The sequence below is a fragment of the Haemaphysalis longicornis genome, unplaced genomic scaffold (assembly GCF_048455015.1).
Source record: "Haemaphysalis longicornis isolate Haplotype H1 unplaced genomic scaffold, Haemaphysalis longicornis Haplotype H1 scaffold_7, whole genome shotgun sequence".
Taxonomy (NCBI): Eukaryota; Metazoa; Arthropoda; class Arachnida; order Ixodida; family Ixodidae; genus Haemaphysalis; species Haemaphysalis longicornis.
The window spans coordinates 98805528-98935585 of record NW_027526422.1 but is presented as its reverse complement, the minus strand read 5'-3'; the positions used below and the strand labels follow the sequence as shown (position 1 = coordinate 98935585).

The 130058-nt window shown below is 46.5% G+C and overlaps 3 protein-coding genes, 1 long non-coding RNA gene and 1 other non-coding gene across 6 annotated transcripts in view; 3 read left to right on the top strand and 2 right to left on the bottom strand.

Annotated features, from left to right (window-relative positions):
* The first annotated feature begins 15540 nt into the window (after nt 1-15540).
* Nucleotides 15541-18780, top strand: LOC144144679 (uncharacterized). The gene is made up of 3 exons (XR_013317308.1): nt 15541-16065; nt 17107-17747; nt 18412-18780. It is a non-coding gene; the product is annotated as an uncharacterized LOC144144679 (long non-coding RNA).
* An 8255-nt stretch (nt 18781-27035) lies between these two features.
* On the bottom strand, nt 27036-27113 carry Trnaa-cgc (transfer RNA alanine (anticodon CGC)). Its single transcript has one exon. It is a non-coding gene; the product is annotated as a tRNA-Ala (tRNA).
* A 13011-nt stretch (nt 27114-40124) lies between these two features.
* Nucleotides 40125-66014, top strand: LOC144144678 (scoloptoxin SSD14-like). Of its 2 annotated transcripts, none has more exons than XM_077676206.1 (12): nt 40125-40333; nt 45092-45290; nt 48507-48629; nt 49786-49883; nt 53106-53316; nt 54219-54382; nt 56269-56473; nt 57233-57308; nt 60992-61182; nt 62075-62312; nt 64417-64530; nt 65723-66014. In XM_077676206.1, the coding sequence occupies exons 2-12, from the start codon at nt 45124-45126 to the stop codon at nt 65870-65872; spliced, it is 1737 nt and encodes a 578-aa protein (XP_077532332.1). In that variant the 5' UTR covers nt 40125-40333; nt 45092-45123; the 3' UTR covers nt 65873-66014. The 2 variants fall into 2 exon arrangements, with proteins under 2 accessions (XP_077532332.1, XP_077532331.1); XM_077676205.1 differs by having other exon boundaries at nt 45002-45290.
* Nucleotides 66015-74468: 8454 nt separating this feature from the next.
* Nucleotides 74469-119737, top strand: LOC144144677 (scoloptoxin SSD14-like). The gene is made up of 13 exons (XM_077676204.1): nt 74469-74566; nt 89374-89567; nt 92253-92489; nt 97514-97636; nt 98454-98548; nt 102556-102766; nt 105328-105488; nt 106827-107031; nt 112208-112283; nt 113319-113512; nt 113726-113963; nt 115547-115660; nt 119455-119737. Exons 2-13 carry the CDS (start codon nt 89542-89544, stop codon nt 119599-119601), a joined length of 1827 nt encoding a protein of 608 aa, XP_077532330.1. The 5' UTR covers nt 74469-74566; nt 89374-89541; the 3' UTR covers nt 119602-119737.
* Nucleotides 119738-125102: 5365 nt separating this feature from the next.
* The window catches only part of LOC144146432 (scoloptoxin SSD14-like), a 16563-nt gene continuing 11607 nt past the window's right edge, over nt 125103-130058 (bottom strand). The window contains exons 9-12 of the mRNA XM_077678387.1: nt 129573-129766; nt 128422-128659; nt 126375-126488; nt 125103-125249 (exon numbers count right to left, since the gene is read on the bottom strand). Of these exons, the coding sequence (XP_077534513.1) occupies nt 125103-125249; nt 126375-126488; nt 128422-128659; nt 129573-129766 (693 nt within the window). The remainder of the gene's footprint in view (nt 125250-126374; nt 126489-128421; nt 128660-129572; nt 129767-130058) is intronic.

Below are 130058 nucleotides of genomic sequence, written 5' to 3'. Positions count from 1 at the left end.
CACATTTAAAAGTCAGGCAGGTCCACCCACGCTTCAAGAAGATGCGACCAGTCCGGCGGCTGCGATGGTGCCTCATAGACACTTTACACAAGCGCACATTGTTCACGCAAAATTGACTTAGTTCCCCGAGGTTCCTCCGCATTGCGCTCAAAATTGCGACACTTGCCTACACCGTTAGAAAATTCTATCAATTTACGTGGGAATGGCAATGAAATATGTAATGCTCGTCGACATTACATTCAATTTGCAGTTGCTTCGAAGAAACGGGAATTGTATGGTTGCACTAAAAATGTCCTATTTACGTAACAACATCCTACATCTGTGGGGAGAGACGCCCATACACGAGGAATATCCGAATGCTTCTAACGCAGGTGTCGCACACATTAGGCTGATCAGAGGTGTCAATAACTTCTCGAATTTTGTCGGCCTTCACCAGTCCGCGGAGGCACATCGCTGCCTAAGCCGCGCACGCAGCGCGGATTACGACACTTTATCACTCCGTGCATGCGCGCTCATCGTCCTGTCGCTCCGATTGCCGCCGCTTCGAATCCCAGCGTTGCCCGTGTGATCTACCATCTACGCACCATCCGTGCTTCCGAGTGGTGGTGGTAAAACATTTATTCAGGAGGTTCGCGCTTGAAAGCGGGAGATGCCCTCATTCCAGGGCCCCTGCGGCGGCTGCGGTCCTGCGTGCCCGGTCCACCAACTGTCGCTGGTCCTCAGGGTACGAACGAGGGTGGTGGAGCGAATAATGGGGGCTACTGGTGTGTTCTGGCAAGCCCACGTGGTGTGCTACAGTGCTGCATGTTCGCTGCAGCGTGGGAATGTTGGTGTATATATTGTGGGGTGTATTATGTGCAGGAAACTAAGGTGGGCGTATGTGTTGATGTGTAGCTGCCGCTAGGCTATAGCCTCCTCTCGGGTGAGCTTCTGGTGCAATGGTGGGTAGGCACATCTGGCAAGGTGGTGGTGTTGCACAAGTGCACGGTACTGCTGCTGGATGGGCTCTGGGTCACGGAGCGACTGGTGCGGTGCCCGGAGGGTGCATGCTCGGGCGGCTGTAGCGTGCGCTCACTCGTTTCCGTCGAGCCCTGCGTTACCTGGCGTCCATATTAGTACAGTAGGGTTCAGGGTATCCTTGTGCTTTTTATGCTGTGTTCGGGTGGTCGTTTTAGAGCGCTCTGAAGCACTCTGGAAAGCGACTCCATGTTCGAGTGGTCGAAATCGAGCGTTCGACGTATGTTCGGTTGGTCACGGTGACCGCTCCAGATCTGCATTGGAATTCAACATGATCAGAGCGTCGACCTCCCCTCCGAGCGCCTCCGACTGCTCTGACTCCGAAGTGGGAGCGCCGCCGAAATCTGGAGGTGATCGGGTCACGTGACTCCGGCAGCCGCTGCTGGCGTTCGCTGAGGCCTAGCCAGCGGTTTGTTGGAGTATTTCGACGTTTTTGCTTCTCGTGCTATTACTGAAGGCATCTCCGCATCATGTCGAAGTGTACGGGAGCCGTATCCGCTTCTTCTGCAGCTCGAAATCGACTCCGAGGAGGACAGCAGCTCAGACGATGACGACTCGCACGTTTACGCAACGAAGTTCGTCGAACTGTTCGCCGCACCGCTTCCTGTGTTCAAAGTGCAGGAATACGTTCGCAACTTTGGCTTCGAGCTAACGCGCCCGATCTGGAGGCCGCCATCATAGAGTTTCTTAGTAAGTATTCTAGAGAGGAAACTGCGCCTGCTAAGCCATGTCGCCGTGGGGGTTCATGAGAAGACATCCTTTTTGTCTTGGGCTTGGCATGACAATTGGATTCTTAAGCGGTTTTGGGGATTTGCTTTCTTCACTATGCGTTAACAAGTCTACGAGCTACAAGAAAGCCGAAATTCTGCCTGTTCTGTGGTAGCCGTGCTCGGTGAAACAGCAGGCAGTACGTGATCGCACCTGAAGTTGCTCATGCCGCAGTCGAAGGACGTATGACTGAGCGGGTAATATGCCGCCGCGAAATTTGTAGCCAGCCGACGAAAAGAAGAAACAAAACGTACTTCGACGAAGACAAGATACGACAGATCAGAGCGCTTGTATGCGTCCTATCTTGTCATCGTCCACGACTGCTTAACGCCACGTTTTCTTTTAAATGCAGAGCATTTCTTAGCCTCGCCTCTTCCTGCGTCGAACGGCGTCCACAGCTCCGCGTCCGCAGCAGGTGCGCCTCTCCTCCTTCCCTCATCTCTCTCAACAGCAGCTGGCGCGCGCATGCGTCGTAGTCAGCCCGTTCGCTCCGTCGCGGTCTCGGCGTAACAGGTGCGTGATAGCAGCGCGGTGGGGCGTGGAAGGGCACGCGCTGCTTTCGCATGCGCGCTCTCCCCCCCGTACTGCTCACCCTCTACTGCGCGCGCTGCAAATATAAAGCGTCTAGCGGTCGCTCGTGCTTCAGTCACTGCGTTGCTCCTTCCTTCCTTGGTTGACGCTCGCTCCACCCTAACGCGACTTTACTCTCCTCTCTCTACCCCAAACCAACACCAACGCAACTACGACCCAACTACCCACCCTAACGCGACTTTACGCGGCGTTAACGACCCCCAATGCTCTGCATTTACTCGTGTTCCCCTCGCGGGAAGGCGCGGGAATTTTTTTTTTTTTTTTTTTGCTAGCTTACGTTCGGTGCACCGGTTCACTACGAAGGCAAAGTTTTCATAGGCACGCTCAAAAAACTTTCCAAACTCTTCAAACAACTTAATATTTGAAATAATGGTAAAATTAATACAATCAAAGTCTCTAATGAGTACCCCCCCCAAGTATTAACATTGTTCGTAACTACAACCTTGGCCTGCAGAATAGCAGGCACAGTGGTTCCGGCAAAACTCCCCTTCACTTCCTTTTTCGTTAGTCTAAAACAGCCTGTTTTTATTTTCCACATACATAATTGCACACTATTCTTCGCGTTTTTGTGGCACTTTTTTAAATTTGCGGTCACTAAAACGTTTCAATCCAAGCGAATGATGAAACGAAGGTGAGCGCGATGTATAATGGCGGTCCATGACGACACAGACGTGCTTGACGTGAGCCGCATAGACGCTAGAGCCAGATTCCTCTCTAGTGTATATTGTAAGAAATTCTATTTGTAAGAAATTCCGCCATTTGTTGAAACACCTTTGCCGGCCTGGCTGTTTGCAGTTGCCGTGTTGGCCGCGCTGCGGCGCCACGGTCGCGTGCTTCTCCAAGATCGGGTACGTGTTCGGTTGGGGGGCGGTGACTCTTGCTCGGATTGGGGGAAGCGGCGCATCGGCGTACTCCGAGTAGGAGTATCAGAGCGACCACCCGAATACAGCATCAGTAATCGGAGGACGCATGTTGAGATCCGACCGTTGCCGCAGTTTCTGCATGCCTGTTGGCAGTCTGTAATTACGTGAAGCGGTTTATTCGAGGTTGGAAAAGTCATTGCTCCTGCGATGGCATTTTCTTCGGCTTCAACGATGTTTTTGGTTTTTACGGTCGCAGTGCGAACGACATCGCCTGAGCCGTTGATTACGCTTTCAGCTGTGGCCGGATGGGATGCGTAGTGGGCCGCGTCCGTGAATCGCACATGGGGGTGGTCAGAGTACTTCCTTTGTGGGAATTGTACTCGTGCTTGTCTGCGCTGTACGTGATGCTCAGGGTGTATGTTTCGCGGGAGCGGAGCAACCCTGATGAGCGTACGGACGTCTGTGGCACAGTTTCCGGTCGATGGCGGCTGGCGTCCGCTATCCGATAGACTAGCTGCCTTAGCACCGTGCGGCCGGTCGAATTTTGCCTGAGTCGCTCCAGCTGGCTGACAAGGTGAGCATCAATGACCTCCCGCACCTTGTTGTGCACCCTGAGCGCTTCCAGCTTACTAGTGGTGGTGTGAGGAGGGAGGCCTAGCGTTTGCTTGTACGCCTTCCGCAGTAGTATGTCAGGTTCGTCCATTTCCCTCGGTGTCAGCGGGAGGTAAGGCGTAGAGTACACCATGCGGCTGACAACCAGCGCTTGCACCAACTTGATGACATCATCCTCCTTCATATCCTGGTGCCGGTTTGTGACTTGACTCACCATACGCATGATTTGCGAGGTAGTGTGGTTGAGGCGCTAGATGGTTAGCGTTCCTCACCCGTCTTGCTGGATGTAAAGTCCCAGTATGCGGATGGTTGGGACTACGGGGATGTCGCTACTTTGGAGCTTTATTTGTGTTGTGGTGGGTTCCAGTGGCTTACCCCGTGGCTTGCGCTTCAGAATGATGAGCTAAAACTTCTCCGGGGAGCACTGAAGGCCGCGCACACTGGCGTACTGTTGGACTGCGTCCGAGGCTTTCTGGAGCGCACCCTGTATGTCGCCTTCTGACCCACCAGTAGTCGAAATCGTGATGTCATCTGCATAGAGCGCATCTTTAATACCCGGGATGGTGTTAAGTTGTTGTGAGAGCTTCATCATAGCTATGTTAAATAATGTTGGAGAAAGCACCGCGCCTTGTGGCGTTCTTTTGTAGGGCATGATTTCAAGATCCGTTCGTAGTGGTCCGCTGCCCACAGTCGCCGTGCAGAAAATGGCCAAATGTTAGGCGAAAGAAGGCGTTACTCACTGTTCGTCAAATAAAATGATGCTGATTGGATGCCGACGCGCAAGCTCCCGCGTGCGGGCGTATTTCTCGAGCTGCCAGCAGACCTCTAGCGGCACCTTTTTGAACTACTCACATTAGAAAATTCCGTCACTGTATTAAAAACGATACTGTGGGCTTTGGTGTCTGCTTTGTTATTTATCGTCCCTTTCTGGCACCAGCTTGACAAATCAATATTTATTCATCATCATCATGGCTTCTAAAACACCGCGTATCAAATGCACGCTGGCCGTTGTGGGGTTAAAGGGGCACTGACTAAATTTTGGAGGCGAGATAACTTCAGAGATAGATTGGTGTGAACACATATACATCATCTGCAAAATATCAGCGGCGAACACTGCCTAGAACATATTTAAAATCAATTTTAAAGTGTGCGTAACGCAACCGAGCATCCAGCAGAGGACCACGCGCGATCGACATCCCGTGGATATTGGGTAAATAAACAACATCCAAACACGTCACGAGTTTGTGTTTGCCGCTTCCGCACTGCCGGCGTTTTTCGCCGGCTCGCCCGGCTCGCCGCTCCAATAGGAGGGCCGGAGGGCGGAGCTTCTGCTCTCGAGAACGAACGACCCGATCGTTGGCGGCGGAGGCGTCGTGATTTCGTCAGCTCATGGGGCATCTGGCCGCGACCAAAGTTCTACAGCGATTCCAGGCACTCTGTTTCTATTGCTTTTTATTCACATTGGACGCGAAAACGCGCCGGTGACACGTAAAGCCCACTGAGCGAGCCGCATGGTCGCTGTGCAGGCGGCGGCCATCACCGCGAAGTGGCCCAGGCCGGCGCAGGTAGCTCGAGTGGTAGCTTGTTACCGCTGCACGAAATTTTACCCAAGTCCCAACAATGGCAGCTTATATGAGAAAGGAGTTAATGATGCGATGGCGGGTTGCATTAAAAATTGTCATCTGCACCGCTTACGAGAGCGGCAATCGAATATCCGCCGCAGTACTAAGCCGAACATCTGTAGGCGGACCTGTAGGCAGACCGGCCGGCTGCTCCCAGCGCGCGTCTTGCCACCCACTGTCTCGAGCGTCGCGCGTCGTTCTTTAGCCGCGGTAGCATTTGCACTCGCAGCACCTGCGTCACGTCCACGGTCGCTTTATAATTAGGCGGCTCACGAGATCAGTACGTGGGGGCATTCGCAGAAACTGCCGGCGATGCGGATCCGACAGTGCTACGGCAGCTCTGCTCTGTGATATCCCTCCGACGGTCACGTGGTCAGCTTTGTTCACACAAAATCCATCGTTTCGCGGCACCCGCTGAAACCGAAACTGCGACTGGCCGCATTGAAAATGCATCTAATTACACAACCGGCGCATGCTAAAGCAAATGGGGTTTCTGCAGGTGATAAATAGGTCACTAGCTACTTATTGCAACAAAATTAACAAGATGCGAAATTTTAAGTGTGAATACACTTTATAAGCGACCCCAAACCATCCACCGCCGGCGGCGGCGTTGGCGTCCGCAGTGCTCCTCTATATTTTAAAAAGAAACAGCATCCGGCGCCAGGTTTCGATCCGAGGACTTTGCGGCCGCAGCGCGACGCTCTACCGACCAAGCTACGGACGCGACTGTGATATCAGTGTTAGACGCGCCTTATATCTTTAACGCATTCAAACTACGTCGTCAGCGGCGTGCGTTGGCGACTCAGCGGCGTTATAGCGGCTTGATAACTGCGTGGTGTACACGTGATACTACAAACCCGATGGAAGAGATGGAAGAGAAGGCGGCGAGGCGGTGGGCTGCGGGGGCCGAGCGCAAGCGCCGCAAGCGGGCCGACAACCGTGCATTCGCACTTTCACATTCTCCCCCTCGGGGAAATGCGGGGTAATTTTCTTTTTTTGTGTCAGTGCTCCTTTAATAGAACCCTGAAACATTTTTTTCCACTTTTCTATATCTTAAATAGAACACGGTGAACAAATATACTCAGTACCTCGAATGAAGGGTCACAAAGTAGCTCAGCCAAAAATCATTGCTCTATATCCAGCAGGTAGAAAAAATACTTTTCTCTCTTTCTACGGTCTTGGCGTTCTATGAGAGCTCGAATTATGTAATCACAGCGGTGCAGCGGCTATTGTATTGCTTTCTTTTAGTTACAGCAATAAACGCATTCGATAGCCACAAAAGGAAAGCAGAAACAGACTGCGCATCTGCTGCGACGAGCAAATCACGCAGTGTCGCTACGGGCTGGCGATAACTGTAGCTTTCATGGTGCTTTAAGACGCGAATGAGAGCGTGAAAGCGTTTATCGGCCGTGTTGCAGGGTCCCAACCTATCCCAAGCTCTTGTGGCATTCTCTGGCCGCCTTAGAAAGAGCCGTTTCCCGTCATATTTTGTTCTTACTCCATGACCGCCTATAAGAATGATTGTGCAATTGTGGTAGCTCCACAGACTTGATCCGACTGCTTGAACGCTTGCCTGGGATGAACACCATGACGACGCCGTTTTAAAGCGAAAGCTTTCTCAGTGGGACCGATGGCGTCCTGTCAACAAACTTAATGCATTTTCATATTTATGAGGTTGTTGAACGAAAAGCTGTGATAACATCACTGGATACACGGCGCATGCGTGAAACAGGGCTTCTACTGTGTCAAACGATTGCTTTAAAATCGCGAAAGAGGAGCCGTTCTAGATTAGACAGTACACGCATGGATAATGGAGTACAGTGTCATACCATTATCTCATAAACCAAGTATCGTTATACGTTTAGATCATTCATAGGTGCGTTTAGTTAGTGCGCGAAAAATCGTCGCGTGGGTTCGTTCCTCGTTTGCGATTTGGGTCTTTGAAGGTTTGACTCCACAGAGTCAGTACATAAGCTTTCAGAGTACCGCCACCGAGACACGCAAGTAAGAAACGGGGGCCATTTTGGTGCTTATCACTGTTGCCAGATTGCCGCGCCTATGCCCTCACCCATAAATTTTAGCAGGTCGTTTGTTAACAACACTACCGAAGACGCAGCAAAACCGGATTTTCGGACACACTTGTGTAGCTAAAATGCTGCTACACACGTTAGCTTTAATTAGAGCTCGGAACGACTTTAGTCGCGCGTAGCCGCAGAGCGCCTAGGGAGGCTAAGCTTAGACTAACACAGTTGACACACCGAAAACGCATGAACAACAAAATGGCGGCGACCATGAACCGTCGCAGTGGAAAAAAAATGTCACGTGATAAGAACTGACCAATGATCATGGCGACAGTACGGAACAATAAGAGAAAAGAGTGCCGATTCTCTGAAACCTTATCTAGGAACAGTGGGTTTGACGATCGATTGGAAGAACTTTTATCGAAGGTTTCGACGCAAGTTTCACGCAGCTTTGATTTGAGAAAGCATTCGCGCTTCTCTAAACTTTCTTTAGGAATGGATGATAAATGTTTTTGGTACTGCACTGACATATTAAAACCAGACGATTTGGAAATGAGGTGGAGGTGTCATAATGGTGTGCAGTGCCCTCATAACCTATGAAATGAGTGCTTCTGTGCACGGAAATAGCATGTTTTATTCCCACCGTCGTGTCATTTTTTACAATCCATCTTACATGTCTGTGTTCTGCTAAAGTGCGGTTAATTTTACTTGCACCTCGCAGTTCTGCGTGCCCAACACCAGCCCACCACCGGTCCCTGTTCCGGCGGGACAAGCGACGGCCAGCCGCTCGGCGGAGGTGGTCGGGGCCGCCCAGTAGACGCCTAGCGTGCCCTTTTCCGCGCGAAAATTTGCATTTTGTGAACCTCTTTATATTCTTACAGTACAATATATGTGCATTTGTACACGGCAATGGGGACTCCTGAGGTCATTTCCGCGCAGTTTTATTGTGTTAGAACCCATTTCGAGAGAAAAAAAAGTATCTGCAAAAGTCAAGGCGACATCCCGGAACTCCTTCGGAGGATGTAAACGAATAATACGACTTCATTTTAGGTGTCTTTGCTCCCATGTATTTTTCTGTAGCGATGTTATCTTCTGAGCCCTATAGGAACGCGCCAAAAAAGAGCTACGAAACGCAAATTGTTGTGCAGAAAACAACCATGTGTGTCAATTTGTTTCGAATAGAGGACTCTTGCTTCGCGACTGCCATTCTATCGAAGACGGGCCAAGCGACAGCTAAAAGTGCTCTTACTGACTATTCCAAGTGGCGCGGTAAGAAACCTGATCTGATGGCTTAAAGCTGTGAAGAATACAGCACAAAACTTTGCAGATCAAATTCTGTGGTTCCGTTTTTATCATCGTTTAAATTCTTACAATTTTGAGCATCTGTAAAACATCACCGAGCAGTCAAAGGATAATTTGCACTGTAAAGTTTGCCTGAGCGGTCACACTTACGTACAACTTGTGTACTGAGTACAACTTCGCACGAGAAGTGAAAACCGCGACACAAACGCGGGCCCAAGTTCTACAAACTACGTTTCACAGAGCACTGAACCCTCTAAAGGTGTCTACTTCGGCGAGAGTCACGCGCTGCACGTGCACGATCAGCGCGTCTCATCGCGCGTAACATAGTACGCTCATCCGAAAAGACATTCCTTGAGAAAAATTGGACACGTCCTGTCACCACGTAAGTTTGACCTTTCTCACTTTTTATATCTGTCTCAAATTTGATTCTTGAGTTAGCACACCGAGAACACCACTGGTATGGTGCTGCCCACAGCGGAAGCTTGTGCTGTACATGGGCGTCCGCAGAAATGAAGAGGGGAGTGGGTGGGGGTAGAAGCAGTGTAGGAAGGTATGTAGTACACCTTGATTTTGTGAGGAAGGTTAAAGAACGATTCCGGGAAGCGTATATGCGTTTCCAAGTCAGCACAGACGGCGGTCATCTCAGCTGCTACGGGGTTATTTCACAGCAGAAACATACCTAAAGCACACAAAACCATTCGAACTGAACAGCCAAAACGGACACGTAATAGATCAAGCAACGCAATGGTAAAAAATAACGTACGTAAATGCTCACCGCAGCTAGCTTATATGAAAGAGCCGAAACGAACCTAAAGAGGACCAAACCATCCAAATCAAGGAAAAAACAAAGTGAACCGAAAACCACTGAACAGAGAAACAACCACGGTGTTTAAAAAATTCAACAAGAATATCTGTAACCAACATAACAAAGGCGAAACCACAAGGACATACAAAAACAGTAGCTGAAACTTACCTAAAGGTAATGAAAGTACGCGAAATCTCCTTTATAATGCATGAAGGTGTCATAAGTGCATTATATGCGTGTTAAAAAAATATTAATCTTGAATTATGCCAAACCATTGAAAACGAAAAACAAGAAACAGCGCTCAAGGTTCGAACATGGGTTGGGATGTTTGCTACGCTGGAGCGGAAGCACTAAACTACGAGGCATTTTCTTCTTTATTGCCTGCTTATTCACAAAACACAAAACTGCTTATACACAAAACCGAAGCGCAGTCATCCGCTTTCTTCGAAGACACGCGAGGGCCACCTGGGGGTCGTGTAAACGAACTTGCAGCAGCCGTATCATACTAACTAGTTCGAATTGACAAGTCACAGTACTGATATGTGCCCAGAGTACTTGTCGTCCATTATGCCTGAACGTGTGCCATGCTGAAGACCAGTCCGGTTGGCATGCTATCGCCGCCTGCTTGGTGTTGGCTCCCGAATGTGTCGACCTTCCGGATGTTCCCACATTATGCAGGCTTCCCCCGAGACCGCGGAAGTTATGAGTCGTTTGGTGTTGTAGATGGCTAGGAAATACATTCCAGGCAGCTCACAAATATCAGACTTTTTCAGCGGCAATTACTTCCCCGCCAGCACATCGAGCAGGTAGCCGAAGTCTTGCGCTCTGTTAAAGACGAGACACTTGACAGTTTCCGAGGGGACGATGCCGACGTTCGTACATCGATCAGGAAACTTTTTTTTTTGTTTGGGTCCATGCCATCTCGTTCGTGCCTGCCATGTTTCATGCCGTGTTCAGTTAGAAAGGGGATGGAGTCTTCCGCAGCGGTGTCTTCTTCGACGTTGAACTTAAAGTGAAATTGCCACGCGCGGTAGTCTGGTGCTGGCTGGCCGTTCTCGTCAAAGGAACGAAATCCCAGCTGGACGAGCTTCACCCAAATCACATTGCTCCACACCAAAGAGCGCTTGTGAACAGATGGCTTGAGCTGAGGGTCAGCGGGTGTGACCAGGACACGGGGAATTCCGTGTCCACGGCAACGTGTTGTTCTCTGCACGAGTTGCATGGTGACGTCGAATTCCTCGTCACGGTTTGAGGCCCAGACGACTCCGGTGGTACAGAGATCGGTGGGATCTGTCGGCCCGTTGCTCGTCTCATTGCCGTTGGGGATTAGGGGCCCGGAGCCGGGAAGGAGCATGCCGAAAGGTCGGGAGGCGACATCCGGCTGTTCTGGGAAATCAGTTGCTTCTGCGCGCGCGAATGACAACTTCGTCTTCCTCGGCGGCTTGGCGTTTTCAATAAGCCAGTTTTCTATACCGTATGTGTTAACGTGAACGCATCAAAGTACGAAAAACTCGCAGGAAAAGCATGTTTGTAAACGAGGTGCTTCTGTTTGCAAGCCTGTTTCTTCATAAGTAGTACAGTGTCCCCAGGGAAGCGAAAGGGACAAAAAAGGAATGAATACACCACGCTGCAGCTTAAGATTTCATTGATTCTCCAATGAAAATTTGTAAGTCCGGGAGGGTCGCTTTATAAGTGGCAAGAAATGACCAGTTGTGGCATCTTCCATTTATGCACACGTGACTTTAGGCCTGATCGTGCCACAGATGGCCTTGCTGTTTTTGGTTAATCCCCTGAGTGGTTACGCGCCATATGCGTCAAATGGGTGATGTATGAACTCGAGGGGGAGTAGCCGCGACACATATTTCTATTGCCGGGGTTCCACTTGCGGCGAAACCTAGATGCAATTGAGGGGAATTTTTATTCCATTCGCTGGCCCATCAAACATTAAGAAACAGAGGGGCCTGGCGTCGATGTCAGAGCTTCTGAACTGGCGAAATAGTTGTTTTCTGGATCTGTGCGCGGAATCGAAAGAGACGTCCACATTGCCTCGCCCATAAAGCGACATGCATACGCCGAGATAAAGTACTTCTCTGGTAACTATCGCCAGCTGCCGCTTCACTACAGCAGTATACAAGGGGAAACTCGTGCCAATACACCTCTCCGTTTATGTGCTCTGGCCATTTTTAGGCTTACGGGTAGGGAGCCATAATCTTGGGGCGAACGGCGTGCCATGCAACATCCCGCTCGTTGTACAACACGCTGCGGGTACCTGCTGAAGTTGATAGATCTAAAACCGTGACGTAAGGCCTAACGTCGGCCATACTCCGGGAAGAAAAGGACTGCGGAGGCGGTGTTTTTTATAAAAAAAGGAAATAACCATACACAGCAAATTTTCTACGGGGCTCAATTACAAGACCAACCGCGAATAGACTAATTAAAAGAGTTGTTATGATCCGCCCCGCCTCCCAACTGAGCTAAAATATATCAAACCACATTAATTTAATAAAATATCATGCATGATTGAGATACTTAAAGATTTTACAAAAAGAAATAACGGGTCTTGGCAGTGAGCGAAGCAACTTTATTAAAAATGCCAGCAGAATGATTAGCCGTCCCATTTAACGAAGGCGTCACCGTGACGCGGCCATGACGTCTTTCCGGCTGTTGGCACCTCTACTCCGGTGGCGGCCTTACTACTCCCTTTGGTTGACTGCGCCTGTCCCTGTTTTGGGGTGGCAGCCTCCCTCCGGGTTCGCTCGGTTATTCCCTTTCGAGAGCCGCCGAGATGTGCTGGACGGCCCGGCTTGGATCTCTTGATCGTAGCAACGCATTGCTGCCAGAGAGCTGTCAGACCTAGAAAGCTGCCAGTCTGGGCACATCAGTCAACCACTGCACTCCGGCCTACAGAAGCTGCGTAAGGCCGGTCGTCTCCAGGAAATGAAGCAGGGACGTCTTCGCTTATCTGCTCCATTTTCTGGAGATGACCGGCCTTACGCAGCGGCTGTAGCCCGGAGTGCAGTGATTGACTGATGTGCCCAGACTCACAGCTCTCTCTCTCTCTCTCTCTCTCTCTCTCTCTCTCTCTCTCTCTCTCTCTCTCTCTCTCTCTCTCTCTCTCTCTCTCTCTCTCTCTCTCTCTCTTTCTATCGCTCTCTCCTCTCTCTCTCTCCTCTCTCTCTCTCTCTTTCTATCGCTCTCTCCTCTCTCTCTCTCCTCTCTCTCTCTCTCTCTCTCTCTTTCTATCGCTCTCTCCTCTGTCTCTCTCTCTCTCTACTTATCCTATCACTCCCCCTCTACTTCCCTTCCCCTGCACTGGGTTGTATACAGGTGAGCTTCCTGCCGAGCTCAAAATATCCCCAGGAAATATGAATTTCCTCTCCTTTTCCCGTCGCAAACCACAACCACCACCACCTCCAGCCGCGGCGGGATAGTTGTCATCGTTGTAGCTTCGTGCCGGTTCTTGGCACAGTCCCAAAGGATGTGAGCCGCAGTGACTCTCTTCTTTCAACACACACAGCAAAGTTAACTTACATTAAAGGGGCACTGACACAAAAATTTCGCATCTCGTTTTTTTTGTTGCGATAAGTAGGTAGTGACCTACTTATAACCTGTACAAACCTCATTTGCTTCAGCGTGCGACGGTTGTTTAATTAGAGGCATTTTCAATGCGGGCAGTCGCAGTTTCGGTTTCAGCGAGTGCCGCGAAACGATGGATTTTGTGGATTTTGTGTGAACAAAGCTGACCACGTGACCGTCGGAGGGATATCACAGAGCAGAGCCGCCGTAGCACTGTCGAATCCGCATCGACGGCAGTTTCTGCGAGTGCCCCCACGTACTGATCTCGTGAGGCGCTTAATTAAAAAGCGACCGTGGATGTGACGCAGGCGCTGCGAGTGAAAATGCTACCGCGGCTAAAGAACGACGCGCGACGCTCGAGACGGTGGGTGGCAAGACGCGCGCTGGGAGCAGCCGGCCGGTCTGCCTAGCCTACAGGTCCGCCTACAGATGTGTTCGGCTTAGCACTGCGGCGGATATTCGAGTGCCGCTCTCGTAAGCGGTGCAGATGACAATTTTTAATGCAACCCGCCATCGCATCATTAACTCCTTTCTCATGTAAGCCACCATGGTCGGGACTTGGGGACAATTTCGTGCAGCGGTAACAAGCTATCACTCGAGCTACCTGCGCCGGCCTGGGCCACTTCGCGGCCGTGGCCGCCGCCTGCACAGCGACCGTGCGGCTAGCTCAGTGGGCTTTTCGTGCCTCCGGCGCGTTTTCGCATCCAATGGTAATAAACAGTAATAGAAACAGAGTTCCTGGAATCGCTGTAGAACTTTGGTCGCGGCCAGCTGCCCGATGAGCTGACGAAATCACGGCGCCTCCGGGCCTCCGCCGCCAACGATCGGGTCGTTCGTTCTCGAGAGCAGAAGCTCCGCCCTCCGGCCCTCCGATTGGAGCGGCGAGCCGGGCGAGCCGGCGCAAAACGCCGGCAGTGCGGAAGCGGCAAACACAAACTCGTGACTTGTTTAGATGTTGTTTATTTACACAATCTCCTCGGGATGTCGATTGCGCGTGGTCCTCTGCTGGCTGCTCGGTTGCGTTTCGCACACTTTAAAATTGATTTTAAATATGTTCTAGGCTGTATTCGCCGCTGATATTTTGCAGATGATGTATATGTGTTCCCACCAATCTATCTCCGAAGTTATCTCGCCTTCAAAATTTTGTGTCAGTGCCCCTTTAACGCTCGGACATATGTGCTTCATCAGCACCGGGGTGAGTAACGACACTGTCTGTATAATTGTCGATATATTACTGCTTCCTCACGGGTCAAGCCCGGATGAGGTGGCGGCATAGTCCTTCTATCTAGTCTGTACCACTTCACGATTTCGTTGTAAGAGGTCATCCTGTTCTTGGTTTCCCACCACCACTTCGAATCGACCGCAGTAGCAGCGGCACGGTTGGTTAGTCCTCGCGCCGCCGCGTTCGCCGTCTCGTTGTGGTTTGCGTTGCCGCGATCCGACGCATCACTGCCCATGTGCGCCGGAAATCACTCAATCACAACACACCGACTTTCACTCGCGAGATAGACCGCGCGCAACACACGTGCGGCTTCACCACACACTATTCCTCTGGCGTAGTTTTTCACGGCCGTCCTAAAATCACAGAGCACAGTCGTGCACTCAGGGTAGGCGATGGCTAGGACAATGGCCACTTCCTCTGCTCGATGCGCCACTCGAGTCCGCACACTCGCCGCCGTCCGTGTTGCACCGGTCGCTGCCCCTCCGATTGCTGCGGCAAATGCCCTTCTGCCATTTGGATACTCTGCCGCCTCTACAAATACAGCACCCCTGTCTTTGGCATGGAGATCGATGAACACCTTGGCCCTTGCCGCCCGCCGGTCTTTGTTGAACTCGGGGTTCATATTTCTTGGCACCGGATATACCCGCAACCATCTGCTAATTGCTTCCGGTACAGCACGTCTGTATTCTCGGGTCCCCCTTCCTTTGGCCCCAGGCCTAGGTCACGCAGAACTTGCCTGCCCGTTCTTGTTTCCGATAGGTGCACGAGCTGGGCGGTCCTCTGCACCTCGGCGATTTCTTCCAAGGTGTTATGCACTTCCAGGGCCAGGACCTTTCCGGTGCTTGTGCAGCCGAGAAGTGCGAGTGCTGCCTTGTACGCTTTGCGTATGAGAGCGTTGATCTTATTACGCACTTACTGCCTCCAGTTGTGGAAAGCAGAAACGTACGTAATGTGTCTTATAGCGAAGGAATGCACTAGCCGGGCGAGGCTTTCTTCATTCATGCCTGCTTTTCTGTTTGACACCCCCTTGATGAGGCAAAATGCGGTGGTGACTTTAACCGCGAGACGGTTGACCGTCTCGCCGTTCACTCGTTTGCGCTCAATCAGCATACCCAGCACTCGGATCTTCTCTACACTCTAATCCGGGTAACCCATAATGTAACTTCTAAACGGAAGTAACCTATAAAATAAAGGTTACAATGGATTCATTTTGATGTTTTCTTTATCCCAGTCCGTTCTAAGGGTTACAAGCGTGAGGTTAAAAGCGATTTATAGGTTACAATAATGATTTATAGGTTACATCAACAAAATCTGACATGTAACCTCTACGTTGTAACCTATAAAACGCCCTGTAACCTCTAAGAGATGCTCGTCGCGCCTTCTCTCCCGGCGGCCGTTGATTTCTCCGTTGCATGACGGGATATAGAGAAATGGCGGCGCGGGCAGGCCCGGTGGCCGCGTTTTCGCGCCACTCGAGCTTTTTAACCGCTGTGATACCCCTACGATGAAGCGAGGATTGCTGTAACAAGACTTATTTGTCGGCGTGAGTCGCGGAGGCTGCGGCGCGCCCATTTGTGACTGGCAGCGCTTCACGGCCCGTTCTTCTACGACCAGCATCAAGTTCGCATGTTGGACCAATGCCCCGGCGCCAGTGAAAGCGAACTCGGTGAGTATATTCCCGTGACGGTTTCGGTGTTTTCATTGGATGTATCTTTTCGCTGGGGGCTTTTCAATTTGAAATGGCAGCATTCGAGAGGGATTTTCGTTACCTGACTGGTTGCTTCGCTGGACGTTTTCTGTTGTCCGCGACGGCAATTCAATGAAATCACGGGCTTGCGTTCGTTGCGTCAGACTAGAGCGGACGATCGGGCAAGCAGAGATAACGGCGCCCGTGACCTGCTTTCTGCTCTGTTTGCGCGCCTTCGTCATGTGTTGAGCGTTTTGTTTACGCTGTTCGCTGCATCGGGCGCACTTGACGAGTTATTGGACCATGTAATTGCCAGGTAGCTCTGTTTGAATAATTGAATTTTTTCCCATTAAAGTCTTATATTATCGCGCTATTCTCTGGGTATTATCATTTTGTTTCAGTCGTCAGAAAATGTTCATTTTTCTCGCTGCATATATTCGGAATGGTGTTCATTTTATTGGTCTTGTAGTAATATATCCGGATAAACACAAGGTGTGTGCTGCAGAAAAGTAGTCCACTAAATGCTGCCCGAAATTTCTAAACTCACTTTTGTCCAGCACAAGCCTCTTTTTTGTGAAAGTTTGCCTTACGGCACAATAAAAAGTTTTCGTATGTACAACACTCCTAATTTTTTTCATTCTTTTCCTTGAGTGGGTAAATTTGGTGTTAGTCATTTTGAGACAGTGGGCCATTTCCACCATGTTAAGTGGTTTATTATTCTCATTCGCACAAATCAGTCGTTTATTTATTCGCTTGGTATTGCAGGGCAAATGATTGTCTCGCGTGATCCTAGTGTAGTGCAGTAAAGCGACTTTACAGAATGGTGGTATGTATGAGCCAGCATGCAGGCTGCTTGATTGTTGTTTTTTGATGATACAGATATTGTGACGAATTACACAGAGACAGGTGCAGGTGTAAAAATGGGTTCTGCACCCTCATCGGATCCTGGCTGTTCAAAAAGTGTGGTTGCATCTGGCTACCTATGCTATGACTTATCAGCACTACTGTTTTTTCTTGCAGGCAGTGTTCCTTGAGCTGACAACCAGGACTCCCCTGCGTATGACACAAGTTGAAATGAAGTCTGATTTCAGCAGAAACAACGGTATGAAAATGCAATAACTACAACACATTCATTCAAATATTCTTTGTAAAGATGGCACCCAGGCCTGCACAGACAAAAGTATGATTCACTTGTAAAAATGCGAGGCCTTTCTTCAAGTGTTATGATGTTATATTTCGTATCTTATTTTGCCTCATGTTTAGTGACTCTTTCTATCAGTTCGTTAATACATGAACGTTATGAATTCACATAACGATTTCCTCAGCATGGAGCTTTGTAGTTTTTCAGCAACTCTAGCTATTCTATAGGATGCGTGGTTTTGCAGAGCCAACAAGAAGAACTCTTTTTCTAAAATAGCTCTGTAAGAAATCTCCAGTTGTTAGTGAGTGCTTGTGCTGTGTTCTTTTCTTCGTCTTGTCAAGTTTGAGGTGTTCTTTCATTATGAATGTATACCAACTGCCCAGCTCTAAAGCCTATTACATTTTAACCCAAATAACCCTTCGAGTCATTACACGTACAGACCTCCTGGGAATGCCACTTGAAGATCGGTGCAAGTTCTAGATGTATCCTCTCCCACAACACATCTGGACGAAGAAAAAATGTAAGTTGGCGATTCCTTTTTACTGATAGCCGAGGAAGAAACCACCGATAAGAACACTTTACTTAAATGAAAAACGTTTCGGCTTCCACGTGGGATCCTTGTTCAAAATGAAACTGCCAGTACAAGGGGGGGGGGGGGGGGGGGGAGGGGAGGAGGATGTTTAAGTACAGCCAAAAATGTGACGCAGGTGGTGTCAGCATCGTGAACGCACGTTTCCTGGGTTTAGTGCGACGTTCGCTCTGTTGCGTGTACGAGTGATTCCACATGAAGGCGCGGAAACGTTTTTGTTTTCTCTTTTGCAAATGTATGTCAGTTTATCTCGTAGCCCAAAGTTCATTCCTGTTCTGGGTGAGCATGCAGAAACATTTCGCGAGATAAACTGGAACACGGCACGATTAAAATTCGGGAAGGTTGGCCGGTATGACTATAGTGGCTTCGCGTTCTGAACAATGCGGCCAAATTACTCTGTGTAACGATTACTGAAATGATGTGAAATTATTAGGAAAGGCCGTAAATCACTCATCTGGTGTGGCCTTTCATTTCATTCTCTGGTCTCCGTCTTCATTTCCGTGCAATATATTTTTCGTACTTCACATGCCTGTGGTTTGGTGTGAGGGGCTTATGGTTGCACTGGATTTTGTTCTTTTTCTGAAATTTTCTGTAGATGGCTCTTCAAGGTGGGAAAATCCAAGTGACGGCCCCTAACATATATACCTCCATCTGCGGCAGCAGGGAACAAGCAGGGAAATCTTCAACGTGCCCTGATTTTGTGCCTGCTTGTGTACTACGTAAATTCCGAAGCTTATCTCTGAATTTTTCCAAGCGCCTTTTTTCATGCAGGAAACTATAGATACCATTAAAGTTTGTCCAAAAGACAGATTGCAATCGGCCTAGAAACTTGTTAGTGCTGCATAAAAAACGATAACTTGGCGTGGGAATCACAACTCACGTGGAACTGTAAAGATGGATTCGTAAAGACGAGTGAATTCCAAGTGTAATATTAGACTGAGTGAAACGGAGAATGTAGGGAACATAGCCACAAACACTGCTTTGTATGAAAAAGTGAATTTGTAATAAATTTTCTTTCTACTTTCCCACATTCTGCGTTTTTTCTGTGGGGAACCACGACAACAACGCTGTACTGGGAAAGTGCACCCCTGAGAACCATCTTATAAATGTAGCTCAAACTCGAATTCGTCTGAAATTGTTCAAAGGCAGTATCCAAACAATTCGGAATGCGTTGCATACATCCGTGCAAATATTGAGGCAAAGAATTTGTATATTTGGCCATGTTTGTGAAGCTGTTCACGCAACATTTATTGAATAGGTTTAATAAGGATATATGAATAAACCGATTTTTACCTGGAAGTCTAAAGCAATATAGGAAACACCATTTCGCCCAGGAATCCGCACTCGTCTAATACTCATTAAGGAACGATAATAACGTTGGGGTGGTTCGCAGCTTTGCTTTTTAATAAATAGCCCACTGGTGTTTCATAATAATAAATGTGAATGTTCAAAACTACCGATGTCAAACTTCTGGAAATGTGCTCCTGTTAAATGCGCAAATATGTGTGCATGTACTGCAATTCTCTTTTGATAATCATGGCCTTGGTTGTCAGACAATAATTTTTGGCTTAAGGCTATGTTATCATAACTTTGGCGTCCTTTTGAAGTATGCTATCAAGTGCATGTTTCCACTCAAGCTTGGTTTCACTAAAGCCTAATGTTGTTTAACTAAAGCTCAATTTAGCAAAAGACCTATCATGCATGTTTGATACTGGTTTCTTAAACGGCACAAAGCTGATGCAAACATCAAATTTAGTTATGCCTGTTTATAAGACTTAAGCGTTGCCAATACTCACGAAGATTTTTGGGTGACAACCTGGGTAACAATTATCGAACAGGTAATGCAATGCATATATATTAAGAGAACATTTTCGAGCTTTTTGGCACTGCTGTTTTAGGAATTGTAAAAGTAACTTCTCTTTTAGCTCCAGCCGTGTGGCCGGCAGTTTATTCAAGGGACGAAGAAAAGACACCCGACGCTAAAGTTTAGACGGCGCAATGGACAGCATGGTCGCTCATATCATCTTCCACAAACGCGATGTTTGTTGACCACGCGGGAAAGGCGCCTTCGCGGTGCCGCCACAGCGGCGCCGGCGAAAGCGCGCCGGGCGCGCAACATGACAGCTTCCAGGTGTGTGGCCTTGGACGGCGGTAGATGTAACTTATATAAAGGTATACATGCTGAAAGCTGCAAAGTAACCCATAACTGCGTAACCCTTACGTGTATACGTATATAAAGGTTACGAAGATATAGGTTACATTTGTACCTTATAAATTATAGGTTACAAAAATTCGAAAATGTATACCTCTATTAAGGGTTACCCAGCTTAGAGTGTACCCCCGGGGTCGTGTGACCGCCGCTCGCTTCGATCTTGATTTTCTCTTGCTCTCTCGCAGGATCATTGCCTTTTGCCTTCCTAGCTGCCCCTTTCGGTGGAATCACCAACAGCTCGGACTTGCTTGGAGAGCAGACGAGCCCGGACCCATCCAGCTGCTCCTCGATAGCGTCAACCGCCTCTTGCAATGCAACCTCGATGTGTCCATCGCTTGCACCTGAGACCCATAGCGTTATGTCATCGGCATAGATGGTGTGTCGGACCCCCGCGACTCGTCAGAGCCGCTAGGCCACCCCAATCATTACAAGGTTGAAAATAATGGCGAGATGACCGAGCCCTGGGGGGTCCCGACACTGCCGAGCTTCTTCTCTTTGAGCCGCAGGTCACCGGCGTTGATCTCGGTGCTCTGCCCCGTCAAAATATCCTTGATGTACGGCAGCGGGTCTTGAAAAAAAATATTGGTATTGCTGGGGCGTTTGTTCTAAAACCAACCCTGCGCTACAGAGGCAGAACAGCGACGCGCTTTTAGCAGAATTGGATAAAATAATAGAAGGAGCGCTTCAAGCGAAGCAGCAGGTGGTGCTGGGTGCGCATAGGAAGTGTCGTGCTTGTACAGTCGTCCATTGTCTCAGCTGGAGCAACGCTTTACCCAGTTATCGTCTCCTCCTGCTTTGGGTTAAGGTCAGCTGAGCCACAACTGCAGCATTTATTTTGGGCTTAAAGAAGAATTCAGGTAATCCACATTTTTTCAACCGTTCGTAGTCAAACGCTTTGAGGTATTCCACGGTAAAGTCGAATATTATGTTCCAGCTAAGCCTGTGGACGAGTGTACCCACAAAGGATCAAAATCTTTCCGCGCCAGCCGTTACCCCGGATCACGGAGTCTATTCTCCCACCGCGCCCCGGATGTCCTTTAGGGTCACGCTCATGCACTGCCCGCGTATCGTCAATAGGGTGCGCTGTTTAGAAAATACGGGGAGTCAGTTCGAGCAAGCAAACAATCTCACTGAATCTACAGGGCACCGATTACGTGAGGGCGGTGGTCTGATGCCTGTCTTTGGCCGACAAGAGCGGAAAGAACGAGAAAGAACCTTTAATGGAACAAGAACAAAGAGAGCGTTACATTATAACAGGCGAGTAACTGTAAAGGTATGACAGTATAAATATTAGAAAGAAAACAGTACAAAGGCAAGAGGTAAATGTTACAGAAGATACAAACAAGGAGCGGAACAATGGATAGTACAAAGTAACGGAGTTAACTAAGCGAAACAGTTCGATGCATTTGTAAGAGAAAGTCCCATGATATACACGACCGGGCCGGATGATGCACCGCGACCCGGAGGGTTATGTTGGCTACCTGTGAAGCGCTGCTTCGACGTAGGCCATGCCAACCGATGGCAGACACGGTGACTAACTAAAGTCCCTGGAGTACGTTGGGGTCCTCCACGGCGCGGGTCGCCGTTGGCGGTGTATACACGGGGGAAGCCGTTGTCACATCACGACTTCCAGAAATAACTGATTTCGTTTCGGCGTGGACGCTCTTTTATAACCGGGGTAACGCGGAGAAAAAGAAAAACACAAAAATGTGACACAAATCGTGCTCATGGGGATATTTCCCTTCTGGAAGCTTCGTCGTGGTTCAATACTGGTGAAACACTACGCGGCTCCTCATGGTCGCGATGCTGTAGCAGCTTATATTTTTGCTATTTACTTTGCACGCCGACGTTCGAGAATAACTATCAGAATAGAATATGCAGCATAATGATACTAAGAATTTATGCAATAATAAGATGTTGAACGCGGGAGTTTGTGACATCCACTTACTATGAAGGTGCTTGAATGGTAGTTAATGCTCGTGGAAATGAATTTACACTGGCCGCCGCATCATACTGTTTTGTCTAACGAGATTAATAATCCCTGACCCCGGCCTCCTTGTAAGGGTGCCGCTGTCAAGGATCTTTGCAAAGGCAGTATTACCTCAATCGCGTTCACGCGATTGAGAAAATCATTGCTTTTATGGGGTCGGATATTTCTGGATTAACATTTTTGATAAGTTTTTAAGCTAGGAGTGCTATCCGACCCTTTGCGAGGTAGCCCATCTCGCTCTCTCCCTGTAAGGGGTACCGGTATACCAATGCGCGCTGGTCCGTGGACCACGTGCGACGTGACGTAGTGGCCCATCCCAAGGGCCGGCGGTGACGGGCGCGCGCTTCCGTCTGGCCCGAGAGAGGCTGACTGGGCGCCTACTCTGAGGTACCGTGCTCGCACGCTGCTCGCTCTCTTCGTCTTGAGCGGCAGCAGTTTTTTCACTTCCGTGATGTCGGCGAACGTACCGGGAGTCTGATTTGCATGCACCCTCTAGCTTCGCGCTCCCTGCTTGCGCAGGTGATTTGAGTTGTGATTGGTTGCTCAGTCAGTCTGGTGGTCGGTCCCGGTCCTATCCGGGGCCCACCAGCCGCAGCGCTTCAGTGGCTTACGCCACTGGACCAACAGCTGCTGATTACACGCCCTGCGCGTCCGTCTCTGTGGAATGAAGCGTACGGTCGGCCGGTACCCCCTCCCTGCCCCAGGGCCAGGAGTGTCATATCAGGGCTGGTTGCTGTACCGTGGAATAACCGGAATTAAATCCACTTCTGAGGACCTACAACGTCTTCTCGGAGTGACTGCGCACGCGTGGCGAGGGCCGCCGCTACCCTTTACGGCTTGGCTCGCTCGATCCCATGGTGGACACTTTGGCAGGCTGCACTGCATTGCACAGGTGAGGCCCACAAATATTACAATAAAGAACCTTAAAATGCTACCTGAATACTGAAATAATTGAGGCACCTAGAAACGATGCAAACACAATAAGGCAAAGTTAGCAAAGTTTTCGAATTTTAATGAGGAACAGTGTACGGCCTGTGCTGCGTATTTAAGAACAGGTGAAGAATGCAGCGTTTCCCGAGCACACAGTCTAGGGCGCACATTTTCGGCGGCGATGCCGAGAACAGGAAAAACGTCAATTACCAGGAACAGTAATTACGATCGGGCTCGCGTCCCTGGGATTTTCTGGTAAGTGTAAGCTATCAGCCTCGGTGGGATCCTGCGGCAAATCCAAGCTGCTCAACTGTGCAATGCCGCATACTATGGGCTACATGAAAGTAGTGTGCTTCTTGAAAGACGAGACACTTGACACTGTCCGAGAGGACGGCGCCAGATGTGGCACACCGCTCGGCAAACTTGTTCGGGTCGATTCCATCCCGTTCACGCCTGCCCAATTCTAAGCCATATAGGATTACAACGCGGATGGAGTCTTCCGCAGAGGTGTCCTCTTCGACGTTCAACTTGAAATTAAATTGCCGTGCATCAGTCCGGTGCTCGCTGGCCGTTCTCGTCGAAAAATCTAAGCCTCAGCTGCACGAGCTTCATCCAAATCACCTTGTTCCGCCCGCACCAAGATGTGCTGGTAAACGGGTGGTCTTAGCTAAGGGTCTGTGAGCCTCATGACAACGCCGGGGAACTCCGTGTCCATTGCCATGTGCTTACACTCCTGGACGAGCCGCATGATGACGTCGAATTCCTCGTCCGGGTTGTAGGTCCAGGCGTCTCTGAGGCTGCAGGGATCAGAGGGATCCCTCGGCCAGTTGTTCGCCTTGTCGCCGTTGGGGCTGAGGAAGCCGGAAGTTGGAGGGAGCATATTGAAAGGTCGGGTGGCGACCTACAGCTGCTCTCTGGAGGCAGTGGCTTCTGTGCGTGCAAATGGCACCATCGTCTTTCTCTTCGACTTGGCCCCTTTCAGATGACAGTTTCCTACATCGTAGTTGAGAACGTGAACTCATCGACATACGAAAAACTCGTAAAACAAACAGCAGATGCGTAATGGCGGTGTTTCTGCTATATAGCAGCACTCTCCGTAAGCACAGCGTCCTCGATGCAGCGAAAAGCAAGAAAAATAAAAGGACGAACACTCCACGGTGATATACCTTCCAGCTCCAGCTTCTGTACCGCTATGTGGTTATTTCGATCCTCCAATCGACGATATCCCTTACGGCGCGCCTAAAAATGGCCGTTTTTAATCTGGGGAGCAATCTCCCGTTTCGGCATTTCCAGTGTGTGCACGTGTGGGATCTGGCCTCTTGGTGTAACAGATAGCCTTGCCATTTTTGGTCACTCCCCGCGTGGATATGTCGTATATGTCATGTGGACGAGGTGCGATGTTGCGTTGCGAAATAGATACGAGCCAGGCACTTACGGTACACGATGAAGAAAGTTAATTATACGGAGCGACATACCGCTTAAACCGACGTAATAGCTATCAAACCATCCTCGATTGCCAAAAAAATGCGTAGAACTGAGCCAAAATAACATTTTGTAGTAACGAAAAGAAAATCACGGGTCTCGCAAAAATTTGAGCACTCCTGGGGCTCGACCTCAGATAGGTCGCTCCAAAACCCACAATTAATCAGCAGGATAATGAGGCCGAACAGCGGGGCTATTTAAGCATTTGCTCAAAACAATAGGAGTGGTCAACGAAAAGCAGTAGATGGAACCGAGTGTGTATAAAAAAGGGGCCGGCTTGCATCCAAGGGCTTGTACTCACTAATGCGAGCTTGTACTCAATAGTGTGGAGTCCCATCTTCCTTGTCATCGTCATAGCGATGACAAGCATGATCATCACCACCCAAAACCGTAAACAAGAGTAGAACGTGCCCCTTCGTGAGCGCGTATTCTTTGTGTATGACTGCTACCAGGCATTAGGCACAAGCTCATCGAAATACATCCTGTGATCTAATCGTTCTACTGGCCCTCATCAGTTGTTGCACCGTGACACACGTGAACCAACCATGAAGTTGACTATACGGAGCGGCCAATGGAGTTCTTTATTATTTATTTCTTTATTCAGAGATTACCACGCATTGCCCGAAGGCGCTGCAGCAAGGTGTTACAGCATGGAGATAAAAAAATCTTCATTTTTACAGCATACTTGCGCTTCAGACAACTTGCTCCACTATTTCTTGGTTCGAACAAAAAAAATGGTTAAGCTAGAAGGTCCGTCCTAGTACGCAATTCCTTTATTTTAATAACAAGGTTCGTTCTATATGAACGGAAATGATGTTTGTTAAAGTATTTTTTGTTCATTCCTGTTTTGTTGTGAAATATCTGAAAAAAGAACTTTAACCGCAATTTTCGTCGGCGCGAGGAAAGCAACTCCCACCCAAGTTCGCTTTTCATTTGAGTGCAACTATTTCCCCGCTTGTACCGTCCGTAGACAAACCTAGCCGCCCGGGTTTGAATTTTCTGTAGTTCTTCAATCAGTGTGACTTGCGAGGGATTCCATACGGCACAGGCATAGAAAAGTATAGGTCTAATATATTTCAAGTAGGCCGTTTTCTTCATAGTTTTACTATGAAGTTTTGTGCAGCCTTCGTCAAAAGAACGCACAGTAACCTAACAGTGTAGCAGCGTGCGCTCAGCTCAGAGGCGTTCGTATGTTTGTACAGCGAATAAGCGCAATATATCGGAGTCAAAGTTGTTTGGTTGACTGCCACGTGTGGGGCATCCTCAGTGCAGGAAGCTCTTCGTGTGTGGATCTGTTTCGCCTGGTCTATATTCAAGACGTTGTTGATGAGCTGCTCAGCCGACCCTCCCAGTGCCCAATTGAGGAGTTGTGAATTGCGAACGGGTTGGTGTGTGTCGGCACTTCCCCACATGTGATAGCGACTGCATTTGTGAAAATTTACGATTTTATGCGTATTGAGAGCCGTGTGTACGGAACGTATTAATATACCATGAAGAAGCGTTTTTATCTAGTGCTATCGGTGGACGACCATTCTAAAATCTGGTAGTTGGCTTTCAGTTTCGGGTTCGATTTCGAGGGTTCGACCACCAGGGTGCAAACCTCAGGGTGTAAATGTGACGTCAGTCTGAGTGAATTGCTCTTTGGCTTGGCTCTTCAACCTCAGCGCTCGTATTGTTCTGTCAACCCTCCGGGGCCGTCGCCGACGTAACACCACAATAGTTTAATCAGTGTCCAGCCCTATCGAATACTAATCTCGATTTCTTCACTTTGTTGTTACCGCCTGCAGCAACTGCGCTGGTACGGTTTCGTCTCAGCGAACCAGAAAGAAGGCATAATTTATCGGGAATGGCACGATCGAGTGAAGTAAGCATATCTGAGAAGCTACTGAAGACGATCTTTGAAACCTGCATTTGTTGAAAAATTACGCAAGGTTTTGTTACCAAAGTAAGCTTCAAGGTGGGCCGAGTTTTACGCATTTATCACTATTTCCCAAACATTCTGCATTGTTGGCTTTGTTTTTCAATGCTACTAGCAACCCCCCACCCCCACCCCAATGCGTCACCTTAGGTACAAATGTTCAGTAGCATTTGTTTAGCCTCGAAAGCAATGCTCGTGCACGGCCGTAGCTTCAGGTTACCTAGAGTCGAGGGAGACGCGACAAGAGGGACGGTGGCAAGGAAAATTACGGTTTTTGCAACAGTCTGTCGGAAAGGTCGCAAAATATAAGGTTGCGCTGTACAGCATTCTGGCCTATGTACACCGGAAAAAACGTCACCGTCATTTGATGAGGGACGCGTAGTTGATGTAGTAGTTCATTATCGGGCGCGCCCTGTATGAAAACTCGTAGTAAAGACCGGACTTTACACGCTGGATAAAGTAATTTCATCTCAAAATATTGTGCGCGAGAAAGCACTGAGGGTAAGCACAAGTGCAGATACGGGTTCCGCCTCACCCATCAACCCCTTAAAAGCTCAAATTGAACAATCGAGTGGTAAAAGAGCGAAATACTCGGTTCTGAAACAAAGAATATGTTATATGGAAGACAAAAGACAACGTGAAGTAATGCGTGCTCTTTCGTCTAACAACTCAATAAATTAAAAAAAATGGAGCTGCCGGGGTTCGAACCCGGGGCCTCTCACATGCGAAGCGAGCGCTCTACCACTACCACTGAGCTACAGCCCCCCCCCCCTTTTTTTTTTCTTTATTACCGGCTTGGTACAGTGCACAAAAAACAAAACAATGACACATGCCTCCACACAGCATAATGGTAAAGAAAAAAAAAACTTTAAACAATGACACATGTCTGTCACAACATAATGATAAAACCCTTCCCGCTGCTACGGGTGGCGCGTGTTAAAAGCGTACACTCCCGAACGGAGGCAGAGCACGTAAAAGACGAGTACATAGAGGCGTCTCAATTCTCAACGCTTGTTCGATGTCAATCATCGATGAGAGCGCCAGTTAAACCTAAGTATGGCCTTCAAGAGTCCGAAAAGGCGCAATGGATTGCTTCTCCCCAGCTAGGCATTGGAGGCTAATCAGGTGTACGCAACGACTGAACGCGCTGTGCCCGTCAGGCTAGTCTAGGGCAAGCAAGCGCGCGGCTTCGGAGCATGCTGGCGACATCTGTTGAGAGCTGCTGGGTTCTCTAGCGATATCTTGCCATTGCGCGTGCGTGGATCTCGGACAGGCTGTGGCCGGTCGTCGTTCAGCTCGAGTCTCTCAAGTTTGCAGGCGGCACCACCCAAAACTGGAGCTTTTTTTCTGCGTACCAGCCTCCATAGTTTTTTCACAATATACACTACTCAGGATCTGGCCCTAGCGCCTATGCGGCTCATATGAAGGCCGCCGGAGTCGTCATGGGCCTTCATTATACCATGCGCTCTCTTTAGTTTCGTCATTGGCTTGGATGGAAACGTTTTAGTGGTGGTATATGCGAACACAGTGCCATAAAAATGCAGCGAATGGTGTGTCATTATATAGCCGGAACATAAAACAGGCTGTTTTAAAGCTAAGGAAAGAGGACGTAAAGCGTATTTTTGCAGAATCGTTGTGCCTACTATTTTGCAGACAAAGCTGGTGGTTAGCAATAATGTGAAAATTTGAGGGGAAACTTTTTAGAGGCTGTGATTTTTTTTTATTTCACCATTATTTAATAAATAAATCGTATGAAACGTTTGGAAATGTTTTTGAGCGTGCATACAAAAACGTCGCTTTCGTAGTGCAGCGGTGCACCGACCATCAGCTACAGTTTAAAAGAACTTGTTGCTGAGCGAGTTGCTTCATACGTGAAGAAAAAAATTCGTGCCCTTTTGCTATGTGAAAACGGATGGCCTGCAAAGCTGCATACCCTCCACGGAGTGCACGAAACAAAGGACGTCTGTTTGTAATATGCGGATGAGCATACTTCTCAGCCAACTACTTGAATGAAATTTGAAAAACTGTCTATGTCCCTCCCGCGTCGTAGGCATCTTCTGTTTGTGTAACACGCCAACACAATCCACTCTACCACTGAGGACACCGGAACGGTCGCATTTGGCTGCTTGACGGCCACGTTTACACCTCACGCCAACACCACGAACATGTCATCAGTCAGGGCGTGGAACCTTCAGCTGCGCGTGCCCCCCTCCCTCCCTCGCTCCCTCCCTTCACCCAATACCAACCCGTGCACGCATAAATCGGCAAGCCGCCATGAGCGGACATTTAGAAGTGAAAGACACTACCGAACATGTCACTCTCAGGGCCCTTTCAGCTGAACAAGTGATATTGGCCCAGGTCGGCATTTCGAGCGGGCCAGTTGCTGTTCATCCGGGAGGGATTCGCAGCTACTGGACCAGCTGGAACTTCAGACGCAACGACGGCGGCCGCAACTTTGCGTTGTTTTTGCGCCCATTCACGCTTCCGTTCGGGTTCCCGCTTCTTCAGCTTCCGCTCTTCTTCCTTCAAGCGAACGACATGCGTCCGTCCCATAGCGGAGGCATCTACCTTTATTCTAGCGCACATACACGTAGGTGTCCTTTCCGCTGCCCAGTCGTACGCACCTCCTTGTCTGTGCAACACACCGACCCAGACCCAAACCGTTCAATTGCGGAGGACAGCTGACAGGGTGCACTGAGCCATGAGACTCCCACGTTTTTATCTCCCACCACCACAATGGGAAGGTCATCGGTAGCGGCATTAAGCCCTGCAGTGAGTGCGTGCCCCCTCCCTCCACGCCCAACTCATGAACGACTAAACTGGCAAGCGGGGATGAACGCATAATTAGGAGTGAAATATGCCGGCGCAGGGATAAGAATGACGTTATATGCGACCAGACTAAGATCCATTATTATACTTCAGCCCGAAGAGCTATGACGAGCTGGTCAACGAGGGCCACCGACGCGACAATGTCGCTCTGAATGGCTTTCAAGCTACATAATTAGGTACTCACGCCGGTGTTCCAATGGGGCAAGCTGGTTTCAACCGGCGGGTTCCCGCAGCTAGTTGGCAAGGGGGGATTTGCGGCAGCAACCATAGTTTCTTAGTAAGTATAGTAGAGAGGAAACAGCACCCTGGAATCCATGCCGTCGTGGGGGTTTATGGGAAGACCCCAGTGTCTGGCTTGGGCTTGGCATGACAACTGGATTCTTAAGCGGTTTTGTGGATTTGCTTTCTTCACTATACATTAACACGTCTACGAGCTACGAGGTAGCCGAAGTGCTCCCTTTTCTGGGGTAACCGTGAGCCGTGGCACATGTGTGCTTTGCGAAAGAGTAGGCAGTGTGTGATCGTACCTAACGTTAGTCCTGCCGGAGTGAAAGGAACGTATGACTGAGCGGGTAATAGGCCGCCGCGAAAGTTGTAGCTGACTAAAAAAAGAAACCAAACGTACTTCGACGAAGACCAGGTACACAAGATACGGGCGCCTGCGCAATCCATATCACGCCTTCGCCCACGACTGCTTAACGCCACGTTTTCCTTTTCCTTCAGGTAGGAACCAACCCGCTCAGCACCAGGTTTTGTTAAACTTACAACTTTGTTAAACTTTGTTAAACTTTTTTAAACTTTTGTTAAACTGTAGCTGACGATTAAAGCGTGTGTTTTTGCAATAGTGCTTTGCAATAAAAAGAAAACATGGCGTTAAACAGTCATGGACGAAGACAAGATAGGATGGGTGCAGGCACTCGTATCTGTCGTATCTGGACTTCGTCGAAGTACGTTTAGTTTCTGTCTTTTTTTTTCCGTCAGTCACGCGTTCCTTGGACTCCGGCATGACCAACTTTAGGTACGATCACGCCCTGCCTGCTCTTTCACCGAACAAGACGTTGTTACGACTCACGGCTACCACAGAACAGGAAAGAATTCGGCTTCCTGGAAGCTTGTCATGCCAAGCCCAAGCCAGAAGCAGGGGTCTTCCCATAACCCCCCATGATGACATGGATTCCCAGGTGCAGTTTCTTCTCTAGTAAACTGACTAAGAAACTCTATGCCAGCCGTAAGAGATGACACTGGGGATCAGCGCGTAATTTGACGCCGCGCATTACCACTCCAGGAAGATACGTAATCGCACAACAGCAAATTCGACCGAAAGCTCTGCAGTGAATTCTTGCGTCGTTCTTTTCGTTTGGTACGAGTGAGATTTAGATGATTGGGGCTAATCGTTTTACGCGATTACATAAGTTCCTGCGGTGACATTACACCGCGTCAAACGACACATCTATCCGGCCTGTGGCCTGGCGTGTCACTATGGAAGGCTAGCGCACTTCTTTGCTGGTGGCGTCTGCAAATTAGAGTTTCCCATGTTAAACGACGACCGGCTCGACCACGGAGGTAAGAAACCTTTTCTTTCCTCCATGGGCGCAACCCTTTGTGAGATCCACTTACGCCCAATGGCAAGATATTCTAACCCAGCAGATATCAACAGATGTCGCCAGCACGCTCCGGAGCCGTGCGCTCGCTTTCCCTAGACAAGCCTGACCCGCACAGTACACCTGCTTCTTTTTTTAATAAAGACGATAGTCTCTAAACGCAAAAATTTTGGCCTGTCTGTATGTCTTCCTGTCTGTCGTAAAGCGACTTTATTTGTCTCTGAAGAGGTTTATTTGTCATCGAAGCAGATACATAACATGCCTCGATGGAACTATGCGTCAGGTAACAAATACACACTACAAAAGAGAAACACACACAAAAACAACAATCCAGAAATGGCTGCCGCCGCCCTACATACCAGTTCTAACATTTTCTACCACGCTGGGTACAATATATAAGAGTGGAAAGTTAAGTTGTGGACAAAAGCGAACAATAATTTCAAGGTCGAATCTCCACGAACGTTGCTAGCAGTACTACCGTCACATGTCGTTACAGATACACACATGGTAAAAGGAACACTGTAGATAACTATGTATCGTATTTAGTCTTGTTACAAGGCTAATATTCTACAATTCGAATCAAAAGTGCTCAGTTCACCTTGATGAAGCGGCACGACCAACGCATTAGGAACGCCTCTTACCCCAGCGTAGCGAGCTCCGCTTCGAGGCGTTCGAACAGACGCGTGCGCATGTGCAGCAACATTCGGAACAGCCTTGTGAGACCGAGACCCGAGTGCCGCGACACCAGGACGCCTCCATACAACCAGGGCCCCCACACATAACAGAAACTTCACTAGGGCATCGCGCGATTCTGTGCGATCCCTTACATCCTAGACAACATCGTCCAAAACGTCCTTGCTACTGAACACTGAAAGATCGCGTGTCGCAAAGTTTTATTCTGTCCGCATTGAGAACACCGCGCTGACGGTGTTACGCCCCACGCTGTCAAGCGGTCTCTAGTGGACAGAACACCCCAACCACGCTCCCACCCGAAATCTTTAACGTCCGCTGTGGGTACCGAGGAAGTAAGTTGTCACCAGCGCACCTTTTTAGAGCACGCTTGCTGCTCCACAGTGAGTTCCGCCACAGCAAGTTGTTCGCAAAGTTTGCTTGGGGTAGTGTACGAAATTTGCAAGTCTGCAATTTGTGCTAACAGTTCCCGAAAGGTTTTCGTGATGTCAGCGCATTACGGCGGCGGTTCCTCTGCCAAAGGGCCGATGTAGGGTTCACTGTAAAATACGCGTGGCGGTGTGCCTGGAAGTAGTTTAAAAAGCTGCTTCCTATGTAGTCCCGGTTCGGCGCCAGATCTACAAGCAGCGTCTTCAAGTATATAAGCAGCTTTTTTTTTCAATAAAATCGAGTTCGAAGTTCGGCACTGTGTTGTGTGTTACGTGTTTCTTCTTCGTCTTTGATTTAGCACCGAGTAATTTGTTCAGCATAAGGTACTAACTCGCCCACATCGAGCTTTTGTTATTTCAGAACTTATTAAGAACTTACTCTCCAGCTTCCGCACTACATTGCGGGGTGGTGAGGGGGGGGGGGGAGCTATGCGCTCAACATAATAAAGAGCGGAAGAAACGCATGCTTTAATTACGAAGTTGGCTCCGTGAAGGACCCTTTAAATTGCGCAGCTACCGATAGGCGCTTTTTGGCCTTCTTCACAATTCCAGTTCAAGTCTCACACGCCGCCTCACCCGAGTCGCGGTACGTTACACCAAGGATTTTGACGGCGGCGATCCACTCCACTTCACCCCGAAGGTCGGACGTGAATGCTTCGAACCGTGTGCCAGACTCTTGCCCCAGTTTATTTGCGCGCCAGACATCTGGCTGTAAATGGAATAGCGCCGTAAGAATGCGGTAAAGCTGCTGTCATCCCGCAAAAACTGGGACACGTCGTCTGCGTGCGCCGACACTTTTACCTGAGCCTCTCCGGGAAGGGAAAAGCCGCGTGTGTCCGGGGATTTTGCCACGCGTCTAAGAAGAGGCTCGATGGCAAAAAGTAGGGCGGACAGTGGGCACCCCTGCCGGATCTCGCGCTGCCTGTTCGACACCCGCTCACGACCGGGTGCCAGGCTACAAACCGCAATGGGCAGTAGGAAACCGGCAAACGCCGGTAGACTACGGGCAGGCAGCAGGTCGTCCAGGGGCCGTGGTTCGCGCGGGTTTGTGCCTTAAATGTGTTTTTTACCTCAGCAGGAATTGCTTCAAAATATCAGCTGGCCTATTACCTTTTTACCGTTCATCTGTGAACCCAGGAGGACAATTTATAGACAACTATTGGAACTCTCGAAATTTTCGTGAACAGTTGATTTGTATAGCAGGGACTATGGCCCTTTATTGGTGAAATGGAGTAGCGAGGTGCGCATTGGCTCCAAACCTCTCTAATCAATAAACCAGTTAAACCATATTGTCGTCGTTGCGTCTTTCATCCGAAACAAGCGAGGCGATCGCCTAACACTCTCTCATGGCCGCCATGTACATACTGTAAATACGTCGATCTTATCTTCTGTAAATAGATCCTTTCACCATCAACCACGGATCATTTCAATTGTGTTGCCGCCACGTAACAATATTATTGCGAAAAGATCAATTTTGTTCAGCTTGATATGACGGTGGAAAATAAATGTTGAATGGGCGGGTGACACGAGTGAAGCCAGGGGGCGTTGGCACGATCGATTAAAGAAGATCAGCCACGCTCGCGTGCTCGAGTTTGAGTGTTCCATAACCACCACGAGAACTGGACGTCTGGTTCCTGCTTTCCCCGTTTGATCCGTCATAATGCCTTCGCATTACTTGTTCGCAACTATTTTCAGAAAGTCGGCGGTGCGGAGGCGTCACACACCCGTTTACATGCCTACAATAATGAATAATATGAACAGCTTTGTTTAAAGGTCGAACTGTAAGTTTGGTTTCGCTAATAAGCTGAAAGTTTAAAAAATTGACCACGCAAACCTCATTCACGCGACCTCCTGCCTTCGCATGCACTATGTGGAAAGTGGGGCACCTTGAGTGTCAGCGATTAACAAGGCTTCGTCTCACCACAACTACATTGTAGTGGTGAGGGGAACCAAAATGCAGCTGTAGGCGCTGCGCTTACGTCAAACAACCGCCCAGCTGTTAAGTTGTGCCGCGCAGGCCGCCAGTTTCAACACACGCCCTCATTTTGTCCGACCTTTATCCTGGGAATGTTTTACCGTCCGCTTGGTGTGTTTACACATTCGAAGTTTTATTGCGTTGGTCTTACTGGGATTTATCGGGGCACTCGCTTCGTGTTTTTACACTTTCAAGTTATTTATTTCGTGGCTTGTGACGTGAGGAGTAACTGAATTTTTGGCGGTCATCGCGCTATGTCGGTCGTGCTCATAAATATATATTTTAGCTACTCGCCCTGCTGATAACAGCACCGCCTTCATACGCGCAATTCTCGTCCTCCAGAAATTGCCTCATTACCCCCCGACGTTTCAGCTGATGTAAACTCAGATTGCTTCTCGCCGATGAACCATTGAACGTCCGTGTGTCCTGGATTTCGGCGCGCGTTAAACATTCCCAGATGCTCAAAATTAATATGAAGCCCCCCACCCCCCTGTTACGGCGCGGCGCGCCTTATCGCCTCTGTAGCGTCGACGTGTTAAGGGAGACTCACCTGTTAACATTCATTTGCGACATTAGACTGCATGACCCACGGCCTTAAAAACAATTATGCACTAACACGAAAAGTTTTGCAAATACATAGAAATGTGCACAATGGCCTTGTTTGCTTCTTTTAGATATACAGCACATCTTTACTGAAATAAAACAAACAAGAAATGCATATTAGTTTATCTAGGTTTTATTAGATGGCGCTGGCGATATGCCATTCGCGAAATGTATTTTTGTTTCACTACTGAAGCGACGTATTTATAAAGGAAGGAAACTAGGCCGTTGTGCACATTCCTATGTATGTGTAAAACTTTTCGTAGTAGTGCATAATTCTTTTTAAGCCCGTGGGTCATGAATTAGTAAGTCGCACATGAAAGAAAACAGGTGAGTCCCCCTTAAACCCCCACAATCAATCAACCGATGAACTTTGGACGTAGCCTGTGTCTACAAAGCGAAAGCTGTAAATGGTCCATTGACCGAAATGGGAAGATTGGCGTCCGTAGCGTCGGAACGTCCCCTGACCTCTGATTGGTTGCGACACGTTTCACAACGCGTGCATGTGCTTTAAAAGTAACAAAAAAATAGCAGTGGCTTAGTTCGGCTATGCCAGAATATACGTAGCGTTAGCTAAGGTTCAGCAATCCAATCCATTCCAATCCAATCCAGTCCAGTCCAGTCCAGTCCAGTCAGTGATCCTTGCGCATGCGCAGCACGGCTCTCCAGGAGCCACGTGAAACGGCATCACGCGGCTCCGGCGCAGCGTCAGACTTGGCTACTGCGAAACGGAGGCGCACAGCTGGGCACGCGCCTGTGCCAGTACGGAGGCGCACAGCTGGGCACGCGCCTGTGCCAGTGCGTCTGCCGCGGCTATGACGTCACTCTGGAATGCGCAGATCGGCGAATGTGCAGACCCAATTCTCTACTCACCCGTACTCCGATTGGATACAATCCAATCCAATCCAATCCAATCAAAATTCAATCCAATCCAATCCAATCAACTCCAATTCTCCTCGCGCTTGCGCAGCACGGACCTTCGGGGTCCACGCGAAACTGCTCAACCTAGGCCAGTGTAGCTTACGCTACAAAACACAAGCCCGCACCGCCGTTCCTTAGGCAACACTTGGGCTTCCGCAGAGAGAGAGAGAGAGAGAGAGAGAGAGAGAGAGAGAGAGAGAGAGAGAGAGAGAGAGAGAGAGACGGTGTGCAGGGGATGCAGCGGCCACTCTTCAGCATACGCCGGTGAGTTTCATAGCACGTGTCAACGCCTAGGCAGGCGCGGAGAGGGGTAATGGGGTGGCTGCAAGGGCAGCGCGGCCTGTTTCATAGTTAGAAGAACTGCCAGTTGGGCTTGTTGGTACAGATTCATGACTGCAAAAGCGCTACTTGAAAACGACGACGAAGGAAGAAACACAACACGAAGCGCTACTATCAAATGGAATTTATTGTGAAAAACGAACATATATATATATATATATATACACTTCAACCATTCATACATACATTACTGAGTAAAACATCGATAGCAGACAGCAGCAAATAATCACAAGGCACGTGGAGTACATACCAAGATTAAGCACAATCAAACCCCTTCCAAAAATGAAACTCGATATCATGTAACTGTAAAGATGGCTGGCTGACACAACTAGCGCCTTCCTTCCTAATTTGAAAAGCTTCTACGATCTCCCTTGTTGATCGCTTTGCATGTTTATCCATGACGGTTGTGTCCTATAGTTTTGGTTTACACTTTTTTGTGCACTGTTTGCAGTGCATTGCCAGATGTGAGTACGGTGCCCCTTTCAAGGAACTGTGATGTCCGCGAAGGCGAACGTGCATCCTTCTGACATTAGCGGGTGCGACGGGCGCAGCGGCCGTTGTTCAGCGTCGGACGGACACGGCACGTGGTTGCCGCTCTCCCTGGACATGTATACGCCAGTACACCGAAGTGGAACTAAGCTAGCGGGACCAGGGGAACGCAGCTATGGGAGCGAAGCGAGGACATCATGCGCAGCGCACTCGGAGGAACACGCAATCGGACACTTAGACTTTGGCGTTCACAACTCGGGAGGAGTGCTTAACCTTGGAGCTTTACTTATTACAATAGTACGGCAAATGTAACGTCAATGTAAGCACCATTGGCTTCCATTTTAAGTGCACAGCACTTTAGGGGGCCGCCTTGTCGTTGTAACTCGTTCGCTGTCACGATGTATAGCCACCCCCCGCAATCACGAAAAATAGCGGCGTAGCGGACCCGAACAGAGCCCCACGGCGTAACCGCGTAATACACTGCGTTAGAAATACAAGCGGTTTATATAGTTATAACCGTTCGAAACTCCTGAACCGCTGACACTTGTCATAAATTTCCCCATTATGTAGCGCAGACAAAACTCCAGGTACGTGTCAGGCAAAATCTCTGTAATTAACCCGCAGCCCCGGCATTCATTTAGTTAAGAATGCTCGTGGGGTTGGTTTTTCGATAGTAAGAGAAAAATTAGTTGTGGCTTAGCTCTACTACGCCCGGATATGCGTAGTGTGAGCTAAGGTTCAGCAATCCAGTCCAACCCAGTCCAGCCCAGTCATGTCCAGTCACTGCTCCTCGCGCATGCTCAGCACGGTTCTTCACGAGCCACGCGAAACGGCTATCAAGCGGCTCCGGTGCAGCGTCAGACTTGGCTACTGCGCAATTGAGGCGCACACCTGGGCACGCGCCGGCGCCAATGCGTCTGTCGCGGCTATGACGCAACACAATCCAGCAAAATCCACTTTCATCCAATCCAAACCAAGCCAAACCAAGCCAAGCCAATCCAATAAAATCCAATGTCCCTCGCGCTTGCGCAGAACGACCCTTCACGGCACACGCGAAACTGCTCAACCTCGGCCAGTGTAGCTTACGCTACAAAAAGTGGCCGTGGAAGACACACGTTCAGAACTGCGCAGTGAGGCTTCGGCTCGTGGGAGATGAAAGCAAGCACAAAACGAATAGAACTCCCGCTGGTGCTGTTCCAGGCAGAGGGCATGCTCGCACTTTGAAGGCGGGAAATTTGAATCGCGTTGGACAAACGTCTGTCCAATTCATCAACAGAGGAGAGAGACAGGGAGGGGTGAGCGCTAGCGGTGGTAGCAATGAGCGGATAACGGCGCCACTGCCCATTATGGCGAATCACTGCCCTGCACTTCGGACAGCTTTCGCCTTGAGTGAAAGTGCTTTAGTTTTTTTGGCATCCATGGGAAACATATTTCGCCAACTTTTTTTCACCAAGGTTGACGAGTTTCATGCAGAATTAACTATCACTATGTAATCTGGATTTGGTTACGTTAGGTTAGGTATAACTTTATTGATGCCTGGAAAACGACGCTTTTTACTCGCCGCGACGCGGGTCTGGCGTCGACCAAGGGTTTGCAGTTACTCTGCACAGCGCCAACGCACCCCGTTGCCGGGTCGCCTGGTCTGGGTTTTTCGAGCGCACACCGGGCCTGCTGGACGGCCCAAAGTTGAACGTCTTTGTCGTTTTGTCGTTACTGCGCACTGCTTCTTGGAGTTTCGGAGGATACGTCCTTGACTTCACTTCATCTGGAAACCGGACAGAGCCCCAGAAGATGTTCCACTGGTCTGCCAGACCTACTTTACGTACTTTCCACAGACCACTGAAATAAAGTCCTGGGTGTATACCACGTGCAGCGTTGCCGGCGCGAGGATGGATCCGATTTGGAGCTGCCGTAGCAACAGGGCCTCGTCCCGGCTCAGTCCTTGGTGGGGGTGTGGCATCACCTGTCGAGCTGGGCGGTAAGCCTTGGTGATTTCGGTGTAGCTTGCTAGGCGGTCTTTGCTCTCGAACCACCACGGACGGTCGGTCTCGGTGGAGCGGAAGGTAAGTGCACGCGCGCCTCCGAGTGAGCCGTCTCGTTGTGGTTGGACAAAGTTCCACACTCGCCCATGTGCGTCGGGAACCACATGATGCGGACTTCTCTGTCTTGAAGCTTGGTCTTTCCGGGGATGGCGGCCGCCTGGGTGCACAGTCGACCCTTGGCGAAGTTGCGCACGGCGGTTCTTGAGTCGCTGAGCATGGCGCGACACTGAGCCTCGGAGATCGCCAGAGCGATGGCGACCTCCTCGGAGTCCGTGGCGCCCGTGCACCGCACGCTTGCTGCCGCTGTCGTGGTACCCGTGGAAGCCTTGACGGACACCGCGACGAAACCTTCTCGTTGGTACTCCGCCGCGTCGACGTAATGCGCGTGCTCGTCCTTGGCGTGTTGTTCGACGAGGGCCTTGGCCCGCGCCGCTCCCCGCTCCTGGTTGTATTCTGGGTGGACGTTCTTGGGGATCGCGTCCACTCGTATGTGGGCCCATGCATACTCGCCGATGTCGTTCGACTTGTGGCCCGGTGCTGGATTATTCATTGCTTTTCACACAGATGTCCTGTATTCTAATGTGTGCATATTTTATCTATGTTGCACACTCTTCACCTTATCGGTCTAAAACGTGTGATCCGGATTGTAAAATAAATTAGACAAAAATTGTAATAGTTTGGGCCTCTCTTTATTCCTGATTTTTTATGCACCAAGAGGGCGTACAAAATGCTCTCCCGAGTCATGCTAATGCTATAAACAAGAAACATGATTAGAACGCACTGGTATAATCGGCCAGCCGACAAAGTGTTCGTAACAAGCGAAAAACAAGAAATGTTCGCAAGTTGTAACCCTGAAATACATATCTCAATACCAATTTTTGCAACTTTAGCATCAACGAAAAAAAGAATTTGCAACTTTCTCATTTCTTTTTTTCGTTTTCGTCATTAAATCACGTCGCGTTGCTTGCCCCGCCTGCAGCCGACGTAAATGGCCTTGCTGCGAACACGTAAAAACGCCCAATTTATTCAAAACCTGCATTCGAGGCTACGCCGTGCATAATTTAGGGGCCAAGGTTAAAGTATCACTCAAATGAATTGTTTTGTCTGTTAATGGCGGACACCCTTTGGTAGCGGCAATGACAAGCCATTGTTTGGCCAAAATTATAGGTCAACTCCTCGAGTTTCTGTTTGCGTCCGCAAAGTAGTTGGACCCCCATAAGAATAAGATACATTAGTGCTAAAGGATCCCTGAGCATCAGTTAACCAGTAAATCAGCGACTTTTTGATAGGCTGCAAAATAAAAGACGCAGAATGAAATGTGACCGGCCGTACGCCAGAGTACGCGCTCTTAACGTGTGGGCCTCCGCTTATCAGTTGAAGCCTTCTTTGGTTTTCTTTATATTAGCTGAATAATTCGTACATGCAGGGCAGTCGATATGTTTTTTATCGTCCGATACAAAGCACCCTGAAAGAGACGTAGTCAGCGCATCAGTCTCACATACTGCAGGTCATAAGGTTAAGTCTCACCTAGAGCAGACAATGCGTGCTTTTTTATCTTTCTTGGGCTCAGCAACTTGCAACTTCGAAAGGTGGGTAGTTTCATGCAAACCGCAACCCATATGAAATTCCTGTGTCTTCTGAATACCCGTAATCAGTCATTTATACACTGTAACCTTATATGCTTTTGTTTCACGAACTTTGCGCAAGCCAGTCAGCCCGTTTTTCACACCCAGGTCATGTTACCTTGTGTGCTTTTGTTTCACAAACTTTGTGCTGACAGTCAGCCTGTTTTTCACAACCAGGTCACCGATACCGGCAAGACTAACGCAACCAACATGAATGCGGAATTACACCGCCGGTTGCTATAGCCTGCGCATGACCGGCTCACTGCTTCGTCGTCATATCTGGTCATCGTCGCCTGCCCTTTCCTAAGCCCTATAAAACCAAGGGATGCAGCGCAGCGCACTTAAGTGTGGCAGCAGTGTTCGCGGCTTTTATACCAGGCACTCGTCCTGTTCTTCACACCCAAGCCGCCGGTACTGGCCAGGTTGACAAGATCACTCATACCAAGGTTGGTGGATTGAACTGGACATTTTTGAGCTAAAATTTTCTTTTGCCAATTCTGGTGTCCTTGAATTGTCCGCGATTTCCCGCTGATATTCCGTCTGACAATCAGCTATCAAAAGAAAAACGGCAGCATCTCCACTCCGTCGATGACGGCGAGGGTGCGGAGTACAGGGACTAGAAATGACATCCAAGTTGCGCCCCGAGTGAAATCCGATTTGCGCCCCGACCGTCGTTCGATTTGAGCCGTGAGTTGCACCTTGATTATTCCCTTAATGAAGCTGCAACTCATGGCTGAAATCGAATTTAGCTTGATTTTCGCTTAATGGTGGTGTGCGCACGGACGCCGACGGACATTAGGAGGTCCTAAGGTACTGCGCACCATTACAGGCGAGGGAGTAAGCGTATAACTTCCGGGTTTTAACTCACGGTCGTAGCCCAATGCGTAAAACGACTAACACTAACTCTGTTTGGTCTGCCAGACACAGGCTCGAATTCTGCTGGTGCCTGTGTGATTTTTTGGCGATTGTAAATGCTATGCGCACGGACGCGGACGGACGGTACTTAGCACCTAAAATTGGAGCAGCTTGCACTAGTGGTGCAGGCTGGAGGAAACGCAGAGCTGGCGGCTCCTGTCCCTTCGTCGTAGACGCGCCTGTTTCCCCTCACATTTATTTCCGAACTTGTCGCTGAAAGTTCTCCATGACTGGTAGGCACGAATCGTTTCGTCAGCCGGTTTTCACATCTCTCAAAGTGGACCGCGCGAGCAAATGCTAGAACGCGCGGCCAAGTCCAAAGCCAACGCCTGCAGTACGGCCCCAAAGGAAATGCTGTGCGCCCGGAATTAAATGACTGTTCAATCGCATACACGCCGGTTTCATAACCCGAGTGACCCAGGTTTGATTCCGACCCCAGGAAGTGTTTTTTTTTTTTCATTCCAATTGGCTGCACATGTAATTGTTCCCCGGCGCTGCTAACCCTGTACCCCTAGGTCGTTCGGGGTGGCCCAGCGGTTCGGTTGCCGGTGTCATGGCGTAAACGTCCCGGGTTCGATTCCTAACCTCGTTTACTTTTATTGAGTTGCGAACTACCAACACCAGCTTGTCGGCTCTTAGCCTACTCGCCACTTCGAGGTTTTTTGTTGCGATGGACGGATACAGTCGGCCTAAACGTCGCCTCTGTAAAAGGTCGAAGCATGTTGCCTTCAAATGACTGATATCCAAGCAACCATGAATAAATGAGATCTCTGAAGGCCTTAAAACGGGAAGCGCAAACACGGTCACGGACAAGAAACCCCCGAAGGCTGGACAGAACCCGCTGGCTAAACGCCTCTGCGCTCTTGAACAGTGTTTATGCTCAAACAACTTGTAGATAAAGAGCGTGCCATTCTTTAAAGTTAAGAATTGGCTTAAGGTCATGATAGGTACCGGGCACACAGCAAGACTTTCCGTCTTGGCGGCAGACACTGTTATCGTCCAGCACTGCCCTGCCGAAGAAGAAATGAAAGACATACCGCACCCAATCGTTCTACTCTGCATCAGAGTCAAGAGGGTCAAATTCTACAGTAAAGCAAGAAAGGGACGTGTAAGCAATGCTAACATCGGAATTTATTCGCGTAGTGATGAGTGTGTCTTTATCAACGTTCACCTCACGCAAGACAAAAAAAAAAAAGACTCGCTATTGTTTGTTCAGGCTCTGTCGCTAAAAAAGAAAGCAGCTAGAAATACCACCGAACTGATAATATTGTTATCAAGGCGAAAGCATACGATAGTAAAGTGCCTCGATTATCTGACGCGGATGACCTGAGTGCCGTCTCGAATGTACTACAACCGGTTGTTCAGAGCAGTTGCTCGTTCCATTGTGACCTTAAGTGTCTCCTCTTTTGCAGAAGGGAAAAAAAATGGCCGCGTATCTGCTCATTTCTCTGCAAATGACGTCGCAAGACGATAGCCTTCTGCAGTCATTGCCGTTAACAGTCATGGACGAATGAAATTGCGAACGGGGAAACATGATTCCTAACACGTGAAATTGACAAATACTGTTCGTTGCAGTGTTATTATGACCCGCTATTGGTATATTAGGAAGCCACATTTCCCAACTTCGTTTTTGTAACTAAGGCACGTGTAATTTTGACTTCCATGGGCAGATATCGTGCTTTTTGTTTGGTCTGGTTCATATTTTTGTGTTAGCGTTTCATTTGTTCATGACTGTATCTGCCTTCCCTCACTCCTCCGCCTCCATCTCCTCCCCCTCATGCTCGTCCCGTCCTGCCTCGCCCCTGCCTTGATAAACGCCGTTGAGGTTTGCTCAATTAAATTTGATTTTCCAGCGTCCGCACTGCTCGCACCCGACCGGTTGGGACGTTTGGTTATTGTTGTGCGTGGTGTGCCACACAGAGGTATAGGCTAGAGTGCTGAGCCACTTTATTCCTGGGTTAAAACATTGTAAGATACATTTTTCTTTTGTAGCGTGCGCTACACTGGCCGAGGTTGAGCAGTTTCGCGTAGCTCCTGGGGAGCCGTGCTGCGCATGCGCGAGGAGCATTGTCGTCTCACGGCGCACAGCTGGCGCGCCGGAGCCGGTGCCGCCGCTATTCGAATGGATTGGATTGGCAATCGTGTTAGCAGCAGAAAGCATGGTAATCAGCTAATCCTGGACAACCAGGAAACCTAAAATAACCAGATGAACCTTAGCTCACGCTACGTATATCTTGGCATAGCCAAGCTAAACCACTGCTAGTTTCATTTTTTGCCGCAAAAATTACGCCCAAGTCTATATTTAACTTAAATGACACTGTTAGCATAGCTATGTATTTGTTATGCCTCAAATATGGGTCATATTTTATGTTTGCTGAATAGTATTGACAGGCATAATGCGTGGTATCTGATTTGTAGATTGGAAAGGTTTTGCTATATAAGCTTATTGTAGACGAATTTTTTTTTTTTACTTTTGGTCGTACAGCAGAATCCGGAGACCGACCAAAATTCCTGATTTCACTTATCCCAAGACAGACTATCTCGTATAAAAATATTTTCAACAATCACCCACGTTATTGCTCATACTTTCTAACACGTGTGAGCTTAGGAGTCGCTATGGCGACTTTCCCTCTTCTCCATATTCCAAACCGCATTTTCCGTAATCTTCCTTTAATCGACGTGGTGGCCAACAGGTGAAAAGGCTTGCGCGCTTTTCCACGCTCCGTATCTGCATATTCCCACTATGACACGAATAGTTATAGGGTATTTTTTATCTGATTGGCCTGCATTGTCATTAAAACGATTGAATGATAGACCTGCATGCTGCGCCTGCGCCCTCCAAGAAGAGCCTCGCTCAGAAACAAAAGTCCGCATGTGCAGGGTGTTCATCAACATTCATGAAATGCACTTTACTGGTTCTACTACTTCAACCCGCTGGTCAATGCTTAACTTTTATTTCACATGTTGAGTTTCCTTGTAGCTGCAAATTCGTTGTTGGCGTTCTTTCATATGCGGACATAACTAGTTTTTTTTTTGTTCGAACGGGGGTGCTGCGTCTTGAATTTCCTTAGTAGTAGAACAAAATCAGTCAGTTTTCTAGCGCAGTACGCAGTGTATCCGGCTGCGATTAACTTAGTCCTGGGTTCGAATTCAGCTAGGAGGTGTTGGCGTGTATTCGTCTAGGCGATTGCAAATTTTTTGTGTTTTCAGGACCTCGCGAACCTACATGTTCGTTTTTCGCTGGTTAAGTAATATATATATGCACATGCTATGATAAGGTTTATGATGATTACAAATGGATTGCGTCAAATAAATGTGGCTTAAGTAACGAAAATACGTCTTGGTGACAAAACGCGGCAAACTCAACAAACAGTTCCCTGAAAACTCGCCAATTGAATACTTGTAGGGGATTTGGAATGTCTGCTACCGAAAGTCTTAAAAGCCAGTTGTCCTGCATGTTCGGGGTAGTACTTAGTGTATTTAGTCTGTAATCAGTCAATAGCAAACGATCAATTAGTAGCAGCCGTTTGAGACAACAGGGTTGCAAAAAATGGGTGAGGTAAACAAAAGTGCACATGTACCTCTTTTGGTATGTAGGCAAGGTTAAATAACTCGTCAATGCAGCACTGTACCAGTTACAAATTTTGCTATTAATCGACCATATTTAGGGGAAATCCCCAAGGTGGAGTAAATTTCTGTGAAGGAAAGTTTGACATCCACCTAAATGCAGCCATACGGCTACAAAGGAAAGCTATACAGCTTTCTCAGAAACTTCGCAGTTGAAGAAAAATTCGTCCTGGTCCAGGATTCGAACCCGGGACCACTGCTTAACCGGAGCAGTCGCTCTACCAACTGAGCTAACCCGGAGGCTAGTCGTTAGTAGCGCGAAAGCGAATGGATCAACAACTCGAATTGAAGGACATCGACCTAAATCTGGTCGATTAACACCTGTCCTTCACTTCGAGTTGTTGATCCACCTGCTCTAAAACACTACTCTATGCACTGCCCTACCTTAGCCGAGTTAAGGGAGGACAGCGTACTGCAACGTACATGCAATGCCATTTTGATGATCATGTCTTTTTTCTTCGGCCGACGCCTACTAAACTCCAGAAACAACCGCCGCAGTGTTTTGATGGCACATAAAATTCCAATAAGTAACGCCAATTTTTACAATTAACTTCCCGTGCAATACTTCGCAGGCACAGCTGTGCACCTGCTGTGCTTAGCCCGTAGACTGCGGCTCCCCTGCTGCCTTTTCTGACACGACCTGCCGCACGTGGGGTTCACAGGCGGTGCAGTTGCCTGCTGAAGTTCGACAAACATGGCCCGCCCAGCAGTGCTGCTGCTTGCGGCCGCTTTTGTTGCCCTCACCGGAACTCGTGCTGAAGGGGACGAGAGCTGCGGCATCGAGTACGGACCTTCTAGGCTGGGAAATTTCTCACACTGGGCCGTGTCAACGCCGGCCAGGCAATGCGCCCCAGTTGCCAGGTGGGTGGTAAGCGTTGCATGCTTGGGGTGCTTTGAGAACCTGCGCCGCAGTTAGGTGCAAAAGTGCTTTCGTGAATGATAACAGCTATAAAGCTTGTTTAATTCCCTATAAGACTAGAAGAGGGTCCTAAGATTTCCTTATTACAAAGCGTAGTACATATTATGCAAAATCACATCATTAGAGTATGTTGTATTACATTTATGTCGCCTTGTTTAGGTGGATAAAGACCGGAAGATGCATAATGTGTTCAGCAATGCGGGAGATAAGCTTATGTCTTTAGCCGATCCACGGTGCTCCTCAGTAGCTCTAAGCGGTTAAACTTTGAGGTTTTATGTATCCCCAGTTCTATTCAGCCTACTTAGATCGTCTGAAAATTACGTACACCATGGCTTCGTGCTGTGTGTAACTAGTAACACGCGCGCATTAGTAAGTTTGATGGAGAACTCGGGAATAGCCTTGTACACACCACCTGAAGACAAAGGTGCCCTGAAGTAGCCCACGTAAGCTCTCCCTTTGACAACACCACACGCCAGTTGCTCGCTTCTGCCACCTCCATAATCAGAGGCGCCACAGCTGGTCAAAGCGTGCAAGGGTCGAGCCTCGTGTAAAAATTATTAATCCACTGTAAAAGCCTTGTTTGCATGGGTTTCGGATCCTTCCTTGTTTAGATACGCAGTGTGGATGCGGTGCTATAGGAGCTCTGGCAAGTAATTTCCGGTGTATTGAAGCTAAGTGACGTAGTTTACACAATTATAATAAAGACCCAGGACAGTTTTCTCTCGTGGACACTTACTCCTTGTAGCTCAGCCTGTAGTGTATCCGGCTAAGAATGGCTTGGTGGCGGAAGGAATTTGGAAGGGCGTGTTCTTGTATTTGCTTTTTATTAAGCGTGCGCCGAGGAAATGTGTCCCACGCTCGACCTGTGACGATTGTATATGCATGTTTTGTTATTCAAATGGGCAAACGAACGCATTGCGGGGCCATGCTCTAAAACGCTTAGACGTTATTATTGACGCAAACACGCCTATTCATTCATTCAGCGTACGCTCTCGTCATCACCGGGCTCTCGTGACGATTTCCAGCACAGCCAGGCTATTCCGTCATGATCGATTGCTATATTTAGGTTCTCATTGCCGCGAATGCTCGATAATAAGTTTGAATCCCTCTTTGGAGCCCCCGCGATGGAGCAGGAAAGGGGGTGGGATCGAGAGTTGCAGACGGGTGAAAATCAAGGGCGATGGTTCAGGCTGTGTCCGCATATGCGCTGTCCGCTGCTTCACTGGCGACAGGCGCCCGCCTCATATACAAGCTATTTGACTAATTACAACGAAAATGATCGTTTTCTGTAAGGCTCAGCGTCACAAAGAAGGCACGGGTCGTCATAGGACGCTTGGGGCGTACTCTATATCTAGAGACGAGCATTTAAGGTAACAGTGTATTGCGCTTCGCAATTGGGGCAGTCCGTGTGTGCCGTTGCTTGAGTTTGTCGCACGCGAATAATGATCTGTGTATTCAGACAACAACGCGATCCTTCTCCCCGTGCAATTTTAAAGGGCGCCGTTCTTTTTCTAAACTAACAAAAAAAAAAAAAACCCGGCCTCGCAAACTGTCATATTGTAGGACTTTTAGATGCACAGCGTGCCTTCGCAAACCCCGACAGGTTTTTTGTCAGTCCTGACCTAGTTTTTCTGAAGCCAACTTTATCTGAAGCTCATCATAGCGTTCGATTGCAGCAACAGCAGTGCGGATGAACGAGAGAAGTTTTAGTCTACCTTACTGCTCAGCTGCTAGAATCAACGGGCTAGCCTGTGCAACAATTTTTCCAATATGGTTTCGCAATACTAAGTAAACGTAAATTATAGCAAAAGGATGGCGCAGACTTGACTCGAGAACCTATCAGCTATATACGCATGCCGCTTACGAGGCGAACATTTCTATGCCTCACTGATGACGTCGAAAAGCGGGAACGCTTTCCAGGAAAACCAAGTTTGCACAATTGGCTTCAAAAAAGGGTAATGATAAGCAGATGCACCTCAAGCGCCTTAATAAAAAATCGCTTCCAGTGGTCAGTCTAACCTAGGTGCCTCGTGTTATAGAGCCGACGTCTGTCCGATTGCGCAATTTCGACACGGTTGAAGCAGTTCAGAATTTGTACTCTGACTTTTACTCGGGTTCCTTGAAAAACAAGCTTCGCTTTTTAACAATTTTTCTTAAAAGTGAGCTTCGCTACGTTTTATTTAAAAAAGGTTCCGAATAGCTCGCGAAAGAAACACCCACCGACTGTGTCGTCTTCTAGTTCGGCGCCCCTAACATCGGGAAGCCAGATGCCATTCAAGCTCTCACGGGCACAGTTCGACACCGAGCGTAACGTTTGTAATTTCTAAAGCACACTTTGACAATAGAACAAAACAGAAACTCCCTGGATGTGAGGCGTGCTGGAGAGAGTGCACAACTGGAGGAGCATAGTTTCAGAAAGCTGCCTACTCAATAAAGACGGTGGAATGGATGGCTGCTTTGAAGCCTTGAAAATGTAAAGTACAACGTACGCAGGGCAGTCGTAACTCTCATGCTGACAGTGCAACTCTAAAGCGTATCGTATTACGGCTTACTGCTATACATGATCCATGCACGGAAAAGCTCGTAAAGGTTGCGGCGTTAATAATTCCTTTAATCGCAGTTTTAAAGACCTGTTTCATTTTGTCGTGAGCAGCGGCCCTCTGTGTACTCGCTCGCACGGGGCACTCGGTGTAGGCAGGATGGCAGCAATATACTGCTTCCAGACATACCACGTGGACTCAGTTGATTTGAAATTGGAGATAATAACGAACGATTACTTACAACGTGCGATCCTTACACGATTGAGAAAATACGTGCTTCGCTACGGTCCTGATACCCCTCGGGGACGCAGCTTTCTACTGTCCTCTTTTTTTGGAATACGCGCCGTTCGTTTCCAAGGCGTACTAGTCAACGGCAAGAACCTGTTTTTCACATTACTCGTTGCCTTCTAAGCAGACAGGTTTTGAAGGAAATATCACCAAAATTATCCTGTTTAATGCCAGCTTGAGGTCTCAATGCTTCTATTCCAGCTTAGGAGCCTAAATTGTTACCACCCTTGTGAATATTCTTTTTCATGAAAGTATTGTGCCACCTTTCCTTTTTTATCCCTAGCATTCGTCGTCGTGACGATTTTGAAACATTTTTTCTACGTTTCTCAGCAACATCTATTCGAAGGGAGGCAACATCGCCGACGCAGCCGTGGCCACTCTGCTGTGTATGGGAGTCGTCCTACCCAAGGCGATGGGAATCGGCGGTGGATTCGTGGCAACCTTCTACTCGAGGTCTGTAGCCTCCATTACAAGATCTATGAGCATCTAGTTCCACCTAGTGTGTCAGAGTAACGCGTCTAACGCCATAAATGCATGCATACGGCATAAGACGATGACCACGACAGCGATCAAATTTTACGTGCAAGACTGAGCTGCCCAGTGAGATATATACTTTGCTCTAGTAACATGCGGTAAAGGGTAATGCTGAAAACAATCTGCGAAGTATTTGGGCTCCCGCGTGAAGGGATTTGCTAGCGAAGCTGATACGTACGTGAGAAAGCCGCAGCGCAACAGGCGGGACGGGACGAGAATTACGCAAACGCTTACTCTTATCCTTCCATTCTACCTGTAGCGCTGCCGCTTTCCTTCTGAGTTGTGTACCAACCAGCCCAAGTTTCAACCAACGCCATTTGTATAACATAGCCTGACGCGCCAGCCGCTTCCCAATTGGAGCTATAGGGACGCCTGGGGAATGTTCGTCAGCGGGCGCCACCCCACGGATCAACGAAAAACGTAGGCGTCCTAGGGCCGCAAAACTTCGAGGCGCAGGGATGCCACATTGCAAAGGCTGTACAAACCTTGTAAATCGGTTAGCATAGTTTTTGGGAAGCGGCGCTGCCCGGCGGATAGTGCTAGCGGAAAGGCTAGCGAGCGAGGAAGAGCAAGACAGGGCTAAAGGAAAGCGGCTGTTGGCAATTTTCAGCTGACGCGATAGGAAATGTTATACAGGCGGTTTTGTTTCAACTGTCCTAAAACTTACCGACCACCCATGTTGAACACCTCGTCAGTCTTAAGCGTTTGTACCCATGACGCGCTGATTGAGTGAGTCGGTGTGGGAGTGCCACTTCTAAACTTTCTGTCACTGCTTTTGTCAGACAAGTATGCGGCCAGTTCTGGACACGGAAGCCCTTCCCCTCTGCTTCATAGGCCGTCTCTCCACTTATACGTTAACGGCCGTCAATTAGGAAAAATCGATCTCTCTTCGTATTACGTTTCATCGTTATTTAAAAAAGACCAGCGACAAGCGATGTAGAGTTCGTAATTCCTTTTTGTGGTTGCAGATTCATGTGCCGCGGTTCTACTACAATTAAAGGCATGCAGCCATCAACAGCATCCTCATTAATCCTAACCGTAAAGAGGAACTCTCAAATCATCTTTTTCGTCGCAGGAAAGAAGGGCAGGCCCTCTCACTCATTTCCCGCGAAGTGGCCCCGATGGCGGCAAGAAGAGACATGTTTGTCGGGAACGCCACCCTTAGCGTCAAAGGTGAGCCGCCACTCCTTTACGATTAAAATTTTTCAATGGTGCTAAAATATCGAGTCTAATATGCCTGAACACCTGTAGGAGCCGTTGCAGCTGTAGCCGCAGACATTTGGAAGCACGCAGACAATGTCTGTGGTGTAAATAGAACAGGTTATGTTAGTATTCAGATATAATCGACACTTCTTCCAATTGTCTGGAGGAATTTCGAGAATAATTTTTCAAACTTTCCTCAAAGTAGCTCATTCATTCACGTGGTGTCTACAAACCAAGCTCAGTGAAAAGCCGGACACACGTGAAACACAACGCGACCTAATTACGCGTCGGCCAATGAACGGGGCTTTGACCGCGCAAGGGCTGCTTTCTCGACTAGCTGAACTGGGTGAATGTTGGTCGGAAGCGTTTTTTATTTTCTATCAGTTGTTTCGCGTACCGTAAAAACCCGCGTATAATACGAGGTTTTTTTCCAAATTTTACTATGTAAAATTTGTGCCTCGTATTATATGTGGATACCAAAGTTTTCAGCCGAAAATTTGCACTTTCGGTATCAGTTTCAGCGGAGGGTGCGCCATCTTGCGGTGGCGTTAGCTGGCTGCTGCCATAGAGTTTATACTGTAAGAAACTCTATGGCTGCTGCTTCTCTCAGCCGGCGCCAATTTGATTGTTTTGACCACGCGAAGGATCGGCACGTTCACCACAAGTCTATCACTGTGTCGGGTGCAGGAAGGCAGTATTCGGCTGCAATTAAAAAAGTTATTTTATGTGCCGAGACCATCAGGAATTGCGCCGCAGGACGGCAGTTCGGCGTCATCGAAGGCAGCATTCGCGGGTGGAGAAAGCAACTGGTGCTTGACTGGATAAAGTCTGTGTGGTGTCGGCGGCCTGGAGCACTGTTGGGGGTTCCCGTCTGTGCTCGTGTCGGACGCCTTTCGCTGCCACCTGGCCGATTCCGTGAAGAAGTTGTTGCGCGAACCCCGCACCGAACTCATTGTCGTTCCAGGAGGAATGACATCCCAGCTGCAACCGCTAGGCGTTAGCATCAACAAGCCTTTCAAAGATTGCCCCAGGTCCTGCTACCAAGAGTGGATGAGGTCAGGAGACCCGTAAGTGACAGCTACCGGATGGCTGACGCGGGCTTCTCCAGCGGTGCTTTGTGGCTGGATCGCGGATGCGGGGGCCAGCATCTCAGAGGAGCTCGTCAGTCGCTCTTTTAAAAAATGGCCATCTCGAACGCCCTTGATGGTGAGGACCACTTTCTGTGGGAAGACATTTCCGACAAGGCGACTTCAGGAGGCAGCGGCAGCGAACCTGACGATGACTGAACGGACGTGGGGAGACAGTGCCAGCGAGAACTGACAATGACTGAACGGTAACTGCAGTGCAAATAAATGTTTTCTGTGCTCTTTACCTCGCATTATATGCGGATGAAAACTTTTTTTCTGATTTTACTGTCCCGGATTTACAGCTCGTATTATACGCGGGTCCGTATTATACGCGGGTTTTTACGGTATTTCTGGATGGCAAAATGGGTGCCGGAATTCCTCTTTTCGATGGTGAATCTTATTTGACGGCACAAGTCGTAAAGTATACCTGCTTTTGTCCCCCCATCAATTCATATTCGCTCCTTGCGTTGAAAAGTGACGACTGTACAATGTACCTCCCAAATGCTCTTTCACAAAAATACCGCGTTCGTAAGGCCTTAACGCCATGATCTCTGTTGGGTTGGCTGAAGCATCAGAACGAATTTAAACCTTTGGCAGTAAAGGTTACGTTAAACGTTACAAACGTTGTTTGGACGTTCTGTCACGTGTGAGGAAGACGCTGTTGATCGTCGTAGCGCAAAACATGGGTAAACATGTCACGCGGCTTCGTCGCTGTGAATTCTTCCTTAATTCGCAGAATCTCCAGTTTCGCACGACGTGCGGTTGAAAACTCCCTACTAGCGCAGGAAATTCTTCGTTTGTACTGCTTATAACTCAGAGATATGTGAGCCTGAAAATATCAAGCGTTTTTTTTTTGCGAGTAACAATAAAATCTTGGTTAATGGCTAAATGCAAGAAGACCACAAAAGTACATATTACCAGCGAAAAAGACACAGATCAGGAACGAAGCAGAAGACCAAGAATAAGAAACAAGCCCTGGTAATATGTATCCCAAATAACACCACATAGCCCAACTTCCGGGTTTAAATGTACCACAAGAAGCCATATCGGTCTCTTCATTGCCAATACTAATAGATGTGTCGCTAGTATTTGTAATAGAGCCAAATACGGGCTTTCCATACCAGTATATGACCAGTCAGTAAATGGCTCTGCATATAATGCTAGAGCCAAAAACAACTTCCACCAAGCTGCATTCGCACTAGATACCTCAAAATGCATTATAAGAAACGTCTGAATCATAGTAGAACCAAAAGGGCATCTATAGCAACGCCTTCAGTGAATCTTGCCGCACGTTCGCAGGCTTTTAGGTTTCAAGACAACCAAGGAAATTTCTTGCCAAATAAAAAACACAACGCAAAAGATTAGGATCACCAATGTCCTGGCATCGATCAACCCTTTTGTATACTTTCACTATATACCAAAGTAAAAATGTCGAGTTTAATTATCGAAAACCTCGCCACACTTTTCTGAAGTCCGGAAGCTTTTGTCCGAACAATTTAGGTAATTTCGAAGTACGCTATAAAAACCGCACGAAGACGCCACTTTATACACTAAAAGGTAGGTTTAAACTCAGCCTAGAATTGATCATTACTGACCACAAGCTTGTTAGCAGAGGTTGTGGTCAAAGACTTCCAACCTACCTTATTGAACGCGTCCCATGGGACCCTTTTGGTCCCATCTAAATGCACCCTCACACCATCAGATTGAGGTCTTTTTGAGGTTGAAGTCGATGTCATGATGTTGACCATGTATGTCCACGGCGCACACAGGGATGGCGTACGTCGTTTAGAAGAGAATGATGTTCGTATCCTTCAAATAATTAATCACTGTTCAATAGAGGGTGCGTAACGAAGCCCCACTACAGTGCCTAGTGCATGCCAAAAAGTCACGTTTAGACAAACGCTTTACTGGTCACCGTCCTCGGACGGTAAAGAGCTGCAATTAGTAGATATTGTTGACATGGAGTATCTACACACTTTTCAAGCGTTTTCTTTTTCACGCTCTTCTCGTTCTTTGTCTCGAAAAGATGCTGTCATCGTTACGTTTTCGTTCATTACTTGTACAGGTGGACTCGCCGTTGCTGTACCGGGAGAAGTGCGCGGCTATGCGGAGATCCACAGGCGCCTGAAAGGCAGGCTTCCTTGGCACGCCCTGTTCCAAGACGCCATACGCCTGGCACGCGATGGCTTCCCTGTCAGTAAACTGCTCGCCTACAGCCTCTGCTACGAGGCACGTGACCTGTTCAGCTGTCCAGACGGGCCGTGCGATCCCACATGGTGCGAAACGAACCTTACCAAACAATTTATACACTGTATCGTTTCCTTCTACTTCAGTGTTTTTAAGAGTGGAGATGTTGCAGGTAGAACCCGCTTTTCGTAAGACTGCTGAAGGTTATGAGTCAATCAGGGGTGGGAGCAGGTACCCACACCCTCCGGCAGTCTCTCAGAAACTGGCGCCCAGACCCAGCGATAGAAAGCTCAGTGGTCTCGCAGGGTTCGTGTTCTCGCAGCGTTCTCACAGGGTAGCCCTTTGTTATAGCCAGTGGTTATTGCCAAGGTTGCTAAATGCTGGCCTTTTTCTTTTTTTTCTGCAAATAGCAGCGACGCTCCTCGAGGACCCTCGACCGACCACTTCAGTCATAGCAGGGCGGCTGAAATCACCTTACCATATCCCATGACGGCTTAAACCACACTTCAGTGGTATACGAGCTCGCTGTTTACGTACATAAAGGCAGCCTCCATACTGACCAGCTTGGAGGCCCATAGAGCCACTCGGGAATGAACGCTTTGGTCTCGTTCAGCGAAACGCAGCCAATCACAGGGATAGTTCAACAACCGCCTAATGTCGTGTAAAAATTACAATTGGCGGCGACAGAGCACTGTACAAGCTTACACATTTTGTGCCTTTGGACACCAGTGTAAGTATGAATTGGCTGAGCCTGTACGTAGCACCCAACGTACCTTGCACGCACTGCTCTACTTTAGCGGCAGACTCGCCGAGAGAAGTATTTGCTGACAGTGACTCCATCATAGCGGTTCCCTTAAACTCATTATTTTCTAGTAGCCTCGGGAAACAAAGAAGCTTGACCCAAGGAAAAAGATTCGTTAGCCTTTCCTGCCTTTGAAACAAGAGATTAATGACCTTCTGCTCTGCCCCTTTTTCGCTGTTCGTACCCCAGGGAACCATTCTGGAACCGCAAGGCGAAGAGACCCTTGATAGCCGGAGAGCGGCTTGTGCAGAAGGACCTGGCAAAAACGTTGGCGGAGATCGCAAAGCACGGCCCAAACTACTTCTATGAAGGCAAGCTTGCCGAGCAGATGGTGCAGGAGATCGCCAAACACGGTAAGACCCGAGCCTGCCTGCTTTCCTGAAGAGTCTCCTCTTTCATCAAACAACGTGAGAAATCAACTTGGTTCTACGAATTTTGTTTATACTTCTCCGGAGTGATACAGGGAGAGGAAAAGAGATGAATTATCAAATTAACCTGAAAGCTCAGCGGGGTGAATTCTGTGGACTTCTTATGCACGATGGTGATGATATTACTGATGCACACGATGTGCATCCACACTAGCACACATCTACACATTAGGACGGAAATTTAGGGGATTCAATAGGAACCGATACGATGTTGTTTAGTAGTATTTTATTCGCAGCAGCACACATAAAGAAGCATTAAAATACGCGATGACGAAAGACTGCGTTTTTTTTTAAATTATGCGGTCAACGGCACAGCTGTTGGAAAAATGCAGCAAAATTACCTTTAACCACAACGTAGACGGACATGCAAGGAAGTGCACTGGGACAAGGAAAGCTAGAATATTAACAATGTCTGTCCTTTAGTTACGAAGGCGTCTCGATGCGCACAGTGTAACGTAATTATTCGCGAGGAACAAAGTGGCCAGTGGTTACTGATAACTCGTCCAGTTTCACTCCCCCGAGGATATGAACGATTTGTCGCATGCGACGTGGGACTCCGGATCACCAAATAAGCCAAGAAACTAGTATTACGGCGAAACCCTTAGATCTGCTTCAAGCATGCGGGTTGTGAGGTAGAGAGAATAGAGGTGCAAAAAGTTTGAGCGCCAGATGGGTAGTGCGCGCCGGGGCAGAGATGCAGAATGGCCGGAGGAGGGTTCTTCGGAAGGCCGACAGAGCGCGTGCCGTGAAAAGGAAAAAGCCGCGCCGGAGGACGGCAGACCGCTAATGACGGACAAACAGGACGCTCCCAGCCATGGCGAGTGATAGGAACGAGCTTCGAAGGGTTCTTTCCTGGGGAAGAGTTCTCTCTAAGCGGCGATGGGTGCGGCTGAAAAGTTCGGCACATAGTTCAGCCGCAGATTAACAGAAGGTCCAACTAGGCTTTCGACTTCACATTCTTTGAAAGTTCTAAGCATTCTCCGTAATTGCTCGGAGCCCCTAAGACAAAAACAAAGTTAAAAGGCTGGGTAACCATTACAGCGCAAGTGGGGCTTTTATTTATGTCTCTGATGCTTGTATTCCGCACTAGGGGACTGTCAATCCGCTCTCTAGTAAATAAAACAGTTTACTGGAGTTGCGGCTAGATTGGTCCGTCGTGTCGTCGGTGCTGAAGCTGTTCCACAAGATCGTCTAAGGGTGACAAAAAATTATCGTGAATTCACCTCTCGATACTGTGAAAAATGACCAGCGTAGTTTTTTAGCACAGACATGGAGGGGACACATAAATTAGGTGAATGATATTGGTAACTTTTATTTCTCCTGGGTGCTGACGGCGGTAATGCCTAAGAGAAACACAACTAATCTACTCAATACGCATATCCAAGAGATTATGCGCATAATCTTGATGTCAAGATTATGTTTTGAATGCGTGCGTCTTTGGTGGCGACAGTGTGATACTAGCATAAGCACCGGGAAAGACGTTCGTTTTGCAACACGTCTTGCTTCAAAGGTACCTGGAACCTCGGAAAGTTTTGTTCACGGAAGTGAAAAATGCATAAACCCTTAGCCATATAAGCTTTGCATAAAACAAAGCATGTGCATACACATGTAGAAACGTCGACTGCAAAAGAAATAAGCAGGACGATGTTTGATTACTCTTCCTTTACTTCGCCTCCTGCAAGAAGCTTGCATCTAAGATTTTGCGTCTCAAAGCAACCACAAATATCGAGTGTATATGTTGTAATTTTTTAATCGTAGGTGGCATTTTGACCCTCCACGACCTACGATCTTATGTAATTCTTTAATCGCAGGTGGCATTTTGACCCTCGACGACCTACGATCTTATAAGCCTACCTGGACACGCCCAGTCAGCGTCACATTTCGGGATGGCCGAGTCGCCTACTCTGCAACACCTCCGGCAGGTGGCGCCATTTACTCCTACATCATGGCCATCATGGACGCCTTTAGGAGCAACGACAGCGCCGCACTCCAGGATGATGTGCTCACGCTGCACAGGTGAGCGCCCTTTCGCGTTACCTGGTGCTGGTTGCTACCTATTAGTCTTGAGTTATAGCGAACCTTGAAGTAAATAAGTAACGGTTTGCGCTTGTGGTGCTGCAACGACTGCTAACTATGCATACACTGCATATGAAATATAGTTTTAAGTTGAAAACGTCTGGCGCTGGTATACCCCATACAGTTAACTGATCTGTTGCTTGGAGCGAGATTACTGGTATTTCGCTACATGCTACTTATTGCAGAATATTTTTCTTTTTTGTGTGTAACCTACACCTGTTATTTTTTAACCGTCCACCGCGACAGAATGCAATCATTTCAGCCCACAAAACAAAAATCGCTAAATTCAGCAATGACAGGGAACAAAGATTCGCTTAAGGTAGTTTTATTATTTCAATCGGTGCAGCTCCGCCAGTGGTATATTTCATCTCCAGAAAACAGTGCTTGGAAGCGAATAGTCATTTCGGGTTCCAACTGCCACTGAAACTTTATAGGCGATGAATCTGTATAATGTTAAAAGCACGCATCTATTATTTTTGAATACTGGAAAATTGGCTAGGAAGTAACACCACAATTACATGGATTACTTTTTAAACGTGAGTGGCAAACACAAGTGGTCAGTTGTAAGTGAATCTTCATAGACAGCTGTGTGTGAAGTTCTTGTAAAGGAGCTCCCTACGGTTCCCTGCCGCGAGTACAAGTGTTGTCGTGCATTCGTATTTTAGAATTCAATACGTGAAGGTTTGTGTGTTCTTGCAGGTTTGTTGAGGCTTGCAAGTTCGCTTACGCCAAGAGAGCCCTTCTTGGCGACCCACGCTTCGTGAACGTTGCAGATGTAAGTACACCACCGGCTTCCCGCCTTCCGATGCTGAAGTAAGAAAAAAAAAACGCGTTCGTAGGCATGTGTAGAAAAGAACCACTGATTGCATGCTTAATTAAGGAGACAATGCACGCGCTCTGTATGACTTTCAGGAAGGACTGTTATTCGGGCCAAAGGACATATCTTGACTTCCTTAGCAAGCTTACGTTTAGCGGGAAATCACTGAAAAAATGTTTTGCGCCAAAGCGAGTATTCAAGCAGCATTGCAGCAAGTATTTAAGCTTGCTCAGGACGAACGTATTAATATACTGAACCTTGGAATAATGCCATAAGTACGGTTGATCATCATTTGTTTGCTCAAACACTTTTAATTGCGGAACCGTAGCATTTATATCAGTATTTAAGTGCCCAGTTTGGTGATGCCAGGGGCGTACGTTAAAACACAAACTTCCCTTGCACGCGCAGAGGCACACACCAAAAGAAAGCATCTATATGCGCGGGAGAGGGTAGGGAATAGGAAGTAAGCAATCTGCGATCAATAGTTGGCCTGGGGGTAAGGCTGTGAGCGTTAGTCTTGGACGCCTTCTTTGTTCTTTTTGCTTGTGTGTGATGCGAAGGAATATGCAGACTGACCAACAAAGTGTCTGCGGGGGACTTCTTGGCACCAAATCCCTCATTGCGTTGAGAGCCGGAACGGCGCAGTCATCTATTCTGCACATCCTGACTGTTCTCGCTTACCGTAAAAATGGTTCAGCCTCCGGACAAATGACGAGGATGGCATCTCGCGGATGTGCTTTAGATTGTCATTGTGCTCCTACCAATGCTATTTGCATGTACGCATTCGAACTGTTAGCAGCAGAGAGAGTTGTGTGGGCTGCCGTGTTGCTGAGAATCTCTTTTCGCGATTTCCAACGGTAACGTTGTCCTTTGCTTTAATTAGTCTTAAGCCACTGTACCGAATACTGCAACCGTCGTTGACAGCCCTTTTTACACCTCATTGGCGCGTGACGAAACACTGCCGGGTGGGTACAGAGAGAGCACTGCAAAACAATTCCTATTTGAACACAAGTAATATTAGCGGGCTAGCGACGGCGATTGTTTCAAATTCGTACTCAAGGCGAAAGAAACCAAATTGCTGGGCGTGAAGAGGAAGGTAAAGCTGGCGAGTTAGCTTATGGCTAAAGGTTTTACAGCGGAAAAAAATGTCTTGCGATTATCCCAAACCATGATGGTAAAATACAGCGTAGCTGTTCGGAAAACAGTCGCCGCGGTGCCTCAGTGGCTAAGGCGTTGCGCTGCTGAGCACGAGGTCGCGGGTTCTTTTCCCGGCCGCGGAGGCCGCCTTTCTCATGGAGGCGAAAAGCAAAAACGCCCGTATGTACGAGAAAGATCCTCATGGGGTCAAAATTAATCCGGAGCCCTTCACTACGGTGCGCCTCGTCGCCTGCGTTGCGTCGGCGTGTTAAACTCTAGAGTCAATCAAGCTATTTGGAGGACGCGGTGCATTGCAATTTTGTGACGTTACAATGAAGCAGCGACAATGAGGTAATGCTACTGTTACAGACGGATCTCCCTCTCCAGCATCTCTTTTGCTAACGCTTAGCCGGCTCTGAACTGCTTTCAAGCAGTAATCCCGGGTAATGCACCCCAACCACACTGCCAAAGTTCCTGCCGGTCTTCCATTACAGCTGTTTTTTTTTTAACTTTTTATAAAACTAGTATCTGTTTGTAAGCGCATGGTCGTGCCTCGGCGCGCTGCCGTGGGGCATTACGGGGTTGACCGACAGAATCTCGCGCGGTTAGCAGCTGCGCGGTTAGAGTTTACACCTACGCGCCAAGCCACTGGGAAAACCACCAAAGTTATAAAGCGGTCGATCACCGCCAGCAATAGCGCGTCATCGCACAAATCACTCTTCACGAGGACACAGGCATGGTAGCGTGCATTTATGCTGTTAATTTTCATTGTGCTCCCACCAATGCTATTTACATGTACAGTGCCCAGCGATTGAAACGCGATACTCGGAGCGCGTGGCTGCCGGTGCTTGTTGCGCAACCGGTGAGCGCTTGTGAAAGCGAGCTGACGCATTGTGGTATACGGTGATGGTGAGAGCGTTCGTGACGCAGGCTGACTGCATCCGGGAGACAGCCCTTCAGTGTGCGGTTCTTGGCGGCGCCATAGGGGTGCAACATGTCATGGCTTCAAAACGCTGCGCCTGCGTGCCGTGCGCGCCACGGTAACCCATCGCGATAAATGCGCATTCAACTTCTTCATAACGCGCGCGGTGCCAGCTCGCTCAGCTTCGCGGGGCGCGGCGCGGCACGCAGGCGCAGCGTTTTGAAGCCATGGCATGTAGCACCCCTATGGCGCCGCCAAGAACCGCACACTGAAGGGCTGTCTCCCGGATGCAGTCAGCCTGCGTCACGAACGCTCTCACCCTCACCGTATACCACAATGCGTCAGCTCGCTTTCACAAGCGCTCACCGGTTGCGCAACAAGCACCGGCAGCCACGCGCTCCGAGTATCGCGTTTCAATCGCTGAGCACTGTACGCATTCAAAGTAGTAGCAGCAGAAATAGAGTTGCGCGGGCAGCCGTGTTTCAGATAATCTTTTTGAGATTCAGAGCGGTAACGCTATCATTCGCTTTGATGGCCCAAAGCCACTGCACCGAATACTGGGAGCGCCAATGACAGCTCTTTTCACACCTTCTCGTGTACCAATGCCGGGCATAGGCAGCGCACGGCAAATCGATTCCTGGTTGAACCGCATTGTGACGAAATCAATAGCTTCCTGTTATTATAGCTGTGACTACATTTAGTACCGATTAAAGTCCGAAGCCAGGTTCCATATTTTGTCCCCGTAGTCCAGCACACACCAGAAACTAGTTTTTATGATCCCTAAATGTTCACATCTGTCTCAATTTTCTATCGCGTTAACAACAGATAGGCATGTAGGCAAAAGGTTGTGCCATTGATCTGCGTACAGAACACGCTGCAGAACAGAGAGCGACAGAGCCCATGCGGAAAAGGGGCATCCAGCTGAGTTTCTACTGGGCGGTTACATTGGCTGCGCTGAACCTGCGTTCGAACCCCTGCCTCTTCCCGTCGCGCTCGTAGTCCGGTTTTCGTCGCACCTCGTGTGCCGCAATTGCAGGGCCGCGTAGGCTGCAAAATGGCATAAAAAGTGCATGACGGCGACAGAATGTGCCTCTCTCTGTTGTCCATGAGGATCCGCAGACAGCCACAGAAGCCACTGATACTAAATCGAGCAAACGTGGTCACTTAGATGGTTAGAGCGCAAAACAGGAAGGAACGGTTTGCGAAGGGCGTGTCAACAACACCCGGTTGAGGGCTTATAAGGTCGGAGCAAGGCGTGCATTGATTCGAGACTCTCGTTAGAAAGAGTGGGGGAATATTTGCTCGCGCATTCCTAAAGATCCACTTCCTTTCATTTTTGGTTTCTGTTGGTCAAACGACCGGTAAGTTTGCTGATAGTTCGGCTATCAGGCAGTGGAACGCTTGCGAGGAGTGGCCTTAAGAAGGAAAAAGTCTACCTGGCTTCCACACGCAAATCTGCTCCATAAGTTCGTGACCAACGTTGTTATCGTACTTTTATTTTCGAAAAATTTGTTCTTACGACGCTTATACAAGACTGAAAAAAAATCAAGACAGTGCACCTAAAACTGCACGTGAAATGCAGCTGGTACAAAACCTGACCTCAAGAGACAACGCGGAGTCCACGCGGTGGCAAATCGATGACGACCGGACCTACCATGATCCAGCGCACTATGAATTCGTGGGCCAGATTATGCCGTCCAGTAAAGGCACAGCGCACCTGGCGATGTGGAAAGACGGAGACGCGTTGAGCGTCACGAGCTCTATCAACTCATAGTAGGTATTTTTATGCCTCCTAATTCAGCTATGGTAGTTGAGCTATTATCGAACCCACACAAAGTGCATTTAAGTGCAGGGACACTTATCTAGAAGCAGCGTGTTCTGAAAAACGGCATTTGTGCCAGTCACGAAGCATTCCAACAGGGTGGTGTTGTTTCATTTCGAAAGCTCATGAACAAAAGTGCCCATCAGTGGGCCAGGACATGTTTTGTGTTAGCGGAAATGTTGCAATCTTTAAACGAACCCAAAACGTGGCAGCCGGATTTGCCTGCGCTTCTGTCAGGCGCCCTTCGGCTCAAGGTACAGGCGGAACTTGTACAGAGGGACTATAGTTCATCTCACAAGCTACCTGCAGCACTGTGGAGGCTACATTGTTATCAATAGTGCGCCCACTGAGGGCGCCTAATCCGCCGTGAAGGGGGTCCTGAAAGGACACTCCCTTCGCCCCTCTCGGCAAGTGGCACCGCACGGCCCCGGCGCCTTTTGTCGCTTCCTTCGCGGTGAGTTAGGCGCCCTGAGGGGGACAACAATGTAGCCTCCACAGTGCTGCACCTAGCTTCTGAGATGAACTATAGATTGTATGGACGCTTGAATAGATGTGAAAACACTTCGAATACAATTTTATGCAATGATTAGAGTAAAGCGATTTTCTTATGACGAGCGTTTAATGCATCGATTGGCTTCCTACGTTGCCTTACATAATTGTGTTTCGTAGTTCGCCGGCTTGATGCAATGACGGTACAGTGATACGGGATTTGCTCCCCCAAGACTACGACGTAACAAAAACAAGAACAGTAGCTTGTAACGCAATAGAAACGGGGTAAAGTTGTCTTTATTTCTGACACTCTCCCATGTGATGTCCCTGTTTTGTCCCTCTGCTGTGTCGAAGCTTCGGCAGCCACGTACGGAGCTCCTCCGGAATAGTCTTCAACAACCACATGGACGATTTCTCGATTCCTGGCGAGAGCAACTACTGGGGCGTGGCGCCCTCGAAAGCCAACTTCATCGAGCCGGGCAAGCGACCCCAGTCTTCCATGAGTCCTAGCATTGTGCTCGACCCGAATGGAGATGTCGAGCTGGTCGTCGGTGGGTCCGGAGGACCGAAGATTACCACGGGTGCGGCTCTGGTAAGTCAGCTATAAAATCTACCCGGTGTTTCTATGCCGATGTTAACACGGCTAAAGCCCCTAATTGAAAATGCTTACGCTACAGGAAAGCTTTAGGTAAAAGATACTTCTAAAATGACTTAAGTGTGTCAATTAGGAAGTGTGGTAAACTTTGAATCTAGAAACGAGTGCAGAACGATCACGATTTAAAATATTTTCAGTCTTGTTTTTATAGCTACGTTTTAAACAGATCTCGCTGGCGAGACAGTGGGTGACTGATTGAAAAGGAATATTCGGCCATGCCAGCAGTATGACGTTTTGAACATCGCGGTGTGAATCGCACGCTGCAAAATTTCAAATAAAAAAAATGGCGCAGCTAGCACTAGTGGCGTCAGGCTGGAGAAACGGCATAGCTGGCGGCCCCTCTCCATTCGTAGGAGACCCGGTTCTTTCACCTCGCATGGATTTCCGAACTTGCGTCTGAGAGTTTCCCGTGGCTGGCAAGGCGAGATCGTTTTGTCTGCAAGCTTTCATATTTGTCCCAAAGTAGACCGCGTTAGCACGCCCTAGAACCCAGGGCAACCACCGTCGCAAACTCTGAGTCAGTAGCGCGATCTCCGCGTCTGTATTCCCCACTTTAGGCGCGAACGCACGTGAACTGGCGAGAGAATAGCACGTAAGAGATCACGTCACGCACGCGCTGGGCAGAGTTTTAGAAGGTCGAGCCGTCGGACGCGATGCGCTCCTTTCGAGGCGCTCGCTCACGGGTTCTCGGCTGGGCTGAGTTTTCTGGTATATATAGCGCTCCATGGCTGAACTAAATCTGAAAGCGCTCTGCTGTTCGAAGCAAGACTGGAGGCTCCTGTCTGCAAGCAGCCTCAACACCTGGTGCATCTTTTTCAGCGATTGGAAGTCAAGATTCAGCACTACCAAGACAAATCGTAGATCCGCGTGAGGTTGAATGGAGGAATGCCAAGCTATGGCTTCTCCAACCGCGTAAAGTACTATCGCCGAGAGTGGTTCCGTACTTGCCTCGATAACGACGAAGCTATTCCATTTGCAATGTCTTGCTGTAGAATTACACTGGGAGCCTACTCTACACCAATGCATGTGTTTGGCAAAATTTACAGAGAAGGATCACGCAGCACTCAAAGGTGACAGGCATTGTCTTAAATCTGTGTTTCTAACGTGTACACTTGCATGTTTTGCACACTCATTGATTATGTCGGCCTTTCTCCAGCCCCCCAGTCCAACGTACTTTTTTTAAAGAGTAGGCCCTTTGACACGAGACCTATGTCTATTTTCAGTCTTACATCTGTCTTTGAACTCAATCCCTTAGACAGCACGTATTGTGTCCACGCACCAGCCCTAAGCTCAAGTCACTTCCACGCTGACCTGCTGACCTAGCCAGCTGAATAAAGCTTTGCATTCTTGTAGGCTCATTTTAAAGGTTAAAACTATTCCCCAGAGCGGGATCCTAGGGGCGAGAGATTCATACGTTTCCTGCAAAAGTGCATCGATACGTTCGGAGCAGCTGGCAGAACCGAGAAATAAATGCCACTCTTCACAGTGTTCAGGCCTACCTTACGCTCCGTTATTGCGTAAACATTGCATTTATATGGGTTTCTCATAGCAGCAAAACCTGCATTAGTCGTTTTTGAATAGTGACTTTAAAGTGACAATTACAGCTCTTTTATCTACATATTCATATATCGTTGAATTTGTTTGGCGGTGTTCTGTTTGGAGAATAAATACTCGCGAAGCCGGTTGGGCATGTTGCATATATCAGTTGTTTTGAGCCGGCTGCAAACCAGCACTCAAAAGGGTCGATGTGGTGGGCTTGGCGTTTTAAATTTTTGTATTACAAATAGTGCCAGCTAACTTAAAAGCGCCTAAAGACGAAAAAAAAAACAATCACCGGCAACCATAAACCACGAACCGCTTACTGTTTTTCTACTTAGCTGCTACGAAGGCATTCAGAATTAGAAAAAGAAACATGACCTCGGTGCACGCCTGTGTGAGCAAGCATTTGACTGCCTGGCGCGGACAATCACTATTTTGTGGCTTCCAAACGAGGATATCCTGTCTGTTGTAACGCTCTCGCACTGCGTCGTCTCCTGCGCAGGTAAGCATGCGTAGTCTTTGGATGGGGAGCAACATCAAGGATGCCATCGACTCTGCCCGGGTGCACGACCAGTTGATTCCCGACTACATAATGGCGGAGCCAGCGTTTCCAGAGGTAAGGGCGTGTGCGGCACAGTTAAGAGGAACTCGCCTGCTAACATTCCTTTGGAACGTGCTACTTCACGACCCACGGGCTTAAGAATCGTCGGACACTAATACGAAAAGTTGTACTGTTTACAACTTCATCGAAATGCTCACAAAGGGCTCTAGTTTGTTAATTGTAGAGATATGCCCCTTCTGTACTGAAATAAAGACTTAAAGGTTCTCGCTTGCTACGCAGCTAGCGCTATCTAGTGAAAGCCAGATAAACAAAACTGTATCTTGCTTGTTTCTTGGTTTCATAAAAACGTGATTTTATCAAGAAGCAAACTATGCCGTCAGGATCATCTATGAGTTTTTAGAACTTTTTGTATTAGTACACAATGCTTCTGAAATCCGTGCGTTATCAATGTGTAAATCGTAAATGGCATGGTGAGTACCTGTAAGCTATCCGCATAAGTGCAGTCGGATGCTCATGGCCGGTTTTATTATTACGGGGACTCTCGGTTTAGTTCTCATAGTAGTACGTACTGGTAGTAGCCTTCAGTAGTTCGTGTGGGCTTTATTGCTCCAGGCCGGAAGGTTCTTCACTGGTGCGATTTTTGTTCGTGTTTGAATTTTTCGGCAATTCCGCGCAGACCACGAATAGCACATGTAGCTGGTTGGTTGCTTTGATTCTATCTTGCACATGAGTTTCTTTTTTTTGTTTTTTTTTATCTTTGGTTACCAGCTCGCTTATGCCTTCTCTGCATCGCTTTTTGTAGTGCCTCGCCGTTGTGTCTTCCCGGTTAGTTTTGGTCGTACATCTAAAAACACTCGCCGCTCCACTGGGAGCAAAAATCACGCAATCGAACGTGGTGCCGTGCACCGAGTACAAGTTTCAATATTCCGGCGCTTCGATGCACGGAGTCTAGATGTTTCCAGAAAATTTAAGGCACATGAATATTTTGGAGATATATTTCTTTAAATTTGTACATAGAAGGAAATTAATTGAAATATTTGTTTCGTAAGATGATTTGTTCGCATTGTCAACGTTCCATGGAAGCGTGCCATTTTGAACATGCTATTTCGGTAATATATTTGATTTACTGGTTCAAATAAAAAAACGTATTATAATAAGATTTCGTTTTATAAAAGAAGCAATGAAGGAAAACATGACAAGTATAGGGCAGAGCGTAATGCGACAATCCGATGTTTCACCCCTACAGATATACTCCCTCCTGCTGAAAGCCAAAGGCCACAACATCCAGACGGTTGCAACGGAAGAGTTCAGCAATGTCCAGGCCGTGCTGAGAAAAAGCGGCCGCCTGTACGCTAACTCCGACTACCGCAGTGGTGGTGACGTGTACGGTGGCTGACAACACTGACTGCGTGACTCCTATTTTTTACCATTGACCGCACTTGGCACATGTGCAGCTTTTAATCACGAGCGTCTACATCATAACGGCAATCAACCCACCTCCACTCAGAAATACAAGAATAAAAAGGCTGTTCTCTTTCCCCACTGCCTCCTATTGTCTCACATATCTATCTCTAGCTAAGAGCGGTTCAATTGTAGCAGTCTATACTCTTGAATATTTCGAATATGGACGATTGGACTCACTGTTGGGTCATTCCGCGCTAAACATCCCAGAGAGTCCGCTCGACCATCTCCGGTTACACTATAAAAATTCATGGTTGATGTTCCCTCTATCCTCTTTCGTTTTCACGTTCTTTTAAACGTTATTTTATTTAATGTATTCGTTCTTCCTGCATACTTTTTGAAAATCTGTTATGATAAGGGTTGTTTTTTTTTTCGGCCAGAGCTAGTGCTACACCTACCTCTTCTGCTTCTTGCATTGTTGCTTGTGCCAGGGTGGCGCCGATCAAAAAGTCTGTCATCGTCATTGCCACGCAGTTTTGGTTAGCTTCCCATGGTGTGAGGCTGCGTCCATGAAGCAAGCCACAGTCGCAAGTGAAGGGAGCTTTAGAGAGGTAAAGAGGAGAGTGGATGGCACAAAGATAATGCATATGCCCACAGAAATACACCTTACATGTGCAGCTTTCCCGCTCATGGCAGTCCTTTCAACTGTGATTACTCTGCAATTTTTTCGCGAAATGAAAAGTTCTTTTGCACAGCTAATACTTGGGGTGAATACGTGCTTTGTGCACAGTTTCAAGTCGCGCACGTTGCGCGACTGGGTTCCTGAGCCATGGGAACTATCCCATAGAAATGCATGGGGAGTTAAATTTGATAGCGAATTACACAAAAAAAAAATAGTCAGAAACCTGAAATATTATTTTAGCGTTTTAATCTTCACGTTGGCTTCTAGCTTTATGCCAAATAACATTTTTCTAAAGTGGTTTTGCTAGGTTCCCGAGAGGTTGTAATTTTGAGCGAGAAAGCTGGGTATGTTTGTGTTAAAAGCGAAATCACTACACCCTACACCTCATGATGACTTTGGTTGAACGCGAAGCTTTTTTGTGAGGTATTCATTGGTTGTCGACTGAGCTTGGACTTCGACCCCCAGATGGTTTGGACTTTGATTCGTTTAGCATCGACTTTGACTCTCGTGAAGTTTGGACTTTTGATCACAGCGGCCTTGAATTTGACCCTTCGCTATTTGATTTCGCACAAAGATCTTCGCATTCAACCATCATCGTCGTTTGTCGGAGATATGCATGATCTTTACCGACCAATTTTACACGTCCATGCACTTCTCTACAAATACAAAGTGCTTCGACATTGCCGGAATGGCGCAGTCGGATGTCTAGTACCTAATTCCCCCAATTCAATCGGCTATTTACCTTCTTAAAGCCTCCGACTCGGGGGTGAAATACTTTATATAGGAAAAATTTAATAAAGTAAACCTCCCCTTTTTTTCAAACTTTTTACACATCAAGACAGTGCCCAAAATCTTGCCTTGTGTTACGCTTAGAGCATAAAGGAAAAAAAAACACTATTCGCGTGTACTCCGACAAGCAGCCAGCAGAAAAATTATGTTCTTATCAGTCAGAAAGCTCGAATGGTCTCAAGTTGTGCCCCCGGAGGTAAATATCCCCCGCCGCTACCTCTTATTCAAGCTTTAGCAGCGACAGAGAAAACAATCATCTTGTTACTTTTTATTTCAGTTTCTGCACTTACGCCACTTAATAAATTCAGGCTGCTCGCTGCGCCTGCAGCTGGCGTAAGTATCCCTGCTGCGAACCGTTAAAAGTACCGAATATATTGAAACACCTGCATGAAAGGACTCGTCGGGAAACAATTAGGAGCCACGCGAGTGTTTAAACTATTATTAGAATGTATACGTCTGCCAGGTGGCAATGAACTTCCGTGAACATGTCGTGTGGCGAACATTGGAAGGCCTTGCTTGGTCTCAATTATAGGTCTACTCTCGAAACTTTTTATTACATGTCCATAAAAAAAGTTGCACCCACATAAGAATCACGCACATTAGCGCTAAATGCTTCTTGAACATTGTCCGGGCGGCAGTAAAGTCACTTTTGCAAAGGCGCACTCGAAGAGAAGTAGAAAAAAATGTCCAGCGATACGGCCAGTGCACACGTTCTTAGCGCGTTAACATCCGCTTATCAGCGGAAGTATTTGTCCAGTCACAGCAATCGACAACTTCCGCGTTTTCAGCGTCCGATAACTGCCCTGTAAGGGGCGTTGTCAGCGCATCGATCTTATAATCGGCAGGTCAAGCAGCGCGTTTATTCAATCAAAAAGTGCGTCTAATCAAGCAGTGCTTCTTTATCTCTCTTGGGCTGAACGACTTCGAAACGGGGGCAGCTTCATGCAAACCGCAGCTAAATTGAAAATCCTGTTTCTACTGAATGCTCATAATCAGTCATTTATTCCCAAATGCGGGCATACCATTGTTTGACGGCCTGCGTGCCCGCCAGTCAGCCTGTTTTTCACACCCAGGGCACTAATACCGGCAACAGTTGCAATTGTTGCAAGAATTTAAGGAAGAGATGAAGAATGATCTGAGGCTTCTCAAAGAGGCATTGGAACGTAGAATTCGATCTGACGAGCGAAACCTACGCTTATGGATAGAAGAAATTAAGAAAAGTCTTGATTTCATGAGCAAAGGCTTTGATGAGGCAAATGGACGTTGGTCAGATGTGAAAAAGGAAAACGGTGACCTAAAAAAGAAAATGAAGCACTCCGGCACAAGGCTTGCACGCTAGAGAACGAGCTTAGCACTAGTCAACACAATTTGTTGAAAAATGAACAATATTCCCGAAATAGAAATATCCAAATTAAAGGTGTTCAACATGAACCGAGCGAAAACCTTGTTGCTATTGTGCAAAAGAAAGGTGAAGCTCCCGGTCAAATTTGTGTCGCCAAATGACATAAACGTCTGTCACAGAGTTCGAACCAAGAACCCGGGCTATGCAAACACTGTCGTTCAATTCCCACGCCTTGAAAAGCGAGACAAGTTTCTCGAAAAGGCACGTAAAAAATTCCCTCGCACTTCCCCGTGGGGGAGGGTGTGTAAGTGCGAATGCACGGTTGCTACGCGAGCGAGAGCTCTCCCGCCCGAAGTGGAGAGGAGGCGCCCAACACCCGCAGTCACTGAGCGGAGAGAGGAGGAGGAGAGTAGCGCCCGCCGTTACGGCGAGGGCTACACGAGCGCCCTCACGCATCGGAATGCGGAGCGCCCGCTACGCGAGCGAGAGCTCTCCCACCCGAAGTCGAGAGGAGGGGCCCAACACCCGCAGTCACTGAGCGGAGAGAGGAGGAGGAGAGTAGCGCCCGCCGTTACGGCGAGGGCTACACGAGCGCCCTCACGCGTCGGAATGCGGAGCGCCCGCTACGCGAGCGAGATCTCTCCCGCCCGAAGTGGAGAGGAGGCGCCCAACACCCGCAGTCACTGAGCGGAGAGAGGAGGAGGAGAGTAGCGCCCGCCGTTACGGCGAGGGCTATACGAGCGCCCTCACGCGTCTGAATGCGGAGCGCCCGCTACGCGAGCGAGAGCTCTCCCGCCCGAAGTGGAGAGGAGGCGCCCAACACCCGCAGTCACTGAGCGGAGAGAGGAGGAGGAGAGTAGCGCGCGTCCATCTCCCCCCGTTGCTAGGGGAGACGAGGAGGAAGACGAGGAGCGCTGTTGCTGTTGCTATGCGGACGACGGCGGCGGACGATTCAGGCTCGCTTAAGAAGTGCATTCGCACTTAAAAGCTTCTAACAAATGAAACCCTTGAACAACGATCGGATCAGCCTATATACATAAATGAACGCCTATGCCCTGGAATGAGACGGTTGCTTGGAATAGCGAATGCACGTAAACGCGAAAACGGGTGGAAATTTGTGTGGGTAAAAAACGGCAATATCTTTGCCCGCTAAGCCGAAAAGTCGTCAATAGTTGCCATAATCCCCGAAAGCTATATCAACATGTGCGCGGACGACGCTGCGCATATCGCTGAACATGTAGCCCAGAAGTCGCCCGTACTTCCTAGCGCCAGTGAAAATAATAGCCAAAGTAACGGTGCACAGAATCCCGCGTAGGGTCATCTGTCCATAAACCGAAAGCACTCAGTTACCTTCTCATGAGCACTGATTACATTCTGCCAGAAAACAATGTTTCAGCCGGTGGAGACATCAATCTAAATAAATGCCCGAAGCTTTTTCATCTAAACGCCCGATCACTCAGAACAACACAAGATGATGTCTCAGCGCTATTTGAGGCATGCAACGTAGGATTTTATGTTGTAATCTTCACCGAGACTTGGTATACCGAAGATTCAAACCATTACATACTGCCCGATTACAGCCATTTTTATATGAATCGCATAGGCAACCATGGAGGCGGCGTATCGGTTCAAACAACATTCACCAGCTTTGAAATAGTCTCGGAATACAGCCAAGTCACAGATAATTATGAAATCCTTTGCATAAACTACGACAAAAAACTATTTGCTGTTATCTACCGCCCGCCAACTGGATGTATTGCTGCTTTTTTTCGCTTTATTGATTGCTTGTTTTCGTATGCAAATGAGACGGTTTGCCTGCTAGTTCTTGGGGGAGACTAATATCGATGTAAAGAAACATTCCGGTACAAAGGCAGATGTTTTGGAAATCCTTGAGTGCAATGGGTTCTACAACGTCATCACATGCACTACCAGCACGCGTCACCAGCCCAACGTTTTCACTTCTTGACATGTTCATCACAAATTCTTCAAGGGATCCTAACATATCTGGGGTCTTGAGCTCCGGCATAAGTGACCACATGCCAATATTCCTTTTTGTCGATAAGCATGGCGCTAGCCGAGGTGCGCGGCCTAACAAAGCCTCATACCTTTTAATATCACCGAACACACCTAAAACCTTTAGCAACAATATTGTCGGAAGTAAACTGGGCTGAGATCTTCGCCATACAGAATGCAAATGCATACCTGCCAGGTTTAGGAAGATCCATGGGGAGATCTGACCGGGGAGGGGGGGGTGGGGTAGTAGCAACAGAACGGGTAAATTTATGCACATTTTTTATTTGCTTACAACATAGTAGGAAATGAACTGTTGCTTCGTCCAAACTACCAACAAGCTACACCACTTAAATGTCCGATGTGGCTGACGCCGCCCTTTTCAGAAAGTCCTCTAAATAGTACTGCAACCGCAACACAAAACAGCAGGAACTGAACTATGTTTTTGCTTCGTCTAAACTAACAACATTCTACACCACTGTAGACACTAAATCTTCAAAACGGCCGTCCAGAACAGCCGTGCTCGTGCGTAAATGAAAGCAGTTGCGGCGCTGTGTTTCTGCAAATAGCAAACTAAGAATGGGACGAACAGGTTCACCGTCTCCGCATAGCCGACTCCCTTTTTAAGCACTTCATGGATAACGATGCCAATTGGTGTCGGGTTGGATTGTCAGGTATACCTCCGGAGCATTGTGGCCAGACTAGGAAAAAGATTAGGCCAAAGACAGGTGCGTTTTCGGGAGATTTTTGTTTCGGTCGTACAATCGTACAAATCCATGAATATTCGGGAGTCTCCCGGACAATTCGGGAAACCTGGCAGGTATGCTTGAAATGTATCTTATGATGTATTTGTGGACCTTTTCAAGGCCGTTTATTTCGAATCTTTTCCACTGAGAGAATATAGACAAATAAAGGAAGTGCGAAAACCATGGATCAGTCCGCATATTGTAAAAGAAATTAAACTAAAGAACAAACTTTACCACGCATTTCTCAAATCCCAGAGCCACCAGCATAGACTGAATTTAAAATTTTTCAAAATAAACTTAACAAGCAGATAGAAAAGGCAAAGAAAGATTACTATTATCGCCTCTTTGACAGCGTCTGCCTCCACAAAAGAGATGTCGTGTGGAAAAAGTTAAACGAAGTTATAATCCGGAAACCCCGTGCTACTTGCCTGGAATAAATTGTAGCTGATGGTGAAACCCTAACTGGAATATAGGTAGCGGACAAGTTTAACAACTATTTCACCGGACTTGGTGGCCACATTGATGTAAATAACACCTAAATGTCGCATATTATTCCTGAAACTGAAAATACAAAATTTTTATGGCCAACAGATATTTCAGAAGTGTTTGTCGCTTTCCAGAATCTTAAAAATAGTCGATAAAAAGATGCTGATGCCCTTGAAATCAGACCAGTAAAATATGTGCTTGACATCATAGCTCCCGTAGTAACGCATATTTTCAACCTCACCTTGTAAACTGGCACTTTCCCGAGAAATTTGCAATTGGCTAGAGTAACGGTTGCTTACAAAGGGGGTGATAAAAATAAAATAGGCAACTACAGACCAATATATATATTACCAGTATTTTCTAAGGGTTTGGAAAAGATGATAAATGTTAGAATCAACAGCTTTACACAAAAGTACAATCTGTTCACAGACTATCAGTACGGTTTTAGGGCAAGTCGCTCGACGGAATCCGCCTTGTTAGCTCAGAAGGAAGCAATTTTGGAGAACAGAAAAAAAGCTAATGACGTTAGGCATATACATAGATTTTAGGAAAGCGTTTTATAGCGTTAATCATGAGCTCTCGCTCGCCGAACTGGGACGATACGGTTTTCGGGGGACTCCCACGGCACTTGTGCGGTCATACATAAGAAATTAATTAATGTAAATTTCACCCTTGTCAAATAACTGCTGGGGTGCCGCAAGGTAGTATTCTTGGACCGGTGCTTTTTTTTATTTTACGTAAATGACATTGTACGCATAGACACCATTATAGGTTCATTATCTAAGCTGATGGCTGCAGTGTACTGGTCCGTGGAAGGGATTTTCCAGAAATTTTGCCAAGTGCAAATCGCATTTTTTACCAGCTTAAAAGTTGGTCCGAAATAAACGTCCTATCGCTCAATGAATCAAAAACTAAGTGTGTTCTTTTTTGTTTTCGAACTCCCTCTTTAGATTTACCGAAAAGCGTTACATTGGAACCCTTTACAATGGATATCGAAAAATCTATAAAGACATTTGGTGTTATATTCTCGGAAAATATGAGTTGGGATGACCATATTAATTCTATCTGCTCAAAAGCACGCACGGTTGCCGGTGTCCTTAGCAGACATCGCCATGATTTCCCAACTAACATCAAGAAACTTTTGTGCAACTCCCTCCAGCAGCCCCACCTCAATTATTGCGCATTAGTGTGGGCAAACACCACTTCACAGAACTTACAGAAACTAGTACTAACACGAAAAAGGCCGTTCGGGCTATCGATAATGTCTCGCACTTAGAGCACACTCAGCCACGTTTTCAAAAGCACAAAGTGCTCCGTGTCGGTGATATATACAATTATCAGCTACTGCGCAGCTACAGGAAAGCATCAGTTGAACGGAAAGTTAAGCTAGTTGGATCTGATTCATGTTTGAAGCGCGGACAGACGTAACACAAGAAGAGGACAGCCCGAGCGCTTTCTATCAACTGTTTATTCAATAGAAACACACACACATTATTATACTCCATAGTTCATTCACAACACATCCGCAAGGAGCATGAAGATAACTTTTTTGTTATCATGCATTACCATCCCCCATGACCCTCGATTGCTCAAGAACCAAGAAAACTCAAGAGTAATAACTGCGTCCACTGCGTATGTCCTACTCACGGTAAATGGCTAACGAGACACCAACGTCTGAATGTCTTTTTGTAATAATTGAAGCATACCAGTATTTGGAGCTGCTTCGGCATTTTTCGACCGAAAAATGAAGCTTTGTTTCTTTAAAAATAATGAATGAAGCCGCTGTTTCGCCTTTTGTTTTTGTTTTTTCATTTTTGCTTGACGTAAAAGATCGCGTCCAACATTGTGAAGTGAGACTGCTAACGAAATCATTCAAGACAGTTTCATTAAGGTTGTGCTACAATATAAAGAAGCAGTAAAGAGAATTGGTGCGGTTTCCAACACGGCAGCTGACGGCCAGTCACCTTGTTTTGCTGACCAGGCAGGTTCTCATAGTTGGGCCGCTATTTTGTCGTTAGTTAATAAACAGGTATGAACAAAGCGGGCAACAGCTCGCGTTAATTCGCCGAAGTTTTCTGGATATATTTACAGCTATGCAACGCATAAAGCCGAAACACCTTACCATAGGCCGAATAATGATTTATGTCCGTTTAAAAAATTCCCATAATTTCGCCGCCATTTAAAGACATGACGCAGATGCACTTGCGAGTCCTTTAGTGAACTCTAGACAACTGCAAAGAAACGACCTTGCCTTTCTTGAGTCAGAACCGTGTAGTGTTTCCTCAGTCAAGAAAGGAAACTCTAAATGTACACTTTGAAACTGGTATTAAATGGACAAAACTCAGAATTCTGCCCCAGCAATATGAGCCGCCTATCATCTCACTTTGCTTTGTCGCCGCTCGCCGCCCTGCGCGTTCATTCACCAAATTCCTTCTCATGTTGTTCCAGATAAGAGCAGATATTTGTAACAATCGGCGGGTGCATTCATGTTTCGTATAGACGGACGGCGGCACGTATAGCTATTTTAAAGCCCGCGCGGCGTACCTCTTCGCACAGTGTAGTTTTAACCGCCAGACATCTCATTTTGCTTTGTCGCCGCACGGCGCCTCGCCGGAGTTCCCCGCCACAAAAGAGGTAAAATTCCTTCTCATTTTGTTTGACCTACGGGCCGATCTTTGTAACAAGCGGAAAGTGTAAATATTTTTCAGAAGAGGCAACGGGGAACCTAATGCTAGGTATAACACGACCCCCGCGAGCAAACACTTCTCCGGTCTTCCTTCTTTTGCCCGCTAGCAGAGGTAATGCTTCTGTAATGCAGCGTAATATCTCAAAATGATACCACGATATTTTTGTAGAACGCAGAGCCGCCCAGGTGAGAAAGTGGTAAATAACGTTTAGTATTTATCTTAAAGAAATGATAAACGCAGCGCTTCGAAATTACCCTTTGCTTTGTTATGGGTTATGTTCGGTGGCTTTTCTTTTCCCACTCGCAGTGGTTCCCTTAAGATAGTGTAGAATCCCGCTAATATATGCGACATTTGTCTAGTAGAATGTGTAGTTACTTCGGTACAAAGAACTCGACGCATTATCCGCCAGTCATCGAGTAACCAGCAGCACTTCTTAATGTCAGTTCGTTTCGTTTGCCGGCACCAACCCTTGATCGCCGTTTAAATGGCCCCTCTTACACCTATTCCAGCTCTGGAACCACGCAGGGTCTCAGAACACCACCAACATACCTGCAGTTCTTCACTGACGCGAATTCACCTAGATAGTAGAAGCGACAAGGAACTTCTGCGTTTAGGACGTGCAGATTCGGACTTGATTGAGTAGAAAAATTATTGTCCGATGCTTTCTTCTCCTGGCTCCCCGAGAATAACCCATGCAGGTATGTATAGCTGCCTGTTCCAGAAATAACAATAATCTCGGACACCCAAGAGGCTACACTAGAAAGGTTCAAGCAGGAATGCTCTTAGGGAAACAAACAACACTCCCTCACCGGAGACTCGCCGTGGTGGCTCAGTGGCTAAGGCGTTGCGGTGCTGAGCACGAGGTTGCGGGTTCGATTCCCGGCCGCGGCGGCCGCTTTTCTGATGGAGGCGAAAAGCAAAAACGCCCGTGTGTACGAGATTTCGGCGCACGTTAAAGATCCCCAGGTGGTCAAAATTTATCCGGAGCCCTTCACTACGGCGCGCCTCATCGCCTGCGTTGCGTCGGTGCGTTAAACCCTACAATCAATCAATCAATCACCGGAGAAGGATCTGGCCACTCTGGTATAGTAGTTGGCCCCCCTCCCATGACTTAACAATGCAACTCTTGGCCCTCAGTCTCCAGCAGCTTTAGAGAACCCGACCAAGGCGGCGGTCGGACCAGCGAACCAGCAGAGGGTGCTGATAATGGAGAATTTTAGCTAACCGTTTTTGACGCTCCGGTATGCTGCCGACGGCCCGCTTAGCACAACCGGAGGGTCAGCGGCAGAAAGGCTTTTAGCTAAGCGATAACCGTATCTTCCGCGACTGGGACTGCTTCGCGTCACTGGTCGTGCCTGTGCGTGTGCAAACCAAAACGTCATTGCGAACTTAAAGATACGAATTGGAATTTGGTCGCTCAAGTAATGTAAACTACCGTTTTTAGTGCCTTATTTCACCTCTTGAATACAATGGCGCTAAATTATTTTACAGCACCCGATAACTTTGGAATAGCCAAGACAAGGCTGTCTGTCTCGGCGTACATAGAAGCATCCCCGCGCTTCGGTCGGCGTTATTTGCTTCCGTACTAAAGCTCGTTGACGAGTGTGGCACCTTTGTCTATTCGGAACAGCTGTCGCGATTTCGTCGCTCACATTTCAACTAAAGAAACGGAGTTCGCGGGAGCGCGCTCGCATCGCGGGGCAGCCATGTTGACATTCCGCACGGTAACGCAAGCTGCCGCGACGGTCCGCTTAGAGGCCCCGGTTAGCTGAGCGGGGCCTCGCTCCGGTATCGCCGCTAGCGCCCTTGCGCGCCACGCATGCGCAATGGCGCTCCCACTAGCTATAGGAGCGGAGCGGACCGTCAGAAACGGTCAGCTAAAATTCTCTAATATGTGGCTGCAGACAGGCCGCCTTTGGAGCTTGAGCTCGGCAACGTTCAATACGCGAAGCCTGTCAGAGGGGAGAGCTTACCAGTACTATTAGTGAAGCTCTTGGAGATTAAGTGGGATATTATAGTACTAAGGGAGGTTAGAACAGGGAAAGGCTTTATAGAGCTGGCTAGAGGGCGTAATCTGTGCTACCGAGGACATGAAGAAAAGAAAAAGCTGGAGGTGGGATTCTTAATTTCCAGAGAAATAGCAGGGAACACGGAGGAATTCTTCAGCACTTATGAAACCGTCGCAGCCTTTATAATCAAGCTAAATATGAATACAAATTAAAGATAGTACAAGCCTATGCATCAACAGCCTGCTACGATGAGGCCATAGACAGTTTCTTCGAAGGCGTCGAATCAGCAGTGAAGAAGGGAACAACACAGTTCACGAGTGGCACGGGCAAATTTAACGCAAAAGTAGGCGTGAAGCAAATGGGAGAAAGGTCTGTGGGGAACTTTGGAATATGCAGTCGTCCCAGTCGAGAAGATACGCTTGTGGGATTTGCGGAGGAAAATAACCTAAGCGTATGGAACACGTTCTGCTAAAAAAATAGAAAACAGACATAGAAAATGCCTGTTGGTATAAGAAAAAATGAAATTGACTTTGTTTTAGATGACAACCCATGTGTTGTGCAGGACGTGGAGGTGCTAGGCAGGATTAGAAGCAGTGATCATGAGATGGTTAGGTGCAAAGTTACTGAATCTTAAAAGAGAAATAAGGAAACTCGTTAAAAGTAAGAAACCCAGCATGGAGTCAGTCAGGGCTAGGACGCAGTAGTTTTAAATAACCATCCAAAACAAATTCGGGCTTTAACCAAGGAAAACGAGGATAGTGTATACATTTTAAATTACAACCTGATAACGACAATCAGAGACTGCAGCAGCTGGGGGAGAAGCAGCATGTAGTAAATAAACTGGAAAAGTAACCCAGAAAACGATGCCACGTTGCGAAAAGTAAGAAAATGAAATTATCGAGTGCTGTGGATCAAATTACATTAGCGGAGCTATAGAAATTGATTACCGCAAGTAAAACGCACGCAAGTAAAACGCACGCACGAAGGAATAGACAATATTATGTTCTATCCATGTTTAACTCGGTCCCAGCAGAACTTCTTAATTTAACCAGTCTTAAGCAAGTAAAAAAGCAATCGAAAAACTGGTGTCTAGATTTTTAAGTAGACCTATAGTGGAAAAAAGAACTTCGCGGCCCATTTCAATGCATCGTGGTTGTCGCGGTTGGGTTGCACAAACTGTGATCTACATTTTCATCAGTGTGGCATTATTGTGCATCATGGCAATTACCTGTATACAAGTCAGTATATCTCTTTTGTAATCTTTTGTAATTTTTTTCTTCTTTCCCTCCCTCGCATATTTTTGCGAATTGTTGCCTACCCTTTCTTTCTTCACCGTCCTGGTTCATTCTTTATGCAAAAATTGTCTTCTTTGTTTGCTTGCAGCTATGACGTTATGTTTTCTGCTCTTAGTGCAGCATACATTGATATGCGTCAATTGTGTCGTACGCCGCTGTATATTTGTGATGTCGGTATTGTGTAATCTTTTTCGGCATTACTGTTCTTGTTGCTGATTTTGTTTCACTAGCAGTGTTTTCTAAGGGATGAAGGGCTGTTTGAGGGCATACATGGATGTATTTTCATTCTTTATTTTTTTCCCCCTTGTTTTCTTTTATTTCAATTTTTTTGCGTTATCGCACGGTCGCTGCGCCTCTGATCTGCCTGCCCACTCACAAGCACTGCGTGCTTAGGTGTGGCAGTAAATATATCATGTATATAAAACATTGAATAAAGCTTATATTATTATTATTATTATTATTATTATTATTATTATTATTATTATTATTATTATTATTATTATTATTATTATTATTATTTGTGCGTAAAACATGGCAGTGACCGATGGAACACTGTAAACGGGAGGAAGCTATAGCTTTCGGTAAAAGCAGAACGTACAGTGGGCCAAATTTTCAGCTTAAACACTCTTAGAAATGAAAAGCTAGCAGACGATTGGCCTGTTTGCAACTTGGCTTCCATCATACGCTGCTGACGCATTAAAAGTCACCGCTCCCGAACGCTAGTTAAAGATTTGGCCTGCTTTACGCACTCAGAGACGAGCAGCGTAACATCTCTACCCACATCTTGGACGAGATAATAAAAGTAGTGGAATGATTCTATACCAGGCTACACACCAGCGACATTACACAAGGAGGCACTAATTAGTGTACAAGATTAGCCTTGCGACGCCCCACTGGTAGCTGAAGATGAAGTAGAAAAGGCTCTCAATGGCATCTAAAGACCAAAAGCTGCCGGTGACGACAACATAACCATAGATATTTTAGAGGCAGTAGATATTGTACTAATAAAGCTTGCTGCATTATTTTGAGAATACTTAAAGGGGTCAAGCAGACAAAAAAAATTGGGCCCATCTCCCCGCGAGGGGGACTCGAGTAAATGCATCGCATAGGGGGTGGGTGTATTGCGTTAACGTTTAGTGTTTGGGGAGTTGGTGGTAGTGAATGCGTTGTATCAGCAGCTTCTTGACGTATTTTGAATGAGTCAAGGATATAAGGCGCGTTCGTAGCCTCCCATTCTGTGTCGGCTTTGTGGCGCAGTGGGTAGAGCACCATGTACATTGCGTTCCGCCCGCAGGGTCGAGGGATCGAAACCAGGCGCCGGATAGTATTTTTTTTTTTATATAGTGTAGGGGGAGGGGTGCGGACTACGACTACGGACGTCAACGCGGGTGACATCGTGAGTTACTGAAATGCTTTGCATTTAATACAAGCTTGTTTTATTCTAAAGATTTTTTGCTTCATAGTGCCCCCAGCGCTTTTCCGCAGCAAACGATGCCGTATTCACTGAGAAATTAATCAATTTAGGTTAAAATTTCAAATCTCCCTCCAAATCGTGTTATTTCGTTCTTCTGCAGTGAAGTCACAGGGGCGGGTATTCAAACGTATTCGCAGTGCGTCATTAGGCTCTGCACGCAAGCTTACCGTCAGTTCTCCAAGACGGCGGTACCATACGGAGCCGGTTCCGTTGTCCGCCGTTGCTGTATTTTTGACAATATTTGCCCCTGGTTTGTTTTTGTTACGGTAGAAAGTAATCTCTTCGTGAAACATGTGGTGAGCTCGACAAAGAGGGTCACGTAGGACAACGTCGCTTACTCCAATCGGCCGGTGTCGGGTAAGACAACTCCAAAGCGGCGGACTGCTGTGCAGCTAAAACAAGAGTAGTGCGCCCAGTACCAACAGCTGTGCGCATCGATACTTCTTTGTTTGCGTGTACTTTCGTATCTCTCATTGTTTACAGCACCATTCTTACGGCTGTGAAATGAGTATATATTACATTTAAGCGCAAATACCTCGTTCGGCCTGCCTAATTTGCATTTGCTTTTGCTTGCATCAGCCAATCGCTCACCATGGCATATGACATCATAGGTTGTGTTGCGGGAAATGATTTAGGGGGTCGCATGGCCATTTCGTTTTTTCCTAATTACATAGCTTATTTGAGCGAAGTGTGGGTTAAAAGTGCTGTTGATATAACTCTAACAAGCCAATCTTTCGAATGAACTAAACTTGCGTTTTGTCTGCATGCCCCTTTAAGTACTCTAAAGGTGCCCATACCCTGGAATAACGCGAACTATATTTTTGCCCCTAAGAAGAGAATTACCAGAGACCTAAAGAATTACGGACCCATCAGCCTACTCTCAGTTGTATACAATCTGTTCACCAAGATAATAGTGAACCATATAAGCGAAAGCCTAGATTCTCAACAACCCTGAAAGCAGGCTAGCCTCAGGAAAGGATTCTAAACAATGAATCATAGGCATGTCGTCAGTGGAATAAAAGATAATCCGTAAAGTATCCCACCCTAATGCATGGCGTTTGTACACCATGAACCCATGTTTGATTCAGTGCCCACCGCAGCAATGCTTGAAGTATTACAATACTACGGAATAGAGCAAACCCTACGTAGGACTTCTAGACGACATATATACAAGTGTATGGGCAGGGTAATCCGTCACAAACTAATCAACAAATTCTTATTGGAATGGGCGTACGACAGGGAGATACTATTTCGCGTAAGCGTTTCACAGGATGTCTAACGGTTGTATTCCGCAAGCGTGACTGGGAAAACACAAGGTTCACGGATTAACGAAGTATACTTGAGCGATGTGAGGTTTGCAGATGACATAGCCTTGCTACATGAGTCTGCAATACACCTGCAAGAGTGCTTGAGGAACTACAATCAGAATGAATGGGCATCGGGATATAAATAAATATGAATAAATAAATATACAGTGATAATGAATAAACATACCTCATGCGCCCACTACGTCATATAAAACGAGACGTTAGAAAAAGAAGTAGAGGAGTATAACTATCTGAATTGGTGGTCAGGGGCGCTAATTTAGAAGGCCCGAATACCGCACCGAGTTTCTAGCTGCTTGCGTTATGAAAGTACGGATAGTGGAGCATACGATACACCTCGAGCGAAACCGGCGGAATCGCGCGCAGCCCGCCTGGCATATTCAGCGCGCAGTATTGGGGCCGCTTACGTTGATAAAGTATGGCTTGTGCTAACTTCTGCATGCAGCACCATCTCAAATTTATCTGCAATACTCATTCCCTAGCATAAACTAGATAGCCACACTGCTACTTTGAAATCCCTAGCCTGGCCGTTGGCCACGCCCGGAGCAGGGCCATCCGTTTTTCACGGTGTTGTGTTCTTCCACTGAATTATGCTTGCTACGTGGTTTGAGGGTGACACAGTGCAGCCCTGCGCAAGCACAAACCAAGTGATCAAGGGGGTCCATTCTAGCGAACGGAATGCGCCCTGCTCCCGTCCATCAAATATGGCTTTTGTTTACGGCTTGGTTGAAATAGCACAAACTAATCTGAAAAGTTGTTGTCCTTGTTGCTATTACTTCCTTCGTATAGCACATGACCACTCGGGGTATTGGCCCGCAGTATGGAGCTCTGATGAACTAATGTGCCCGGTTCGCCAAACTCGTCACTGCGAATTTGAAAAGGACAAGTTGTAGAAGAGTGCGCGCAGCGTGAAGCCTGAACGTGATGCCACGGGAGTAGGACAGGTACACACCACCCTCGGAGAACCGCGAATATAGGGAGGCTGTGCCGTGTTCCAGTCTGCTGGCCAACGTAATTTACTCACGAAGACGAAGAAATGAAAGAGAAGAAACTGACGCAAACATGTAATAGCAGAAAAGAAGCTTTCTGAAGTAATCCGTGCCAAAAGACAAACACACCAAAGGGAGGGAAAAGGCGGAAGTACAATGCATCTGAAAAAAAAGTTGCTACAACTTATCGCCAGGCTTTCGCCTTAAGAGCACATAGGCAGATTTTGTCAAGAATCTGTGTCAAAAAATCTGTGCCAAAAAAATTTTGTTTCAAAACGCGGAGGGTTTTGATAACGTAATACTGTTTTGAATGTGGCTCGCTTCCATCACCCGCTTCTTTTTTTGCCCGTCAGCCACAGTCACGTGATTACTTTATCTGCCACCGACGGCTGAAACTGCTTTAGGGCAAAAAATGTCAAACAAAAAGCTCATATGAACGCCTGGAATAAAAAATAAAATGAACTTTGTGGTAAAACACAGAATAATAAAGTGAAAGTACAATAAAATTTAGTAGTTGGATTTGCTTACCCCCAGTAGCCACTGGGAAAGCAGTGGAACGAGAGAACGCACTGAATGATGCGCCACTCCTTAGTCGCGCGTCCTTGGAGCGCGCGGCCCTGGACCGATTGTGTCACGTCAATAACCAGCAAATAGCATGAATCGCGTTTTTAAAGCGGTTTAGCCCTGCCTAGAAGTATTATCATGAGCTTATGATTAACGCCAGAGATCCGCCTTGCCCGAGTTTCTCTGAAACTCGGGCCTTCTCGAATAGCAGCACAGTGCTGATCCCAACCACGAGAAAGAAATCCGGCGTAGAATAGGCGTGGGCTGGGTTGCACTCGGGAAGCACTCCGAAAAAATGAAAATTAGTCTAACTGTAAAGAAGGATCTCACAAATGCGTCGTGCCAGTCATTTCATACGGAGCGGAAACTTGGCGCCTTACCAAATCACTGGAAAGCAAACGTAGGCCGACTGAATGGTCCATGGAAATAAGAATGATGGGAGTAACGCTTAGTGGCAGGAAAATAGCTTCTTGTATCAGGGAACAAACTTCAATAGAAGGTATAATTGTTCAAATAAAAAATTGGCCTTGTATATGCTCCTTTCGTTGCAAATGTCGTCAAAAGACGATAGTCTTTGCAGACATTTACCAAGGAAATGCCGCCCTTTGCTTTCCCGCTCATCTTTCATGCTGTTCCTGTTCCGTCGCGCTCACCCCAAAGTAAACACAGTAAAGGTTTGCTCAAAAGGATTTTAATTTACCGCGTTCCACTGCTACGGGCCGGGCTCCTCGATGGCAGCGCTGCAGTACGGCGGAGACGCGCGTGAATCGAGGCGGCCGACTTCAAGGTTTATAGAACCGCGTCACCGTGCTCCACGTGCGTTCCAAGCAGGACGTGGACCCTATCTAGTTGAACCTTTAGTTGCTATTGCCGCGTGATTTCTCATTTGCCGCTAGGAGATGGCGCGGGCAACAGCAGGCGGTCGTTTTCTGCAGTAGATGTAGAATATGATTTGCTATCGAAAAACTAAGCATCCATGAATTTTTTTAATAAAGGAACACTGTAAATATCCCTTGTGTGCTAATTTCCTGTCTTCTATTTGCGCAATGCCTTGTTCTTGTTCAACAAAGTTGACAAGTATGAACATATATACCGGGCTTAGACGTTTAAATTTGGCTGTGAGTATATAATAATATTGCCGCAGCGGCTGCAGGTCACTCGTAGGGGCTTTTGTCCTGCAATGGACATAAAAAGGCTGCTGCGTGACATGCTGATGATGTTGAACGAAAAAAACATTCTCAGTCACGTACAAAAATAAAGATTCGCGCCTTTTGAAAACACGCAGGCTTGGGAGTAATTCCAGCATATATTTATTTCAGGTTTACATATTCCTACATCTGGGTTTGCTTTAAAAATTCTTAAGAAGCTTCACCAGTCCTGCGCCACAACCTCGACCCCTTGCGATGACACGAATCGTAGTGCGGAAGGTGAATTGAGGGTGCGATACCTGTTTTCCCTCATTTGGCATTGTCTTGCATTAGGAAGCAAGTTCTATTGCCCCGAGTAATATATCTGCATTTATGGCAGTTTATTATACTGAAAGAGGCTAAAATTTTCTAAATTTACTTTTTAATCCAAGCTGTAGTGAGCGATCGCAACACTTCATTCAACATACACACCAAGTTTGCTGCGTGAGGTAGCGTAATTAGTAACGTACTTTTTAGTACTGTATGGCTACGATTATCTTTTATTACGAGGATGCTGCATTCAAAAACGTACTATCGCACGTAAGAAATGCACGCCGGCCTTGAGCCGCTAACGATACAAAAGGAGTAGTAGGCTGAATTAAACTAACGCCTCCTGTATTGAATAAAAATAAATATAATTCCACCCTACGCGCTCAGCGGTACCCGGAACTGAAAACGCACTACCGCACCGCCCCAAAGACAGAAAGTAGGCGTAAGGGTAGGGAATTGTAGGAATGCCTTTGAACGCCAAAGAACCAAATAAGTTAGGCAACAGCGTTAGTTGGTTCGTTCATTATGCGTCTACCGCGAACATAAGATATGTCCACAGCATAAGAGTGATATCTTTTCGAGTGCGTGCCTACTTTTTGGTCGTAAATTGAATATATAAGGCCGCTGAGTCTCGAGCATAAATGGTTACTTAGATAATAAACAAAGGTTAAGGCAGTACTGTACGTTATGCTAAGCACTATATAAATGGGCTGTCTCGACCCCAGTCGACTTTACTTTGTAGGCTGTGGTTGGGAGTGGCCTTCACGAAAGCCTACTCCTTCCTCATCAGGATGGCCTGCAGCGCCCACTGTGACGCCTGTCGGGTGGAAGAGACTATAGAGCATGTGCTATATGTCGCTGCCCCGAATAGTCGTCGGAGAGAAGCGTGCTTGCCGCCGCGCTCAGCCATTTGGTCAATCGACCATTTGCAGTAGAAACGTTCCTAAGTCATCGGTCTTTAACATCGACCTCGCACAACGCGACGAAAACCCTTTTACGTCTCCTTGGTGAAACGAACTTGCACGAAATACCATAGTCCCCGAAACGGACTTTAGTGCGCGCCTTCCCACTCCTATCTCTTCCTCTTCTCCCACTCTCTCTTTTATCCCCTGAACCCCCTCCCCAAGTTTAGGGTAGAAAACCGGGCTCTACACCTGGTTAACCTCCCGGCCTTTCCGTCCTTTCTTCGTTCTTCCTTCTATCTGCCGGTTGCTTGGTCAGACGCGTTCTAAACAAATTCCTTAGCCGATGCCACTAACAGTCAATGCTAAGAAGTACTCGTTCGTGCAAAGCAGGTGGAAGCGTCAGATACTTGAAGCAACATGGTTGTAAGCTAGAAAATTAATCACACGTGCAGATGCTAAATTGCAAGCTGAATCAGGGCAGAAGGCAAGCTTCATTACCAGCGCAGCCTTTCCAATGTTTACGACAGCCATAGCGGCTGGAGAGTATCCTCCATTAACGTCATTAAGGTTCCGAGTCATCAATGGCGTCCAAAACAAAGCGCGGATCGTTTGTCTAGGGTGCGCGTTTTGCAAGAAAAGTGGCATTTAAACTTACCCATAATTAATTTCCGCGTTACATCCTTTGCCAGCATGCGAAAACCTCTATGTGCCAGCCTCTATGTAAATTGCTTTTTATAAAAAGCCCAACCTCCGTTTCAAGAAGCTGAAAACAAAATAGGCATATTCTGCTCAACTATGGCTATTTTCAAGTACCCCAAATGAACCTGCAAGGACTGATCCCTCTAGCTAATGTGTACGCTTTCATACTCTGGTTGCCGGAGTTTTTTTCATCATCTCTCTTTGTGGGTGAATGATAGCAGGCGCAGGAAGAACCCCATAAACCCGTATTCGCATGAAGACACTGCGCCCATAATTTCGCCCGGCCTTGTTTCCAGAAAATACACTTTTGTTTTGTTGTGTGAATTCAAAGCCAGGGATGTTAGAAGTTATGCCGACAAATGTCTCCCCTGTGCTTGTTTTGGCATTTCTCTTCTTATAGTTGATGTGCTGAACTAGAGAGTAGCTGTGAGCCGGACTCAACTTAGTCGATTGGCCTCACACTTTTTGTTTATACCACACCAAATAAACAGGCCTCGACTGGGCACTTCGCTTCGAATAGCGTCCATGTTAATAATATACCTGCCGGTGGGGTTGAGGAATGAGGATACCGTGCTGCCCGAGGCATATATATGCAGTTCCTTCGTTCTAAAGGCGAATAGTCAACGGTACTTGTCGGTTCCCCACTTGTGCGACTGACTTAATTTGACTTAATTTGAACTGCAGTGTTAGCTGCGAAGCTGCAGCACTCAAATGAAGACTGAACAACACAAAGGCGCGAAAAAAACACTGCGCTTGTCTTTGGAGAAAACCAACTTTAGCTCACTGTTTTAGTATGAGTTTTCTACTACCCTCAATGGTACACTCTTAGGCAAAAAGGACTAAAATAGGGACTAAAATACAGCCGTTAGTCTTCGCGGGCGACCGTTCATCTTCAAGGGGAGTATCTGCGGCAGAGTACGTGCCGTGTGCATAAATTCGGACTAACTGTTCGTCCCCGCCGGTCTATAAGGAGTAACAGGAAGACGAAACGCATGCAGTTAGTCTCTTTGCTGCGTCGTTAATCCCCTAATGGCGTCGTCGTTGCACTTTCGCGCATATGTCTGCGAACAGTTTTATATTTCCAAAACACAAGCCATTGCAGTCACTGGGTGCTTTAGATGGTGCCACGGGAGAAAATAATGATGTTAGGTATAAGAAAATCTCCTAGGGTTAGTAGAGCGGCGGGTAATGGCAAGGAGCGGCGAAGCGCGATTGTCATATGCTTCTCGGCGAGGTTATGTTGATACGCTGAGTTGCATACGATTCGTGCGAGGTAATAAAGGCCGATGAAAGCTTTCAAGCGCCTTAACAGTAACGCAACAATTACTGACAATAGCAAAAGTGGATTCCTGAGCGAAATGCATATGTATATGTTTAACAGACGAGAAAAAACGCATGTTGCTGATGACAACTGCAAAACAAAAATGCTCGCTACAGGTAAGCGTCTCGAAGTTATCTTTTACACTCGGTACATAATTGCCTTGGGCACCAAAGCTATGACAATGCTGCAACTGCTGTAAAACCCGCTTGCATTTCCCAGTCGCAATCGTCTAGCGACGCGAATTGGAAGAATTCAGGCTAAGCAACACGAAATTCGCTTTCGCCGATGCAGGAAAATATGGCATGTTTCTTTATTCTGACACTCACACAGACGATACCTTTCACATACGTTACATAGAGCACTTAACATATGTATCGAACGCTAAGAAAGCACTTAGCTTGCGCTAATTTGTGCGGAAACAAATGAGTCGTCCGATCGCCCAGCTACCTATCTCAACTAGGCGACGACGAGTTGATTGTTGTTTACGAGAAAAACTATGGTTGTGAGGCTCTACTTCGAATCGAACTGAGCAATAGTCCCTAAACCTAGCAAAGCGATAAGCGCAAGGCGCAAAACACGGTCACGTTCGCTTGCACAGATAGAAATTCGGGCACCAGTTGCAATGGATCTGTTGCGTTATGCACAGAACTACACGCTGTGCACTTGAATGTTATCTACCGCACCTAACCTGGCGGCGTGGTCCAACGGATCGCGCGTCGGGTTCCTTGTGTATATTTCCGGGCGTCAGGGGTTCGATCTCTGCCCGTGCTGGAGTTTTTTTCTTTTTTCTGCACTCTACGCAGTTCGTCCTTGGGGAGTATCGGAACGGACCATCCGGGTGGGGGACTAACCGTTCGTCCCCTCGCAGTTAGTCCACAAAGGGGCTAATGATTGTGGCAGAGGCCGTTAGTCCCCGAAAGGACGAACTTTTAGTCCTTTTCGCCTAAGAGTGTATATTTTAACACATATTAGAATCAATCACTTCAAGTGGCAAAGATTGTAGCAAAACGCTGTATTTTATACTTAACAAATTGCATTTGTGTGAATTGATTGCTCTGGGTTTTTTTTTTTTTTCGAGCTACAATAGCCAATTTTTGTGCATCAGCGCAGTCCTGATACCTAAAAAGGTCAAAGGTAGAAAAAAAATACCAAAGGCCCTTTGGTTTCTAACCCATCATTTATCATCGCAACCCACTATTTTCCGCGAAGCTGCATGAGTTAGCAAAATAAACATACAGTGAGCGTACAAAAGTCAAATTAGTACTAATAAACTGTTTGGTTTTCATGGCAGCAGGAAACTCCATTAACACAATTGTTGGCCAACAATGCTCCAGCCAGTATACACATACTTGAGAAATGAACGTGGGTCTTATTAACAATGCCCTGACAAGATGTTTCACGAAATCTTGCAACACAGCGAGGCAAACAATCTTGAAGCTTTGTTGCACAAAGGCTGCAGAAGAGGGTGGTCCTAAAAATAGAGTATGAGGATGTCGCGGAGTGAATAATGCAAGTGTGGACAAGTTTCTTTCGTAGCTCTACTGCAGTTTTTGCATGTGAATAATGACTTGCTAAAGCAGTTAACAGCTGTCTAGCTAAAAATTTTGTCACAGCTCCTACTGTTTCGAAAATTCTAGCCATCAGAAAAAGCAGGGCTTTGACTTAGGTTTGATAATCGCCCTGGTTATCTAAAAACTTCCTTGCGTTCATCATGAGAGAGAAACAGTGGATGGAAGAGCGCGAGGGGGAGAGGAGGGAGAGAGGAGGGAGAGAGGAGCTGGTCTTAGGTGGCAGGAGCGGTGGAAAACTACCAGTTTTTGACATTTGCAGCGAAGCAAGCAAAGACGCGGCCAATTTTATTCCAGCTAGTCCGCAGGGCGGCTGAATTCGCAAGCCACCCTTACGGCTGCTTTCGACTAGTTCTGCACATTATAATCGGAGCAAGACGCCGGGCTCAGGGAACCATACGAAATTGCTTGCGGCAATAGTTTCTTTCAGGGTGTTGTATTTCATAGAAGGCGTACTGTTTGAGCGCCTTGCTTGAGATGGAAGAAATGACTGAATGACTCACCTTTACTTAGGGAAGGTACCTGACGCGCTGGTTTAAGATGAGATGAAAAGAAACTGAGAAATTACACATTGCAAATAAAGGTTACAGTATGTAGTAATTGTTCGGAGTTTCTGTTCCTATTCGTTGCAAGCCCGGTTCAAGGGTTCCCATAGCACTTGTCATCAATTATGTGAAAATTTCCCGGGATCTTCACACGGGTACTCAGTTCGGAAGATTTATCCCGGTACAGTACTATGAATACACTCTTGAAAAATAGTGAAGAGCGAGTCGAGCAGCCTCTATACAACTTTGTGTAGAGAGTTTTGGAGATCAATGTTTGTTACCTTTTCTAGGATACGCCGATCTGCAAATATTCTGGTTGTGTTATACTTTTAAGGCTAAGGCGCTTTTATCCTTCAAAACTCAACAATCAAGGGGGGAAATAATTGTTAACATTTACCTTTTTTTACTCTTTCTTACCTGATATCTCTGCAGACAATGCCGCTGGAATGTCGCGAAATGTTTAGAATGACAATGAGAACAATAGTTGCAGTTGTTTTCTTAAATTTTTCTCTGTAGTTTTCTCGCAGTTGCATCAGCGGCTGCGAGAGAACGGTATGATATATTGTGTAATTCTGTACATTTATGGCCGCTTGTTTTCTTCAGATTGAAGGTGAGTCAGGCTAGAGACCTGCTGCGTTCTCCGGTCTATTGGATCACCCGAAGTGGTTGCGTCAACGCAGAACACTGCTAGAGGGGGAATGCTGCCAAGAAGCAACATCTCGACCTTCACAATATCTGACAGTTGCTGAAGCGGACTTGGATCGAGGAAAAATGCGCTTCAAAATCTCCTTTTGCAGGTCAGTATCTTGAAAGCCTTAAAATCGAGTAGTTGTACGTCATTAGTGAAATAATGGCAGGGATCACTGAATGATCGCTTTGGGTACAGTAACATATTACCGCAACTTAGAACTTCCCGCTGGTCTAAAGAAGCTGAGTAGTTCTCATGGAATTCTACGCAGCGAAAATGACAGAAGGTGGACGCAAAGTAGACAGGACAGGCGTTAAAGACAGATCCAGGGAACAAGAATTATCTATCAGAGATACTTAGCGTAGGCATTTGCCTACTGATTGTCATGCCTTCGGTTCTGAACCATGGATTAAAGTTACTAACAATAGCAGAAGGACGGCTGTGGGGCAAATAGTTAAAGGCAGCTACATAAAAAAGACAGCGAGTGCATGTGGGAGTGACGCGCCAATCCGATTATGCGCAAGCTAAATGGGTATTCCGGAAAAAGTGCTGTAAACGTCTTTTAACCATATTCGTACGAACGCCATATCATGTGCCGGTCTGTAATTCCGCTACATTTCACCCTTCTGAATTTTAGGAACCAACGCCTATGCTGTGTACTTTGTGCTCGCCGTCCGTGTTTTTTGTTTAGCATTACACAATGGTTACAAAAGGCTGATCCCCTCAGGGAACCTTCAGTGGTCATTGATTTCGTATTTAAGGAACTCAACTCAGAAAAGCTTAGGTGCATACCACTCCAATGAAAATTTACTTCGTTGTTTTCAGCACAATGAACACTCGCGGATTTCTGTTGGCATTTTCAGCGACTTCAAAGCTCGTGCTGACTTTGTATAGTGAAAGCAATACTAATAGGGGGTGAGAGCAGATAAAGCAATGTAATTTTTTGGGTTAGGTGATGTCCCCCCCCCCCCCCCTAAAAAAATAATATTGTGCAATTATTTAACAGGGCGGTGCTACACAGCGAGTAAAAATTAACGGCCGTTGAAATACCTCTCTTTATTCTTTATGCTACTTATACACGACTCATATTTCCGACGTAAAAGTTGCTTTCTGATTTCTTCTCGGCTTGTTCTCACCAATTTTACTAACTTGCACAACTTTCCAATTTACTTTACCATTTGGCTTTAACCCAAGTGCTCATGGAAGTAGGATATCTCTTTTACTAAGTATAAGTCATCAGTGTTTGCAATTAGTCACTATTTTCGCATGATTTTTTAGGTGAAACCCTTAGATCTATTTGTTTTAAGCCTGCGCATTATGAGGGGCAGAAAATTGCGCGTCGTAAAGAATCCAATCTCGAGAAGAGAGCGCGTGCCGGGAACTGGAAACAGCAATGCCCTAACGGGCGTTGGAGCAATGCCACCTTGACGTTTTCAAAGCCGTGCGGCAGGCTCGGTGACGTAGCGCTACTGTGATTGCTCCGGCTGCGCGCAAACATACTGTAGAAGCAATGCGGCTGCACGAGGTTTTGCGGCTGCGGCCTTCTTCCACCTTTATGAATTATTTGGAGACAAATAAAGGTATATGAGTTTACTTTGGGGTATCAAACAAACGTCGGCTTATTTATTTGTGAGTGCCTGGAGGTCCGGACTTTTGTTTTTGAGACGTGTTCTCTTCGTCGCACACTTTGTTATATAAGAAGTCGGCAGACATTCTTGCGAAAAATGGTAATGCGACACCACAACACGTACTCAAAACCGCTTCAATTTTGTATCTTTCCTCGCAAACGTCGAAGTCAGACGAGTCGTCGTCGGAGAGCAATTCCACCGTTAGCTCAGTCACGAGTTGTCGCTGGATTGGAAACTTCCCAAATTCCGCTCGTTTGGAGATTTCCTCGACGGCAACATAGTTGTGGGCCACAGCATTTACCACTGTCAGTGCCTTCCCCTGTAAATAATAAGACGGAAGGGCAAGGAATTTGTTGACGGCGCCGTGCTGCTCTTGTTTATGGTCAGATCATGTTTGCAGCTTTCACAAGCAAGTGGCACCCCAGTCATCTGCAGTGTCCCTGCAACGTGTAGACTGTCAAGTCCGGCTTCACAACTACCGAGGAGGTGATATTGGGCGCTTTGTTGTCAGTATTGAGCAGCAAATGAGGCTGTTGTTTTTAATAGCGCGCCATAATTTAGGCTGCATGCATCTGACACGACCAGATACTTCACGAAATTAATCTTGTCGGCTTCTTTCTTTTTGCGGGCAGTGGGGACCTACTGGGGAGGAGTTTCTGCCGAAAAGGAGTTGTAAGCATGTTCGTTCTGCTTCAGGATATTTTCGTCTCGTTTCTACTTTGGAAAAGTACCTAGAACATGAAACTAAATGAACGACACTGCGTCCAGCCGAAGTCGTAGTTTGGAAAGCGGCGTTGTATTGTAGTCCAGTCAACTCGTCACTGGCTTCACAACCCGGTCGCAACCTTCCCGAAACGCTCGCGGATTAGCGTCCTTATTCTCAAACAACCCCCGGGGTGTGAAAAAACTGTGTAATTTGTTACGTATTACCTACGTTTCAAGCAGAATATGGCCCCAGAATTGTTCTCACAAAAGCCTCTGTATCAACCTGCTTCAACTGGTCTTTTCAGGATCGCAGTAATGACATTTACATTGTTGTAATGACACCACTCGTATCGTAGACCTGTTGGGCTGTGGTCATGCAAGATTTGAATTAAAATGCAGAAAAAAATGCTTTTAAGAGCTTTGGCTTGCGCCTTTTACTGTTTTCCTTTCTTGCCTTGCAGCATAGTACAAGTCACGAGATTTTTTATGATCAGCAGTGTACTTCTCATAGACGTGGATGTGGCACACTCCACGAATTCCCAGAATGAGCGCTGCTCAGAGAAGCTCCATATAGAATGCGAGCCGGAAAGCAGGTCGGCTTCAGCAGAAGTAAAGCCGCCGCTTCCACCGTCCCGTCTCGGAATCTACAGCCGTTGGGCGGTCAGCACTGACGCGGCGCCTTGTGCACAAGTTGCCAGGTAAGAATATATTATCTGGCTAAATTTCCTCAGCAAACTTATATCAAACTCAAATTCGAACTCAAAACGGCTCGTTTCCGTTGTGTCATTGGGAACTGCTAGCGCAGCCAAGTCAAGCCAGCGCCCCATGCTGTTGCTCCGTGAAAGCGTGTAATCGTTCTGTCGTTCCGAGTGTAGCGATGCGGAGAGCGGCATTGGGGAAACGAATATGAACAAGCTCGTGAAGTCAATGTCCCGTACGCTTGTGGAGCCAAACATTTATTAGCTCGTTTTTATGGGGAGGGCTGCGGGGAGGGAGATATGCGGGAAAGAATAACGGCCTCTCGCAGAGAAAATCATACAAGGAGGCACTGGCTGCATCCAAGTTCACTTCCCTATCCGGCCCACAGTGCCCACTGCGCCGTGTAGCGCCTACGTTAGTCTTTCGGAGCAACGCTGTGCGCGTTCACTGTGTGCTCTAGCCCCAAAACTCAGCTTTCGCTTAATAAACTTGGTTTAACCGCTTCTAACTGCCGCGGGATCGATAGGTAGGGTTTACGTGAGAAATGAATCTTGTGAGAAATGAAAAACTCTTTTTTAGGTATGAGCGCCGGCAACACTCGAAAGAAATGAAATTTGTTCGTACCTTTCGCCTCAACTCTTTGTCACCGCTTTGAATTATGCTAAAAAGCTACGCTGGTCATCCACCGTCACAGAATAGTATGGCTCCCAATTTTTTTTTCTTCCGCAGTATCACAACAAACGTGACAATGTGTTTACGTATCTATGTATTTATTTTATATTTATAAAATGCCTCCAGAGACCCTAACACAAGAGGGTATTACACAGGGGGTGTGAAACACGGCGGAACTGAAGCCATAACGTACTGCGAAACAGATCGAATGCTTGGAGAACAATGAATTCTGGAAAACTATGTTGTGGGTGCCACTGGAGAGTAACATGGACTACAAATAACAAGTAAACATGCCAACTAAAGAGAAGTCCTTAAAGCGGCCATGCAGACTAAACACGTTTGCTTTGTGCGAAAGGTTTTATGTTTTATAGTGCCTCCAGCGCTTGTCCGGAAGCAAACAATGCTTTATTCACTGAGATTTTAGTAAATTTAAAGGGACCATGCAGAAAAAAACACGTTCGGTTTATTCAGAAGAATGCCTCGTTAGAATCATACTGACACCACTTTTACGCACACTTCGCGCAAATAAGCTATATAACTAGGAAAAAAAGAAATGGGCATGCGACTTATAGCTCATTTCCCGCAACAAAACCTTTGATCTCATATGCTCAGCTGTGCGATTTGCTGGGCCGGCAAAAGCAAACGCCAATTAGGCAAGGCTTACAGTCTTGCGGAATGAGCTGTTTGCGCTTAAAATATAGCATAGTCATTTTAAAGCAGTAAGAATGGAGGGGTAAACAATGAAAGTTACGAAAATACACGCAAACATAGAAGTAACGAGGCGCACTGCCGTTGGTATAGGGCGAACTATGCTTGTTTACCTGCACAGCAGTCCGCCGCTTTGGAGTTGTCTTACGCGACACTGTCCAATTGGCGCAAGCGACGTTGTCTTGTTTGTCGAGCATACCCCATGTTTCAGGAAACGTATACTCTGTACCGTAACAAAAACAAGCCAGCGGCAAATACGGTCAAAAACAAAGCAACCGCGGACAACAGTGCGCGGCTCAGTGTGGTAGCGCCGTCTGGAAGGAGTGACGTTAAGCATTTCTGCAGGGCCTAATGACGCACTGAAAGTTCGTTTGAATACCCGCCCTTGTGACTTCATTGCTGACGTCAAGAAAACACACGATACAGCGAGAGAATCAAAATTTCAACCCAAATTTGTTAATTTATGAATGAATACGGCACAATTTGCTGCCGAACAAGCGCTGGGGGCGTTATAAACACGAAATATTTCGCATACAACAAACTTGTATTTTGTCTGCATGGCCCGTTTAAGGTAAAATATTCATTCTCACGCCAAATCGTGGGTTTTAATGACGTATGTAATGACATCACAAAAACAAGTCCTCAAGCTAAACGTGGTGTGCTGCGGAGCCTTGTTTACCGTTAGTCTACCTAGACGGCGCCACCATACCACGGCAGGCCATTTTCTCCTTTGCTTTGTTTTTGACCGTATTTGTACCTGGCTTGTTTTAGTTCAGGTTGAAAATAATTGTATCGTGAAACATGGTGCTCGCTCGACAAATATGGCCACGTAAGACTCCTTCGCTTACGCCAATCGGCCCCAAAGTGCCGTAGTGCTGTGCAACTGAAACATGCACTGTGCGCGCAGTACCAACAGCAGTACGCATCGGTACTTCTATGTTTACGTGTACTTTCGTAACTTCTGCTGTTTACCCCACAGCTCTTAGTGCTATAAAAAGAAGGCGCCCTAAATTTAAGTGGAAGTACCTCCTTCGGCATGGTTATAAGCCCTGCCGAATTTGCCTTCGCTTTTGCCGGCCTCAGCAAATCCCAGAGCTGGCACATATGACATCATTAGTTCTGTTGAGGAAATGAGCTAGTGGGTCCCATGGCCATTCCCTTTTTTTCTAATTATGTAGCTTATTTGAGCGCAGTTTTTGTTAAAAGTGGTGTCAGTACGATGCTAACGACGCAATTTATCCTGTGAACCAAACTTGGGTTTTGTCTGCCTGGTCCCTTTAAATCAGGGCCAGCACCACGCAGTCAGAATAAACCTCAATTGTTTACATTGTGCTACGAAGCCAGCATAGCTCGAGAACTTATGCTACAACAGAAATGTGTTTACATTCGTGCTAGTTGCAGCACGGCCCTTAGTTCTCGCTTCAAACAAGCGCCATGCGTCCTTTTGGGTTTTAGTGAGGAAGAGAGAGGGACAGCTGTAATGTATAAGGAAGCCGTCAGTCCGGTGGTGCATGGAACTTCATGCGGCGGTGATCACATTGAGGCGGAGAAAGAAATACTAAGCAAAGTGAAAATGCCAAGCAATTCCAATATATATAAAAAGAGGAACGGGAAGGGGTAGACGCGACGGAAAGCAGAAGTTAAAAGCTAACCAGGGGGCCACTTTCAACCTAAAGCTTTACTCCAATAAACGAACTACGCAATTAGGGTGGCTGCTTTGAATTGCGTAGTTTCGTCCTAAATACAATGTAAAGAGAAGACAAGGTTACGACAAGAGTGTTGGCAATTTTTGGGGTCTTTTCTACCTTCTAATATAATTCTGGCGATATTATTTTACATTTCACGTATATTTCCCGTTTTCCAGCATGAATTCTCGACTTTGTAGGTTTGGAACTCATGTCTTTCCCAAACTAATTTTCGCTCAAAACGAGAACAATAATATATTGCCTACTATTGGATGTCGGCAGCTCGAGGGGCCCGTCGTAACATTACCAAAAATTTGATGTCAGCAAGTGAGGGGAAACTAAAAAGAGCTATGACGCAGGGAGCGCGGAAGAAAGGTAGCTAAGGTATTTGAACCTAAACACCAACTTTAAATATTCAGGCTGAAAGACGTTAAAACTGAAGCTCTAGTATTCTGCCAAAACGAAGTCCGGCAGACACTTCAGACAAGGTCTACGTAAACGTCTGCAAGAATTTTTACATTACGTCCTGCGTAAATATATTTACACAGGATAGTTCAAATAATTACAAACCTGAAAGAACGATACAGGTATACGCCATATGATTTGTGAAGCTTTACTTTGCTTAGACGCCATACAAATGATTTCCATCTCCAAGTCGCTAAAACCTTGCAGGATAGTTTTTAACACAAAGTTATCGGCGCGTCCTAACAATTCAAGCAATCCTGAACCTTATCGGGAAAGTCAAAATAATCTGCGGCTGGCTTATTAAAGCTAAGAAAATCAGCAAGCACACTCAGAAGCTGCCGTTTTGACTGTACTTGATCAGCTTCGATATTCCTGAATCAATAAAAGATAAAGTTCCTTCTGTTAGTAATTAGCAATATAATGTCAGAATTTTTGTGTTGCAAACGTTCACTGAAATATTTAGGCATTTCATTTTCGCAGACTTTTTCTCTAAAATGGTTGGTCAGCTGCTTTTTTCTTACTATGGTACCTCCTATTAGTTTGTCACTCGTGTAATTAAGCGTACTTAATAGTCCAAACTACTTATGTTGGCGTCATTGCCATGATTTAGATAAAAAACAGACATTTTAATCACACCACTGACACAAACTGCGCGTTATTTTTGTTATATTTCTCTGTTTTATTTCTTCTCTTTCTTCCTCTTCCTTCTGCCCTGTAACCTATCGGGCCTTTTATTTTCCCCTTTCCACCTTCCCGCTCCGGGTAGCATGTCGGTGTCGAAATTCCGGCAAACATCTCGGCTTTCTCCACTAATAAAGAGCCTTCTCTCTCTCTCTCTCTCTCTCTCTCTCTCTCTCTCTTTCTCTCTCTCTCTCCCTAACTTTAGTTATGCACGTTTCCTTTTATTGTATTCGGGTTTAGAATTCTTGCCTATACTCGGAGAAAAAATGTATTCCATCGCCGATTTCAACAAACCGTTTTTAATACGTCATCGCTGCATATCGACAATTATTTCAGAATAACCTAGCTGTAAATTGCCCTTTTTTAAAAGAAGTGCTGGTCCTAAGTCCCACCTAATTGTAGCGTCCTTATTCCCAATACTCGAAAGCGGCGGTTGATGGTCAGTTTCCGCAATATTATCCACCTCACATTAAAAATATTCAGCGTCCGAGGTCTGAAGAAGCTAGGGTGTAGCGTTCGTCACCAATTAATTTAATAGACGAGAATGTACTGTGGCAGTAGAGGTCTTCGAACTTTCTTCCAGTAGCAAACACCAGGCAAAATAACTATAAACAACTTTCCTCAAAACACAAAAGTACAGCATTTAAGTTGCTTTTTTATTCTTGCCTTACATTTCCCCACTTGTACATCACAAATCATTCGCTTAAGTTAGATGCCTCACAACCCCGAGCCCCTGTTAAGCCTGTATAAGGAAGTTTCTGGTGTACGTGTGATAACCAGAAGTGTATTATCTGTTACTTTTTTTTGTTCAGGAAAATCTATGCAAAGGGTGGCAAAACTGTGGACGCAGCCATCGCGACGCTTCTGTGCATGGGAGTCGTGCTTCCTCATTCAATGGGAATAGGCGGTGGCTTCATAGCCACTGTTTACTCAAAGCAAGTAATACTTTTATGCTTCTTTCCTTGGCACAGAATTACGGTGTCCGTCTTTATTCGTATCAATCAATCAATCAATCAATCAATCAATCAATCAATCAATCAATCAATCAATCAATCAATCAATCAATCAATCAATCAATCAATCAATCAATCAATCAATCAATCAATCAGTCAATCAATCAATCAATCAATCAATCAATCAATCAATCAATCATGAAGCCTGAATTTGTGAAGGGTGGGTAGGAGGTGGCAACGTCCTGTGATCGTCAGTGTACGGGGGAACAGGCGGAAATATCAACTGCGCAGCACGTGAAGGTTTCATTCAGAGCTGGCAAATCCAGTTATGTCAGCCCATTTAAAGCGCACGAGGGCCGAGGAATACAGGAGGCAAAGTGTAGTAGGTCAGAACTGAAGCCATCTCGTACATGGTCGTACCACGTGCGGTGAGATTTCTTCGTTCGAGGGCTAATTTAGTGGTTTATAATACACTTCCTGACATCTTGGTACCTATTAAAGTATTCAGAGGATATACCTACTACAGTGACTACTAGCCAACTACAGATTGAAACACAATTTTTTAAAACACGTATAGTATTTGGAATTTGCAAAACAGCCACCTGAATCAATTCATTTATATATTAAAACGGCCTTCCCGGGTAGGAAGTTCCGTCTGGGGTCTAAAGTTACACCAAATTGTTTTTTATTATCATGAGTCACGTTTGCCCATCATCGAAAAGGCGCAGCTATTAGTGTTCCAGATCATCGAATATCGTATTAACTCGGCGCGCTCAAGTGGCATCCCTATTTCTTACAGAAACACGTCGAAAGCGGAAGTTTTAGTAGCAAGGGAAGTAGCACCAAAAAGCGCCACGAGAGATATGTTCCAAAAGCCTTTCTCGAGCATATTTGGTAAGTTAATTGTTTACGTAGCGTGCATAAAACAGGTAAATGTGCTGTATTAAGCCTACTTATGGCCTGCATTAAAAAACCTTTACCATAAGGAAAACTGAAGGTAACATGCCGCCAATCACATGCATTGACGCTTGAACGCTTGCCCTGTAATTGCCGGGCAATTGATGGGTTTATTTAAGCTGGTACCTACTTTTTGGGGTGACAAATGTTCCCATGTGGGCTGTATTTGTCGCGAAGGCCTAAAATGTTTTGTCGTGACACTGCTACTACCACAGATAATTTGAAGAAACAAAAAGAGTTGCACTTCGTCGCGGAACATTTTTTGCATATAAAAATCACTGTTGCAGCTGAAGCTATCGACTTAAAAGGCGTTTCCAGAACAGTGTGCTTCGTCGTTCTTATCGCTATGCTGTCTCAGCAAAAATTAAACGCAGTGAAGCAGAACGAGCGATATACGCTTATGCAAATGACAATCCAACCTACATGGACATACCCGTGCGTCCATACATCACAACGACGAGTCTTCCACATGACCAAACTGTAACAAGAGGATTTGAGCGAAGGACATATGAAAGCCTCTGAAAGTATGTTGAATGTTTCTGTGAGGTAGGCTGAGGTAACTTTATAGGAAGGCAAACTTGAACTTTCAAGCAACATTGAGTTTCCTTCAAGGAATGCTGTAACAAAGTTATATTTCAGACTACCCAGAACGAACGTCGCGGTAAAGAATGATGGCACTTCGAAAGACGAAACTACTCGATATGGCCAATTTCTCCAAGGTTTTGCAGTGAAGAAGTTGTGTGTGCGTTAATAATGTATCGTGTTACCAAAAAAAGAAACTGAATAAAGCGGAGTAGCCACATACTTAGGCAGAACGTCGAGTGGCAAGTGACGGAGTAGGCATTTGCGTACGTTAAAACACTGCGACGTTTTATGGCAAGCCAAGCGATGCTGAAGTAATTGCTGAATGCTGCCATTAGCACACAAATAACCTCATGGACATGCTGTGTAAACATTTATTAGACGGGCACGGGATCTCAGCTTTTCCTGAAGTCATTATGCGCATGGAAACGTTTGGTCAGTATTGTTGGTATGAAACAATATTGAGGCGATAAATACGAAATATTTAAGCCAGAAGCATTTCTTTCGACAAAGAAAGCCTATTTTAAGGTGCCCCACAAGGGTTCTTGGGGGTCGATAGAGTGACCACGCAGCGGCCATTTATTGAACAAATGCTGTTACGTAGTACTCAGACCTTGATTAAAGCCTTTTTACGAGCGCAAAACACCAACAAGCCACAAAAACGTCTTCCATTTTGGTTGCGCTCACAGAATGTCACATATATGTTTTATACCTGAGGGTAAAGCATTAACTCACCCGGCTCGAAGCTCACCTGTCCTTGGTACAGTAAGCGCAAGAGCGACGACGCGTGAGCCCTCAGCGCTCCGTTTCCCCACCAAGAGTTTCAGCAGTTTCACTTTTGTTTTCTGTCTGCTGAAGCCAAAACGTTTTTTAGCACCCACTTTTTTATTCTCTTTTTCTAGCTTAGCCTCGAAATTGTTTATTTTATGGGGGAAAAAGCATGTGCATCTTCTGGTTGTGGCAACGACCACTCCTTCCAATGTGTTTCATTTCATCGCTTCCAATCATGGCATAATCGTAGAAAAGTATGGTTGGATGCACTCAACCTTTTGAGCGAACCATGTTGCCTAGTGTCCTCTCTGTAATTTGCTTTTAGCGTGTTACCGGAAACAGGAGCGTCCGTTCTGCGCCGAAAACGAAAGACATATTTTAACACTCTAGTGGCGGTTTGCGTATTCCGTCTTACCGGAATACGCAACATCTATTGAATTAGTCTTCAAGCAAATGAAACAAAACTTCGTTGCCGAGAAATGTTCACTCACGCTTGAAAAAGCTTGAATCTTGGACTTTCCAGATTAGGCTATAACAGCAATTATTTTCTTTGAAAATAGTCGTAGCCATCTCCCGCAAAGATTTAAAAAAAGAAAACATGATCTCGGTGCCGCTATCTAGTTTCCGCAATGAACTCCAAACACGGAGAAAAAGGAAGCTTAGGTAAGGCCTTGACGTCTCCACTGAGGCCAGAAAACTGAGAAAAGCCATTTTTTGAGGTCGCCATTTCTTGCTTGTGTTCGTCGCACACACACTACCTTCCCCACCAACCCTCGCTCCGCTGTCTGCTTGGTCTCCTCATGTCGATCATTGGCTACCGGCTGGGCTTCACAGTGACGTAGGGCCTCGGTGGGCCGGCCTTCGGCGCTGTTACTGGAACACCGGATGAGCATGACCCCCCTGCGCATGAAAAAAACCACGTGACTTCCCCCCCACTTCCCCCAATGCGCCTTCTCTAAGTTTTTCATTATTCCATGAGGCAACATAACGTTAAGTAGAATTCACGACTCCACTAAATATTTTCGCAAAAAAAGGAGTAAAATGATTTGTAATAATTACGCAGAAACCTACATTACTTTGACCAGCACCATAATACAAGCGTAAAAGAAACGAAGCGGGCGAAGCTTAGCACGATTAGGCGAGGCGATTTTACTCGCCCATTTAAAAAAACAAATCATTCTTTTTTGTGCTGCTGAGCATCACTTAGCAAGGAGAACGTAACAGGCAACCTGAACTAAGATTACTTTTATGGTTGTATCAAGCATTAAGCTCAAAACGCAATGCATTTTCTCTAATCAAGGGGCGAGAGTACACTTCGCGGGCGCAGGGAGCTCGGTAGCGGCGGTAAAACCTGTGCGGTAAGTTAGCGTTCACAGTAAATTTCGCGCATGCGCAGTAGACTCACGCAATCCCAGTATACGTTTGTGCAAGCGCTTCAACGGTGTTCGAGGATTAAGTAACAGGCGATACCTCCAGCTCCAAGTCTGTAATGACCGGAACGCTAGATCACCATCTCGATGCAACGCGAGCGAATGCATGGCGAACTGCAAAGCATCGTGTTCCCATGTGCGACCCCCTTGCTGAAGTAAATAAAATCTAAAAAAAAGTAGTCCTGGCAACGACGACGCTGCAAACAAACTAGATCTGGAGCGTCACCGTCAGAAATCGCGGAAATATAGGCGACTTTTGGCTGATAACCATGAAATGCATGCTTCGCCTCCGACTATACGTCATCGCAAGTCACCGAGGAAACAAATAGCCTTACCTTTCTGGAGCAATAGCTTTTGGTACCGTGAGTGAATTGGCTCACTATTTTTGGACTTGCCTCTACAAGAACTAGAGAGTAGATTTCCGACACAAACAAAACCCTTTTAAATTGATCTCAGAGGCCCCTCTTTAAATTGTTACTTAACATGCCCATGAAGGGCAAGTGAAAAAATTCGTTACTAGCCTCTTTGTAAATGAATTAAGAAACGTGAACACGAAATTCATGTTCTACAAACAGCAAGTGAAATGAAATATTTTGCCATTACAAGTAGTCGCAATTTTTTATTGACGATGTGCTTTACAATTCAGGGCATGAAGTTCTCACTTGAGGATCCCGGTAGAACTGTTATAAAAAGGAGAATTATCGCAAGCAGCGGCAACTTCTTGCTTTGGATCCTAATTTAGGGAACATTGAGAGGCCTCTAACATTTGCACGTAATTGCTTGTCAACATTTGTGGGCAACAGGTTTACAGCCAATGACTTCCCTTTTTCTGTAATTTTGTAGAGCTCTTCACTAAGCGTGATTTGAACACAAAGCAATTTGACCTTCAGTGCTAGGTGCGCGAGTAAACACCAGTGACCACCGGAAAAATTGAGAGTAATTAGCCAGGAAAGCAAAGGGATTTCACGCAATACTAATTGCGTCACACGCTTTTCTACCAAATATTGATTCTTATTCTTTAAAGAGGTTCATTTCAGTTCATCTGTCGATATCAATCCTCTCGTATATGTCCACAAATCAAGTTAGTCACGCTAGGTCCAAAACCGTACAGAGCAGATGATTTCTTTGTCAAAAAGTTAAAAATTGCGACGCAACACGCAGGAGGCCTTGCGATTGCTGTACCGGGTGAGCTTCGCGGTTACGAGGAGCTGCACAAGCATCTGAATGGCACACTTTGTTGGAGGGACCTCTTCGAATATGCTGTTCGGCTGGCGAAGTGCGGGTTTCCTATGGGTGCACATCTTGCGAACGCCCTACAAGAAGGAGTAGACAAGCTGAAGAAGATGAAGAGGACACTACCTCCAACCTTCAAGTAAGCTTCTTCACCGAACGCCCAATCCGAAATTGGTTTATTGTAGCTTCAGTGAAGTTCTTTAACATACTGTTGAAATCTTCGGGGAAAGCGTGAAAAACATGTTTGCAAATAACCTTTTAATCCTATTTGTCGAAATAGTGTTGTACGTATGTTCTTAGCTTTCTTGACACTGCGGCCGTGAAATATAAATATCGCTGCAGCAAAAAAAAAAACAAAACAAAAACGGTCTAAGAATTTTTTTTTGAAAAGTTGCTAATGCAAAAAGCCTTAGTGGGCTCTGCCTGCGGGACACAATGAGCCCTCAGACCCGCCGCGGTGGCTCAGTGGCTAAGGCGTTGCGCTACTCAGCACGAGGTCGGGGGTTCGATTCCCGGCCGTGGCGGCCGCTTTTCTGATGGAGGCGAAAAGCAAAAACGCCCATGGGTACGAGATTTCGGCGCACGTTAAAGATCCCAAGGTGGTCAAAATTAATTCGGAGCCCTCCACTACGGCACGCCTCATCGCTTGCGTTGCGTCGGCGCGTTAAATTCTACAATCAGTCAATCACAATGAGCCCTCAGATAAGGCAAAAAGAGCAGCATAAAATAACTAATAAAACAAACGAAATCGCCAAAGAGGGCTGTGACTCAGTCTACATTGGCTTACTTTCCGGATACTTCAGACTGAAGGCAGACATAGCCGAGAGCTGTTTTCTTGTTTTCTTCTAAGAACATTCAGTACCCGAACTGTAGTCGTACGGCTCGGTGGTGGATTGGGTTTCTCCATTTTTAAGATTCATGAAAGAATACATCAGTTTTTTTCTCTTCCTGTGACGATTTTGAATGAATGTGCAGTTGTGCGTGCATTGCAAAATATGGAACAAGCTTTTCATTGCACTCCTTCCAGAAGCATGAAAGCTGTACCACATTTGCGCTCAATACCCACATTCTTATTTTGTTCATTACAAATTTGTGCCCTTGAATCAACCCGTGCTTTGCAAGGACCTCCACTTATCCTACACGTTAGCCTGTCGGATGGAATACGCGGTGCTTCAGTACACACGAGGAAACTTTCACAGGGTAAAGGCATGCATAGAAGTCACCAAAACAGAAAGAAGACAGGACGAGCGTTATACTTCATTTACCCTTGGTGCCCCATTTACTCACAAACCGAGTTGCCCAACAACACCCACTTTTAAGCACAGAAAACCTTAGCTGGCTGCATAGACTGAGTAAAAAAGTTTTGCTATGCTTTATAGCATTATCTTTGCACCCGCCTGCCAGCGTTGTGCGCCCTTCTTTTGCATGGTCTTTAAGTCATCCAAAAGGCGTACAAAACATTATAACGTTAGCATTGTCATCATTATTCATTCGCAATGAGTTACTCATTCGAGATCATCTCAATTTATGATTTTTTCCGTGATAAAGCCTAATGTATTGTTCCGCTGTCTAAAAAGCATGAAAAGCGAAATGCTCTAAAGCTTTCCGTAGCTCTGCTACTAAAATACGGTACAAACTACAATACCCCAGAAGACTGTAACTAATGTCCGGACTCCTATGCAGGGCTATATTAACAACGAGGAAAACATCGCGGTCTGTTTGATCCCACTGTTCGTGACAGGCATACACCAAAACTTCTTCTCTTACGCCGTGGTTTCCGAAATAAGAAAAGTTTTACACAGCCTAAAGCGTGAAAATATGGGCACAGCCAGGGTTGAATTCTAAGCTAATATCTGAAAAGGTTTTGCGATAGGTGGCGTTAGGTGGACACGGTTGCGTGTTGCCCTGCGTCTAATTTAGCTTCACCTTTCTCTACGTCCTTATTAAAGAGAACATTGTAGTAGCATTTGGTTTTAAGTATAGAACGTTTATCCGCACTCGTGTATGGGGAATCAAATTTGGCGCTTGGAAATTTTTTCTCCAGGGTTGCTAGAACCCAACGAACATACCGAATACCACACTTCAAGGATGAGCTGGCGCCCATCACCACATTAAAAATTCCGACGCTGTAATGCCATATTATGCGCACCACATAGCCCTACACATGTTGACAAGGACAGTGCGAATAAAAAAAGAATGCCACATAAAAAAATCATCGCACACTTTTATAACGAATCTGTCTTGTCGCTTGTAGGGAGGCAAGAGAGATGGGGTTCTCGACGTGCCAGCCAAACAGAAAGATAAGTGCCGGACGTTCGCCACCCCGCGCTAAAACGGTGTGACTAGAACAAAACACTTAGCACTCATTGGATACCGCAGTATTCCAAGACTAACTTGAAGAATCTTGGAAAATGACGATCACGTTCCGATTCATGTAACCTTAATCGTTAGCGCAGTTTCATGGTCGTATTGCTGTACGAATTAGGTGTAGCTTTCGGCCACGTAGTTATATCACTTTGACTACTCTTGTACGCACTCCATTAAAACTAAATGAGCCGCCCATTTGTTGTTTGTTTCTCCAAAAGTTCTCAAAAGAAACCTTCCACTACAGGAGTTTCTAAAATTCAAGCAAGTCAATCGCTGTTTTTTCTTTCCAGTACCAGCGAGCACTTAACAATAAGTAGAGTATTTTTTTTTCAGTCGAATATTTAACCGAAGCGGCACGCTGTTGAAAGTAGGACAGACGTTACTTCAAGAGGACCTGGGACAGACACTCGAAGATGTGGCAAACAGTGGAGGAGCAGATTATTTCTACGAAGGAGACTTTGCTGTGAAGCTCGCTGAGGAAATCAAGAATAATAGTACGTGCTTTTCATTTATCGGCTTAAGATTTCAATAACAGCTTCAACGAATACCAAAATTAAAACGTCATATAATCCTTTGAATCTAAAAAACGGATGTAATAGTTGAACACTGTTTTAAGAATTTTACTTGTCGAATTGATAGAGTCATTTTCAAAATAAAAACTTAGACAAACCTGATAAACTAATTTACCGTGCCCCAACCAGTGTTTACAAGCGGGCATGGCAGAATCCGCTCAGTCTGCACGCCCGCCTTCTTCTCGTCGTCTTTGACGCCGGGCTATGGTGCCACGGGGCACTGTCCACCTGTCCCGTGACAATATAACTGGTTGTCGCGTTCATGAACTCGTTTCACCAAAAGACGGGCATCACAAAACCTTTGATACCAGTAGTCGCTACACGTATTCGTGTACTTTCTGTGAAACCACACTTCCCTGCGAAACAAGCATTTTAGTTCGCGAGAGATCGCATTGATATGATATTCGGATAATAAAGGGTGGTGGTTGTGCTTATCCAAGCAGATTATTTATCGACTGAATTATCAGCACTTCCATTGCACTGGAGCTTACCAAAAAATTGCCGAAAGAGGCAGCCGCCCGGCCGCGAATTCGCCTCATTGATAAAGTCAAAATGTCCACCTTTCACAAAATAGCCTTTACGAAACCCTGCTTGTTCATTAGGTTGTCTGAAATCTAAGGTGGCAGAAATTCTGTTAGCGATTACCTTGGTAAGTACCTTGCAGTTAACTCACAGTAAGCTGATCGGCCTGTAATGGTTAAAGTCCTTCTTGTCACCTTTCTTATGAACTAGGATGATGTTTGCATACACCCAAGATTCCGCTACAGTCCCGGTCATTAGGCATTGCGTATGCAGGTTTGACAGTTTTTCCGCCTCAATTTGCCCGCCATCCTTCAAGAGGTTTGCTGGTATCTGATCCTCAACACCTGCTTTGCCCCCTTGCATTTTTTTGAAATCTTTCTTTATTTCTTCTGTCGTTACTGGTGGGATGTCTACCTCCTCTGAACTACTTCCTCGTTTGCTATTATCTTGCATGTCGCAGCTACTGTACAGGCCCCAACGAACTCCTCGGCCACTATAACTATTTTATCCCTATTTGTGATGGCATTGTATTAACATTACGTTCTAACGTTGTTCTTGTTCTAACGTTACGCAACTGCTTGTCAGGTCAATGAGGCCGTGGAGATTCTGCACAAACGTTTCCATGAGTGTGCTTAGTGTTGTAGTTCCGATAGATGTTTTGTAACACAAGGCGCCATTTAAGTCAATATTTACTTCATAAATAGTGAGAAATCAATGCGCAATACTTTTTTTTTGTAGGTGGTATAATTACCACAGAAGACTTGAAGGAGTACAAGGTGGATTGGATGCCCGCCTTGGAAGTGTGCTTCCAGGGCCCACTGACTATGCTCTCCGCACCGCCCCCCGGTAGTGGACCTGTGCTGGCTCACATCCTAGGTATCATGGATCAGTTTCGAAACTCTAGCCACGAGTGCTTGGAAGACATCGTGCTGACATGGCACAGGTACAATCTCTTCTTTCGCATGTTTAACACGTCTAACTTTACATGGGGCAGTTTATTTTATAGTTCCGTATGTGATTTTAGCAGTCAACCGGGATCATTGTATTTATTTGGACTCCTCCTGTCTTTTTTTAAAGTGGGGGGGGGGGGGCTGTTAATGCATTCCAAACGCAATTAGCAACTAAGAGGTCTGAAAAAACTCTAGAAGCCGGTGACAGATGTAGTTATCTTCGACAGGTTTCTTTTCTCCGGGGCTTCTCCTCCAAGCCGCGGCAGCGCTGAGGGTCTGACCAGGGGTGTCCCCGACCGACAAACTTAGCTGCCGATACAAAAACTGTACATTTATTTACAGCCCAGCGGGCGGCTAAAAAATAGTGGTCCCCGAAGACGACGGGCTGAGATCTCCGGTGCCCGGACCGCGTCTGTCCGTCTTCGTCTTCCCTTCATCTTGCCTCTGAAAATCGGGGAAGGGGGAAAAAGCGAGTCCTTCCCGTCGGGTTCCTACCCCACGCCGGTGGCCGTTCGGACATCCGGGGTGAGCAGGCGGGGCTTTTCTCGGAATGCGTGGCGTTTGAAAGCGCCGCGGGACACCGTTTTCATGTCCGGGGTTCTGTCACACGCGCTCTCTGGGCTGGACGAGCGGGAAACCAAAACAGATGATTTTCAGGCCGTTCACTGTAATTATTGCGCCCTCAAATATTTAAAGCGCTGTTTCGGGTTCGCCATGCCATTAAGCATTCATGAAATCAAGAAAAAAGGAACATAAAATTTTGGTGTCAGTACTCCTTTAAGCGTCGATGCCCTGCCACTTTTTACTGCGGCGATTAGGCGTTCCATAGAGAAATATTTACATATAATTTACTATTTCTGATCATTTTTGAGGGAAAATTGTCTTTAGTGGCTGGAATTTAGTTCTGTAGTTACCAAAGGCTATTTTTCAAAATATACAAAGGTGCATTATTTTTCATGCTACCTTTGAGGGTGTATTGTGCAGCTAGTTCTATAAATAGTGACCTGCTCACGCAGGCGGCGCCTACGGAAGGCAGCAAGCCGAGATATTGCTGAGGAGGAACCGCGGTCGCCATCAGGTTTGCTAAATTTAATTTTGAGCTTCAACAGTTTTGTTTCGTTCTTGTGCGCTGTGCGGCTGCTCGTATAAACATAGCAATCGTGCCAATCAGTAAAAACTGCACCAATCAGTCTATAGCGAACACATCAGTACTTAAACGAAACTGCTTAGTCAGTATCCTTTTTTTAGCTATAAAGACATCAACGTACGCAAATAGACCACATCGGCCTTGTATATGTCTGCTGGACTAGCATATCTTTTTTTAAGCATTTAAGTTCATTCAAAGATTCAGAATCTTTCGTAAGGTTGGCTTAGGTTGAGGAGCTTCTTTTCTGTGGCGAGCTCTGTTAGTCCAGAGAAAAAACGGGACGGGAAGGGGCTCATGTTTTTGCCTACAAGGCACTACAACTGGGCGATTTCGTGTATGGCACACCATTTTTTTTCGGAGCAAAATCAGAGGCTTTTTTTTTTCACCGCATAGAGCCCTAGAGACCAAATGCTTGAGAATCGACAGAATTAATTTTCGAAATATCATGTTCAGCCATTCTTCGGATACCCAAGTGACCGAAACTCGTAAAAAGAAAGATTTGCAGTAGTACTGCTTGACATCAGCAGCGGTAAGCAACAACAAACCATAGCGTGCTATACGCTTAGAGAATGGACAGTAGAAGAACATTATTCGAACACGCTGTCGCACCTACATCATGCCCTCGCGCTTCCTATGGTGAATCGGCATAGTATACTGTAGTCGCACGACTGATTGATTGATTGATTGATTGCAGGGTTTCACGCGTCGACGCAACGCAGGCGATGAGGCGCGCCGTAGTGGAGGGCTCCGGATTAATTTTGACCACCTGGGGATCTAAATCGTGCACCGAAATCTCGTACACACGAGCGTTTTCGCTTTTCGCCTCCATCAGAAAACCGGCCGCCGCGGCCGGGAATCGAACCTGCGACCTCGTGCTCAGCAGCACAACGCCTTAACTACTGAGCCACAGCGGCGGGTGTATTCGCACGACTCTAGAGCTCCCGTGATTATAATCTGCTGTAGAATTCAACACCCGGAAACCACAAAAATAGCTTGGCGCTTATTCTACCACGCACACAAAATAGTGTCACTAACAGACACGTCAAAATTGCACGAAACATATATGCACATTAATCAGTGCACGTTGCGGGCAGCTGAGTCCATTCCGTGAATCTTTACGCTTGAAAATGTGGCCCCTTTGTTTTTGCAAATCGCGAACACACCACTCTGGGACACCTAATGCACAAGACGCTGCCTGGTTCCCTTCAGTGTCCGCTAATATTACTTTTCATTTAAACGAAGCCTCCATCATTCATCGACCCGCTTAGTGTTGGTTTTCGAGTTGGTGGCTTCGATTTCGATGTTTTAGAGTTTGGAGTTCACTTGTAATGAGCAGGTATTCGTGAACGCCTAATTTCTTAAGCAAAGGCGCGCGTTAGAATCGGGCAAATACGTCAAGTGCAATTACCTGGGAAAAGTCTGAAGACACCTATAGCACTTGTTGTTTGTTATGGGTATTGATCGTGAAAACATCAATGCACGGTTAAACACCTGAAGTGCCTTTCTTACTCCTGAAGTTGCCTAAAGGCTTCGTAATCTTGCCGCTTGGGTCACTTGGCATTGTTATCTCCGCTTTCGCTTTCTGGTGCATTTGATCTGCCTTTTAGGCGTTGTGCCGCTGCTTGTTCCCGCCGCCAAGTAATGGCAGAGGTGGCGACTATAGGGACTTTTGCTGCTTGTTCTTCCGCTATCTTCACTACCTTCATCTGTTGTGCGACGGAGCTTAGGCTCGCACCGTAAACAGAGCGGATGACCACCTCTTGTTACTGGCTAGTTAAGGCTCGCACCGTGAACACATTTTGCCGAGGAACGCCTCCCATGAAACCCGTTTTCTGCAACGGATTGCTTAAACATTAAAATGTATGCATTAGCGCTTTTCACCAAACTGTCGAGTTAGATAAAGGACGAGCGGTATCGGCTCGACGATACCGGTAGCGCTTATGCACCATGGCCCGTTTGCATTGAGCGGATTCGTTGTTCTGGGCCCGCCAACGTCTCTTAATTGGCAGCATTATCGGTGACGACGTTGTCCGCGTTGGCTTTCTCTACTCGTTTCCATTCTCTATCCTTAGCGCGACGAGCCACGGAGCGAACGACCTCCTCATCGGGCGTGCGGACGAAAGAGGGAGAGAGAGAGAGAGAGAGAGAGAGAGAGAGAGAGAGAGAGAGAGAGGGAACTTTATTATGAACAGATTGGTTAAAGAGATGGAGGGAGGGCACCAGGCTGGTGGCGACTAAAGCACCTTGTTCAACCAAGAGTTCTTGGGTGGCCAAGCGCCTCAAGCTGCCCTAGCTGCCTCCTCCCAAGCTTCCCAGCGCCTCCTCCCATTGCTCGCTGCTGGTGATTGGGGGGAAATGGTCTTGAGGGAATTCCCACATGCAATGGGTGAGTGATGCATACGCACCACAAAGGGGACATGCGGACGACCCGTGGCCTACCCATCTCTGCGAATGAGCCGGCGCAATTCTAAGACGGAGTATTATAGTAACTCCTAGCGCATGTGAGTGACTAACGCAAATTAAGCCCTATATCTTGCGCGGAGCCTTAACTAGCGAGTTACGTGAGCAGTGTGATTGCGATAGCGGAAGTGTTGCCACAATTGCGGCGAACGCTGGAGCTTTTTGGCCAGTCTTGGCGAATCTCTCCAAGTCCGTAGGTGTGTCTTGACAAATGTGCGCCTATGACGCTGGGCGGTCGTCGCGTGGCACGCACGCACGAGCTTTCGGCATTTTCTTGTTTATTTTTTATATGCCGGGCGGTCACCGCGAGGGGCGCGCTCACGTGCGCTATGCAATTTCTTGGCATTTTTAGCCGCGGAGAGGAAAGATAACGATTTCCTAAACAGCTTCGCCGTTACAAGACTAAAACTCCAACGACGACCGGCCTCTGTAAAGCTGATGAGTTTGTTTGGTTTTGATAGTTGTCTCCTCCGCTTTGGCTAGCGCAGCATTTACCACATGTACCCGATATAGCGTTCGATATAAGTGAGAAACAATAATTTCGCTATTCTTTCCAATTAAGAAGACCAATCAGTTTTGGCTGCTGTCGCAATGCACCTATTTCCTGGATGCGCCTGCTCCTATAGGTAAACATCGTCCGTCGCCGTCGGCCTGCTTCTAACCGAGAGAACGAAAGGGACACCGAAAATAGAGCTAACAGAAAAGCGGAGGAGAAAAGTATGGCGAAAGGGCAATTGAGAGAGCGGTTTACCGAGGCCGCCCGAGGCGTGCTCCACGGAGGCAACGCGCTACAAGTTAAGCCAGACTAGCACACACCGTCGTGAGTTGCCTGATGACGCGATCACTTCCTGAGACGAACGAAATGCTGCCCGAGCTGTGCACGCCGGAATCGAGAGGTGTACGCTGCCGAGCCGCTGAAGGAGCAGCTATGCACCGTCGCCGAGAAGACTGCAGTTCGCTTGCATTCAAATTTCAAATTTAAAAGTATCGTAATCGTCAGCCAAGTTTAATTCCACATGTAATGAGTTTCTAAATGAAGATAATCTTAACATATTTAAAATAATTAATTAATATAATTAAGATAATATCATTATTATTAAGATAAGATTAGGATAATTTCTGAATGAAGATAATTTCTTAACATGTGGTCCCACCTTTTGCTTTATTTCTGTTCGTATTTCTTTGTAGAAAGCGTGTAAGGAGGCTGGAATTTGTAATCGCAGATGTAAGAAAAATACAATTAGTATTTTTGCGGCCTCACTATGTGGATGTGGAAGAGCACTTTTTGTTCAGTTTATCTTAGCGGGAAAAAAATGAGCGTGCAATACTGAGAATCCTTGATCACAGCCTCCACTTACTCTCTGTGGGCCTATCAACTATTTTAAGGCACGTAAAGCTACCACAGCGCCCTAAAATTTAGTAACGTGAAGTGTGCAACGTACAGTATGTGTGTGATTAGGTTTAAATTTCTAAACAAAATCACGTGAATGATCCGCGAGTTCACACAGATGACATTATTCACGTATTCAGCGCGTAATTTTTATGTGTACTTTTGTGCGCAGGTTCGTTGAAGCATGCAAGTTTTCTTACGCCAAGAGAGCTCTTCTTGGAGACCCAAAATTTGTAGACATTTCACAGGTACGGGTTTCAAAGCATTTCCATGACCCTTGTAACATTTGCTCCTCTAGATGGGCAGCTCATGCTTCGTTATAAAATTTTTAGTTCAGATTTCACATTGATATGAAAACAAAATTAAATGTTTGTGAAGGATACTTCAGCCCTACCCAACAAACTCACGGAATACACAACATTCTCCTTCATCCGTTAACCAATCATAACACAGTGTAGAGCTATAGAGTCACTGCATACAGCATGCATACAGCATGCATACAGCCCTAGGACCGCTTAAATATTTGATACTTACGTGGCCGATGAGCGCAGGATTAGATAAGCTGCTTAAGTTGGGAAGCGCCCGTCATGTACGCAAAAAAAAAACGATCTCTCGTAGTTCTTGTTAAGGACTCGTGTCTTTTGACCCTTCTGGGGATGGGCTAAAGTAAGAACAAAGTTATCAAACATGCACTCGTACTTCTTTTTTGCCATATAAGAACCTAAATTCAGCAATTATCACAGAATAACGGTCGTATTCTAGGTTGTGTCAATCAGGAATCAGAGTTTTATAGGGACCATTCGAAAGGGAATTCTACGATTGCCTCTAATAAGGAGGGGTCAATTCGAATTTGGCGAATGTTGGTCTGTTCATCAGATTGTATGGAATGAAGACTTCGAAGTTCCAATTGCCCTTGTGAGAAGTTGGGGCAAGATCAGGCAATGTGAAAAATATCTGTTTCAATATAGTATGAGCAATTCAGTATGGGGGAAAGGCCAATGTAATTTGCTCGTCAATAAACCATTTACGCTGCCAATAGAAGATTACTTACACCCCTCAAGACAAAAACACCAATACTATCGCATCTTTCGTTGCACAGTCTTTCTTTTACGAGAGATTGCCCTAGCGCATAAGAAGCTAATTTACCGGTGTGACGAACTACTGGAGTAGCTCCTAGTAGGTGGCTAGCACAATGATGTTTGATAGAGACTTCCACTGCGCCCATTTCGAACTTATGTTTGGACCTGCTATAGACTTCTACATCTCCTGTTTTTTTTTTCTAGGCAATAGAGATTCTCACGTCCATTGACTCGGCTGCTCAAGCGAGAGCGAAAATCAAGGATGACAAAACATTCGGTGACCCTTCGTACTACGACTTCGTCAAAGAAACGCAGGATATAAATCACGGCACTTCACATGCATCTTTCTGGGGAGAAGATGGTGTCGTGATTTCAGTTTCAAGCTCCATCAATTACTAGTACGTTTCTAAACTTTTGCTTGCCTCTCACAAGTATCCAGAACTGAGAAGTGCTCCAGCACGCTGTCTCTTTTTTTGCTAGCACAATAGGTACACCTTCTTTGCGCCCTTTTTTCATTCTGTTTACGACCAAGTGCGTGAAAAAGTGTAAATATGATTTTCAAATAACAGATCGAAATCGTGTGCACTTATATTATGTTTATACTTTTTAAGCTTCGGCAGTGTGGTACGCACCAACTCGGGCGTTATATTGAACAATCAAATGGACGACTTCTCAACACCTGGAAGGTCAAACCTCTACGGCGTCGCGCCCTCTGCGGCCAACTACATTCAGCCACAAAAACGTCCAATGTCCTCCATGGCACCAACGGTATTTCTAGACGATCGCAAAGAACCTGTCCTGGCCTTGGGCGGAACAGGAGGGTCCAAGATTACGTCTGGCGTTGCACTGGTTTGTATGATAATTTATTTTTTCGTAAAAATATGGCATAAGATTTTTTTTGAGCTACCAAAGTAGTATAGAGAATGGTTGGCTTGCTACGTATGGTCCAAGTTATGGCTCTTTGTTTATGGTTTAAAAACTAGTCGAAAAACTAATTAATAAAACCTAAAAACTGCTGGTGTCCTTCGGACACCCCTGGATTAGCGCAACTGTATTCATCTACCGGAAAAAGAACACACATGCTAGAAGCTGCACCCTCTGTACAGGTGTAAAGTAATACTACTAGTCAGCTCTAAGCATTGAGTGTTTTGAAAACAAGCGTGAAGCTGACAGGTCTTGAAATTTCAGTTTAAAATTTTTAAAACAGCGTGATATCTTTTTTTGCAGAACAAGCTTATTGTGATTATTTTGTGAGTTTGTCCCCACACCAAGATTTTGTGCGTTAGTTTTGAATAAAATAGAGAATAATACATGTTTTTTAACCTCAGCGATATTAAGTCAGATATTTTATGACGGCATCCAACTGTTCGTGCCAGAGCCATAAGTAAGTGATTTATGCGTACTGACCAGTTTAATTCTTTCTGGAACCGAACACCAGGGAACGTTTGTTTATTTACTCGTGCAATAACGTGGCCAACATAAAGGGAACAACCGGAGGTTATGTGGATGGCGGCTACTATGCCCTGAGAAGTGTGCCTTAATCACGATATATATTCTTTTTTCAGTATTCCAATTTTTATTATTTTATTTATTTTGTCTGTGGGTCAGGCCCCCCTGAACTGAAATCCTGCGTACGCCGCTGCTCTGAGTACTGGCAGAGATTTATTCTGGCCGATTCTTCTAGGGATTGCGCTGTCAGTGATTGGTTCGTTGATTGCTTACTGCCTATCCCAGTAGCAGCTGTAGCAATCGCACTCCAGAAGCACACATTCTGGTTGATGAGGTGCGTTCCAATACGAAACTGTGGGCTCATGCAAATATACGGGTATGTATGCTTTACTTTGCAAGGAGCATAGAAACAACTCTCACGTAGGCACCTCAACTTTATAGCGTAGGCCTAACATCACATTTAGAGGTCTTACGACGGCAGCTGGTGCCTTAAGCTTCAATGACTGAATTTTGTGCATGGCAGTCTGTGGTAATACAGGGTATGTTCGGCGGTTATCATAACAGCGGAGACATTTTAGATGGAGCCTCTTTGTAAGTACCCTGAACGCCGTGCGTCATGCAAGGGTAGGAGCAGCTTTCTAGAACCGCCCGCGGCTTCGCAGAAAACGGTTTTCATAGGGGGCGCAGCGTTATGTCAGGGGCAAGTTCCTCTCTCTCCCGCCAGGAGAGGGAGAGGAGAGGGAGCTTCCGGCCGCTGACGTTTAGCTGCCGATTCCTTCGCGCGAACCGTGGAATTTTCCCGGCAACGGTGCTGCAGTTCTCGGTGCGAGCACCCGTTGACGTTCGAGCCCACAAACGACAATCAGAGCTCCGATGTTGCAGCAGATTTCACACTGGGTGGAGTTGGGTATAGTTTTCTTTCCCTTGCTAGTGTTTCGGTCTTGCAGCAATACGGATGCCTAAAATATTTATTTCCGTTACAGGTGACCTTACGCACAATGTGGATGGAGCAGGATATAAAACATGCTATTGACGCTTCGAGGCTACACCACCAACTTATCCCTGCTGAGCTGATGGTCGAACCCTCATTTCCCCCGGTAAGACCATTAATAAAGCATTTCGTGGCCTTCAAGGATTGACGGTGCAGCCCTCGCTGAATGGCTTGCTAAAAATTACAGTACGGAGGAAGTAAACACGCGGGATGCGTGAAAGAGCAACAGTGCATCCATGACATTTTAGATTTTGTCGCAAATCACAGCAACTAAAAATGAATAACTTGTCCATGGTGCATATCTGCAATAGGTTGCTTGGCTTTCATCTCAGGTACTTTGGCTTACAGTCAACACTCATGACATGAACTGGGGTTCCTAAATCCTCTTTTGAGGCAAGTAATCTCCAGTGGCGCTAAGTACTGACGTTGAAAGATCTCTGCACAACAGCCGTTTTGTTTTGTTTTGATGGGCTCATTTCAGGTTAAAAAGGACGGCTACTACCACGTGCTCTGACTTGACATTCTTCACTTAAACAATAGCGAAATTTCGTTGTTGAGAATACAAGTCAGAAGTCAGCGAAATATACCTGGCAAGTACATCACCTTGTCACGTACAGTCATGTACGAATGAAAAGTGAACACACAAATATGAAGCAGAGCACGTAAATACCCCGATTTCTTTCCAAGCAAGCCAAAATCACACCTGAATTAGTTGCAAAAACGAAGTTGTGAAATCTGGATTTCCAAATATAAGAGTTTCCCGTCATTATTGGAGCTCGACGAACAGTATTTTCCAATTGGCCGTGGTCTCCTTAATATTTTCGAATTCGCATTTGTTTTGTTTATTCCTGTACATGCCCGTCGTGAAGATAAATAGTGGCGGATCCCATGCAGAAGTTAGAACCGACGGAATGCGAGATTTTCATCGTAGCATACCTGGACTAAGTAAATTATCGTGCGAAATTTTAGTGGTGTTGTGCTTGGCGTTGTTTCTGAATATTCATGATGGTAAGCCCCGGCGAGGGCTTCAACAAAGGCTAGACGTAAGAAGAAATGCTCGAAGTGTCAATCTCCGCGTCGATGACGCCGCCAGTCCAAGCGCAGAAAACGTGATAGCCGCAGAAAATAGGGGTTCCCAAGCTCCTATCCCTCTCCATCCTGATTGATCTGCCATAGCCAGGCGCTGGCCCAGGAAGCGAGCGTTATCTCCAGTAATTTCGTGAAGGCTCCCTCCTGTTTCCAACCCTCCGCTTACTGCGACTCGCCTACCTGGCACTGCGGGCGCGATAAGCAAAGGCTAGCTGTCGTTGTTTGGTGTCAGATTAAACCCAGCGGAGGACGATGCCATAAAGCAGCGGTAGTAGCAGCAGGACACGCTGCTGCAGTGCACCCCCCCCCCCCCGTCACCCTCCCCCCCCCTTACCTGGCTCTACAGCTTGATTGATTGATTATGAGGTTTAACGCGCCGACGCAAGGCAGGCGGTGAGGCCAGCCCTAGTAGAGGGCTCCGGATTAATTTTGACCACATTGGGATTTTTCACGTGAACAGAAGTCTCAAAAAAACGGCCGTTTTCACTCTATAGCCAAATAAAGCCATGCTTTAAAAAAATTCATTCCAATAAGCATGTTGAACACTCAAGCGGGGAAATATATTTCGATTGCCATTCTTTGGATGTCTGTTTGATGGTATGATATAATCATCAACACTATAAGTAAGAACCAGCTTATGTACGCTAAATAAATAAGGTTTAACATGCGGCACGAAAACCAGTAGTAAGCACGGCGTTAGTCAAATAAGTAATTTCGCTGGTTTCCTCTGGAATAACAACGCAGGGGCCCACGTGGTTGACATGCCTGGAGCTAGCGAGGTGAACTACGCCAAAGAAATGGCTACATCACCCCCAAGAACCCCACATGTTACATATACAGCAATCCGTCGTTATAACAAAGTCAGCGGGACAGCGAAAAATTTTGTTATAAGCGGTATTTTATTATAAGCCACCACTCGAGAAACGCCAAAGCATTTGAGCTTAAATTTCGCGACAGCTGCTGGCAATCAGACAAAACATATTCACTGAAGCAGCAAAAAATTGAGGTGCATACGAGGCAGTGAACCTTGGCTATTACAAGGTATTTCCGGGCCCGAGCGACCCGTGTTCCAATTTGGCCAAACATTGCATGACGCTGTGGTTCCTGCACATAAAAGTGGCAGTGTGAGTGGCCACTTTTACAGGAGGGCGTGCGGGCGTCACGGAACGATATGACAGTTTCGCGCTGGAAAGCGCCGCAAAACGCCGTGGCTCGAGTCTGAGGTTGTGTTTGTTGAGCTAAAAAAAACAGTAACGGCTGATTGTGGGTACACAGCGCAATTATGAAAAGTGACCAGTTTTGCACTAGGGGCTTTGAATGATCACTGAGAAATGCATGATCACTGGGCCTCACGGAGGTGTGCAGCCGTTAAGTTTGCAACACAATAGTTTTTTGGCGCCCGGTTGTCGACGACACTGCTAATTCTACGCTTCGAGTGTGTCGGTCCTCGCCCACCATCGCGTCCACGCCAATCACCAATGTCTAGAAACAAACTTCAATGACCCTGCTATGAACTTGGACCGTTTGTATGAAGTCAGATGGGGCGAATCGAGCTTAACCGGCTCGAGAAGATCGCCGGGGAAACACCAGCTTGCGTTGACCTGCCATGTTGGCAGCCTGACTCGCTGCAGGGAAGCCGCCGCTTGGCGGCGCCTCCGCTGGCCACTTCGCTCTAAGCGGGTCAAGCTCTTCGTGAGCTTCGAGAAATGCGGTCTAAAATACATGCGTTTGGGTTGGTACCAGAAGACATTTCGAAAAAAAAAGCGATATTTCGAGTAAAGCGATTTCGCTATAACGAGGGATTACTGCGTATTGAAAAAACAGCGTGCTCTTGAAATGTAGTATATATATTTTACGTGGCTAATTTACCTCACTCGATATCGATGTCGTAGAGTTTCAATGCTACACCCTAGAAATGGTCCCTTCACATGTTAACATGCTCTGGAATGAACAAAATGCTACACAGAGGGGTCTATGCTATGTTATCGAAGTTTGAAGGAACTTTGGTAACGCGATAACATATTACTGGAAAACTGTGTATGGTTAGGCTTCCGTGCGTACTGCGCGTCCGTCAAGAAATGTGTGGCGTCAAAGCCTACTTTATGGGGAATGTTCAGCATAAAAGGTCTGTTACTCTAGTGATATCAAACCTTTTGCAAAACAATCATATGACAGTTGCCCGCTGATACGACTGATTATTATTCTCAGTTTTTTTTGTCATGATTCATTAGTTTTCACTGACGTGTGAAACGTTACTTAATTTCCGTCCGTTGACAATACATGGGAACAGGAGTATTATTAGTGAAAACGACTGCATTACTTGCTTTATAAAAACTTTTCCGAAGTATTCATAGCCTTTTTTTGTTGCCTTGAAATTTGTTTCGAATGAAGGGAACATTCCTGCTGGGAGTGTGTTTCAATAATCGTTAGCAGAGAGCTGTGCATCCTCTGAATATGATTATACTAAGCTCACTTTACTGATTTCGAGTTATTGTGTACAACGGTTACACCTGACGAAGTATTGCACAACACGGGGGAAGACCCAACTAAATGTCCGAAGGGTACAAAAGAGGTACGCTAGGGTGACTGTACATTGATTGCTCCTTCTTTCCTCTGTACAGTCTACGCACTGCTTTTACTATAGGGCTTAGGGGGTGCCTGTTGTTTGCAAAGGTCCTCATTCAACAGTACTCGGCGAAAGTGATAAAGACACGTGTTTACTAGAAACAGAGCAAGGTTCCTAGAACTTGAAATGTTAATACGAATACAACTTAGACACATTAATAATATCCATTTTTCTTCAATCTACAGGAGCAAGCGGATGAATTGGGGAAGAAAGGCCATAATGTCACCATCGTACGGTCAAGGTTCTCAGTGATAATGGGCGTGCGAAAAGAAGGTGGACGCCTTTACGCAAACGCAGACTATAGAAAAGGCGGCGACGTGGACGGAGACTAAAAGAAGCCTAAAATTTACACTTAAGTTGGGATTCGGCGCGAAGTGCACCTGTAATGGCATAACTGAATTGTACAAGCGTAGATATCTAAAATATTGATGGGATTCCACTTTGTCAAACTCACGACTTCTGAGTGAAGAGCAATACACAGACTGAGTGACTGGCCTACTGGTTGATCGACTGCCTGACTGACTGACTAATGAACCGACCCACCCGAACGAGTGGATTGATGTACCGACCAGGCTTTCCAACTGGACAAAACTACAAAAGTTGCCACATAGTTTTTGTGGCCTACCTGTTTAGAGCAATAGCTAACGATTAGTGTGTTGATAACTCTTGTAGACCTAGTTTATTCATTTGTTTATTTTATTTATACAGTTCTGCCAGCCTTAAAACAAAGGCTTAGGCGGGAGTGTTTGTTTGTGGTAATGCTTTTGTGTTTGTGCCAAATACAAAAGCGTTAGATGACTCGGTGTGTCGAAAACACGTTGTCGTAACTGAGTGATACCAGGCAACACGGCCGTCGGTGCAAAAAAAAGGTAAATTACTTGACTTTTAGTTTCCCGACCGGCAAAGAAGATGATGATGATAAACACGGGAAGGTTCCAGAAACAGACATATATCGAAAGAAATTTTGAAACATATAAAGCAAAGCACACACAACCACACAAAAGAAAAGAAGTAATATAACGTCCACAGTCCCCAGTACAAAGTGTATACAAAGCCTTGCAGCGAACGTCTATGAAGATGCCTACCCTAAGTGACTGGCACTGTCGTGTAGGAAGTGGCAGCGTAGCTTTGAAGAGCTGGTGCTCGCTTGTTGTGGTCGCAATGTGGTTCGACTGGTCTAAGGGTCGTACTATGGAAGACGGCGCTAAGATTCCGTCTCCCGTCGTATCCGTGGCCTACTGGAGGCAGCTCCTGGTACCGGAAGCGTTACCGTTAGAGGCGTCTGTCGACGGTGCGCTGATGCAGGGCGCAGGCACTCGCACGTCGCTGCTGGGACCGCCAAAGCCTAGGTTGGCGGCTTTCGTCGCTCCCGCTCAGGCTTGGGTAGCGACATCACTGAGCTTGCCGCGTCACCCCTGGCTTAGTGCTCCAGAGCCTTATCGTCTCCTTCTGGCGCTTTTTCCTGGATATATCCTTTGTCTGTTTCCAGCACTCTGGTTTCCTGCTTACATAACTCTTCCACCCTAACCCGGCATCTCTTCATTGGCCATTATAGGCGGCATATCTCCTGTTTCTTTGATGGTGCGTTGGCCGATGGGTCATGCAATTGACGCCACATTTTAATTTTCAATCTTTCTCTTTTTTTATCCCCTCGGGGGATTGCCCCGGCCTCACGACATTGAGTGTAAAAGAAATATCGGTGAACTTACGTCTGAATGGGAGTCGTACTCACGGCTTACGCAATACATGACCAGCGAACAACCCCAAAAACAGAACAGCTGTATGCAGTGGACTAAAAGTGTACTAAATGAACACGTCGGGACCTTCGTCTTAAAGGTTCCATGCAGAAAAAACACGTTTGGTTCATTCGAAAGTCTGCCATGTTAGAATCATAATTACACCACTTTTAACGCAAACATCGCTCAAATAAGCTATATAATTAGGAAAAAAAGGCAATGGCCATGCGACCCGCTAGCTCATTTCATGCAACAGAACCTATGATGTCATATGCCCAGCTGTACGATTGGCTGACGCCGGCAAAAGCAGACGCAAATAAGGCAGGGCTTATAGGTTAGCCGAACAGGCTACTTACGCTTAATTGCAATGCATATTCATTTTACAGCGGTAAGAATGGCGGGGTAAACAATGAAAGTTACGATAATACATGTAAACATAGAAGTAGCTATGCGCCGTGCTGTTGGTACTGGGAGCACTATGCTTGTTTTAGCTGCACAGTAGCTCGCCGCTTTAGAGATGTCTTACACGACACTGACCGATTGGTGTAAGTGACGTCTTACGTGACCCTGTTTGTCGAGTATACCCCATGTTTCCCGAAGCGATTACTTTCTATGGTAAAAAAAAAAACAAGCTAGGAGCAAATACGGTCAAAAACAAAGCAATGGCGGACAACGGTCCGCGGCTGTCTATGGTAGCGCCATCTGCGAGGACTGACGCTAATCAAGGCTGCAGAGAAGATGTGACGCATTGAAAGTTTGAATACCCGCCCTCATGACTTCAATGCAAACGTCACGAAAACACAATTTGGTGGGAGTATCAAAATTTTAACTTAAACTGATTTTTTTTCTCAGTGAATACGGTCTCCTTAGCTGCCGGACAAGCGCTGGGGGCACTGTAAACACGAAATCTTTCAAATAACACAAACTTGTATTTTGTATGCATGGTCCCTTCAAAAGCATGTGTTAGAGACATGGCGCTAGCTCTTCATTGATCATGCTAATTGCAGAAGCAGTAACCAGTCGAACGTCAACGTATGACCTCGATAAACATCCTCTTTGCTTGGCGACGCCAAGGGTAGTTTTTTCAGGCCTAACGTTAGCAGAACCGCCATACGGCATCCGCTGAAACTTGCGATCGTACAGCGCCGTTTCAACAGATGGCACGGGTGCAGTGCGAATGTAAGTATGTGCGGGCCTAGCGTCAGGCCTCGCTTTACGCTTCAAGCTCAGTTGCAGCCCACATTTTATGCCTACAATACCCGATGCAATTATGCTAGGATGTTATGATGTTTACCTTTTCAATATTTTGCATCTGCGCGCATCTGCGTCATGAGCATTTTGGAGCTAGCAATGATAGGACTGCGTTATTTGAAATGAAGAAACGCAACTGCGTGAATGGTAAAGTCTAACTCCAATACCACAAATAAACAGTTAAAAGTATCTCTTCTTTTCAAGGTACAAATGTAGTTTATGAACCAATTTTTGTTGGCGCCCATGCCGCTTCTCTGATTTTTTTAAAAATGATTTTTAGAAGATAACTGATCTACCTAAGTGTAATAATTTTCTTTACGAACCCACATGTATTTATCGTCTTGTTTCTTTGCAGGATTCTTGAAACCCCTAAAAAGTATTTAGAACCGTAAAAGTGATTTCTAACAAACTCGAGTCCGGGGAAAATTCAGCAACTGATTTTTCGACTATTTCAGTCTCTACCGTAAAGTGTTTGCCATGAATTATACGTATTAACCAACAACGAACGAACTCACCCAAAAGGTTGAGCGGGATTTTATATGGGCACTATACACAGGTCGATTCACAAAAGGTGTGGCCCTGATCAAGTGAAATTAATACTGTGAAAGATCAAAATATTGGCAAGTTCAACAAAGAATGGTACCTACAAAATAAATCAACGGACCGATAAAGTACAGTAAAAGAACTACAGTGAGGTCAACCAATGGTTCATAGAAATGCTACCGTAAACACATTCTGTATTTCTATGTACAAAACAGGCAGTTATTGTGAGTCCAGTCTAACGTTGTCGGTACACAGAAAATGTGACATGTACATATATCTACGTGTATTAACAGAATGTCGCAGTGCGGCAGCGAATGTGTGTTGTAAATGTGTAAACCCTGTGCCAGAAAGTCGTAAAAGTGTCATGTGGGGCGGTATATCAATGACCTCGTGACGAAGCATCCCCATCACTGTGTGCCATGTGTGGCCTGACGCGAATCTCTTGCTGCTCCAGTTATCGTGCGGAAGCGTACACGAAACACTTCGACTGGGTGGCTCACTTAACTCAGTCACCGTTGTGATGTCACCACATGTATACCGCAGTGTCCCCATCATTCCGCCGCCTAACAATCCCCCCTTTGACGAGATTCCGGTGGCACTTCATTCGCACAACCTCAACGCGAATGCCTATTCATCTCCACGGGAAGGGATGTAGCACGGAGGTCTTCGCATCCATCGCAACCAATGTCCCCACACCACTCATTTCTTTGTTCAGTGAGTAGTGCTGCTTCATCGCGACGGGCTATAGACATTGACTACAGCGCGAGACAACGTGGCTCCATTCTGGGTTCAGCAAGCTTGCGGGTCCTTTCTTCGGCAGCAGGACAGGCGATAACACAGCCGTGTTAGAATCCTGGTCCTCAGGAACCCTCCACTGTTGTCGGAATGTTGCAAGCACTCTTTCTCAGCACACTGATTAGTTTGCGTTGAAAATTCCCGTGGAAGAAACTATGTGGCTGGCTCCAAATAGTGCTACTCCCATTGGTAATCTTGCGAATCTAAAAGAGAATCGCCTAAAAGCCATGAGGCAGAGCAGGGATGAGGGGACTGGTTTAGCAGGCTGGAGCCGCGTGTGGCGTGTTACGTAGCTCGTGATCGTTTACTTGTTCCTTTTTGCCATCGATTAGCCTTTTACAACGAAAATATCAAACCAAAGCTGCAGCTTTGGTTGTACTTTCACTTGCTCAGGGCTCATGGGCACTGGCGCTAGCAGCTAATTGTGGAGCTGCAGGAGCCACTCGCGTCTGTGGCTTGAGAAATAGCAAATGCTTTCTCAAATACTACAAACTGTGATGACCGCTACAACATGCCTCTGAATTGTCACCCCGGTAACGTTGCCTTCTTAAGGAAATGATGGTTTCTCATCCCAGGATGCCGTTCCCTATTCTCCCTATAACGGCAGTGCGCCGTTATGGCTTTTTAAAGCTTTTATTGTCTGGTTTGGGGCTCGTGACATCTCCTCACTGCCTTGGTAAAATAGGTGTGGGGACGAAATAACTTTCGTTTCGGTTCTTTTATCATTCTAATTTGATGGCTTGGTTTCGGTTAACCTCCGTAGCTGGTCGTTCATAGCGGCTTGAAACGTATCAATTAAGCCACCAAAATAACTGATCAAATTCAATAAAAGACTTTTTTCAGGTGGTCGTGAGAACCAAAAACATTAAAAAGAATTGCAACGAGTAGTGATAGTACACACGGAATTGCGACGGCACATTGAGAGATATGTTCCTGAACCAGGTATAGTAATCTATACGGAAACACCTGCTGGCCTTGGTTTTCGCCTTGCAGAAGTGTATGTACGATATGAGCACCACAACTAAACAGACTCTAGGCTTAAGATGATGTCATACGAAGATGGTCATCGAGTGCGCTAACGGCTTAGGTACCTGTTTTGCATTTTGTAAGGCATTTCTAGCAAAATTTCAAGTAGAAGGAGCACAGCACGGTTCTCTACTAACAAGGATCTTTTGGCCCAGGTTTTTTCGACTTGAAAAACACCTCCACAGAACTTCTGGGTTGCGCTGGCGTCATATGAATACATTCCATTTTATTAATTGCCTAACCTAATTAAGTGCGAACACCTCGCATGCTATTCTCTCATGGCACCCTATCCACGGAAGCAATGTAAGATGTTGCCTTTATTGTCACTTTCATGCTTCTGGCTTACGAGACAATCAGTGATTCACGCTGTTCAATCAAAGAAGTATGTTTGCGTTATTTTTTTGTAAATTTTTAACGAAAAGCTTGTGTTGTTTTAAATTAGGTGAAGCTGCACAGTATTACCGACGTTAATGAGGCATAAATCATTCGCCATCCACGCTTCCCCCTTTGCGAAAGTCGGCGTTCGCGTAGAGTCGATTCCCTTCCCGGCTGATGCCGTTGATGATGGACCGCTTTCCGTTCGCAAATGTGACCACGTGGCCTCTTCCTTCCAACTCGCCGATGTACTCCTAGAAAGGGTGAAAAAATACGTGATCAAGGCGTTATTGTAAATGAGGTAAACCGTTCAATAATAAAATGCAGAAACATCAATCCAGCAACACTTAGTTCGTCTGAATATATTCACCATTAAACAAAATTATGGAGCTATCAAATTTAGCTGAATTGAGAAACAACTAATCGTACAACAATTTCTGTGTCATGGATGCAGGAGCAATGTACAATCATCGAACAATATTTCGTACAACATTATATTAAAACGTGGAGAGTCTAGCAGCTACAATGTACATAATATTTAGTCGCCAGTAAAATCAGTTTTACTAGAGTGATACGAGATGGTGTACTTGGGGTGGGGCATGGGAAGCTATATAATCATACACACTACTTGAGCTCCTACCTTCGGTACGGAACTATTGCATATGCACGCGTTTTTATTTTCCGCGTCAAGAAAACAAACTAGTCACTGCGTTAAGGATTGATCAGTTATCGATCTACTTTGCACAAAGGCGACCGCTTTCATGGCCTAATGGTTCAACTGCATGAATAATAATGACATTGAAGCCCCGTATGTGTGATCGATTGTACGCACCGAGGGAGATATAATATGTGACGGTAACGGACATGCATAGAAAGGGCAAGACTTAGATTAAGCTACTTCTACGGCTTCACTCATGCAGGATCGAGGTGTCATCCGAACAATCTCGTGCACCGTTTCACCCTGTTTCGAACAACGTCCGTTTGCAGGTAGTGATTTTGCCGCCCCCGGCTTCGCCGGCTGAAACTGCTTAGATGCTACAATACTTCAATTTTAGTACTGAACCTTTGTTTTGAGGAAAACAGGTGTAAACGCTTTATTGCTCTAAAAGCGGCTGCAGTTAACAGGGGTGAATATGTCTGCCAGCGAGACGACTCAATGAAATAAAAGTCGTCAAAAAATTTAGCCCCACTCAATAAATTTCTCATGTAAGTGGTTTTCTCCTTCTCACTATTAAACCAAAAAGCGGGAAAAACTCACCGCCATACCAAAGCTGCCGCAGATGTGACAAGCGTCGTTTTTAAAACATGCATATCTTTTATTTTGCGTTGGCTCAGATCTTGTGAAATCGTTCATCATTTCAAAGCTTGATTTTTCTTACCTCTGATAACTCTGTCTCCACTGACACTTCATCGGGAAAAAGTTGGTGATGAACTCTTGGAGCGTCAATGGCCTCCTTGATATTGTCGCCTTGCCACAGGGTCTTCATCACCACCTACGTTATCATTGCAAAAACGTAAAACAGCTTGGGCAAAAGCAAAACACCGAAATCGCGTAGGGTTATAATGAGGACATCATGTATATTGGTGAATACACCGACTATATCTTGACAAATTGCGCCATTGTAATACAACATGCAGTAATCCCTCGTTATAACGAAGTCAGCTGGACGGTGACAAATTTCGTTATAAGCAATATTTTGATATAAGCGACCACTCGAGAAAAGCTAAAGTAGTTAAACTTTAATTGCGCCACAACTACGAGGAATCAAAACAGAATGTATATCGTGAATCAAAACTTTATTGAGGTGCAAAAGAGGCTGTGAGCTCTGACTATTTCATGTTCTTTCAGGGCGCGAGAAACCCCTTCTCCGATTTGACCCAGCAGTGACAGGCGTCCGAACCCCTCCCACACTGCAGAGCCAATGAAGGGGAGAGGGCAGTGGCCACTTCTATAGGGGAGGAGGTTGGCGTGGGCGTCAAGGAATGCTACGAGAGTTTCGCGCTGGAAAGCGCCGCAAATTCCGTGGCTCGAGTCCGAAGTTATTTTTGTTGAGCTCAAAAACAACGATTAACCACTATTGTGGGTACACGGCGCAATCATGAAAACTGACCGGTGTTTCACTATGGTGTTGCATGACCACTGGGAAATTTTTCCCCTAGGTGTGCAGACGTGAAGTTTGCAAAACAAAAGTTTTTCGGCGCCCCGCTGTCGATGACACTGCTAATTCTACGCTTCAACTGTCAGCGTTCGCGCACCAATGTCTAAGAACAAATTTAATCACTCTACCACGCAATTGAACCGTTTGCCTAAAGTCGGAGGGCGCGAATCAAGCATGACCGGCTCGAGAAAATCGCCGGGGAAACACCAGCTTAACTCGCCATGTTGACCGCCTGACTCTCCGCTGGGTCACCGCCACTCGGCTACGCCTCTGGTCGCCACTTCGCTCTAAGTGGGTCCAGCTCTTCGTATGCTTCGAATAATGCGGCCTAAAATGCATGCGTTTGGATTGGGACTAGAAGAAATTTCGAATAAAGCGATATTTCGAGTAAAGCGATTTCGTTATAACGCGGGATTACTGTATATCTCAGATCGTCGCACAGACTTGGTATAATAACAAGCGCAACATCATGTTATACTTTTAGACTAGCTTTTATTCAAGATGAAATAGAAGGACATGAAAGAGAAAACGGAATGGCTTAACCGTGAACTTGAGTGAACACGACAGTCGGTAAACTGTTTACGTGCTTCGAGGGGGTTGAGCGGTACGAAACAGCAACATTAACAAAAGGTATTACACATTATGCTTTCAGGGACTAGTAAAATTCCGTAAAGAATATTTCCTCTTTTTGAAGAATTTTCGGTTGTAGTTGCGGCCGAAATGAGATAAACATTTTTGATAGATGCAGAAAATATAAAAAAGACGCGCATTAAAAATGAAAATTGTCAGTAAACCGGTCATTCATAACACCACATTACCAGGGTGTTATGAATAAAAAGTCTCAGCTACCCAATTATATCATCACCTCTTTTTGTATGGGAACCTTCAACTTCAATGACAGCATGCAAACTAAGCATGTGGGCTGGTACAAAACGTGAAATGCATATAACTCATTTTGCCCTGTAGGAATCCGCCAGCGACTACTGGGAGTCCTCGGTATTGGATTTTTTTTTCAAGATAAAACTCTTGAATGCCGTTTGCGTCGGCATGTCCAAATAAACTAGGCATAGGCGGCGCAGAATAAAGCACGAAACAAAACCGCAACCAAAGGAGAAGACCAATCCGCTGCAAAAACAGCTTGCTAGGAAACTTCCAGGAATTTGTTGAGAAACTTCTTTGGGAAAGAGCTAAATATAGGTAACATCTGCACCTAGAAATTCCAATTTTTCTCCACAGTGCGGAACATCACTGTTAGTGTCTTTCTTACCTGCGCCACGCCTGACGTGATCTTGGGGCCTCCTGCGCCCCCTATTGCGAGCTCGGCGTCACCATTGCTGTCCACGATGACTGAGGGCACCATGGACGAGACTGGTCTCTTGTGAGGCTCAATGTAGTTGGCTCGTGAAGGGGCAATGTCGTACGAGTTGCTCATGCCTGGTGTTGAGAAGTCGTCCATCTGATTGTTGAGTATCACTCCGGAAGCTGTGCGCACATGGCTTCCGAAACTGGAATGAGCGATAATCGGTCAGGCCACACTCTTCACAGTCTTGTAGGATTGGCCCGTTTTATGTTTTAGATAAATAACGGCTTATTGATGCAACTGGGGGCATTGATTTAGAACACTTAGAAAAATGATGCCGGAATAATGCTAACCCTTCATAATATGTCTTAGTACTGGCGTTCCCAAAGCAAGTTATTGCCGCGGCTTTTGTAACTGATTAGCTTCACGCGCAGTTTTCCTTCATTATATCGTATTATTCCTACACTGCGCCATTAAAACATACATGCTTGGAGCTGAAAAACCACGGGTTGCACGCAAAAAGCAGCTTAATACAAGCTTGGACTTGGAAGAGTTGTGCTAGGGAATAAGTACACTCGTAATTGAATCTCATTCAATATAGTCCTGCCTGGTGCATCTTCGCGATAAATGGCAGTCTACAGTTTATCGTGAAAATCTAAGGAACGATCAATGCAAGAACCCAAACAGATAAATCGTTTAAACTTCATGGCAGTGATCGACCGGAAGAAGTTACCCTAAAAAAAAACAAGCAGGTGACAAGTATTTCCCCTCCTTGTATTCTCCTTTATTAGGACGCGCGATGTAAATGCGGAGCAGTGCTAATAAATTTGAAACCACAATGATGGGGCATACAATGTTTTATGAGGGCATCTACGCCATGCGTTATCTAGCTGCTGTTAACACGTTCGGTAGTAACGCACTGTGAATGAAAGCGTAATTGCGTCAGTGGGTGAGGTGTGCGTCTGAGTGAACAATGTAAAGTTACCAATGTTGTAGAGAAGTTTGTACAACGTTAATCCTACCCGCTCCATATGACCCGGTAATAAAATTACCGTATTCTTAAATTTACTTCAACACACAGGGTATACAACGACAGGCTGTTTCTTTTATGTACTTACTAGCCGTTCACAGTGGATGTGATAGAGATGACGTCGCCGTTGTGACCCCAGAACGACGCGTGAGCCGTGCCTGTGTCGTCAACTTGAGATTCGTTTACAAATCCATAATAGGTCGGGTCGTCATGCGTGCATGAATCATTGATTAAGTTTCTCGCAGCTTCCGCAAAATCTGGAGATGTTAGGAGTTGTTGTAGCTGCGGCACAATTGGAGAACGTAGGTAACAAATCTTGAGAGCTCGACCAATGAAACAGGAATAGCGCATTCTTAAAACAATTTGCAAAACATATCCAGTCCATAGCTTATCGTTTGAATAGAAGGCTTTGTTTACAACAACCGTATCTTAAGTTTGCTAGCAGCCAAGACAGCTCAAGTGTAAAACATGTTTTGTGGACATATCAAAAACACTATGCTTGTTTATTGCACAAAGTGTGTGTATTCTTTCCGTTATGTTACACTTTTCCATAGCGGCATGAATCTCTCAGTCG

What these genes read in the sequence shown, in the direction of transcription:
- LOC144144678 (XM_077676206.1), top strand. Translation starts at nt 45,124, where the DNA reads ATGGCCCGCCCAGCAGTGCTGCTGCTTGCGGCCGCTTTTGTTGCCCTC. An exon ending in CGCCACCCTTAGCGTCAAAG is followed by an intron (nt 49,884 to 53,105) that starts GTGAGCCGCCAC and finishes TTACTTGTACAG; the next exon opens with GTGGACTCGCCGTTGCTGTA. An exon ending in GATGTGCTCACGCTGCACAG is followed by an intron (nt 56,474 to 57,232) that starts GTGAGCGCCCTT and finishes GTGTTCTTGCAG; the next exon opens with GTTTGTTGAGGCTTGCAAGT.
- LOC144144677 (XM_077676204.1), top strand. Translation starts at nt 89,542, where the DNA reads ATGCGCTTCAAAATCTCCTTTTGCAG. An exon ending in GCCTTTCTCGAGCATATTTG is followed by an intron (nt 98,549 to 102,555) that starts GTAAGTTAATTG and finishes CGCAACACGCAG; the next exon opens with GAGGCCTTGCGATTGCTGTA. An exon ending in TTACGTCTGGCGTTGCACTG is followed by an intron (nt 113,964 to 115,546) that starts GTTTGTATGATA and finishes TTTCCGTTACAG; the next exon opens with GTGACCTTACGCACAATGTG.